Consider the following 125,118-nt stretch of genomic DNA (forward strand, 5'->3'; position numbering starts at 1 on the left):
TGAAACGCGTTAAATTCCCTCCTCCAAGTTGTATGAAGTTTTTGTATCCATTTAGCATTTTCTCTACTTATAATTTCGCTAATTGTCGTTGACGCGAATACAAAAATTAGTAACTTAATGCAAATATTGCCTGACATTTTTTACTATGATAAAATTTTATTAAAACAAGTTTCCACGTTTTTAATTTAATTTACAATGAGTGAAATTAATTGTTTTTATAAAAATATTAGTTTATTTATTCTGAAAATTTTTCTTACAAATTTTTTTTTGAACTGTTACAGTTGCATGTTTGAAAATATTTTGAAAATTCTTTTTCCCATTTGATTTTCCTGCAAGAAATTTTATTTAATAATTTCACTTCCACATACTGAAAATCTGATAAAATGCTTTTAGTGTATTCAATTAGTAAAATTGATTTTTATAAAAAAAAATATAAACTTTTTATTAAATTACATTTGTGAATCAATAAATCGAATTCTTTCGAGGTCAGTCTCAATTCTTTTACAGTTTACCAAATGCAAAAAGGAAAGAATAATTCACTACACTACTACTTATTGAACTATTGAATTAAAGAATTTCAACGGAGGAGATTTTTTTCATAAATTCCAATTAGTAGCTCGCAAAGAAATGCATTTGTCGAAAGAACATAATCAAGAGTGATAATCCAGTAAAAAATCATCAATAACATAGATCGATCGTGCATGAGACTAATGTCATTTTTTTTCATTTCCTCCAAGAAAAATAAATTCCTCATCCAGTTTACTTTGAGATCTGCTTGTGTAATTCAATTACACTAGAGTCTCCGAAGAGAGGACAGAAAGAGTCTTGGACCTCTCTACGGAATTCGTCCTTGACGCCGAAAATTGTAAACACTCCAGGGCCGTATATCGTATCACAGAGATGTGTTTTTTTAACAGAATACATTCTGTTACGTTTGTAAAACACTACGCGAGAAAGGTACACTAAAAACAAACGCTCCTGAGTTCACGTTCCTCTTTCTGATCCCGCCCATCTCTTCCCCCCTCACTCCTTACCGCGCCGCGTCATTACTTAGTCCTCTCTTCAGAAGTCCTCTCTTGGGAGACTCCAGTGTAATATTTTTCTCGATACGAAAAGCACTGGGAAAATTTGGTTCCATCATTATTGAATTTGGAGTCTCCAAAAATACCTCCTGCAAAATTTTCACATCTGCATGACCTTCTCTGCCTATTTCCTCAGATATTAATGGTTTAGAATTAATATCCCTCATGACACATGTCACAATTCGATATTTAAATATCGTTTTATTGCAATAACTGCCTGTTGGTTCAATATGAGTTTTCTTCAATAAATCCTGTATAACATTATAACAATTCGATTAAGTTAATCAAAAAACTTAATCTAAAATGAGTCAAGAATAATCCGGAATTTGTAGATAAAAAATTCGGTATTAGTCATCAAAAATTCCGCCTTATTCTGCTAATTTTGTACATATTAATTCCTAACTTTTGCAGACTCATTTCGGATTAGAATTTTTTACCAGATTAAATCAGAATTATTGTTGACTAATACTGGATTTTCCACAATAAGATTTTGAGATCCTTACGGACTCATGTCAGATTCAGTTTTTCAATATTGTTGCGTACTGTATCATATTGTATTCGCAATTGCGGATTTATTTCATGTCAATTTCGCACTATTTCCGAACTGATCTTTTTTTTATTTAATCTGAAATCAGTCTGAAATTTTGACCGGGAATAGCAAAATTTACATACCTATATGCACTAATAATCTTCAATTTCTACACTCGACTCGAATTCGCTGTGCCAATTTGATTCTTCCAAATGAATTCGTTTCTGTCAATATTTAATTACCATCTCAACAAAAAATACAATAATTGAAACTCCATAACCAAGAACAAGGATCCAATATAAAATCACCAATAAATTGGACTGATTTTCCATGAGACTAATTTCTGATGACTTCGTTGCAGTTGAGACAATTAAATCCCTCATCCATTTTATTATGAGTCCACATTGTGTAATACGATTCATATTCTTTTCAAATCGAAAAGCACTGGGAAAATTTGGTTCCATCATCATGGAACTCATTGTATTCATAAATACCTCTGGTACTATTTTGATAATTGCATAACCCTCTTTTGTCACACATTTTGCAACAGATTTTCTTCCATTTATTTCACCAGCAAGGCAAGTTACATTTCCATGATTGACAAGCATTTCAATACAATCTTCCTCATTGGAGAAAATACGTGATTTCATGATTAAATCCTTGATAATTTTGATATTATCAAGCTCTATCAGAGCGTCTTTACTATTTTGGCTCATAAACGGTACAAGATCCGATTTATTCACATCGTTCAACGATTCGAGTTGCATTTCTTTTTGCACCATAATGTCGACATCAGTCATCAATGAGTAGAGCTCCGATGAGAAAAACATGAAACCAAATAGAATCAATGGCAAAAAAATTCGATCCACATTGGTGGTTACATCTTGTGGGACAGAAATTCCCAATAGCATTTGGAAAATATTGAAAATTCGCCAAAATTTTCTATCAAGACGAAGGATTCTAACAATTAGATAAAGAAACATGATTATGCCCATAGTTAACAATCCCATAGTAAGAGAAGTTGTCGTTAATGATAAAAAATTTTCTGCTGATCTTTTAATTGGTACGAGCAAGAATTGGCGAAAATTTGCATTTTCAAAAGCAAACATATTGACGTACTCTTTACAACCTGATGGAATTATCAGAGCATTAGTGAAAAAGTGAAATTTGTTGTGATAAAGCTCATACAGCATACCAGTAGATTTATTTTTTTGACATGAAGCTCTACCAATTGGACTTCCTGGATAAAATATTTCAGAAACTCGGAAATTTTGAATTTCCTGTAAAACACGACGTATATTCATCTCTAATCCAGAAACTGGAATTTCGTAACCAGAAAGATTGCGTTTTACATTGACGTATGGCGGACTTCTAACTGACACAACTTTCATTTCGAAACCCTTGAGATCATTTAATTTATTTGGAAAAATTATATCACCATCAGAAAATTGTTTTCGAGTGTAGATTTTGCTGTACGGATTAAAATGATGCAGCATTACAAAACTATGCATATCAAGTATTTGTTTCGAAATCAAAGAGTAATTTTGTGTCGAATTTTTTTTCACTTGAAGAATGGTGAGGTCTAGAATTCTTTTCGACCAGGCAAAACGAAGTAATTTCTTGTGATTGAAAATATTTTCCGGCAATTGGATCATCAAGCACCGGGGATGAGTTGCGCCACCGGAAATTTTTACCAAATATTCCAATGGATTTTTTGGATCAGTTATTCCTGAGGGAATTATTAAAAATCGTGTCGTTGATTGAATGCTTCTGGAAGCTATCAAATGTCTCACATCCTCTGGTTTTCTTTCGAGGAAATTAATCAATCTCGTTGGTACTTCGGCTGTTAAATTTTGCAGAATTACGTTTAAAATTGTGTCATTAGTCTTTTGGTCGATCATTACTATTGTTTGAAACGCGTTAAATTCCCTCCTCCAAGTTGTATGAAGATTTTGAATCCATTTAGCATTTTCTTTACTTGTTATTTCTCCACTTGTCGTTAACGCGAATACAAAAATTAGTAACTTAATGCAAATATTACCTGACATTTTTTATTGTTATAAAATTTTATTAAAATTTGTTTTCACGTTTTTAATTTAATTATAACAATGACTGAAATTAAACGCCAAGTTTTTTAATCAAAATATCAGTTTATTTTTTCTGAAAAATTTTCATATAAATTTTTTAGAATTGTTACAGTTGCATGTTTGAAAATGTTCTGTTGATTTCAAATCCTTTTTCCCATTAGGTATTGGATTTTCCTGCATGAATTTTTATTTACCTATTTGACTTTCCCTAATCGAAAATTTTAAAAGTGAAATGTAAACTTTTTCTCTTCTTGTTAAATTACATTTGTGAATCAATAAATCGAATTTCGTCGAGGTCAGTCTCAATTCTTTTAAAGTTTACCAAATGCAAAAAGGAAAAAATAATTTACTGCACTTCTACTTATTGAACTATTGAATTAAAGAATTTCAACGGAGGATTTTTTTCCATAAATTCCAATTAGTAGCTCGCAAAGAAATGCACTTGTCGAAAGAACATAACCAAGAGTGAGAATCCAGTAAAAAATCATCAATAACGTAGATTGATCCTGCATGAGACTAATGTCATTTTTTTTCATTTCCTCCAAGAAAAATAAATCCCTCATCCATTTTACTTTGAGACCTGCTTGTGTAATTCGATTAATATTCTTCTCAAAACGAAAAGCACTGGGAAAATTTGGTTCCATCATTATTGAATTTGGAGTCTCCAAAAATACCTCCTGCAAAATTTTCACATCTGCATGACCTTCTCTGCCTATTTCCTCAGATATTAATGCTTTAGAATTAATATCCCTCATGACACATGTCACATTTTGATATTTAAATATCATTTGATAGCAATAGCTGCCTGTTGGTTCAATATAAGTTTTCTTCAATAAATCCTGTATAACATTATCATGATCAAGTGCCTGTGCAGCAGCTCTATCATTACGATACATAAACACCACGAGATTTGATTTATTCACTTCCTCCAATGTTGAGAATACTTTTTCTGTTGTCACCCTAATTTCAATATCGGTGAAAAGTGAATACAATTCTGATGAAACAATCATAAAACCAAAAATAATAAATGGCAGGAGAATTCGATCGGAATATTTTTTAATGTCTACTGGTGACGAAAAGGAAATTCCAAGAAGCATTTGAAAAATGTTAAAAATCTGCCAATATTGCGGATTCAATCGAAGGAGACGGACACAAATAAATACAGTAATTACCAAAATTGTTGTTAATACTCCTAGGATAAGGGACGTTGTTGTAATTGTTAATAATTTATCATCGCTTCTTGTCACCGGTACAACTAGAATACATCGATAATTTTCATTTTCAAATGCAAACGTATTAGCGTACTCTCGGCAACCTGATGGTATTATCAAAGAATTGGTGAAAAAATGAAATTTCCCATGATAAAGATAATTAATCATACCAGTTGATTTATTTTTTTTACATGCAGCATTACCTATTGGCAATTCAGGATATGAAACTTCAGATACTCGGAAATTTTGCATTTCTTGTAAAGCACGACGCATATTCATTTGTAATCCAGAATTAGGAATTTGATAACCAGAGAGATTGGTTTTCATTGTGACGAAAATTGGACTTCTAAATGAAACAACTTTCATTTCGAAACCCTTGAGATCATTCAATTTATTTGGAAAAATAATTTCCCCCGGGGAAAATGGTTTTTGAGTGTAACTTTTGTTGAATGGATTATAATGATGTAGTATTACAGAAGTATCTTGATTTTCATAAAATAAATTCGATAAGTAATTACTTGAAAAATTTACCCTCACATCAAGAATTGTTAGATCCAAAATTTTTTTCGACCAGGCAAATTGAAGTAATTTCTTGTAATTGATTGTGTTTTCTTGTAATAAGAAAATCATCAAACATCGAGGATGTGTTGCGCCACCGGAAATATTTACTAAATAATTTAGAGGATCCTTTGAATCTGTTTTGTCGGATAGAATAATTATAAATTGTGTAGTCATCTGAATACTTCGGGAAGCAATTGAAGTTCGAATGTCGACTGCTTTTACTTGGCGAAAATTAATCATTTTCGATGGACTTTCAGCAATTAAGATTTTCAAAATTTCATCATTTGGTTTGCGATCGATCATGATTATTCGTTGAAACGGATGAAAATTTCGTTTCAAGTATTTTTGAAGATTTTGAATCCAATTTGTTTCTTTTCTGCTTTCTGTTAATATGAAAATAATAAATAAAATTGTTATTAAATAATTCCTAGACATTTTTCCCTTGGTAATTGAAATATTAATTTGGATTTGAAATTTTTTCGAGCAACCGTATTAAAGACTTATCGAACTAGGTATAAGAATATTACTCTTTTTTTTCTGTCGTCAATTATTTATTTATATTTATATTGAAATTATTTTTTTCATTATTTATTAAATATTTTACTTGAAACATATTTTTTAACATTTATTTATTTAATAATAATGTTATTGGGAATGAATTTTTTATATTGATTGTTTGTAAATATAGAAAAAAAAATCAATAAAAAAAATGTCAAGATCATCATACGTATTCTTTTACACTGAAAAAAGTAGCATATTCTACGTAAAATATTATATTATTGTTAATTTATTTTTTGTACAATAAAAAATTCATTCATTCATTCATTAACAATAAAATTCAATTATATTTATGGAAAATTGCATTGTTTATGGAAATAAAAAGTACAAATTACAGTTAATATAAAATTTATTTTTTTACAAAACTAATATTATTTACATTAATGACAAAAATAGTTTCTTCAGTTTATTTATATGGTAAAAAATATTTTTAAAAAACCCAGATCCTCGTAGTTTTAATAATTATCAGTTATACAATTTTTATTTGTAAAAGAAATTCTTTAAGAGATTGAAAATAATTTTTCGACATCGTAAGCTCATGGTCATTCAAATAACCGCATATTTTTTCAACAATTAATGGTGGAAATTTAATATTTACAAAAATTTCACAAATTTCTTCCACTTTTTGCAATCTCCAAATTGATCTTTCAAAATTTCTTTTCAAATGTTGCTCGTAAATAGGAAATTCCTTTGCATAATTTGACAATCGAAAATTCCTTAATATTTCCTTATTTCTAGCAAGAGCAGTTAATTTTTGTACATCACTGGTCAAAAAATCATAATACGTAATTGAAATATTTTCAATGATTTTTTTCCCCCTTAAATAATAAATTTCTTTTTTACAATTCACAAAGAAAGTTCGTGCCTTTTTATCATTTAAACATTCAATATTATCTTTATTAACAAAATCTCTATTCTCAATCATTTTAACAATTATCGACACTAATATCAAAATTATTGAATCTTTGCTATATCTCTCAAGAAGATTATCATTGATTGCAAATTTTAAAAGACAATAATTATCATCATTCATATGATTAATATCGGCACCTTTTTCGATTGCAAGCAAAAATGATTTACAATTATCATCAGCGGCAAATCGACATAAATCGTGTAATTCATTTTCGTTGGTCAAAAATTTTTTATAAAAATCAATTCCAAATTTTTTCATTTTCTTAATAATTTTGTAATATTTTATTCTTCCTAAATCACGAAGTGGAATAACGTGATGTCGTTCAAAATTATCATCATTGGAATGAAGTCTAGCTCCATTTTTTATTAAAATTGAAATCATTTTTGGACAATACAATATTGCTTCGTAAAGTGGTTTATCATAAAAATTCGAACCATAATTTAAATTTGCACCATATTTAATTGCCAATTTTAATATAGTTTTATTACCCCATGAAATAATTAAATTTAAAAGTGTTGCATCGAAATGTGGATGATTATCGTAAAGATGATTAATTGGAGATGAGGATAAAATCATTTCAAATGCATCTTTATTCAATGTTGAGGCAAAAAATAATAATGTTGAAAATTTAACACCAGATTTAAAATCTGATATATAACAATCGTTAAATTTAGTTTGGAGAAATTTTATCAATTCCATATGATTATTTAGAGTGATTTTATAAATTTGATTTGTTAAAAATAAGGCAATTTTGTAATTTCCTTTATTTAGTGCGCATTGAAGTGGAGTTTCTCCGTTAGATTCATTTATTATTATATTATTATTTACATTTGTATTTGTTATTAAATAATAGAGTTTTAGTAAAGGTAGCGAGTCTTTGACAATTGCATCATAAACAATGGAATAATGTGCAACATTTTCTTCTAATTTCTTTTGCAAAATTTCTAAATTATATGCTGGTGATGTATTTTCATTGAAAAATTGTTCCACAATTTTTAATTTATCAGCAGGACATTCTTGGGCAAGGTCCAAAATTTCTTTCTTCTTTTCCCCACTCACCTTTTAAAATATATAAAAAAAATCAGTCAATTTTTTAATAAATCTATATTCAAATAGGACTCATTGATGGCAGAATTTAATGATTTAAAGTTGAAAAATTGTGAAAAAAATTAAAATTTCTCAATTTTCTTTTCTTTATATTTATATTGTAACAAAAAAAAAAAATTATTTTGAATTTTCTCCAAATTAATGAAAAAAATAGCCTCGCAAAATTTAATTTATTTACAATTCGATTGAAAAACAAAACGGGAGATTCCTCTTCGGATTTGGCTGTAATTTTTTTGGTGGCTTTTACCATGCAAAATACTTGACTAACCAAAATTTTCAGTCCCTATATCTCATAAAGAAGTCCCGCAATCGTAAATTTAGGAAAAAATGTATTCTTTTAAAATCAAGATTGAAAAATCAATTTTTGTTCTAAAAACCGTGGATTTTGTCGAAAAAAATATTCTAAATATGCTATTTCTTAAAAATACCTATCGCGATTTAGCTCAAATTTTTAGAAAAGATAGTTGAAAGTCCATACTTTAAAATGGTCATAAAACAAAATCAAGTTTTTTTTTTTAGTTTTTTGACTATATTTTTACAAAAAAGTGCGATAAATCAATTTTTTTTAGTAATTTGCTGCAGTTTTTTCGTTTCTGTACGCATGCGCCGCTATAGAGAAAAAATCTGAAATATAACCTCAAAGTAATACAGTTTTTTTTTTTATTTTTCTCGCTAACATGTGAGTTTATTTGAAAAAATTGTTGTTCATTTAATAAAACATAATATCTCGAAACGATTTTCTTAGTTTTATTTTAATTAGCAGAATTTTTAAATATTTTTTTTCATTTACTGAAAAACATGAAATTGGCATTTGACGGAAATTTATTTATTTAAGAAACGTAAACGGGTTCAAACAAATCCTTTCGCACATAGATACTAAATATTGGGTCATTCCATTTTATTTCACCTATACTCGTTGCAGCCTATTTTTAGAAAAATTTTTATATTTCGTATTAATGACTTTTAATATCCGTACAATTCATTTTTGACAATTATTTTATGAAATTTTTTTTTTATTTACGTTGAAATTTAGTTTTTAAGTTGAGTTTCACGGAAAATAGGTTAGTTTGACAGCTTTGGAAATTTTATAAAAAAAGAACAGAAATAATTCAGTTAGTAAATTTTTTTCCATTGATATTTGTTGAAAATAGTCTAATTTATCAATGTTAATTGACAATTGTGTAAAAAAGGCCAAAATACTGCGTGAAAAAAAATCCCATTTTGGTTTTAAAATTTAAGTTAAATCTTCTTTATTCATCTTATCAAAATTTGGTGATGGAGAACGAGCTACTTTTTATTTTTATTCACTTTAAAAAATTCACCGTAAAATACGAATTTGAAGGTTAAAAAACAAGTATTTTTATAAATAAAATTCATACAAATAAATCAATATTGAGAAAACCAACTTCAGTTTTATAAAATGACTTGTTTTTTAACCTTCAAATTCGTATTTTACGGTGAATTTTTTAAAGTGAATAAAAATAAAAAGTAGCTCGTTCTCCATCACCAAATTTTGATAAGATGAATAAAGAAGATTTAACTTAAATTTTAAAACCAAAATGAGATTTTTTCATTAATCGCCTGCGAAGATATATAAGAGTTCAAAATCAGATAAAATCCTGAAAAGTTCAACATTCAAGGTAAAATTTCTCATATTTCTGTATTATAAAAATAAAAAGTCAACATATCATATGAAAGTACATGAAAAGTACTTATTGTAAGGTAGTGATAAATTTTATACTATTTATAAACTTTCTTGGAAAATATAAATAAAATGTGACAAATTTTGACATTTTACAGGTAAGTTTGAATATTAATTTTCGTGTAGTATTTTGGCCTTTTTTACACAATTATAAAGTAACATTGGTAAATTAGACTATTTTCAACAAATATCAATGGAAAAAAATTTACTAACTGAATTATTTCTGTTCTTTTTTTATAAAATTTTCAAAGCTGTCAAACTAACCTATTTTCCGTTCAACTCAACTTAAAAACTAAATTTCAACGTAAATAAAAAAAAAATTTCATAAAATAATTGTCAAAAATGAATTGTACGGATATTCAAAGTCATTAATACGAAATATCAAATTTTTCTAAAAATAGGCCGCAACGACTATAGGTGAAATAAAATGGAATGACTCATTAATAGTTAAATACTATAAAAAATAAAAAGAAAAAATAATTGATATAAGCTATGATGAGCACAAGTGTGTTGTTTGTATAATCAAATCAATAAGAGTTGTCGCAAATTATTATAAGTGAAACGTAGGACTGAATTATCGAAAAATTTTATGTCACATTGAATTCGCCTCCCTGCCACATAAAAATTTATAATTGATAATAATAGAGAACAACGGTACTCATTGCAAAAAGTAATTTGATTTAATTAAATAGGAGAAATAATTATTTAAAAATTGTCTTATATTGTCAATTGTTTACTAGGGATGTAATTTTATAATAAAATGAACATATTATATTTCCCAAAAACACTGATCTGTATACAGATCAGTGTCCAAAAATCGTTTTTAAAAATTGTATCCAAACTAACCTGAACCATGATAATAAACTTTTCTAGAGTGGAAAGTGACTATATAGGCAAAAAAGCAGTGCTGCACCGCGGTATAATATTTATTACTAAAAAGTTACTGAAATCACTAGATGTGGGGGCAACATCGACATACATAAATTCCTATAATTGACAGAATGAACTGAATTTAATAAATAAAGTCCCATTCACTTTGCATTTATTTTTTATCGATTCGGATTGAATGGCCGAATTCTGAAAGTAGGATTGTAAAAGTAGAAAAATAAAAGAATGGCTTTGACGAGCTACTCTAAAATGTTGCCGCGAATTGGTAAGTTATTAATTTGAAAGAACATTAATCCATCTTTTTATTTTTTATTTCGAAATCTTTTGAATCGTTTGAAATATCAAAGAAATACGTGAATAATTGACTTCAACATAACCTAGATTTATCTATTTTATATACTAATTTCACTATTTACAACATAATATTAATAATATCATGTCGTTAATAAAAAAAAACAATTAATTATTTAATAATTTCTCTAATATAAAGTGAAATTTGTAATTTTGTTCTTATAACAATGCAAATTAATGTCTTATAATAAAATTTTAATGTGACATAATAGGATTGCACAGTGTTTTGAAATGTGTGAATTGTATCTTTGTATATGTATATGATAATAATTATAATATGTTTAGGATTTTATTTATAATTCGCTTATTTTTTTTTAATAATAACAATAATAATAGTATTTTGAAAAATAATTTCAATTTTTGTTTTTAAATCTATATTTAGATTAATTTAAAAAACATAATACAAATTAATTTCTTTTTACAAATTAAAATGTTTATTCTCTTAACTATAAAACAAGATGTTTAAATCTTTTACGTCTCAGAAATATTATTTTAAAGAGAATATTTTCTTTTTTTAAATCCGTCTACTTGTATTTTAATTAGTTTTATTGTTATTACTATATGATATTTATTTATTTTTATTAGTTTTATTATTTTTTTATATTATAATATACAAATTATTAAAAATTAATAATATTAATTATTATTATAAAATTAATAATAATGAAAGTTTTAATGTAAAATGATAATTTTATAGGGAAAGAAATGTATTTTTCAACCAAAAAATAAGAAAATTTTATCTAAAGTAATTTAACTTTATAGATTTAGATTTAGATTTATTTCTCAATGTACATCTTTTTGGATTTATACATATTTGCTTTCCCCACACTATATACATTAAAACTAAGCTAACAAATTATTATAATATATATATAAAAAAAACGATTTTACAAGAGCAAAAAAAATTATAGTTTACAAAGTTTTAAAAAAAAAAAAAAAACTATATGTTTACTGTAAATCTTAGTCAATATTAATTAGTCTTTGGCACGTGCTTCAAAAAATTTCGCGTACTTGCAGAGGCTCGGGATCGGTTTTCCTTTTAGAGTATGACAAAGGTATCCCGTGAACCCATCTTCGATATTTTTCCCTAGCCAATCATCTACTTCTTTCACCAGTTGTTTATCAATTTGGGTTCTAGCCTCTCTACACAGCCAAATGTGCTCTAAATTCTCTTCTTCTTCTTCACAGAAGCGACAATCCACATTTTTGAAACCTTTTTTCCCAGCTCTCCCGGCATTTCCACAACGCATCCTTGCCCACTGAATTTTTTCTGCTAGACCTACGTTAATTTAACTTTATATATTTTGACGTACTTTTACGTGTAGATTATAAAAAAAAAATATAGTGAGGACGATTGGAGTTGATGGTCACGTTTTTATTTTTTAAAGAAAATGTTTATTTTAATTAAAAATAAAATCGGACAAGTGCGAGTTACACTCGCACTGAAATCGAGGGAACTTAATTGGTATAAAAACATATGTTTAAAAAATATAAGTTTTATATGTCAAATAATGTAAGTGATACAAAAAGGAACAATTTTTTAAAAATTCTTAAGAAAATTGTTCCTTTTTGTATCACTTACATTATTTGACATATAAAACTTATATTTTTTAAACATATGTTTTTATACCAATTAAGTTCCCTCGATTTCAGTGCGAGTGTAACTCGCACTTGTCCGATTTTTAACAATTTTAAATTATAATATAATTTCAATTTAACGAAATTTATGTCTATATAAAAAATGACAAAAAAGAACTAAGTAGAATTTTTCTTAAATGAGAATTCTGTTAAATAAGAATTAGTTCGAATTAAATAATTTACTAAAATAACAGTTTTGTTAAAAAAATTTTTTCTTTATGCAATTTTTCTTGACATAAATTTCGTTAAATTGAAATTGTATTAATTTGAAATTCGATGTACTAGAAAATCTGCTTTATATAATTTTACTAAATAAAAATTTGATAATTTAAGATTTGACGCCGTAAAAATTCTTTTAAATTAAATGTTGAAAATATTTATACCTCCCCAATTAGTTTATTGATTTCACTTAAAAATTTTATTTTTTACTAAACATTATTTATTTGATTCAAATACATATGAAATTAGTGGATAATAGACATGTAAATGATTTAATTGTATTAAAATAAATTTTATTTGATCAAAATAAAAATTTTTTAGTGTAATTTAGGTAAATAGAATTTAAAAATGAAAAAAATTTTTTTTTTTCTTTTCTAGCCGGATTGAATGTATCGCGTTCAATTCGTGGTCCACTTTATGGGGCGATTCGCAGTAAATATTATTATGTTAATAAAGAAGAATCAATGGAATGGAAAGATATTACAGAAAGGGCTATTGACACAATTTATTTTAGTGAACTTATACGAGGTGTTGGTATTGCAATTTCGCATTTTTTCCGAGAACCGGCTACAATAAATTATCCCTTTGAGAAAGGACCTTTAAGTCCTCGATTTAGAGGCGAACATGCACTTCGAAGGTATTTTTTTTTTTAATTAACTATAAAAAAGTTTTAATTGAACAGAATTCTCATTCAATCGAATTTTAAGTGATTCGAATTTTTAAATGACAAATTCCAATTCACGGATTTTTAATTTGTTTGAATTTTTATTTATAAGAAGAAACAGAAAGATTTCGGCGCAATTTTTGAAATTGACCGAAATTATCAAGAAAATTGTGATTGGTCAATTTTAAAAATTGCGCCTAAATCATTCTGTCGATTGTTTGTTCGGATATTTGTAATTTCGGACAAATGAAAATTCGGCATCTTAAAAATGCGATTAAATTAAAATTCTCTTCAATAAAAAGTCATGTTTATTAAATGTTTAGAAAATAAAAATTCTGCTAAACAAAAATTTTGGTAGCTAAAAATTTTGTTAATTAAAAATTTGTATAAAAAGAAATTCTAGTATAATGCTAATTCGAATAATGAAAATTCGTCCGAAAAAAATTAGTTTCAATAAAATTCTTTACAAAATTAATGATTTTTATGGGATAATCATGCGCGCCGATTTCATTATTTAAAAAAAAAAAATAATAATAATAAAATTGTACATAGATATCCCTCTGGAGAAGAAAGATGTATAGCTTGTAAATTATGCGAAGCTATTTGTCCAGCGCAAGCAATCACCATTGAAGCAGAGGAAAGAGCTGATGGATCGAGAAGAACGACGAGATACGATATTGATATGTCGAAATGTATCTATTGCGGATTTTGTCAGGAGGCTTGTCCAGTGGACGCAATCGTCGAAGTAAGAGTTTTTTTTTTTTCTTAAATACCAAATATATATTTATTTACATTTTTAAATATATTATTATATTTAAATATTATGTAAATATAATTTTAAAAGAACATTGTTTCCTCTTAATAGGGTCCAAACTTTGAATTTTCAACGGAAACACACGAAGAAATGCTGTACAATAAGGAAAAATTATTAAACAATGGAGATAAATGGGAATCAGAAATTGCGAGTAATATTCAAGCAGATCATTTGTATCGTTAGTTGAGGTTTTTTTTTTTTTGCATTGTTATCTATATTGTAAATGAAAAAAAAAAATTAGTGCATTACTTATATATAGGATTAAATTATATTAAAATTAAAAATATTTGAAAAAAACAAATAAAAATGTAGAATATTATTTAATTTTAGAGCGTTTTCATTGAAAAAAAAAAAAAATTTATTATATAGCTTTAGATTCAATTTGATAAAAAAAAATTTAAAACTCACCTGTATTAGAAATATTGAAGTTTTTTTTGATAGGTTACGAAAAAATTAATTTGCTGACTTATTAAAACTTGTTTCATAATCTTATTAAAAAAGTAAGGCAAATAAAACGAAAACATTCGAACAAAGAGTAAAAATCTATTTTCTCCCTGAAGAGAGGAAATTAATTCGATTTCAAAACGTTGGAGTGAATATATTTTTATTCTTTGTCCGAATATTTTCGTTTTATTTGCCTTATTTTATAAAAGATATCGAAAGTAAAAATTTAATTTTCTACTTATTAAAAGTATTGTATAAAAATTATTACACTTTATCAATTTTTTTTTTTTAATATTTTTTTATAATATTGATTTAGACAAAATATACAAATTTACTATATAAATAACACATTAAACATTAAATAGGAACATTATTTTAATTTTAATTATTTCGAGTAACGAACATTATTATTATTATTATTAGCGACATTGCAAAGATATCCAGCATCTTTGGACATCAACGATAACAATCCAGACAAAGGCTTCTTTCTCCGGAATCGTATCTGTAGGGAAATTATTTATTATAGTAAAATTAAATGAAAAAATTATTAAAAATTTATAATACAAAAATCTTTTAAAAATTTAATAATACAAAAAAAAGTGGAAAAATTCAACATTCTCTTTAGAGGAAAATCTAAATTTTTTAAATTAGATTTTAATTTTAAAAAAAAAAACCAAAAAATTACATAAAAAAAGGTGAATTAAAAATTTCACCTGCGAATATATAATAGAGGATAATAAAAATTTACTTACAATTGTAATAAACAATTTTGACAAAAATTCCCTAAACATTGGGCACACTCTGAGAGGCAAGAGGTGCACAAAATTTGATCACATCCATTACATTTTGATTCAGTGTCAATGACACGACAACATCCACATAAAGTTACTGGAATTTTCTGAGAAAAAAAAAAAAAATTGTTATATTAAAAAATCGAAACTATCAAATTTGTCAATTTTTTAAATATGTGTATTAAAAAACAAAGTGGCCATTAAAAAAATAAAATTTAAGTTTTTTTCCAGATTCGAAATAAAAATTTTCATAGAATATTAAATTATAAAAAACTTTATTGACAAACGAGAAATAAATTTAAAAATAAATATTAAAGAAAAAAATAAACAATTTATTATAAACACTGAGTTAAAATTATAAAAATAATTTTTAAAATATTTCATATAATTTATGTCAGCAAAAATAGTTGGAAAAAAATCCTAAATTTTTCTTTAACAAAATAAAAATAAATAAATTTAAATATATATATAAAAAAATAATTTATTTATTATTAACATTGAGTTAAAGTTATAAAAATAATATTTACAATTTTTATATATATTATTTACTTATGTCATCAAAAACAGTGGAAAAAAAATCTAAATTTCGTCTAAATAGAAAATTTCACCGAAAATTCCAAAAACAAAATTTATAATTTTAATTTTTTTTTGTTGTTAAAAAGTTTTTACCGTAGAGTTTGATAAAAAATTAAGTAAATTTGTCAAATTTATAATTTATCATAAGTTTGAAATTTGAAAAAAAATTAAAATTTCAATTTTGAAAAATTTATTATAGAAAATTTCTAGCCACTCTGCAAAAATAGATTTAAAAAAAAAAAATTTTTTTCACCCGAGACTCTACGCCGGTTGTTTGCAATTGCAAATTACTGTTGAAAAACATTTGCTTAAATTTTGTGACTGTTTCCAATTTTCCACCTGGCTGACAGGAATTAATTGATTCAAGGCCCAAATTATCATCAGACGTATTTAAAGACTGAATTTTCGATCCCTCTTTTAATAAATTCATCGTTTTATCTAAAAGACAAAATTAATTTTCTTTTTTTAATATTTCCAGAATTAATTCCTCGGCTCCGATTTTAAAACGCAAAATAGAATCATTTTTAGTTGATTTAGTAATTACAAGAAAAAAGTCGATTTTTTATTTTTAATAAATTTAATTATAATTAATAAATATTTTATTTTATTAACTAGGATAAGTGCACCAATTACGGCGAGTGCATCAAATTATGGCGCGTTCATAAAAAATAACTATTATTACTATTATATTTAATATAAATGTTGCAAAATGATTAAAAAAAAATAAAATTATTTTAATCTTTTTTTGATACAATTACTATAATAAAGATGCACATTTAAAGAATTATTAATTTAATTATTTTTGTGATTAAATTTTTTCCCTCGTTGTAATTGAAACATTTTTAAAATTTCCATTGCAATTACGGTGGATAAAGTATCTTCAAAATAAACGTAATTTTTGGTCACCGTAATTGATACACCAAAACTGATACAAACCCGCCGTAATAGAAAAATGACGGAATTAGTTTTAATTTCTCATATTTGTTTAAATAATCGAATTTTATAAAGTTAAATTTTTTTTTTAATATATCTAAATAACATAAACTTTTAGTTTAATAAGACTTAAATTGACTTTATACAATATAGAATTTTCTATTTCAAAGATGTTTTGACTCGAATCGCGCCGTAATTAGTGTATTTACCCTATTGTCATTGGATATTTAAATAAATTTTATAAATTCCTTAAAAAGATTTCTTTTATTAATATTATTATTATTTATTTATTATTATTATTATTATTATTATTTTTGTAAAAAAATTCTCAGTTTTTCAATGAAAATTAAAAAAAAATTAAGCAGAAAAAAGTGATTAAAAATGAAAAATAAGAGTTAATTAAAAAATAATTGTTGAAAAAAGTTTTTGGAATTAAAATCTAGAGGAAAAATGTTTAAAAAAAACCCATTTTTATTTATTTATTTATTTAAATTGTACACGGGTTTACAAAATTTTGAAATTAAAATCCATAAAGTTTTGCAATTTGAGAGGAAATTCGAAACAATTGTTCATTAATTTTTATTATTATTATTATTATTATTTTCTATAAATAAAAGTGTTTTTAGTATTTAAGGTTAAGTATGGCATTGAACCTCCTTAAATAAAAGATATATTAAACGTGTTTTAATGAATAATATTTCAAGGATATTTTTTTATTAATAAATAAAAATTAAAAAAAAAAAATTATTTTATAGATCACTTTATATATAATTAAATAATTAACGAATATAATTCACGAACTCACCATAAACATTTTGCATTTGTTTTTCTTTGAAAACTCCATTATTCACTTGTTTTTGACCAACGTGAACTTTTAATTGTCGACCAATGTCACAATCAAAAGGGCAAGCTCGTTTCATTTTGTGTCAGTTTAATTATTATTTATTAAAAAAAAAAAGAAGAAAAATAATCACTTTCCATAACTAAAATTTTATTTCTCAAGCTATATTATTTCTTTTCTTTATTTCTATTTGTTCTTATTCTCAAACCGGTTTTTTTTTATTTTAAATTGAACAGCTGATTTTATAACCAGAAACGTTGGTATTCCTGCTTCTATATAGTGATTTCTTTTTAATTTTAAATTTAAAAATTTTGCATTCAAATTACAATTTTTTTTTTATTTTTTAGAAATTTTTCAAAATGTATGATTAATTGTTCAAAATCATGTTTAAAAATCATAAAAAAAAAGTAAAAACAAAAATTACTGTTAAAAAATAATAAAAATAATTTTTTTTTTAATTCTTCATGATTTTAAATCCTCAATAGGGTAAGGGGTACAGTGACCGACACCCTGGGCATACTTTCAACTTTAAATGACATTTTATCGTAATTTATTAAAGATTTAGTTATAAAATAAATTTTAAATAAAAGATTTGGGTTAAAATTTATAGTACACAAGTTTAAAATTAAAAAACACCTTGATAAGAGTTTATAATATTAATTTAAAAATGTATGGTATGAAAACAGTGATGACACCCTTTAATAAAATAAAAAATATTTAAACTTCTATTTAAGTAACATGATATTTATTAGTATTATCATAAATTTTATTATTCAGACTTAATGTACAAAAAAAGTTGCTTTTAAAATATAATTATTTAACAATTTTTTCATATTTATAAAATTTGTAATCAATAAAGCAAATTTTTTGAGGTTAGTTTTCTAGAAAGTATTAAATATTGCGGAAAATATAAACATATAAAATTTTGTATAAACTGTATAAGTTTTTAAATATTGTATATTAATTAATTTACTAGTGATATTTAATTAAATATTATTATTTTTATAGTTATTATCGTTTTTAATAGCAGGTGTCGTTCACTGTCTGGGTGTCGGTCACTGTACCTTTTACCTATACAAAAAAGATTGAATTTCCAAAAGTTCGAATTATCAAAAGATCCAATTATTAAAAGTTCGAATAACCAAATGGGCGAATTTTTAGAAATTCAAATTAATAAAAGTTCGAATTATCAAAAGAAAAGTATTTTTAAAAATTTGAATGTTCGATCGAAATTCTAAAATTTCAAATTATTAAGGTATTAGTCGCGTAAAATCATTTTCGTCAGATATTTTTTAAATTTTGCATGAGTGTTTCTGACATAATTATCTACAAAATAAGACCATTCCCATCGATTTTGACCGTTCCTAAGCTTTAAAATATCATTTCAAAGTTGATACTTTTTACATGGACGGAGCACCTAATGCATGTAAGGAATTTACTTTATAATTTTTTAAATAAAAACCAGTCGTCAGATTTTAAAATAAAACTACCACATAATACATTCTCATGAAACGAATGCATACAAAAAAACTGAAATTTTTTGACCGTACCAAACTATTAATATATTAGGAGAAAGTTAACAAAATTTTAAATTATATGAAGTTCCACTGCTGGAAAGCAGTACACTTGGCAACGCTGTAGCGCGCGAATACATACAACATTCAAAATCATGCAAAGTACACAGTTAGAAAGTAGGAATATCTCATAGAGTAGAATAAAAAAATAATATATTTAAAATTTCACAACATAGATTAGTATTAAATAATTCTCAATTTTTTAAATTAAATCATATATTTTAAGAAAAATAAGAATGAGAAACGTTAAATTGGTTGGTTATATTTCAACAGTTAAGAAATAAAAACATTTTTTGATGAAATATTTATTTTTTACTTTATAAACCAATTTATAATACATTATTGATGTAAATATTAATTATAAATAATTAAAAATTAGTTTTCAAAGAAGCATACTTGAATTTTTTTTAATAATATTCACATCTTTAATTATTAATTATTCTTAGTAAGTCTCATACTTTTAAAAAGTTTAAGCATTTATATACATAATTATTAATCATAAATAATTCAAAAATAGCTTTTAAAGAAGCTAAATACTTTTTGTGACTCCAACATTCAGTAGCACTGGTACATTCAGATTGCGACGTTGCCGCGATCAAAACTTTAGTTCTACACGTGCGAGAACGCGGCGCTCTGAGTGAAACTTACCTGTACCCTTCAAAAAGTTTGACTCAGAACTATACCTCTTGCTAAGCACAGACTGAGTCAGACTCAAGACAAACTTTTGGTTAGAGCCGGCGCGCGACTAATACCTTAAAGAAACCAATTTTTAAAAGTACAAATTTCTGAAATTTTTTAACTTTAAATTTTCTTCTGTTTAATTCGTACTTTCAGAAATTCGATCCTTTAATAATTCGTACTTTTAGAAATTCGATCTGAAAATTCCGAAAAATGAAGATTCGGTCAACTGAAAATTTGGACATTTAAAAAAATCGAATCACTTAAAATTCTGTTGAATGAGAATTCTGCGAAATTAATATTTGGTTAATTTTTAGAATTTTTTTGGAAAAAAATTTGGATAAAGAGAAATTCTGTTAAAAATTCGGTACCTAAAAATGTTTTTAAGATCGTTTAAAATGAAATTTCGTCTAAATTTGCTAATTCGAAAAATGAAAATTCGTTTTAAAAATAATTATAGGTATCTAATAAAATTTTTTAAAATGAAATTTGTAACTTTACATTTTTATGGGAAATTCGTGCGCCCTAATCTTGTGAATATTTAAAAATTTATAATAATTATATTTACTAAATTTTATTGTTTATTTTTGTCTTTTATTGTCTTTTTACAATTTTATATATTTATTTTGTGTTTTATTTCTTTCCTTCTTTTTACAGTTTTATTTATATTTTTTATGTACTATTTTAACAATTTGTTCATTTGTCTTTTACAATTTTATTTTTTTGACTTTATTTATTTTATTTTTATTTATTGACTTTTTTTTATTGTTTTTCTTTTGTGGTGTGCTAATATTAGAAATTAACTACAATTTACCTTTAAATAAGAAAAAAAAAGTAAATTATTAATAAAAAATATAGTTAAAGATTCAATTCAATCTACAAAAAATGAGCGCCAGATACCTTTTTCTTTCTTTCATATATACAAAATAGTATTAATTTAATAAATAATTTTATATTTAAACGAAATTAAATAAACAGTAAAAACAAAAGTTAATCTAAATTTCATAGTATCAAATTTTTTAAATAAAATGTTTTCGATGTTCATATATATTTTTTTAAACAAATCTATAATTTTATTAAGTCGAAATGAAAATCAACAGCTTTTCATTAAAATTATTCTAAACTATATTCTAATAATTGCCTTAAAATGTAATTATAATGATAGAGAAAATTTATTTAGAAAACCTATGACTAAAATATTAATGAAACATTAAACTTGTAAATTAAAATATAAACTAGTAAATGAATTTGTAAAAAAAATATAAACTAGCATAATTATTATAAACTAATAACGTATATAATATGAAAAATATTCTACAGTATGAAGAAATAATATGAAAATAATTTTTATTAATAATTTTAAAGGAAATTTATAGTAAAAAATTAAATTTTCTACAAGTCATGGGCGCCAGATAATTTTTAATATCTTTTTTTTTTTTTTTGAACTTATCAAAAAAAGTTTAAATAGAATTTTAACTTTTTATGAATCAAAGAAATAAATTATATTAAATTAAATTTTCACAAAAAATTGAGATTTGTTACGTCTTGAAAAGCGAATTTTTATACTAAGCAGAAATTTTGGGGAAAAAGTTTTTTGTTTTAAATTATTTAATTCGAGAAACAAAAAAAAAATTATAATTATTCAATTAGTGACGATATTGTGTGTCAGGAGAAATTTTTAGCTCGTATCATTCTTTCTCTTGCCAATTGAAATTGAACTAAAACATCTTCAACATTACTCATGAGATTATTATTTGAATTTAATTTGTCAAAAATATTTTTCCCCAAATTTCTGTCTTTAGTAAATATTTGTGATTGATGAACAATATTTGCTTTTATTTTAATATAACCACTTGGTATTATATTCTCCATTCTTCGATCAAGTTTCTTTTCTTCGTATATATTTGTAATGTTGAAATTATTTTCCGATTCATTAATTCCACCGGTGAAAAACCATCTCAGCGATTCAATGAATCCTCCCGATTGTCGCCAAGTGTGAATTTTTAAATTATGATTTCCTGCTTTTAGAGGAAGACTCGACGAGCCATAGCCTTCGATTCTCCATCTATGAAGAAAAATTTGAATTCTTATAATTTCTAAATATTGCAAAAAAAAAAAAAATTAAAACAGAGTGGCCACAAGAATAAATTTTCTAATTTCTGACAAATCCCTGACAAAATTTTATTATTCAATTTAATTCTTTTCAATTAAAATTTGGATAAATAAAATTTTGGATAATTTTAAATTTAGATGGATTAAATTTTTTTTAATAAATGCATCAACTAATTTCAATTTAGTCAAGAAAAAAAATTTTCTTTGACTTTTTCCTGACTTGTGGCAACTCTGTGAATTTTTTTTTTTTTTTTTTTTTTTTTTTTTTTTTTTGAAAATACCTTTCCCAATTGTCTAGTGAAGCAACAGTAAATAATAAATAGGGCCAGGAGAGCGCTTCATTTGGTTTCTTGAGACTTTTTAAATTCAAATCAATACAAGTTTCAATAATATAGCTGAAATTTGCCGTTTTCTTTTTCATACGACATCTTTGTGTTCTGCCAGCTAATGTTTCTTGACGAGGTGTATTCCAATTTTTAGGAAGATGCAAAAAATACGTTATAAAGAGAGAATCGTACGAGAAATCATGAGCCGATATTATTTCTAAATTTAAAATAATTCGAAATGTATTTAATGGCACAAGTTCTAGTTTTGGATTTATTTTAAATTCTTTAAAATTTTGCACTTTTTGAAATTCCTGTAAAAAAAAAAAATTTTTTTTATTTAATAAATTGATTATATTTCACATTTTGGTAGAAATTTTTTATATTAGCAGGCCTCGAATTGACTTTAAGGCACACAAAAAAAAGTCATTACAGTAGATTTTTGTTTTTAATTAAATTTAATTACTATAATAAATATTTTACTTTAAATTTAATTAATTTAATTGCACAAGATTTTTAATCTGAAATAAATTTTCTGCAAATTTAAATTGCTGTAGTTTTTTTTTTTTTTTAAATTTCTGACAACAATTGAGTTTTAGGGTTTTTATTTGAAACTTTTTTAAATAATTGAATTTTTAAAGAAATATTAAAATCATTAAAAATAATTGATTTTCGAAAGAGTTACAATTGAAATTTTCAGAAATAATTGGATTTTAAACGATTTTGTTAAATTTCAGAAAATAATTAAATTTTACAAAATTCAAAATAATTTATCAAATAATTTTAGATACATAACTTTAAAAAAAAAAAATAATTTAATTTTCGAAGATTTAGAATTTTGACTCGAAAATAATTGAACTTGAAATGATTTTTTATTGAAATTTTAAGTGATTTTTGTTGATGAAGAATTTATTCGAAATTTTAGACAAAAAATTCAACTTTAAAAGTTTTTAATTAAAAAATGTTTTCATATAATTGAATTTTCAAAGAATATTATAAACATTATTAAAAATAATAGAATTTCTGAAGAGTTTATAGTTGAAATTATTAAATTTCAGAAAGTTTTATTTGAAAAATTTTAGAAATAATTAAATTTTAGAAGGCTTTAAAAATTGAATTTTTTTGAAAATATGTAATTGAATTTTGAGTGATTTTGAATTGAAAGTTTTAGTAAATTTTCATTTGTTCGAATTATTATTTGATATAATTTTCATATATAACCGATTTTTGCTACTGCAGAATTTTTACTTAACCGAAAAATCATTTAAAAGAATTTCTAATTGATAGAATTTTCATTTGTCGGAAAATTGCAAATGACTAAAAAAACAATCAACAGAAAGATTTCGGCGCGAGTTTTAAAATCAACTAATCAAAAATTATCCTTAAAATTGTGATTGATCGATTTTAAAAATCGCGCCGAAATCTTTCTGTCGATTGTTTTTTCGGTCATTTGCAATTTCGGACAAATGAAAATTCTATCAATTAGAAATTCTTTTAAATGATTTTTCGGTTAAATAAAAATTCTGTAGTATGAAAAATCGGTTACATACCATTTTTTTTATAACAATTATTGAATTTCATAAAAATTTTAATTGAAATATAGTTTAAAATAATTGAATTTGTGAAGAATTTCATTAAAATTATTGAAAATAATTAATTTAGAAAATAATTACAATTAAAAATTTGTTAATCAATTAAAATAAAAAAGATTTGAAAAATTTCTGAATTGTATACTAAAAAAGACGTATTTTATTTTAAAATTTTGTAAAAAACGAAAAAAGTATAATTCGAGGCATTTATTAGAAAAAATTTTTTCGAAATAAAAAAAATAAAGAGAATTATATTACTAACTTGTTTTAAAGTTTTTACAATTGTTTCCTCATCCTCTTCGGTGAGATCACATGATTCATGTGAAATCCAATAATCATAACCCATACCAGTACCAAAAATTCGATAATATCCTTCATTTGAAAAATCAGGATCAACTGTTAATAGTTTATGAATTTTATCATAAGTAATAGTACAAAGTAAATTTTCAGAATCTTTTGAATTACTTGGCTCCTCATTATTTGGACTGACATCGGCTAAAATATACATAATTTCACGTTCCGCATAAAAATAATGATTTGCATTTATTCTATCGTCATTTGGACTTTCGTCAATGACTTTTTTATTATAACGTTGTGAAAATGGTTTACGATTTCTCAAACACGGCATTGCATGTTCATTTTTAATAGCCAATGGCGATGTAAATGATCTTGTGAATAATGAATTATCTGGATAATAGAAATCATCATTAATTTTTGTATACAATCGACAGCCATCAATATTTTCATCAGAAATTTTTTGATGATAATTTTTTTGATGATCGGTAATACAATTTTTCTCATTGGATAAATATTTTATTTCAAATGGACTGAAAACTTTTTCCTGCCATGAGAATGTGTATTCTTCTTCTTCGAGAAAATTTGCATCGAGTGTTTCACGAGGATCATCAAAAAGATCATATATTGGTGATTTTTGTTGAGAAATTTTTATTCTGAAAAAAATTTATTATTATTATTGTTAATGATAACATAAATTGATAACATTAACTAAAAAAAAACAATAAATTCAATAGTGAAAATGTTTTTATATTGCTTTCTTAACGTTTTCTTATTATTAAGTATTTTATATAAGCGCGCGTTTTTTGACCTATAAGAGAATTGTCGTAGCGCAGGCGCAGTTGCGTTTAGGTAGGGTCATTGGCAACTCAAGATAACCCATCCCTGGTGGAACAGACGTTACTGAAGGTTAGGTTAGAAATATTTTTTCAATAATGTTAATAATTTTCTTAAGATTAAATAAATAAACTCACAGTTAGTAATAAATTCTTGAGAATCGTTAAATCAACATATATTATCCCTCCTATCCCCGTTAGCTATCACAATGGCGAATTTTGATAAGAATAGAAATTTGGTCGTCTCATCGAAACGAAGCAAGTCACAAATATTCAGCTTGATAGTAATCAATGGTAAAAGTGGACTATGGATCCTTGACTATTAATTATTATAGCAATATTCTAAATTATGACAACCTAACCTAAAAATTAGCGATCTTATTTGAAAAATTGTCAAAATAGATTCAATAAATTTCTTATTACGAACGCCCCTCCGACTATTCTACTTTTTCGGAATGATGTTACAAGAATTAGGGACATTTTTCCTTTTAAGTGAAAACTCCTTATTTTTACTTCGTACTTAATGCATTCACTTAATAATCTTTTTTTCTCGGGTGGAGAAAAATAAAAAAAACTCACGTTAGGAGGACAAAATTTCATAAAATCTCACCAATGGAGAGAGGGTCTAGATTTAACAAATTTGGAAAATTGATTTTTTCCTTTCTGGAGAGTATTAAATAGAAAAAATCCTTATTGTAAGAAATCAAAATTATCGTTTATAAGAATGAAATACTTTCTTTTTTTTTTAGTAAAAAAAGCATGGCGTGTGTATAATAAATGAAGGGTAGAATGACAAAAGGAGTCAAGCGCCAATTCACTGTTTTTACAGGAAGTAAAAAAAAACATTTTTAAAAATTTTGCAGGTCATTTAAAAAAAAACTGAGAAAACCGTTTCGATATATTAGTATGTTTTAATAAATAAACAACGATTTGTTGAAATAAACCTACATATTAACGATAAAATTAAAAAAAACTGTGGTGCCTTGAGGTTATTTCAACTGCGCACATTTTCTTTAAGCATTAATTATAAAAAAATATACAGTTAAAAGAAAAACTGGAAAATTAGTTTCTTTCTATGGAATCGACGAAATGAATAGAAAAAAAAATTCCTTAAAAAAATTGTTTGTTTTCAAGAAAATTACGAATTAATTGCTTGCTTTGGAATTGAGCAATACTTTCATCTTTAAATTCAATTGTTCACTTAGTATAATAATCATAAAAATATTTAAAAATTAATAACAAAATGATTTTAAAATTGTTTAAAATTGAAAATATATTATCATTATTATTAATTTTATTAATTAAAATATTATTAAAATAAAATTAAAATATTAAAATAAAACCTAAAAAATAATATTTTTTTTTATTTTGATAATATTATTGACTCATCACTTTCTTTTGTTTTTCAATCAGGTTGCAATAAAGTAAATTTGAGGCTATTTTATTAATTTAATTTTTATTAAAAACTGATTTAAATACGCAATAAAAAAGGAAATCCTTCTACAGAAATGTGTAAATGAATTTTCTTGATTTTTTTATGCAAAAACCTCATTTTCGATAAATTGGCGCTTGACCCCTTTTGTCATTCTACCCTTCAAATAAAATTATTTTTTCTGTATTAAAAAGAAAACATAAAATTTTACATATAAACCAAAGAAATAATAAATTAAAATATATAAGCAAAAAGAATGTTTATCACCTTAGTTTAAAGTTATTAATTGGTTGTTCAATTCGATATGTTCCTGCTATTTTCGGCTCTCCAGGATCATCTTCATCATCGAAGTTTGGTAACATTTTAATTTATTAATTTATACACTTATATATTTTTTAAACTATTTTTTATATCACCTATTATTTTTTATATATATTAGAGAAAAAAAGAAACTTATAACAATATATTGACTATCAAGTTATTTCTATTATGTATATTAGAAAATGTGGCGTGAATATTAGAAAATTTAATATTACCATAACGACCGGCACGACAAAACAAACGCTTACATGCGTTTTGAGCTGTATAGTCTGGAAACTCTCTAAGTGGGGAGAGATCAGTTTATAAGGATGGTTATAGTTCATCAAATTCCCACCACATATGATGTCGTCTATATAAATTTTGTTACCAATTTTTTTTAACTTTTCAAGTATAGTCTCAACCTTCACGCAGGTTTTTTTTTAATCTAAAAACCGTTTGAGAAATTTATTTTTAGATACCCAAGTATCACGTAATATTAGATTAATAATGAAATGTCCGCCTTATGGTAATATTACCGGTTAATATTACTTTAATATTCCAGTAATATTACTGCAATATTACAGTAATATTATCGGGCAATATTACTGTAATATTACAGTGACATTACAGTAATATTATTGTAATATTACACGTTTATTTGAAATACATAAAAATTTCAAATTTTTTTTATGATAAAACACAAAAAGATAAGAATTAATCAGTTAAATATTTTTAAGTGTTTTTTGAACTTTTTGTAATGTTACAGTAATATTACACGATAATATTACTGTAATATTACCGGTTGACATTGCTGTAATATTACCGGCAATATTACCATGAGGCGGAGATTTTTAACCTCAAACGGAATCTTAACCGAATGTCAACCGAATTTGGTTATAGCATAATCCGCCAGGGATAGGTTATACAATCATTTTGTTAATTAAAGTTTTGAGGAAAAATAAATTAAAATGATTAAAATTTTTAATCAATAAAAAATAGATGAAAGATTGAAAATATTTTTAATTAATAAATAATTTTAAATAATAAGAAAGAATTATTTATGGCATTTGGAATTTATAAATTAGTTCAAATAACTTTAACATCTATAATGACGAGGAGGGAATAATTATGTGTGTTTTTGTTGATTAATAAAAGAATTTCTTTTTTTTATTCTTGTTAATAATATTTATTTCATAAAATATTTAAAAAAGTATAAAAATATAAATTTACATTAATATTTTTCAATAATATATTCTAAAAGAAAGTTTAGATATAGGTTAGTTTCCATTGTTCCCACTCGTCATTTGTCATAATTCTCGTCAACTACCGCACCCTGCTCTAGTGAAAATTTAGTAACTATTAATATTAACAATAAAATCCCTAAATTTTCACTAGAGCAGGGTGCGGTAGTTGACGAGAATTATGACAAATGGCGACATTTTAAAAAGCCGTGACAATTCTATAATAATTTTATTAATTTATGTCGTATGTTGTAACCAATGTAGGTTGCTTTCCATTGTCTCCACTCGCGATTTGTCATAATTCTCGTGAACTACCGCACCCTGCTCTAGTAAAACTTTAGTGCCTTTCTTGTTAAAATTAAAAGTTACTATAAAGTTACTAAATTTTCACTAGAGCAGGAATACGGTACTCGACGAGAATTATAACAAATGGCGAGTGGGGATAATGGAAACCAAACATACACCACGAACTAATAAAATTATTATAGAAGTATCACGACTTTTCAAAATACTTCCAAACCAGAAGGTCAGTATTTATGCAATTAGGAAGAAATTAATTATTTAAAACCTTTTATATTTTTATAAAGTCTCCCCATTAGTGCTTCATATTGATTGCTTCCTCTATTTTGAAGATATAAATCATTAAAGTTATTGCCACGATTATTTTGTTGATTGCTTCCTAGATTTTGAAAATATCCACTATTAAAGCCATAAACACGATTTTGGTGATTGTCTCCTAGATTTTGTAGATGTCCATTATTAAAATTATACACACGATTTTGTTGATTGCTTCCTTCATTTTGTAAATGATCTTTATTACAATTGTTAACAAGAATTTGTTGATTGCTTCCTTGATTTTGAAAATGTACGTTATTAAAGTCATTCACATGATTTTGTTGATTGTTTCCTTTATTTTGAACATGTCCAATATTAAAGTGTATTACACGATTTTGTTGATTGCTTCCAAGATTTTGAAGATGACCATTATTAAAATTATTCTCACGACTTTGTTGATTGCTTCTTAGATTTTGAAGATTTCCATTATTGAAATTATTCTCACGATTTTGTTGATTATTTCTTATATTTTGAAAATTTTCGTTATTAAAGTTATAAATACGATTTTGTTGATTGTTTCCTTCAATTTGAAGGTGTTTTTTATTTAGGTCATTTAAACGATTTTCTTGATTGGTTCTTTCGTTTTGAATATTACCGTTATTAAAAAAATTGATACGATTTTGTTGATTGCTTCCTACATTATGAAGATGTCCTTTATTTGGGTTATTTACACGATTTTGTTGATTGTTTCCTACATTTTGAAAATGTCCGTTATTAAAGTAATACACACGATTTTGTTGATTGCTTCCTTCATTTTGAAGATTTCCTTTATTTGGGTCATTCAGACGATTTTGTTGATTGCTTTCTATATTTTGATGATGATTGTTATTAAAAACATTCCCACGATTTTGATGATTGCTTCCCTTATGTTGAAGATGACTATCATTAAAGTCACTTACACGATTTTGTTGTTGGCTTTCCTTATCTTGAATATGTCCAATATTAAAATTAATCACATGATTTTGTTGATTACGATTTTTTTTTACTTTCACACCATGTTGATCTTCCTCATTATTATGAGAATGATTCTTTTTCTCATACTCTTGTTTATCATTCTTCTTTAAATTTTTCTTCTTTTTTTCACGTTGACTATGATTATCTTCACTTTTGCCATGATTTTCTTCACTATAACCGTCATCATAAATTTTACGTTGCTTGTAAAATTCATCCCTATGGAATTTATTATTGTACGCCTTGGTCTTGTGACCTTTTTTATGACCTTCTCTTTCACTATATTTACCACCAATGTGACCATTTTCACCACCTTCTCCCTCCTTATGATAATGCTCTTCATAAATATTATCATTTTTCTCATCATCATCACTATCATATTTATGCTTTTTATGAGCTTGATTGTGTTTACCTTGACTTTTGTAGTCCTCATTACTTTCTTCACCATATTGTTTATGATGGTGATGATGACGCTTATTACCATCATTAGAATCAGAGGAATTATATTTATCATGACTAGTATTTGGTTGCACGTCAAAAGTTAAATTTTTCTGTTGAAGAATTTTTCCTTGATTTTGTAATTTAGAAACATGATTAACAATTTTTCGTGCTGACAATGAATAACCAAAGAATAAAATAATGATGTAAAAAAATATTGTTTTTTGTATCATTTTCAATGAACTTGTAGTGAGCAACACTGAGTAACAAAATAAAATCTGACAGATGCTTAAGTATTCGCCGAATATACTTCCGGAACTGTTATATTTGATCTTTCTATACTTTCTATCAATTGTATTCATGCGTTGAAATCAAATAAAAAGGAAGGGATTTTTCACGCTTTCACGCGCAAGAAATGTTTTATATTATAAAATAGAATTGTTTCTCGATTATGATTTTTTGATATTTGTGTGATATAATTATATATATTTCTTATTGTATACTACTACTTTTTATTTTTAATTTATTTTTACATTTTGGATGTTCTATTGTATATCATAAATTGCATAAATGCTGCGTCCTTCCGGTTTAACGACATTTTGAAAAGTCGTGACACTTCTATATATAATTTTATTAGTTCGTGGCATGATTTATCATACGCCATAAATTAATAAAATTATTGTAGAATTTTTATTTTGTTTATTTTTTATTTATTTCCTGTCTTTATTGTCTTTTTATAATTTTATATTTATATTTTGTGTTTTATTAATTTTTGAAGGAAAATTCAAAATTTTCAAAAATTGTTAAAAATCAATTATTTTTGAAAAAAAATTATTTTCCAGTGAAATTGAGTTTAGTATAACAGATTCTTTTATTTTTGTCTTTTTTTACTTATATTTTTCTAGACTCATTTTTGTCCATTTTTGTCTTATTTACAATATTTTATCTTTTAACATTATTTATTTTGTATATTTTTTTATTGACTTATTTTAATGTTTTCTTTTTTTTTATGGTGTGCTGTTAATTCCGCTTTGACATTGATAATCGATTTTATTATTTTTTAAAATTGATAACGCAGGATAACCGCAGAAATAGAATAACGTTTTTTTTAATTTTTTACCAATCCCACATAACCTTGGAGTGTGGAATTTGAGGTATCTGTATGCAGATTTCCCAAAAGTCCCTACGCAAAAAAAAATTAATAAATAAGCAAACGAATTATAGGTTATGTTTACGAAAGTTTTACCTCGATTTGAAAGTTCCTTTTTATTTACTCATATGAAATCTTTGTGTGTCTTTCTGTGTATTTTTACTTAAAAATTGTTAAAACATAACCTAAAATTTTTTGCTTCAGCTACCTTCCTTCCAGGGTTGCCAGATTAGGCGATTTAAAGTTCCATAAAAGGCGCATTTTATGGAACTTTAAATCGCCCAATCTGGCAACTCTGGAAGAAAGGTAGTTGAAGCAAAAAATTTTAGGTTATGTTTTAACAATTTTTAAGTAAAAATACACAGAAAGACATACAAAGATTTCATATGAGTAAATAAAAAATTGGTAAAATTATTTTTACATACCTGGAAAATACTAAGAATATTTTTCAAAAAGTTTTAGACTGGGCCTATAATATTTTCTGTTTAAATAATTTGTTTACAAAAATTTCTTTTCCTTTTTTTGTTTTTTTAGTTTTCAAAATAAAAAATTTTTTGACCGGTTCTTTCACTTTACTCATAGAAAAGCAAATTAAAAATTATTTTTTAAATTATTTTTTTTTTTAAATATATTGATAATTGTTTAGTCTAATGCTTTTTGTAATATTAAAAAAGTATATGTGACACGGACAGTTAAAAGGGACCTACGATCCGAAAAAAAGATTTCGAGAAAAACGACTTTGAAGTTTAGCAAGTTGATTTTGATGCTTGTGAACGTTTTAATGAATTGAAACTTGTTACTCGGGGGTTTTTGGGGTCGCTGATGACGATTATGATGTTAGTTTTTGAAAATTCAAAATGGCGGATGACTTTTTTAATAATTGATCAGTTTCGCTTGAAATTCGTCACTCGGGGGTTTTCGGGGTCGCTAATTACGAATATGATGTTAGTTTTTAAAAATTCAAAATGGCGGATCCAATATGGCGGATGAGTGTTTTAAAAATTGATCGGATTCGCTTGAAAATCGTTACTCAGGGGTTTTTGGGGTCGCTGATTACAAATATGATGTAATTTTTAAAAAATTTAAAATGGCGGATCCAATATGGAGGACAACATTTCAAATTTGTTCGAATTTGTGTAAAACTCAAAAATTTCGTTTGCTCATTTAAAAGACCATAATATATCTATTTGTATTAAAATCATACATTTAAAAATTCTGAAAAGCAAATCCGTATAATTTGTAAATAACTCATCCGCCATATTGGATCTGCCATTTTGAATTTTTAAAAACTAACATCGGATTCGTAATCAGCGAGCCCAAAATCCCCCGAGTAACGAATTTCAAGCGAATCCGATCAATTTTTAAAAAAGTCATCCGCCATACTGGATCCGCCATTTTGAATTATCAAAAACTAACAGCGGATTCGTAATCAGCGACCCCAAAAACCCCTGAGTAACGAGTTTCAAGCGAATTTGATTAATTTTAGAAAAGTTTGTCAAATTTGATTTTGTTGTACTTTTTTTTGTCAAAGTGCCTAACTTTGAAGTGAAATTGTTAAAAAAAACTAATGCAGCTAGAAAGCTGCGGTTTAATGCGTTGGAAAGAGCGGCTTATTTACTATAAGAATCAATAAAAAAATGAAAATCGATTTTTTCGGACCGTAGGTCCCTTTTAACTGTCCGTGTCACATATATAGATATTTATAAAAAATATTCTAGCAGTAACAGATTATTAATTTGTTTTGCAAACTTACTACAATAAAAATCATTTTTTCAGATTTTTCTGCCTTAATAAAACAAAAATTTACGATAAAAAAAATATAATTATTCTCTAAGTAGGTGCAAGTGAGGAAATTCGTTTTTTCACATAAGAAACAAATAATACTTTCTTTAAAAAATTATTATTCTTCAATATACATATTTACAAAAAAATTAAATTTCATTTTCATGTAGAATGAATATATTTTTCATTGATAAATTTACTGCTTTTATAAAGATCCTCGTCAGATTTTGTATCTGGAACAATGGATTTAACATAAATTTGAGAACCAAATTTATTTGGATGAGCAAATATCATTTCCATATGATCAACTCCTGGTGGTTGAATTCTTTTATAATGAATTGGTAGCATTTCGGCATCAGGTTCTATAATATGTGGCTTTTTAAAAATTTTATTCTTTTTTTTAATTTTTTTAATTGGTCGAATTGTTACGACTTCCTCTATAATCTCAAATGAATCCACAGGAATAATTTCATCAATTTCCAAAAATTCTTCTGATAAATTTTCTTCAATGTCAGTATCATTTTTCTCACTAACTGATATTGTTAATAAAAATAGTAATGTATAAAAAACTAAACACCAATTTTTGTACCATTTTTTCATTTTTAATTAGCCAATTTTTTTTAAAGAGTTTGCTTTAATTAAATTAGTATTTGATGATAAACATTTATAAATTTTGATGTAAGGTAAAATAATTATTTATTTGAGTATAGAAAGGTGCTATCTGTTATGCACTAGGCTATGGTAGTTGTTTAGCTCTTTTATACCTTTTAAATGTCAATTTTACATTGGTTATTTATATATATATTTTTTTTAAGAAGATTGTAAATTGCTTTATACATTGAGAAAGAGATTTCAACAATAATATTTCGATTAAAAAAAAAAAAATTATTTGTCACTATACAGTCTCAAGGATGATTGGTTAATTTCATGACACGTAGCATGGTCAGTAGTGCAAATCAAAAGTATAGCTATAGAAATCACTCGTGCAGATCAACATTCTTCAAACAGTATAGAAACGATTACAAAAGGATTGAAATTTACACGCGCACCGCATTTAGATGTAATACTTTTATGATATAGTGAAATATTTTCCTAATCAATATCTTGGATTACTTTTAATCTTAACTAGTCTAACCTTTAATTTTTCAAATAATAAACAATATATATTTAAATCATATTTATTTATACGTAATAATTTGGCTTGTAAAATAAATTTCTTTTCTATATTCTCAATATGCGATTTGCACGAGCAATTCTCCATTTTCATTTATACCACTTATACGTAATAATGACTAGCGCAAAAAAGAGTCATTTTATGAAATAAATCCCAACAAGAATAAGATAGAATAATTCTTTTTTTACTTTGTAATTCACTAGAAACTTGTTATTTGGAGGTTTTTGAGAACATTAATTAAAATTTTATTATCAGATTTGTAATTAGCGGCAAAAAAAAAATTGAGTAACAATTTTTAAGTGCATGAATGTGATGAAGTTAAAAAAAATCCGCTATATTGGAACCGCCATTTTGAATTCTGTAAATCTGATGTCAAATTCATAATCAGCGATCTTAAAAACCCCAGAGTAACGAATTTTCAGGAAAATAGTTCTACTTTTGAAAATTTCATCCGCCATATTGGATCTGCGATTTTGAATTTTGAGAAACTGACTTTAGATTCGTAATCAGCGATTCAAAAATCCCCAAATAACGTGTTTTCAGCTTTTTGTGCAACTTAACATAGGATTTTGTGTAGTGTAGGATTTTCGAGAGTAGAATATAGATGAAAACTAAATACAGTCGATCCTCGATAAGTGAGACTTGTCTAACTGAGAAACCTCTATAAGTGAGAAGAATTTTCAGGTCCCGTCATTTTTACATGCAAAAACCTTTATAAGTGAGAATCTGTAAGTGAGAATCATTTTTCTTGATTAGACCTCTGTAAGTGAGAAAAGCGCGCTATTCAGACCTCTATAACTGAGATTCTTTTCTATATTATAATTTTCTAAAAGTCAATATGAAATTAATAAACAGTAATTAAAATTTGATTAGACGTGTAAGAACAAAGGCTCTTTGTTCAAACTACAATTATACCTAGCATACAAAATAAACTTTAGTTTCAAAACGACTGTAATAAGAAGCGTTTGCGAATTGCTTTATTTCTAATATTCAAAATGTCGAAAAGTAAACTTAAATCTTTTTCATTAAGTGAAAAACTAAACATTATAAAAGAATTTGAAAGTGGAAAGAAACGAAATGTAATAGAAAGTGAATTTACAGATTTTTTGAATTTTCGACAAATATTAATGAATCAGTTTTTGAAAAAATTTATGAGCTTAAAAATCATGTTAAGAATTGCGCAACTAAAAAACAAACAGTAATAACAGACTTTTTTCATAAAGCTTAAAGCAATAACAATTTTTATTAAACTTGTTAAATAAATAATTATATATAATTTCTTATTACGTAAAAGTGAAACTTTAATTAACAAAACCCTTAAAAAGCCTCTATCAGTGCAATAACCTCTGTAAGTGAGAAAACCCACTCTTCGACCTTCATAAGTGAGAACCTGTCTTACTGAGAAACCTCGATAAGTGAGAAGAAATTTTCGGTCCCTTGGATTCTCACTTATCGAGGTTCGACTGCAATTCATGCAAACTTGCAGTAATACCAGCATATATACCATTTTTAAGAAAGTTAATATTTTTAATATAATTTTAATAATATATTTGTTATTTCATCAAGTTTAAAGTATCGTTTCTATTTTAATAGACACTAATATCCCCCACAGCACCGAAAATTTCCTGAAAATTTCCTAAAGATTTATTTGCAAACTTCGGAAACTTTAATTGCAAAGTTTAGAGAAAATTGTATAAAGATTTAAATGTCCAAAATGAATAAATGTTTGGCGTAAAACTTGACGGAAGATTTAAATTAAATTTTCCAGAAATTTTCGACGCGAAAATTGAGTGAAGATTTAAATTAAAGTTTCGTGAAATGTTTGGCGTAAAAGTTGACTAAAAATTTAAATTAAATATTTATTAAAAATTTATACCGAATGTTGAGTGAAAATGTAATTTAAATATTCAGTCAATTTTTGTGACGAACATTTCCTAAAAATTTAAATTAAATTTTCAGAAAAGGTTGGACGAAAATATTTGTAAAAAATAATATTTAAGAAGTATTAATATTATTATTAATATTAATAATAATAATAGATAGATAGATAGATAGATCTTTATTATTATTATTATTATTATTATTATTATTATTATTATTATTATTATTATTATTATTATTATTATTATTATTATTATTATTATTATTATTATTATTATTATTATTATTATTATTATTATTATTATTATTATCAATAAAAAAATTTACTATCTGGGATTAAAAATAAAATAAATAATATACAAACATTGTTGCTCTGCTTTGATTCACATTGAATCAAGCACTGCATTCTTGTTGAGCAAGAACTTTTGAAAACAAATTATGGGGTGCTGGGGATTGAACCTACATTCGCCGCGCGCTAGCTAAAGACCCTAACCACTACACTACAGATATCTGACTGAAAAAAAAAATCTTCCACACACTCTACAACTTTCTGATAGACAAGTGATCCTACTTATCGACTCAAAAGTCGATAATATAAAGTTGTAGAGTGTGTGGAAGATTTTTTTTTTTTCAGTCAGATATCTGTAGTGTAGTGCTTAGGGTCTTTAGCTAGCGCGCGGCGAATGTAGGTTCAATCCCCAGCACCCCATAATTTGTTTTCAAATGTTCTTGCTCAACAAGCATGCAGTGCTTGATTCAATGTGAATCAAAGCAGAGCAACAATGTTTGTATATTATTTATTTTATTTTTAATCCCAGATAGTAAATTTTTTTATTGATAATAATAATAATAATAATAATAATAAAGATCTATCTATCTATCTATCTATCTATTATTATTAATATTAATAATAATATTAATACTTCTTAAATATTATTTTTGTATTTTTTACAAATATTTTCGTCCAACCTTTTCTGAAAATTTAATTTAAATTTTTAGGAAATGTTCGTCACAAAAATTGACTGAATATTTAAATTACATTTTCACTCAACATTCGGTATAAATTTTTAATAAATATTTAATTTAAATTTTTAGTCAACTTTTACGCCAAACATTTCACGAAACTTTAATTTAAATCTTCACTCAATTTTCGCGTCGAAAATTTCTGGAAAATTTAATTTAAATCTTCCGTCAAGTTTTACGCCAAACATTTATTCATTTTGGACATTTAAATCTTTATACAATTTTCTCTAAACTTTGCAATTAAAGTTTCCGAAGTTTGCAAATAAATCTTTAGGAAATTTTCAGGAAATTTTCGGTGCTGTGGAGGTAGTGATTTAACAAAAAGAATTAAATCATTATTTCATTTACACTTTTATTATTTTATCATTAAAGTCGGATTTGGGTTGTACATCACAGTAATTGGGACATTTACCTTATTACGTTGTAATTATTGGTTTTGGACAAAATATCCTGAATAACGTTAACATTCAATTTTCCCGTAGCAGGATCAATTTGGTCTATAAAAACATTTCTATGTCGAAGGAGATAATAATTGTGTAGATTTCCAAAATGGCAATATTCTACGATGACTAAAAGTTCATCTTAAAAAGAAAGATAAATTTTAAAGCAAAATACATTTTTACTTTTCTTCTTGTTTCTGATTATTCTTTATTTCTTCTTTTTGTATTTGCCCCATCTTATGCCCCATTTATTATATGAAAAAGGGGAATAAAAGTTTTTCTTTTAAAAGTATGAAATGCAGCAGGAACAGTAGTTTTGAAATTGAAAGAACGCAATTTCCTCTTTGCCAAAAAAGAAAAATAAATAAAAACCAACAATGTTGTTATCGGTATATCTGATGTCATCGCAAATAACTCTACTAGAAAATTCCACATGGGATTTTTTGCAAATAAAAAAAAAAAAATGTTTTGAGTATTAAAATTTTTCAAATATCACTTTTTGAATAATTATTTTTTATCGGAATTGTTCATTTTTACTTTAGAATTTAATGGTGGGAAACGACATTAGAAGGCTGATGATTTTTAGGCATTATTTTAATATTAAAAACATTCTTAAAAATTTTTTTTATTAAATTACATGTCATTAATATAACAGTCAATATTTTACAATAGATGAATATATAACATAATAACAATAACAAAATTATATAATAATGTATGTTTTCTTTGTTGAATAACAGTCAATATTTAATGAAACAAATTTTAACAAATTAAAATAAATTTTTTAATTATGAGATAATAGAATTAAAAAATTGAATTTAGTGTCCTTTCTTAAAATGCCACTTTTTATGATCTTCGTGTCCACCTTTCTTGCCATGACTATGATGATGATGATGATGATCATGATGACCTTTCTCATCTTTATGACCTTTATGATCATGATGATGTTTTCCTTTATGATGATGACCCTTCTCACCATGATGTTTTTCATGATGACCCTTATGATGATGTCCTTTTTTATGATGATGTCCCTTTTTATGCTTATGCTCATGATGATCACCACCATGATGCTCCTCATGTCCATCGTCATGATGTTCATCGTGGAAATGTTTATTTTTTTTAAATTCATCTAATTTCTTAATTTCATGATGTCCCTTTGTACTGTGTCCCTTACCATAATGTCCTTTCTCATGAAATTTATGGCCTTTCTCACCTTTTTCACCTTTATGATGATGATGATGATAACCATCATCATGATGATGATGTTTCTTATCACCGCCATGCTCATCAAAATGATGATGATGATGATCCTTGTCGTGATGACCCTTTTCACCTTTTTCATGATGATGATCACCTTCATAACCCTTGTGGCCTTTTTCATGATTTTCATGATGATGATCCTCATGATGTTCATCGCCACCACCTTTCTCATGATGATGATCAGACGCTGCTGTTTCAAGATCACGTTGTATTTCAACATTTCTTGCCGATGTTATTGTTATTAATAGAATATATATTAATCCAAATAGAAAAAAGCCACGAAGTGCCATTTTTGAAATCTTTGACTAGTGTTGTCGTTGATAACGCGATAATCTAATGACTTTGATATATCTGTGTCTTGTGTTATTTATACTGTTAAATTTTCTTTTTTTTTGGATCTTATTTTCTCTACGGTGGGGTATATGCTTTCGATGTAGAAAAAGATTTTGCAGAAATTTCAAGTGGGATTTAATGTCTTACAAAAGAGAATTTCTTTTTATATTTGATATGGTATTGTTTCGATCTGTGAAAGTCGATGCTTTCACGCTTCCCTAACTCCTTAAGTAAATAGTTGTGTAATTTACATGGTTATTAGAAGTTCATGTTACATAATTTTTTTTTTTTTCATTTCCATAGCCTGAAAGTGTAATTAAAATCCAATATTTAAATGTCGTATTTATTTAATGATAAGTTTTTTTAAAAATTTATTTATTGTTTACATATTGCAAAAGATTTTTAAAAGAATTTTTTTTAATTATTCATAATTGACCGATAAAAAAACAAATTTGTCAAAAAAAATGTCGATATAACCGAATTTTGAATGAATCGAATCAATTTAAAATTTTTCCGCCATATTGGAACCGCCATTTTTAATTTTTTAAAAACTGACTTCAAATTTGGATTCAGCGACCCGAAAAATCCCCTAGTACCGAATTTTGAATGAATCGAATCAATTTTAAATTTTTCCGCCATATTGGGTCCGCCATTTTGATTTTTTAAAATCTGACCTCAAATTTGGATTCAGCGACCCCAAAAACCCTAAAGAAACCATTTTCATGCAAATCTGGTCAATTTAAAAATTTTTTTTCGACGACATATTGGGTCCGCCATTTTGAATTTTGCAAATCTGACATCAAATTCATATTCAGCGACCCAAAAACCTTAATATACCCATTGACATTGAAATCGAATTATGTTTAGTATTTTTTTTTAAGATGGACATATGTGTGACGCTTCGCGACAAAAGGTACCTAAGCTTCAAAAATTTTTAGGTTATATTTTTGATTTTTGAAGTCAAAATACATAAAGATGGTCAACTCGTTATACAAACCACTGATATTTATGTCTTTATTACATGTAAAATATTCAATAAAATGCATTTTTGATTTTGCTTAATTAAAATAGAACATTTTATTTAGATAAAACTATCACTAAATATAACCTAAAAATTTTAGAAGCTTAGGTACCATTTGTCGAAAAATAAAATTTCAATTGGCAAAAAGAGAGTGAAAAAAAATCAATTTTTGAGGTAAAATTTGTACTCCGTAACATGAAAATTTTCCGTTGAACATAAATGTAAAAATTGTATTCAATTTGAAATTTAGGTTATTTAACATTTGTTAATTACTCTAGGTTGGTTTCCATTATGTTCCCACACGCTATTTGTCATAATTCTCGTCAAATACCGCACCCTGCTTTAGTGAAAATTTAGTCACTTTATTGTTAAAACTAAAAGTTACTAAATTTTTACTAGAGCAGGGTGCGGTAGTTGAGGAGAATTATGACAAATGGCGAGTGGGGACAATAGAAACCAACTACACTTTTATGAAATCTAGTGAATGTTTAGTAAATTTCTATAGTAATTTTCAAAAAATTTTGGTTGTAACTAGAAATACATCGGTTGGTTTCCATTGTCCCGACTCGCTATTTGTCATAATTCTCGTCAACTACCGCACCCTGCTTTAGTAAAAATTTAGTAACTTTATAGTAACTTTTAGTTTTAACAAGAAAATCACTAAAATTTTATTAGAGCAGGGTGCGGTAGTTGACGAGAATTATGACAAATGCCTGGCGAGTGGAGACAATGGAAACCAACCAAACATTTAGCCGTTCACACTATAATGAAATCTAGTGAATGTTTAGTAACTTTCTAGTAATTTTCCAAAAATTTTGGTTGTTACTAGAAAGTTACTAAATATTCACTAGATTGCATTGAACTTTGAACGTACACATCCCTGTTTACAAATATTTAACTAAGAATTCAAGGTTTTTATTCAGATTCAAAAGACTTAGTTATTTTTTTTTCCTTTTTAGTAAATATCATTTCAATAAGTTTTTCTCATTAATTGATTCGCTTCTATATATGGGTTTATAATTAATTGCACATAAATATATATTAAGGTTACCTTTTTACTTACTAAAAAATTGGACATTTCACTGCAACTCTTTTGTTTTTTTTGTTTTTTTTTTTTTTTTTTGTTCAATCGTCCGAAACAATAGTTTGCGAAATGATTGTCTCTCTCTCATTGTAAAATAAGTCTGGGCTAAAGTAAAAGAAAACAGACGAAAGCGATTACGTCGATATAAATATAAAGGCGTCAATGGCTATATAAGCTTTAGATCAGAAACAATTCTTAGTCAGTTAATTCATTTTGATATAATACATAAAGTTTCACACAGCATGGCTGGGATGACAGGGATAAGACTCTGCATCACACTAGCTGTGCTATGCGCAATAATTGCTATTTGTAGAGGAAGGGAAATAAAATTTGATAATGATTTGGAAATAGCTGCAAGTCATCATAAGGAACATCATGGCGAACATGGCGGTGGTGATGAACATCATAAACATCATCACGATGAACATGGTGAAAAAGGACACAAAGGTTATCATCATCATCATCATCACGATAAGGGTGATCATGGACATCATGGTAAAGAACATCACGAAGGTGAACATCATGAGCATGAGGGTCACAAAAAACATCATCACGACGAGCATGGTGAACATGGTGAACATCATGAACATGGTCATGGTCACAAGGGACATAAGCATGGACATAAAAAAGGACACAAGAAAGGAGAAAAAACACATGGTTATCATAAAAAGGAACATAAAGATGAATATCACAAGGAACATAAATTTTATGATGATCAACATAAGGGTGGTCATCATGAGAAACATGGACATCATAATGAACATCATGGTGATAAAGAAGGACATCATAAAAAAGGTGGTCATCATCATTCTGGACATCATGAACATCATCATGGTAAAAAGGGACATCACGATAAGGGACATCATGATCATCATCATCATGGTCATCATGGTAAACATGGACATGAAAAACATCATCATCATCATGAGGATCATGGAAAGAAAGGACATCATCATCATGGCAAAAAATTCGGTTATCACAAGGGTCATCATTAATTGTTTTTGTTTTTGTTGTTGTTCTTTTTTTCTAACAAAAAAAGTACAATATATGTAAATTTTTTGTGAATGTTTGATTTTTTTTAATCTCTGATTGATTTACACATGTTTATTTAATTGTTTACATATATATATATATATATGTATAATAGCCATCATTGTTGAATATATTAAGTAAATTAACATATATTAAATTAATTTAAATAAAGTCGTTTAATTTTTAATTGTTGACAACAAACGAAATAAAATAATATATAGTTAATTATTGATAACACCTTATCACTATTATTTAAATAAAGAATGAAAATTATTAATTATTATTAATTATTATTTAATGATCGATATTATCAAAATAGTTACAAATTTAATCAATTAAAAAAATTTTTGGCCGCCATATTGTATCCGCCATTTTGAATTTTTTTTAAATCTGCAATGAAATTTGGATTTCACCCAAAAAAAACTACTCCGAGTAATAAGTTTGTTATTATTATTATTATTATTATTATTTGACAAATCACATGGAGATTTTTAAAATTCAAAATCCGATATGGCGAACACAAAATTTTTATAATTAATCAATTTTTATAAAACTTGGTATCTATGGATTTTTAGGGTCGCTGATTATGAATCTAAATTGATTTTTCACAAATTAAAAATATCAAATCCAATTGGGAAGAAACATTTTTGAATTATATTTTGATTTTTATAAATTTTTGTAGTGGTTCAATTTAAAAAAAAAGTTTCCATAATATATTGAATTTGACTTTTTGAATTTGGAAAATGTGTCATCAAAATTCGTAATTACTGACATAAAAAAATCCTAAATACTAATTTGTAAAATAAGCGAATCAGTTGTTTTTGAAATCGTCAGCCATATTGGATCCACCATTTTGAATTTTTGAAAACAGACAGCAAATTCGTATTCAGCTGCTCTAAAATTATATCAAGTTTTTTTTCATTCTAGAAATGATTTTAAAATTGAATAACAGATAATATGTAACGATAAAAAAAATGCAAAATCGTGAAAGTAGTAATTATTTTTATTTCTTTAAATATAAATTATTTAAATATTTTTTTATTATTAAATTCTTTTGAAAATAATAATATACAATAGATCAAAAAAATCATTGTAAAAATCGATATAAAAACAATAATAATTTATGTTAATTCACAAAAAAAAAATTTTATAACAATAATTTGTATAAATTTTCCAATTACGTGAAATTCTTTAAGTTTTTTTTTTTATTTATTGTTTTGAACAAAAAAAAATGTGTATTGCATGAAAAACTGTTGAATATTAGAAAAATATTGACACTTTTCACAATAATGTTTTACTCACCTTAGAATTTATTATATTTAAGAACAAAAAAGAAAATATTTCCTAAAAATTTTTAGAAAATATTTTTTTTTGTTATGAGAATTTAATAAAATATTTAATTAAATGAAAATAATAATAATTATCGTTATTATTCATATAATAATAATTATTGTAATTAATATAATAATAATATTTAATTATAATATTTAATTTTATATTTAATAAATAAATTACTAAAAATATTTAAAAATTTAATTATTAACACCTTGATTTTTTAAGGATTCATGTATTTATAAACTTTTTGTCTTATATTGAATTTATAATTAAATAAACTATTTCATCGTAATTTTATATTATACTAAAATTAGACCTTTCATCCTAATTATCTTAAAAACTATAACGTATCTACATTTATTCTTCGTGAGATCTTTTTTTTGATATATTATTACATAACACAAACAGCCTTTGCCTCTAATCAATTTTCTTCGGCTATTTAATTTTCTAAAAGGAGACGCGAATCACTGATGCGTAACACACAGCGTCCAATATGATTTTACGTCCATAAAAAAATGTTATATTTTCAGAAAGTAAGGGATTAAAAAAAAATTCTCATGTCTAGACATTTTTTTGTTAATTAATTAATTTAATGATTTTTCTTTTAATTCAGTATATGAAATAAAATAATAATTAAATGTTAATAAAAATAATTGCTGACAGTAAAAATTGAATTAAACATCAAAATAGAATGTATAAACAATAATTATTAATTTAATAAGATGGAAAAGTTGTTGATATTATAATATTTATTAATATAAATTTATTTACATTATATATATTTATGATTTTTGCTTTACTATTTATTTATTTATTTATATAAGCGGGAAAAATTATTATTACTATTATATTATTATTTATTTATTTAATATATCTGTTCATTTATTTCCAACATTAACGCAGAAATTTTCGAAAATAAATTTGCAGGGACGGGGGATTGAACACGAGTTCGCCGCGTAGAAATCAACAACGTACCCAACTAACCTAACCAATCAGTTGCAAAAAAAATTGAGTTTTGCTATCTCTTAAGCTGCAAGTGATCTCCCATTGGTTAACACGTGATTGACTAAAACGGCGGGCTAATTCAAAAATGGTTTCAATGAAACATTTGAATATTCGCATTTATAATAATTAATTCAATTATCATATAATCTCTAATTAATTAAAAGTTCATACAAATAAATTTTTAATACTGTAAATTATGTAAAAAAAATGATTAAACATCACTTTAATTTATTTTTTAAAAGAAAAACTATTAATTAAATATTATTATTATTTAATTTATTATATTATTATTTAATTAAATAAATAAATTAAAATATTAAATCTAAAATAATTTAATGTATTAATTTATTTTTATTTGATTCAAATATCAAATTTTTAAATTCGCTTACAAGAATTTCTGGACCTGAAAGAATATTTGTTCTATATACATAGACTGAAAAAAAATTTATTTGGATCAAATAAAAATTTATTTTGAATCAAATTAAAATTATTTAGTTTCAATTAAAATTATTTAGTTTAAATTAAAATTATTTAGTTCAAATAAAAATTATTTGGTCCAAATAATTTCTTTTTTCCGTGTAAGTAGAATAAAAATTGTCTCAATAAAAATACTAATTTCGACATAAACGACACGACCTTCATCGTTAAATTAGCAATAGTTCGTTGATACTTAACTATTACCGTAAGAAAGACTTTTTTTTTTGCTTTCCAACACTTGATCGTTATAAATTTCTATATATATATATAAGAAAAGCGAAAGTAAATTTCACAATTTTTGTTCTTCTCAATTAATTATCTATAAATCAAGTGTATAGTTAATAATATTTCCGGAAATAGAAATTAACTTACTAAAAGAAAGTTTCCTATTTTTTTGGAATCATTTCAAGAAGAGATAGATATTGTTAATTTTTTTTTACAAATATATATATATTATTGACAAATTTTAAATAGATTGCACAACTATTTATGTTATTGAAAAGTGACATTACTATTTTTAAAAACAGGTTAAGGAGAGACTGTCGCAATTTGTTCAGCAAATTCAAGGAGATAGGTCCAAGGAGATTTTTGCTTCTTTAATATTCTCCCTTTATTTAAATTTCTACACTTGAGTTATTTTCACTATAAATATATCTATAAAATTACAATCAATTCAATGAAATTTGTCACACTGATGAAAGTTCTCAACACGATTACATTATATCAATAAGTTTTTCTTACATAAAAATGAATTCATTTGTAATATTTCATTTATTGTGCATTGCATTAGTGCAATCATTAGGAATTTTCAACTTAATTGATGATTTAAAATTCGAAGCATCTGAAAATAATAATAATTGGGAAAAAGGAGATGGTGGAGAACATCAAAGTGATTATAATTTAGTGAAAGGGGAAAAAATAAATAATGCCTATGACATTATTAAGCATTATGATAAAGGTGAAATGGAACATAATGATAATAGTCAACATCATGATCATTACAGTGATGATGATAGTGATAAAAAAAAATATTATCATAATAATGGTTATTTTGCTGTTCAACACAAGGGACAGGAAAGTGAAAAGGGACATGAATTTCACGATGAAGGAAATTATGCAAAAGGACACAGTATCAAGGGACATCATGAAGTTCATAAATTAGATGAATATAAAAAGCATACGGATTTTTATGATGAAAATTATGATCATGGTCATCATGAGGATGATGAGGCTGATTATAATGAAAAGGAACATGAAACTGGAGGTCATTATAAAAAGGAAAATCTCGATAGTGGATATCAAGAAGCTCATAAGGAAAACAAGGGTCATTATGAAAATGGACAGCATCATAATGTTCATAAAGGACATGTGGATGAAGGTGGTCATGATAAACATCATCAAAATCATCAATTATTTAATAATAATGACGGTAATAAAGGTTATAAAAAATGGTATTTCGAAATAGTACACTAAATTAATTATTGAGTTTTCATTGTTTTTGTAAAAAAAAAAAAAAATTCTATTAAATTGTTTTGTTTAAAGAAAATAAAAAATTTGGTATTTATTTTTATTTATTGTTAATTCGTCATCGTTTGGTTAATTCAACTTGTTTGCTTCTTGATTTCTTTGGTCAGAAATTCCCTTTGGTTTTTTTTTCAATGTAAAAAATAAATTAAGTATTGATCGGGTTTATTTTTATTAGTAATCGTTAATACAATTTAATACTGAAATAAACCTAAGAATAATCTTTATAATTGTAATATTTAGAAATTTGTGAAATGTTATAATGTTATAAATATTTTCCTCTTGTACAGAACATAAGCAATCACAATCCACAATCCTACGCACCAAAATGATTCAGCCAATAACAACTCATGGGTTTTCATTTTTCCGAATTTCCAATGAAATGGAAAAATTTTATAACAAACCATATGTCCAATGTACATTACCAAAGCATTCATTCCTGAAAAACATGATTTTTGTAAAAAATATAAATAATTAATCATTAGTTATCTACTTACCAGGAATGCGAAATGGTCCTCCTCGCCAAATTTTAACAACGTCGACCAAAAGATAACATATGCAAAGCAAACACAGTGCAAAGGACGTTGTGACAAAAACAAAAGAAAGTGACCTAAAAATATTTGTATTTTTTTTTATCGTTATTAACATATTAGTCATGTTATCTTACCATAAATGTTTATTTATTGGAATAATGTCATTTAAATGAAGAATACATCCCACTATTCCAAGAATTAAAGCCCATGAAAACCATCTTAAAATTCTTTGTTTCCAATCTCGATAGTAAAGAATAGTCTGTCCGGATTGAATGCCTAAAAATACTTGGAAAATAGACGTAAGGCAACCTATAAGCAAAGATTTTTTTGTAACAAAAAAATAGTTTTATTAAAAATCTGCTATTTTTTGGAGGGGACGAAGGATAAGAGAAAAAATACAGATTATGTAGCTAAATAATTTACTAAATCAGCAAATTTTTACTTTATAGATTTAGGAGCATTATTATATAATCATAAAAATCAAATTATTACCAAGAATTCCTTCAGGATCAAATGGTTCAGATCCATAAACTGAACGTATCTCTGGCCATTGGAAAACATGATTTACACCCATTAATGTTTTGTCAATATATCCTGCAGAACCACCAGTGCAATTTATATACTTTCCATTTGCATGTTGTCCACCTGGACCTAAGTAACCCCTAGAAGTATTTCTTTTTCATTAAGTAAGTCAAAAATAGCGAAATTATTTTCTATACCTACCTAGGGCATTCGGGAATAGAAAGTTTAAATGTAATTAAGGAATGAATGATGACGATGCAAATAATAATAATCCATTGTATCCATAATGAAATGATATCAGCAAAGTTTTTGAAAATATCTTTCTGTAATAATAGATAAATGTAAAAAGAGATGATATAGCATGTAAGAAAATTGCATAAAAAGTCTTACCATGGAAGTGTCACGTCACCGTAACTTTAATATTCGATATTATAAGAATTCTTAAATCTATACCGAGTTGCGTTTTTCTTGCAACAAACCCCCTTGTTTTTGTTACGCATCTAAATACTTTTTTCTTAAATGTTAAATTTCCGCCCTTTTGTCGCGCAACTAAACATCTTTCTTTTATATATATAAAAGACCCCTGCGTTTTGTATCCTTCTACGTCTATATACTGTATTTCTAAAAACATACAAATAGAAGCGAGAAATCTTTTATGACACTAGAAGAGCTCACATCCCCACGAAACAAAATGCTCTCTTTATAATTTTTCCTATGTGCTAAAATTAGACGATATGTAATAAATGCTCTCTTTCTAATTTTCCTATGTGACGAACCCCTGTGGTATCACCACATTAAAAGACCACAAACACTCTTCTACAGCTGCGAATAACCGTAGTCGTACTCTTTCTATCTTGTATTAGAATGGTTCACACCCCCCCCTTTTTTTACGTTAAACTGAGAGAGAAGGACTCAACTTTCGCTTCCAAAATAAGGGTGAAAAATATTTAGTACGACAATAAAATTTTATCTATTCTCTTACGAAAATTCAGTATAAAAGGACTACATTTTCACGGAGAGACCATCAGTTCTGAAATCCTCTTCATACGTATAACATCAAGCTCATTTTTGGTACCAGTCGACGTCTTCTAGTTCAAGTGCATAATTTTCTTATACGAAAGTTAAAATCAAGTGTCAAAACCCTCTACATTAAACGAGGATATTTACTTCTTCATGTAAAATGTATATTTGATAAATAAACAATCTATTATCAAAAAAAAAAAAAAAAAGGATATTTACTTCTCATTATATTGGGCAATTATCCATTCTTCCTTTTTTTTAAAAGAGACTCATTATTGGGAGTTTCATCACGCCTAATAGAACTCCGGACCTGCGGTTATACCTGGGCCCGTCAACCTACCTGACGTCATAAACTCACGCTGGTACCAGCTCTTTTCCTGTGACAAAAAAAGAACACAGCAGTGGTCCTTTTTCTTTCAACACACCTACTACTGAATTTTAAGGTAAGTGTTTTATATTCTCACTCCTAACTTTTCTAAACTTGTCGTTTATTTGTAGTAACCCTTGCATTCCTTGTTGCAGTGGAATGCTGACTTCCCCCTATTTCAAGAATGGTTGCTTCAGGATACTCTCTATCAAAGAACAATTTTATAACTCTAAATGATTGTCTAAATAAATTTGTAACCTTGTCATTAAAAATCACTATTCTCTTTCTTTCCTGTACCCTTAGCTCAGAGCCTTCTGCTCTGTAAATGAAACAGGAATTCACTGAATCACCGTGCGGCCATAAATAAAATAAAATGTTATTTCGTTAGTTATTTCTCTATTTGAGACGTAACAGATATTTGTTAATTAAATATAATTACTTAACTAAGTTCCCTTACTTCTTCTTTTGTTCTCGAACTTTGAAGAGCGTATATACAACCACTAATTAGATATGCAACGCTAAATCTTTGAAGTACTCCAAAAATTCGAATATCCTCTAATTGAGATCCATTTACAAGAGTATTTAAAGATATTCCAATGAGAAAGAGCCAAATACTGCGCTGCGTAAAAGAAAGATTAACATTTTTTAAAATGCAAAAATAATAGTAAAGTATCATTTCGAAAAAAGTAGAATTGATTTTCCAAGTGGTTTGCTATCTGAGTTCAACTATAATTATTCCTATTGATGGTAATAGATATCTTTTCCTTTCTTAAGAGTTATAAACTAATTTATCAAATTTGGAATAATTCGTCATCTGAATTTTAAATAACCGGAATTAAATACCTTAACAATAGATACACAGATTTTCAATCTGGAAACACCTCGGGAAAGTTGAGAGAATAAAGATATAGGAATACAGACACCCATAATCCAGAGAAAGCAAGGAAATACGAAATCACCAATTCGTAATCCATCCCATGTTGCATGTTCCAAAAGAGGAAAACCTCCAGCTCCATTATTTACAAATATCATATAAATTATACTGATCCTAGTACAAATTATAATCTTCACAATAAAAATTTTTAATTCCAATTTTTAAGAATTCATTATTATTTTACTCACCCTCTGAACGTGTCAATAGCTTTAACACGATTTTTAATTGATTTTTCTGGTTTATTAGTCATTTCCGATTTATGATAAATTTTTAGCAAAGCTTTCGTTAAATAATTCACAAGTGACAAACCAAGGAGAAGGCTCATAACGATTCCAATTGCAATAGCAAGTGCTGTATATTAAATTTTATTATTTTTGTTTGGTAAAAATAATAGTAAAATATATAAAAAAAAATCATATTTATTACTGAAAATCAATTTATTATACTTACAAATGTAGGCATTTGTAGGATGTTTAATGGTTTCAATCCTACAATTTGTGTCATTAATTATTAACTCATACTGTCCAAATTGTCCAAGTTTGGAATCCAATTGACATAGGACATTTCTGATAATAAAGAAGTTTTAAAAATATTTATATTCAAAGACTGTAATATCCTTTAAAAAGAATAATTAAGATTTACAATGAAAATTAATACTAATGAGAGGAAAGTAAAAAATCGTCCGATTTCTAATTGATTAGACGCGTAAGAACTCTCTCTCTGTCCTAGGTTTAAGAATTCATTGACAAAAAAACATAACCTAATTTAGTAGTATAACAAAGGATAATTATTTAATCAGCTGTTACATCCCGAGCGAAAGGCGAGGTTGAATTTAATTTCAATTAATAAAATCAATTCTATTTTCTACAAAGCATATCCTCAGAAATTTTAGTATAAAAATCGTAGAAAATTGTAAGAATCTCAGTACTGAATTCGTCATCATAACTTCTAAATCTCTAATTTTTTCGGGCACCCAGTTTCTTAAGGTTCACCAGGTTCGTTTGGAAAGGCTTGGAAGTAGAAAAAGAAGCGCTTCAAATGTTTCTAATGTCATCAGCGGAAGAACATTTATTCCGTCGGAACTATACAACGAGACAATCGAAGAAAAACGCGAGAATTGTGTTTAAAGCTTAGGTAGGTGGAACCTCAGTATCTTTAAAGGATCAAAGAGGACATCGCCAAGATGGTAAATTCTCGCAAAGTCCTGAAGAATGTCAACATTACTATTGATGACGGACTTAAGAATCTTTAGGGTCTTGTCAGTGAGGAGAAGATAACCCTTGTCAGGAAGATTGCGAAGGTGTCGGTAGCACTGAATCCTAAAAAAACAGTAAGAAGAAAGCGACGAGTAGATCTACAATAGTGATTCGACTTACAACAGGAACAACGTATACCGACGTACTGAGCAAACTTCGAAGGGAAGTGAATCAAGACGTCAGCCATACACAGGTCGTAGGTGCAAGACTAACAAAAAAGGGAGATCTCCTGATCAGAATCGGAGCAGACTCCAATAAGGAGGCATTAACCGCTGATGTCACCAAAGCAGTTGGAAGCATGGGCAAGGTGCAGAATGTGGATCGATAGGCCACATTGGTGATGCGCGACCTGGATTGCCTTACCCAGGAAGAAGAGGTTCAACAGACGTTGGCGGAAGTGCTCCAGAAGCCAGGAAGCAGGAACGTGATGGTCCTAGGACCCAACCAACGAGGAATGAAGCTTGCAGTTTCAGTAACCAACTCAGAGGAGGCGGACAGGCTGGAGAATTTGGGATGCATAAGGATTCGCTTTATGTATTACCCTTAAAAAAAAGGGTGATGATCATTTGTTGCCACTGAAGCTTGAAGTACGGTCACATAGGAAGAGTTTGTAAGGCAGCGGACTGATCGACTGCGTGCTTCAAGTGTGATGAAGTCGATCATAAGTTTGCAAACTGCAGTAGAAACCCAAACTGCTTTTTATGTAGAGAAAAGTATGGCGATAAGGCGAACATTAGCCATATCGCAGGCAGCGGAGTATGCGAAGTCTTTAGGACGGCCTTTGAGGAGTCCAAGAAGACTCTCGCACGAACGAAGAATAAATAAGTCAGAAAGATCAGTAACGGCAAGGGTCGCAAAAGCGAGATCCCAAAGACCCTCACCAACGAAGTTTAAAGCTTGACGGCAGTTCCATAATGTGGGGATTAGTCCTGTGGTTTTTAACCAAAGTTCCATCTAAATTTTCCTGTCATTCTATATCAAGAATCCAATCAATTGATATTCTTCTGGTCGAATCGTGGAACTTATTGGACATTTTTTTTAAAAAAATGTTATAGATTTTGGTGATTTTATTTATTATAATCCACAGATGGATTTGGAGCTTGGCGAAAAATAATTCACCATCACAGTATAAGTAAAAAATTTACCTTGAATCTGTGGCGGATAGAAAATCTTCAGTTCCATTATTTTTTAAAACTCGCCAACTGTAAGATTGCACTGTATTAAATTTAATACTGAAATTTGATTCCAGTGGGATTTTTTCCAATCGTTTGTATGGACACTAAATTAAATACGTAAAATTGATTAATAATTATTTGAATTAAAGTAATGAATTATAAATAAATTATTGGTATTAAAAATTTCAGACAAAAATTGGTATATCATAACCTTCGTGGATCGCAAACTATGATTGTGCTCATTCGTAGTGAGTGGAAATAATGTGAAAAATGGATAAAAAATTAATGTTTAATTGAATAAATAATCTATTCAATGATTTATTTTTGTATTTTTTGTATTATATTAAATAGCAATTATTCATTAGTAAATAATAATTTATTGTTTGTTTTGAAAAATAATAATAATAATGTCAGAGTAACAAGAAAATACACAATTTAAAGATATGATTATTATTTGTGTTAGTTTTAACTATACATATATATTATATAATACGTGATGGCATGTATGTAAATACAGAAAAAGGAAAGTTTTATATACTTCAATTATATTATATGTAGCATCACAAGATTTGAAGTATTTTGACATAAAATCATTTTCTTGTTATTAAAATATTTCATAAAATGTTTTTAATAATAAATTTGAAAATTAAAAATAAAATAACATTAAATAAAGATGTTAATCAAATATTTAAGAAAGCAATTGTCACATATCTCTTGAGACGCAATCAAGTTATGAGTTTAAATTAGGACAGCCTGACTACTATCGCGAATTTATTTTATGCAATTAAATACAATTCATTATTTAATAATTAGAATAATGAATTTTTTTCTTTCATTATACACAATTTTATTATATTTAAATAATTACATATCAGAAGAATTTAGTGGTTAAACTTTAAAATTTGATCACTTAATAATTTAGTCATAAATTAATTTTAAGAAATAAATAAACAATATGTTATTTTTAATTCTTACCTGAAAGCAATCAGATGATAAGGAGTATAGCCATGTGTCAAATTTTAATAAACTTTTTAAGAATACACAAGCTTCGTCAAAAAACAATTCAGAATTATTACAAGAATCCATTCTTATTTTCTTATACACTCAATATGTACAATTATCTGAAATATACTTTGTCTCTCTGACACACTTTTAATCTGAATGTCTTGCCCACCTATTCAATAAAGCAGGACCGGTTTTTAATTTTCATACGCTAATAATTATATTAATTTATTGTTTATATGTCAAAAACTTTTTTATTAATTTATAACTAATTAATACAAAAGTTTGCAATTTATATTACATCTTTATTATTAATAGAAATTATTGCAATTAATTATTACAATCGATTATATCAATTAATTATTGCATTTAATTATTGCCATTAATTATTACAATTAAATATTAAAATTAATTATTGCAATTCATTATATCAATTAATTATATTACAATTAATTATTGCAATTAATTATATTACAATTAATTATTGCCATTAATTAAATAAATTAATTATTGCAAATAGTTATTGCTGTTAACTAACGTAGTTAATTATTGCAAATAGTTATTGCAGTTAACTAACGCAGTTAATTATTGCAATTAATTATTTTCGTTAATTAACGCAGTTAATTATTGCAATTAATTATTTTCGTTAATTAACGCACTTAATTATTGCAATTAATTATTACAATTAAATATTACAATTATTGCAATTAATTATATAAATTAATTATTACAATTAATTAATACAATTAATTATTCCAAGTAACTTTTGCAATTAATTATATCAATTAATTATTACAATTAATTATTACAATTAATTATTCCAAGTAACTTTTGCAATTAATTATTACAATTAGTTATTGCAGGTAACTAACGCAGTTAATTATTGCAATTAATGTTTCTAAAACGAAAAATTAAAAAGTCGGGACATTCAAAAAGTGGTTATTAAATATTTAAATGTTATTAGTTTATTTTTATGTTAATATAAATTTAATGACAATTTCACATGAAATTCGCAATAAATGAAATTAATATTTATAAAACTGAATAACTATTTTATAATTTGTTTTAAAACATTATTTCCTAATCCAGAAAAAGGAATGCATTATTAACAACTGTTTGAAAATATAATTAACAATTATTAAATTATCTATAATAATCATAAATTATATATTGTTTTCAAATCTAGAAATTATATCTTTGATGTATCTGACCTTATTTTAATTGTTTGAAAAAAGATTGCGGGAGAATGATAATAAATGATTTTTTAATAATTGATATATATATTGACTTATTATCTAAATAGTCACTGATAGAAGTTTAGCTTGAACTGAAACAATTTTGCAGGTGTTTTATTGTCTTAAATTTATATAAAGGAAATAAATTTTAAAGAAATATGTTCTGTCAAAAAGTATTATTATTATCACCATTATTATTAGTGTTTTTAGTGTTTCAATTGTCAAATAGTTTTTCCATACAAGGATCTATAAAAAATTCACAATTATTTGAACTCTCTGTAATTCATATAAATGATTTTCATGCCAGGTATTTATAAAATATTTAGCAAAAAATTGCTTCTCACATTATTTTCCCAGTCCCTTGAAAATCATGAAAGTTAGATACAAAAAAAACTCGAAGTATCTATGTGCACTTAATACGTTTTTTTGGAAGTATAAATACTTAATGAAATTCATTAATTAATAATAATTAATTTTTTTTGCATGACGTAGTCCTTTTCGAAAAAAAAAATTGTACAAAAGGGAAGTATTTAAAAAAAATAATTTCTGTTAACTTAGAATTATGGATTCCATGACGATAATATAATACCTTCAATGATTCACTAAAGACCAAAATATCATTATAAAATATTAAAAATAATAAAAACAAATGATTTCTTTGGTAGATTTCTTCAAACTGGTCCTGCTTCAGATATATGTGATGAAGAAATGCACGAACACACCTGTATAGGAGGCATTGCACGAGTTTACACTGCAAGTAAAAAATTACTTAATGAACGACCAAATGGAATATTTTTAAATGCTGGTGACATGTATCAAGGCACCATATGGTATAATCTTTTCAAATGGAATGTCACAGCTCAATTTATGAACCTACTTCCTCATGATGCCTTGGTAATTAGAATTATTTTTTTTTTGTCAAGAAATGAAGTTATCCCTTGGTAGAATTTTGACGCCTTTTTCCCGAAATTAAACAAATTTCCTTGAAACTGGAGAAAACTCTTGGTACTTTTTTTACAGGAATAGAATTATTAATTAATTAAATTAATTAATTAAAAACTATTAATTATTAGTGTTTCTATAGTTTATATTTATATCTCCTATTTACCTAATTGCAGGCGTTTTGAGTATCTACACTTCTAGAATTTTATTATTATTATTATTATTCCTAATCCAAAAGATATATATTATTATTTACAGACACTTGGTAATCATGATTTTGATAATGGAATAGCCGGTATTGTGCCATTTTTACAACGAATGAAATATCCTGTTGTAGTGGCAAATCTAGACATAACGGAGGAACCAACTTTAAAGGTATAAAATATTCAATTTTGTTATATTGTAACTTGGTAAATTATAAAAATAACTTAAAAAATCTAAACGAAGATTCTAAATTATTTTTTGCTTTAGGATCTTTTTACAAATAGTACTATCATAGAAAAAAGTGGACGGAAAATTGGAGTAATAGGTGTTCTACTATCTACCAGTTATGTAAGTCAAAAAAAAAGCTTAAAATATTTCTTAAAATTAATAACTTAACTTTTCCATATAAGAATCTGGATAAAAATCTAAATGCCAACTAAATAACCTGAACCTTATAAAATTAATCCATATTATAGTTTACGTTAAAAACTAAAATGTGTTCCAAAATTTAGGTTAAGAAATATAAAAATTTAATTTTCAAGATAACAGGTTTTTACAGATGATTAGTAGAACAGAAAATTTAATATTTATCGATGAAGTGATAGCCATTAATGCTGAAGCTGAGAAATTAAAAGCAAAAGGAGTGGAAATTTTAATTGTCCTCAGTCATTGTGGTTTAGATATTGATCGAATAATTGCTGCTAAATGTCCTAATATTGATATTATTGTTGGAGGACATTCTCATACATTCTTATATACCGGTACTGCAAATATATTATTTGTTCGAATATAATTCAAGGTATAATTTTAAGAAAGTGTTATTCGAAATTTTAAAACAATAAATGAATTTTTTTAGGTCCTGAACCTTATATAGATATTCCAGAAGATGAATATCCTGTTCATGTGAAACAAAATAGTGGAAGATCAGTATTAATCGTTCAAGCATCAGCTTTTACAAGGTTTGGAGAAGAAATAATTTTATTCCCATTTTCTTTGGAACCTCCTAGTATTGGCGATTCAAACAGCTACACTAGCGCCACAGTTGAACTAATTTAGACGTGACTCGCTCTAAAGCAGTCTCTGTTTTGACAGTTTATTTCAAATTATTTAATTATTCTGATATTTTTATTGCGTTTGTAAAATTATTTTTAAGCGTTAAATAAAAAAAAATAATTTAAAACACATGGAGTGCTACAGAGCGAGTCACACCTAAATTAGTTCAACTGTGGCGCTAGTGTAGCTGTTTGAATCGCCAATTAGTTTATATATAAAAATTATTTTATGATTCGTTTCTAGATACATTGGAAATTTGACAGTGTGGTTTGATTCTAATAATGAAATTGTGGATTGGGAGGGAAATCCAATTCTATTAGATCATTCTATTCGAGAAGGTAAGAAAATATCACAGCATTATGGTTAACTAATTTAAAAAACTAATTCCTACGAATTATATAGATCCGGAAATATTAAAAGCCCTGAAACCTTGGAAGAAGATGGCTGATGTAAAAGGGAAGCAAATAGTTGGATCAACAAAAGTATATTTAGATGGGAAATATGTATGCCGTAGAGGAGAATGTAATATGGGTAATTTAATTGCAGACTCAATGGTGGATTATGTGAGTAGAACATTTCTTATCAGTCTTCTGTTTGTTTATTAATAGATAAATTTTTCTCTTTACTTTAATTTCCATTTTAATGAAAAAAACCATTAATGGAATTAAAATAATTTATCATTTCAGAATATCGGGAAAGATACGAATAAAACTTTTTGGACTCGGGCTTCAATTGGTATCATAAATGTAGGAGGAATTCGAAGCAGTATTACTAATGATCCCGAGACAATTAGATATGAGGATCTCATTGGGGTTCAACCTTTTGAAAATACACTCGAGACAGTTGAATTTCAGGGAAAAAGTATTCTAAAGGTAAAAATCATTATTAATTAATGAATTATTAATTAATTATTATCGTTAAAAATCTTTTTTTACAGTTTCTAGAAGAAGCAGTACTTAAGAGTCGTTCTCAAAATGAATTTGTAGGCAGATTATTTTATCAATGGTCTGGAATCAAAGTTACTTACAATTTATCAAATCCACATTATCATAGAGTTGTAGATCTAAAAGTAAGGTAAAGTATTTATTATTTATGTTATTGCTATAAATTTTTGAATATCCATTTATATTCATTGTTAATTGTTGTGGTTGAGTTATTTGAGTAATTAATTAATTACTAAATTTTTAATGTTTTTTATATAGATGTCAAGCCTGTGAAATTCCAATTTACGAAGATCTGGACCTTAACGAATGGTATAGAATTACAACATTAAATTTTTTACTCGATAAAAGTAAGTACGCGCCTCCAATTCTAAATGGATATCGAAATCGTATCCCAGGACCTCAATTTATAGATGTCCTTGTAGAATTTATTAAAAAGAAAAGTCCAATAACATACGGAACTGAAGATAGAATAACTCTCCTTGGAACTTGGAATGGAAAATAAATTTTCAAAAAAATTTATAGCGAATTCATAAATTCTATCCTACTTAAAAAGTATTAATTTATCATCAATCATTAAAACTTGTAAAACGATCATAAAATAGTTTTATTTTTAAAGGAATATGAAAATTAAAAATAATTATTTTCTATATACATCTTTTTTTTTAAAAAAGTACTAGATTAAAATAAAATTTGAAAGCAAATTTATAGATCTGATACTGAAATAACTTAAAAATAGACTATTTTATATATTTTGTAAATAAAAAGCATTTGATGTACACCATAAAAAATTTGAATACATATTTAGTTTTTTTTTTGTAATTATAAATTACAAGTATTAAAAAAATTTAATCTCTAATGAAAAAATGTATAATTGATTAGTACCGGACCATACACCTAATCCTTTTGTACCAAATTTCAATCTCATTTTCTGTCGCTATTTGAAAGAGAAAATTTGTTATCTCTTTCTATCTTTTCACTTTCCACGGGGGGGAGGGGGTAATTAATGCAAAAATTATCTATGGAGGCGAAAGATTAAAAAAATCCGAATTTCAGTATTTCAATACTTCGATACATAAAAATACCAATACCAATTGAAGATATCAATCAGTTAAGTTTTAAAAGTACTAAGATTATAAATATTATAAATCTGCATTTTTTCTTGGTGAAAAAGAAAATATCAAAGATATAATACATATAGATTGATTATAAAATTGATAAAGAAAATTGTAAATTTTATCGTTATATAATGGAGAAAAAATTATATAGATTTTACTCCGAGTTTCGTGTACATAATGATTTTTTAATTCCGCAACCTTAATAAAAAACAAATCAAATTCAATAAAAGAAATTAATTTATCCTAATTTTTTTTCCTATATAATTAAATAAAAATTAATTATTTTTATGCAAAAAATATATTTATACAAATTTTTAAATCAAAATAATTAATAAACATTATCAATTTAAGGATTCTTTGAATTATGACTTTAATAATTACCAAATGACAAATTAGTTTCCGTATCGTGAAAAATAAATATTGTAACTAGCTCATATTAGAATTTCTCTATTCGATCAATCATTGATATAAAAGATAAGTATTTTTTCTAATTGAAATATATAAAATCAAATCAAATGGGCACGCAATAAACAGTAATTAAAATGTTGCTGCACATTATTCTTGCCTTTCTGGTCATTGAAACATACGGTAATAAATTAATAATATTTACTAATATATATTTTTATTTTCTTTTAAATTCCAAACAATTTAATGATAATTTGTGTCTATAAATTTTATTTATTGGTGTACGACTAATTTTTATTGCATTAAAGGAAAATCATATTGGATTCAACCACAATTTCCTGATCATCGAATTGTAGGAGGGCAAAGAATTGATATTCGTTCACATCCTCATCAACTCTCACTACAATCATATTTGCGTCATATTTGCGGTGCTTCAATTATAAGTGAAAATTGGGTTATTACCGCAGGACACTGTGTTGGGTATGATTTTTAATTCTAATTAAATACTTGAGTAACTGGAAAATCGTTTTAAAAATTAGAATATCCGACTGCTTTTAAATATCCTAAAACATTATTAAGGGGGGAACACTAGTTGTAACTCAACAAATAATGCTTTTTACAAGAATATTTTCCAAAAGAACAGTGAATCTTTTTAAAGAATACTATTTATTAGTTAAAAGTACATGTAAAAAGCTGTAATTTAAAAGAAAAAAAAAAATTTTTTAACAAAAACTTTTGGAGATATGAGCCATTGAAGTGGCGCCTTAAGAAAAAAGGCGAATTGCGGTGACCAGCATTCTGCAAGTATACTTCGTCTGAAATACAAAAATGAAATTGATTTACATTTATTATAAGATTATCTAGTTCGTGATCGAAGGATTTAAAAAAAAAAAAATTTGACAAAATGGCGACCTGTCAAAGTCAAAAGTATGATTTTCGTTAAAAAATACGGTCGATTTTCAGCTATATAAAAAAAAGTTTTGCATAAAAAAAAAAATCCTTCGATCACGAACTAGACTTATATGTGTAAATGAAGAACACTAAATTTTAAATAAATCGGTTTAATGGTAATCGAGTAATCGTGGTCACCGACTTGGAAAATGTCATTTTGAGAAAAACGCATTCAAAGTTTCAACTTACTTTTTTTTGTTCAGAAGAAATTTTGTTTCCAAGTTACAAAGAGTCATCGATTCCTGGACCATATAATAACTCTTCCGCAGTGGTTGCCGATTCTAAAATGCCAATTTGCTGCCATCTGTCGTTAGGGTCAGGTATGGCTGGCCATCTTGTATGAAGCCACGGGACGCGCCGCTGCCATAGAGATAATATAAATAGAGTAGACAAGGTATAGGCGGCTGCGTAAGAGGGAAGTGTCCTGACATAAACAGAATGGGTTGGAAAGAGAAGAAAGATTTAACACCAGTATCTGTCCTTCAATAAGCACCAGCGCAAGAGAGACACCTACTGGTGCTAAAATCGCGTTCTCTTTCTATCAAACGGACGCCTCTATACAGACCATCTCCACTCTATTTATATTATCTCTATGGCCGCTGCAGTGTTCTGTATATCTCATTTATTTTTCACCGGATCAACTTTGAAATTTACAGACACATTTCTAAATATGTATACTTTAAGAAAATTCACAAAAAAATCGATTTTTCGAAAGTTACAACTGGTGTTCCCCCCTTAACGTCAATCAATCTAGAATTAATTAAATCTAATCCAAAGTCAGTTCGATCAAACAAAGAATGTAGATTCTGGATTTACTGATTACACAGGCCGGATTAATTTCGGATTCAATAGAAGTAATTTTGCATTTATTAGTTTGTGTATAATCCGATTAATTTCGGTTTAGATCGTATTTACCAGTCAGACAAATAATACTATTTCGGACTTAACTGGACTAATTCTGGATAATAGAAACGCGACTCTAAACTGGACTGATTTATATAATTTAATATTTGTTCTAATTTCTTATTTTCATACAATATAAATTCCATTCGCCATTTGGCCACAACAAACACTGTATACCTAAACAAGTACGGCCCCCAAGAATGGCTAATTTTCAATTAAGATTTTAGACCTAACTAAATCCGCATTCGTTATATTGCCGACTAATTCCGACTTCTTTCTGATTAAGATTTTTGTTCGGATTCAATTTTTTGACAGTACTAAATCCGGATTGTTGCGTACTATTTGCGGATAATTTACATACAAATTATAGATAATTTTGGATTAATTGCGGATTTATTTCACGTTAATTTCGGACTATTCTGGACTGATCACGGTTTTATCTTTTCATTCGTACTGATTGCTGACTAATACATATCATTTTCGTATTGTTTTCGCAAAATTTCTGTACTAATCCAGACTGATCTGTCTTTACAGTCTGAAATATTAACCAGGGAGCAATTCTTCATTTATTTCCAATAAAAAAAATAATACTTAGTTGAGAATTTCTAATTTTTTCAGCGGCAGTCCAGCCTCTTATAAATTACGTGCTGGTAATAGTAATAATCACAATGGAATAATATACAATGTAACAAGGATAATTCGTCATCCGTTATTCAATAGAATTCAAATTGATTATGACGTTGCTGTTATACAGGTTAAAATTTTTTGTTAATTTAAATTAATTTTAAAAACTTTTGACTATATTTGAGTATATACACAATTCTGCGACGAAAAGATTTGATGTTATAATAATAATTTTTTTAGATTACAGAAAAATTCATATTTAGTGAGACAATTCAACCTATTAGGCTGGCTGATAAACAGCTTTTATCAGGGCAAATAGTAAACATAACTGGTTGGGGAAATACTGTAAGTGTTTTTTTGTTTTAAAACCGTACAATAATTTGTATGCAAAAAAAGTACAATCAACTTAATTTATTTCCACAAAATCATTCCATAAAAATTTGACATAAAAAACTAATCGATAATAAAATGAATTTTAATTTTTAGGAGAATGGTCCAAATGATGGATATCTTCGACAAGTTTCAGTGCCAATTATTGAACGTAAATTATGTGAATCGGCATATAAGGATATAAATCCAATTACTCCAAGAATGATTTGTGCTGGAAGATTATTAGAAGGAGGAAAAGATTCATGTCAGGGAGATTCAGGTGGTCCTCTTACAGCTAATGGTACTCTCTATGGAATTGTATCTTGGGGTTTAGGTTGTGCACAACCTCGTTTTCCAGGTGTTTATAGTAATGTTGCTGAACTACGTTCATGGATTAAGAATACTACAGGCATTTAAGTGCACGATAATATATTTTAATTTTATTGTATAAGTATTAAGTTTTAATTTTTTTTTAAACTATAAAGAAACTTTACTTCTTTGTTCTATTAAAATTGTCAAATTTCAACTAATTGATGATCCATTTCTCGTGTAGTTTTATATCATATTCAAACATTTTTAATATATTGCTAACATTAAATTCAATTGTACAAAAATTAGGTAAGCTTAGTAAAATTTTATTTGTATAAAAATTGTCGCATGTTTCTTGTAAGTTTTTATAACTGTTGTATTGTAAAAAATAAATATGCACAGAGAAAATATTTTCTTAATATAATTTTAATCGTATTAATACCTATTTAAGTAGTTAAGAAAGGTAAGTATATAAAAATAATGAATCTACTATTCAAGGGCGTAAAATTAGTTTAAATTTATAAATTTGCAACGATACTAATAAACTTAATCAAAGTTAATTAAGGTGATTTAACAAAAATGGAAAAGGAACACTAAATATAAAAACGTTGATAGTGCAGGGAAGAAATACCCTAATTCAGACGATAGTAAAAAGCATTACCCTTCTAGTATAAACAGCGGAGGAAGTTTAATTTCGTCTGACCTAGACAACGGGACAATCAAAGAGGAACACGAGAAGTGTTTAAAGCTTAGGCAGGAGGAAGCTGAGTGTCTTCAGAGGATCGAAGAGGAAATCGACAAGATGTTAAAGTATTGCGAAGTCTAGAAGAATGTCAATATGGCTATTAAGGACGGACTTAAGACTCTACAGGATCTTCTCAGTGAAGCGAAAATAAAAAACGCCCCAGCTGATAAAGAAGATAGTAACCTTGGTGGTCCTATAGGCTATGCAGAGGTGAACCGAGAGGAGCGTAACCATGAGAAGCAGCTTCGGCGCGCAGTCATAGAGGCGCAGAAACGAATAAAAAGCTCTGGCAGTCCAGAGAGGACTGACGCCGAGGCGAAGAAGAAAAAGCAAGAGAAGGCACCCCTTGTTAGAAATATTGTGAAGGTGTCAGTAGCACCGAATCCTAAACAAACAAGTAAGAAGAAAGCGATAAGTGGATCTACAATGGTGATCTGAGTCGCAACAGGAACAACGTACACCGAAGTACTAAGCAAACTTTGGAGGGAAGTGAATTTGGATGTTAGTCTCACATAGGTCGTAGGTGCAAGGCCAACAAGAAAGGAAGATCTCCTGATCAAAATCGGAGGAGACTCCAATAAGGATGCATTCACCGCTAAAGTCACCCAAGCAGTTGGAAGCATGAAGAAGGTGCAGAATGTGGAACGACAGGTCACACTGGTGGTGATCCGCAACCTGGAATGCCTTACCCTAGGACCCAACCAACGAGGAACAAAGCTCGCGGTTGTAGTCATCGACACAGAGGAGGCGGACAGGCTGGAGAAATTGGGACGTATTAGGATTCGCTTTATGTGATGCCCATAAAAAGGATGATGATCATTTGGTACCACCGGTGCATGGCTTACGGCCCCATAGGAAGAGTTTGTAAGGCAGCGGAATGATCGACTGCGTGCTACAAGTGTGATGAAGTCGATCATAAGTTTGCAAACTGCAATAAAAAACCCAAGCTGCTTTTTATGTAAAGAAAAGTATGGCGATAAGGCGAACATTAGCCATAACGCAGACAGCGGAGTATGCGAAGTCTTTAGGGAGTCCAAGAAGACTATCACAAGAACGAAGAATAAATAGGTCAGAAAGATCAGTAACTTCAAGGGTCGCAAAAGCAAGATTTCAAGGACCCTCACTTACGAAGTATAAAGCTTGACGGCCGTTCCGTAATGTAAGAATTAGTCCAGTCGTTGTGGTTTTTAGCCAGTCCTATCTAAATTTTCCTGTCATCCTAAATCAAGGATCCAATCAATTGGTATTCTTCGGATAGAACCGTGAAACTTATTAAACATTTTTTTAAACAATTTTAAAGATTCTGGTAATTTTTAGGGATTGGAATAGAATTTACTATGTTTATAGTACAAAAACTCGAAATTTTATGATAGAGGTTGCCTTAAGGGTAGTACTAATTGTAAGACTCTTCCCCAACTTGTATCGGGATGTCAATATTTTTCTGTACTTTTAGATGTATTTTGTGCAAGAAATTGCAATGAAATAGTCTGCCTAAGAAAAATTGAATTTTTTTGGGATCTTTTTATGGTTATAATTCCCTTATGGGTTGTAATAGGGGAATCCTCTACTCCTATTTGGCTGCGTAAATTTTTTTCTACACTTTTAGGTGTATTTTGTGCAGGAATTTGTTGTCAAATAGTCTGTCTAAGAAAAATTGAATTTTTTGGAAATTTTTTTATGATAAGGATGCATTAAGAGTGGTAATAAGGGTCTTCTTCTACTTTTTAATTTATTTTTAGAAATAAGTTAATTTAATTTATCATAATCCACAGACGGATTTGAGGAAATAATTCACCATCATGTTAAATATTTTTACAAATTGCGATTCGGGAAGTTATATATTCTGACAACTGAAAATTCGAAAAGTTAAATATTTTGACAATTGGAATTTCGGCAAGTTTAATATTCTGACAATTGGAATTTGGGATGTTATAAATATTATGATATACCTATGAAAATTCGAGAAATTAGATATTCTGACAACTGGAGATTCGGAAAGTTAAATATTCGCACAATTGCAAGTTAACCACCTTTAATTAATTAGAATTTAAAATTGAAATCTTAATTTAATTTTAAATGTATCAGATATTCGCCGATAATCTATATATGACTTTCGTAATTTCGTTGAGAGTATTGATAGAAATATGTTAGGTGAAATGCGAACCACGAAATAATTATAATTTATCTCTCATTTTAATGATCGGAAATAGTCGAACTTAATGGTTAGCAATAAAAATAACACAGTATAACGTGAAACTATATATATTTAAAAGGGAACTACTTTTATTTTTAATTCGACAGTTGTAGAAACAATTTCGTTATGTACTTTCAGTCTCTTTTGACAATAGCTTTATTAAAATGCGCTTTTGGAAAGTTTCCTTCTTTTTTCGGTTAGTATTTTTTATTAAAGTGAAAAATTTATTTTGCAAATCGATTTTACTGTTTGTGAAAATATTTGTTCAATAAAAATAATAATAACAATAACAATAGAGAAAACTATCTGTACACAAAATAATATATAAAATATGTGATTCATCTTTTGAAGTGTAAATTAATTTTTTTAGTGATTGTAGGAGTGAAAATTTTATGAACAACAAAATGTGTAGTTTAATAATTACAAAAAATTTTATTAATAAAAAAACTATTTAGAACTATTTTTACGATTATTTGTTCCTATCAGTGTATTTTGTGTAGAGATTGTTTTCTCTATTAAAACTATGCTAATATTACTAAAAATATAATATCTATAAAGTTATTGATAATGGAAATAATTAATTTATTGTAGTATTTTAAGAAGTAATTAAGAAGTCTTAAGTACCTCAAAATTATTAGTTTTTTATTTTTGTTTTAGATATATATTTTAGAATTTACTGGTTGCATAAAAAATTTGTTTTAACTAAAAGGAGTTCTAACTATTGTTTTTTAATTTCTCACTTTACTTAAATACAAGAACATTAACATTTTGATTATTTTAATAAATAGGCGACGAAGATATTTTTCTAAATGATGATGATGTTATTTTAAGTGATGATAGTAGAACAGAGGGTGGTTGGATAGATAATGACGAATTTGATTATTCGAGGGCAATGGATGATGACAGAATTGTTGGAGGTCACATCACGTTTATACAAGAACATCCTCATCAGGTAAATGATGCATTTTTTTATAACATAACAAGTAGTTGGCTTTTTTTTTTAGAAATTTTTTATAGAAAATAAATAATTTTAAATCTCACTCTAATTTGAATAAAGACTAATTACTATATTCAGGATTTTAGATTAGATATTTGAAAAAATTACCAATTTCTCCATATCATTATTGGTAATGACTCGCACTCTAAATCTGAATCAGTGAAAATTTCACTGAATTCAAATCAGTGGCTCAGTTTTCTTTAATTCACCAGTGAAATTTCACTGAGAATCAGTGGTTTTTACTTTTTTAATTTCACTGGTGAATTAAAGAAAACTGAGCCACTGATTTGAATTCAGTGAAATTTTCACTGATTCAGATTTAGAGTGCGGAGAGATTGATAATTTTTTTTCAAACATCTAAAGACTAATTACGATGAAATTAATTATTTTGTAAGGTGTCTCTTAGATATAAAGGAAGACATATATGTGGAGGATCTATTATTAGTGAAGAATGGATAATAACTGCCGCTCACTGTGTTTCAAGGTATTATTAAAATAGATTTTCAATAATATGATATAGAGAAGTAATTCTGCACTTTTTGATGTTTTTGGTCAATCACTTCAAGTTCTTAGTTTTATTAATGAAAATCCGATTTGTAATTATTAATCGCTACTTTGTGCCTTTTAATATTAATTGATATTTGATGATCCTGTAATTGGTCCAAGTGACTTGGATTCATTTCAATAAATAAAAATAATAAAAAATAGATTTAATTTACAATAAATTATTTCGTAAAATTCAAAAATGTTACTTTTAATGGGACAATATTACAAACAAATTTTTTAAATTTAGTTAATTTTTAATATAATTTTTTTAGAGCATTTGCTGAGGATATTACAATAAAAGTTGGATCCTCAACAATAAAGGGAGTAGGAGATGTAATGCAAGTTAGTGAAATAATTGTTCATGAAAATTATGGCTCAAGCGATTACGATGTTGCTGTAATGAAGGTATTATATATTGCAAATTATATTGCATTTATTTCATACAATTTTTCTTTAAAATATTTTTATTTTTCATTATTTCTAACATACAAATTGAATATAATATAAAAAATTTTTAGTGTTCCTGTTTTATTTTGTAATAATTTTATTTTAAATTTCCTCTCTTTTAATGACAATAACAAAATTGTATGAATGCAACATCCGATATAATTTAGAAATACTAAATATTTGCATTTTATTTTCTTTTTATGAAAGAAATATATTTTTTATTGAATTTACGATTTCAGCTAGAGGAACCATTGCATTTTAGAGAAGGAATTGGATCTATTGGATTGCCTTCGACATCAGAGAATTATTACAGTGGTACGAAGGCAACTGTTACTGGATGGGGCACACTTAGTAGTTCAGGATCATTAAGTAATCATTTGAGAGAAGTTATTGTACCATTAGTTCCTAGTTCAAAATGTGCTCAACTTTATGGTAGAGAAACAATAACACGTCGAATGATATGTGCTGGTTATATTCGAAGTGGAGGAAAAGATGCTTGCCAGGTGATTTTCATAAAAAATTGCAATTTTTTTATTTTCCAAAAATAAATTCATAACACCAAAAGTGAGGTTATGTTTAAATTTGCAATATTTATAATCTGATTTAAAATTTATAATTTAAAAATCGTTTTAAAATTAATACTACATTTTTCTTACAAGATAATAAAGGGAATTTTTGCAAGGAAGAAAGTATGACTGCTGCCACCTACCGTGCAAAACCGGCGGCTTAACATCATTATTGACGATGAATTGAAATGTCACTAGAAAACTCCCTAGCATATCAAAACACTCTTATCCGAACATCATACACTTTAAACTTTATTTATTTAATAATAAAACATTAATTTAGCAAAAGTACTGCATATAAGTCAATCACTAAAATAGTTTATTTATTCAATTCAATAATACTTTTTCACAGTTTCCACTGATTTTTACTCAAAATGAATCTCCACGTCAATTTTTCAATTCTTTTTTTTTTTATTAAAGAGGAATGGTACACGTTAACATAACCTCAAATTGTTTTTTTAAACAATTTAATGCAAAGAACATTATAAATATTGCAATTAATTTTCATCATAATTTTGTTTGCGTTAAATTGTTAAAAAAACACAATTTCTCATTTTTGAGGTTATGTTAACATTCCTCCTTAATGGAGTATTTTTTACAGGGTGATAGTGGAGGACCATTGGTGCAAGATGGCAAATTAATAGGAATAGTTTCATGGGGATATGGTTGTGCAAGACCAATGTATCCTGGAGTTTATACACGTGTGACTGCAGTCCGATCGTGGATCAGCGAAAAAACTGATCTTTAAAAACTCCTATAAGTTCGTTAAAATAACAAAAAGTATATTAATTTTTTTTTTTTATTCTCTTTCGGTATAAGTTTGTAAATATTTTTAACGAAAATATGTAATATTACAAGAAATTGTTGAAAAATAAAAAAATAATTTACTTTCTCTTATTAATAAAATTAATTGTTTTAAAATTACTTTCCTAAAATTAAATGGAATAATAACACCGTCCGACACGATTTTTCACACACGAAAAAATCAATGATTTTCAGAAACTAGGACCAAAAAAAAGATACCCGTGTCTGGCCGTTTTGCTAGATCAGGTCATTTTTTGCTTTTAGGGGTAAAAACAACCCTTAAATGAAAGGTGATAGGAAATCTTGTACAAATTAATAATTTTTTATGAAACCTGGTATCTCGGGGTTTTCCGGGTCGCTGATTACGAATCTGATGTCAGATTTTCAAAATTCAAAATGGCGGATCCAATATGGCGGTCGAAATTTATAAAAATTCAGCAATTCATTTAAAAGTTGTTACTTAGGGGTTTTTGGGGTCGCTGATTACGAATATGATGTCAGATTTTCAAAATTCAAAATGGCGGATTCAATATGGCGGTCGAAATGTATAAATATTAATTCTTTTTTATAAAACTTGGTATCTAGGGGTTTTTAAGGTCGCTGAGTACGAATCTAAAGTCAGATTTTCAAAATTCAAAATGGCGGATTCAATATGGCGGTCGAAATTTATAAAAGTTCATCGAATTCACTTAAAACTTGTTAATTGAAGGTTTTTGGGGTCGCTGATAACGAATGTGATGTCAAATTTTGAAAATTCAAAATGGCGGATCCAATATGGCGGTCGAAATGTATAAATATTAATTCTTTTTTATAAAACTTGGTATCTAGGGGTTTTTAAGGTCGCTGAGTACGAATCTAAAGTCAGATTTTCAAAATTCAAAATGGCGGATTCAATATGGCGGTCGAAATTTATAAAAGTTCATCGAATTCACTTAAAACTTGTTAATTGAAGGTTTTTGGGGTCGCTGATAACGAATGTGATGTCAAATTTTGAAAATTCAAAATGGCGGATCCAATATGGCGGTCGAAATGTATAAATATTAATTCTTTTTTATAAAACTTGGTATCTAGGGGTTTTTAAGGTCGCTGAGTACGAATCTAAAGTCAGATTTTTAAAATTCAAAATGGCAGATTCAATATGGCGTTTCAAATTTATAAAAGTTTTGTCGAATTCACTTGAAACTTGTTACTTGAAGGTTTTTGGAGTTGCTGATTACAAATTTTATGTCGGGTTTTCAAAATTCAAAATGGCGGATCCAATATGGTGGTCGAAATTTATAAATGTTATTAATTTTTTATAAAACTTCGTATCTCTGGGTTTTTGGGGTCGCTGAGAACACATCTGAAGGTATATTTTTAAAATTCAAAATTGATCTAATAATGTGGAAGATTAGAAAACAATATTTAAAAAATAACCTGATCTAGCAAAACGGCCAGACACGGGTATCTTTTTTTTGGTCCTAGTTTCTGAAAATCATTGATTTTTTCGTGTGTGAAAAAAAAAGTTGAATTTTGTCGGACGGTGTAATAATTATAAATTTATAATAATTAATAGTAATAATTAATTGAATAATAATTATAATTAATAATAATTAATTAATAATTATTATAATTAACTAATAAATAATTAAATTTCCTTTCGGAAATTCGTTATCATCGTGTAAATTATATTTATTTTAATCATATATTGCCGAGCAAACCATAAAAAGAACATCGTTTAAGGAAATAGTAAACTTTTTTTTCTAACAGATATACTAAATAACAAATTTTTTTTGAATTTATTGAACAACACATTACAAAGTATACAAAAATTCTTTCTTCGTAAAACACAATACAGTTTTTAAACATTTAACTTAAATTGGATTTTATTCAATTTTGCGCACAACCCACAACCTATAGTTTGATTTTTTAAATCACTATAAGGAAATTAAAAATTTATAAATATGAAATTAAATGAAAAATGTTTTACTGAAAAAAAACTAAATAGTATATTTTTCAAATATTATAATTACCATGTATAAAATTTTTCTTTTTGACAATCACATTTAAAGTTTTCTTTTTTTTTATGTACAGTATAGAATTGAGTTACATTAGGCTTCAAAATTATTACCATCTACGATTTTTTTCTATTCTTTAATTATTATATGAAAATACAGAATCTAAAAATAAAACATAACCGTCTCTCAACCTTGATTATTTTATTTTTAATGTAATTATTATTAAATATCTTTATCATTTTTTTCTTTTTTTTTTTTTGCAAAATTCAATTTTCCTTACATATAATTTTTGACAAAATTTTGCAATTTTTAGTTTTTAGAAGTATGTAGGTAATGAAAAATAGTTATCCATTAATTTAAAATTGTTTAACACCTTTTGTATTATAATAAGTATAATCTACGAATGAATCGTTAGATTAATTTTACAGATAAATTCACAATATTTTATTAAAATTGTTTTCTTTTTTTTTTGAAAATGTAAGATAAATTAACATATTTTTTCCAATATTAAAATACTTTATAATTATTAAAAAAAAAATACAAAAAATAACAATTTGATTTTTTAACAATGTTTTCTATTAAAAAATAAATTAAACACAAAATTTAACGATTTTCTCTTAATTTTTTGTAATCAAGTTTTAAATGGCATTGGCAATATAAAATTAGTTATTCCCTTTTTTAGAATTTTTAGAATTCCAGTTTTCACTTTTAAGTAAAATCTAATTATATATATATCATAGATTGTAATGAACCTAAAGATGTTTACTATCCTATATCTAATTTGATTTTTAAAAAACTACTTTTTTTCCTCTTTGTTTATGTTTTAAAAAAGAAGTAGAAAAAAATATTTTTTAACATGGAATGCTTTTTTTATATATAAGTTATATATATAATATACATATATAAATACTTTTATAGTATATTATTTCGTTATATGTTTCAACACATTTTACGATTATTATTATCGTATTAAAAATGAAAAAAACTGCTAAAATAGTTATTTTCGTATCAAGGGCGCAAAATAGGTGATTGTGGCGAAGGCGAGATTAGAGAAACCAAGGGGACCCGAAGCGCCCGAGGCGAAGCCGAGGGTGCGTAGGGTCGCCGAGGTTTCTTCATAATCTCGCCTGAGACACTATCACCTTTTGCGCCCGTGCTGCGAACAACATTTTTTGTCCTGTCTGCATGGAAAGTGTATTATTGAGTGCATGCAAGTCCGCTTGTTTTAATGTTCCATCAGGGTTGGGGAGATAATATACTTAAGGTAAATTACATGTAGTTGTTTACGTATATTACGTATGTTTATTATGTCACAAAAAATGAAAACAATACATTTTTTAATGGTGCGGGCGCGAATGTATTTTGCGCCCGCTTCTATGACGTCAGCGGGCGCGAATGTACTTTGCGCCCGCATCTATGACGTCAGCGGGCGCGAATGTACTTTGCGCCCGCTCACCCCATCTCTGGGCGGGAATCACTTACTTTGCGACCGCCTCAAGTGCACGAAATAACACACTTTCCGTGCAGGTAGGACAAAAAAATTTTTTTTAATCAAATAATTGAGAAAATGCAAGAAATTTAAAAAAAAATAGTAAACATATTAGGAAACGTTAAGAAAAAAAAGGAAAAAATAAAAAAAAAATTTCTTTTAAATACCAAATACCTAAACGATTTAAAAATGATGAACTAATTTTCTTTTTTTTTTTGTTTAAAAAAAAACGAAAAATCAATAGTAAAATAAGTGCTTTGCACTTTAAAATAAAAATTTCATATGGATCCGCTGGAATCGCCGGGAAATACCATCATATTTTCAGCGCCATAAGAAGGTGTTGGTGAACTTCTTGCATCAAGTGACGCTCTACTTGCTGAACTAAAACTGCTAGAGCTCAAATCTTCAAAACTTGCGACTGATTGATTGGCACCTAGAAGAAATAATTGTTTATAATTTAATTATTACTGTTGAATTAATTAATTCAACAATAGAGTCAGGAATTTTTAATATAGAAAATATTTTATGGAAATTTGACCCTAGAGTACAACTGGGGTACTAAAGTACCCCTAGAGAAAATTAAAAACTACGGCCCTGGCTTTATAAGCATAACTGTCATGGCGGCGTTCTAACCTTAATTCAGGTTAAGAATGTTAATAAAAATTCTTAAAAAAATTATGAGACACAGATAAATATACGTACAACATAATGTCATTCTTGCATTTCATTAAAAAAAATGTATCCCTTTCAAAAAAAATCCCAAAAAACGGCTAAAAATCAGCGTCTTATTGTGGTTTTCCTCTTTAAATTAATTTATTCCTTTTTTTAGGGGGTTTTCCTTATTCGTTTCTTGAACTTAAAGTGTTACAATAATAATTTTTTTTTTAATTTCAAAAAACGCTTATTGGACTTTCAAGTACATCTATTTAGCTTCACAAATCCCTTGGGATTCTTTAAAAAAATTAATTTCACTATTTTTTGGCAAATTTTGTGTTTTTTGTAATTTTTTGGGGGACAATCATTTAATTAATCATTAAATTCGTTTACATTCACCAAATCTGTAAAATATTTTTCACTACTTTTCTACAAATTTCCCGTTTATTATTGAAATAAATAAAATAAAATGTCAATAAAGAAATACACTTTTGACCCAAAATTAATGATGCACAATTTTGATTCCTTAACTTTACAAAAAAAAAACTTTTTTTAAAAAAAATAACATCATTAATTTTGTGACACTATGTAGAAATTAGATTTTAAAATTTTTTATTTCATTCATATAACTTTTCTCAAACCATTTTTATTTTTTTTAAACTTGTGTTCAATTTTCTTTTTCTGAAATTATAATGTAAAATGAATAAAACAATTATTCTTTTTTTTGTACAATTTTTTGTTAACCAACTCTGTGCATTATATATTACGATAAAATTTTTTTTTTTGGTTCTTATATTCTATTCTACCAATCATACATCTAAAACTAAAAGAGCAACAATATTAAACCATTTTTTTTCCTAGATAATAAATTTTTAGTTATTCATAATAGACTTGTGCTTAAAGATTGCAGAAATAATAATAATAAAAAAAATACATTTCATGTCATAATAATAATAATAAAAATGAATTCGTGAGCTGAATTCTTTTTAAATTAATTCTTTATAGCACAAACCAATTAGCTCTTGACGTCGATTTTCAGTCTTCTTTTATCGAATTTCAATTTACTGAAACTTGAGATCGCAATTTTGACCAGACTTCAATTTTATAATAATAATTAAATTATATTTAATTATTTTTTTTTCGCGTACAATAATTGTCTATTATTAAACACGAGGTGTTAATAAATTTTATCTCACGTAAATTATTTTTTTAGTTCAAATTTTATCCCACGTAAATTTTTTTTTTTAGTTTTTAATTATACAGAATTCATGAAGCATTTTTTTTTAAATAATGTTTAATAATAATTTATAAAATGTAGAAAATAAATTCTGAAAGAATTCAAATTTTATTAAATTAAACACAATTTGCTCAAGAAAAAAAAGAGATATGAAAACAGACGTAAATTTTTGCTTCAGACATTTTTTAATTTCAAAAAAATGTATTAAAAAAAAATGTTAGTACATATGACACCATATTTGATTCAAGCTGCTCTTTAAAATATTTTTATTTTTTGTTTCAATTGATCAGAAAATTTTTGACTATTTTTTTTGTTTGCACCAAATTGAAAAAAAAAATTTAAATAGCGATGACAAACTTTTTTTTTGCAACTTTGTTGTCAATTATTATTTTTTAACATTCATGCATAAAATCTCAAGCAAGTTTATGAAGTATCCATTCAGTGTACGTAAATATATTTAATAATTTACTTGACAGATTTTTAAATAAATAAAAATCGTGACATTACTATTCTTTTTATCAAATACTGATCTCAAGGTTTTGATGTTTAACAATAATATTCATAATAGACATAGAGTAAGGAAAAAAATTTTTTTTTAAATTAAATATTAAAGCAGATTACAATTGAAAATATTAGTTGGCAATTGAAAAAATCTGAAATTCTTTTTTAGAATTCAAGCACGCGAAAGAAATTTAAATTTCAAAAAATTGTAATTTTCAGAAATTATCTTTCGTTTGTGTTTAAATTCTACAATTTTTTTTTTATTCATTACAAAGAGATTGATTTACCATTTAGAATTTGATCAAAATTTTTCAAAATATTGGAAAAAAAAAATTTCAAAAAGAACAAAAAAAATATGTTGAAACATTGTAATTTTTATTTAATCTCTTTGTATTGAATTTTAATAATTAATTATTAATTAATTAACTATTACAATAATAGTCACAATTTATATTTAGGCTTAAGGCTTCAAAATTTAATATTAATTTCATTCACACTCACCCAATTTTCGTTTGCTACAATTTTTCATGTTTTTTTTTTCATTTTATTTATACATGTACGAATTACGAAACACTTAATAGGCTTAAAAACTAGTTTATACTTTTTTTTTTAAGTTTATTTTCATTCCTAATATATATATATTTTTTTTATGAACACTTCTTTTTTAAACATTCAGAAATATATGAAGATTTTTGAAATTTTTTTCTTTTCTTCTACAATAAGAGAATTGTAATGCGAGATAAAATTCTCATATATACTATTCTGGGTGATAATTATTAATTATTAATTATTAGTACAATTAATGGTGAGTATTTAAAATTTATTTTTTCACGAGCTTTAGAACAAGCTAATGTGTCAGTTTTTCCATTTATTTTTTTTTTCATTTCAATCTTTTATAATTATTTTCAAAAAATTACGTAATCCCCTGAAAAATGGAAAAAAAAAATTTTTTTGATCTCAAAAAAAAAAAAAATAAAAAATTGTACAACTGTCGAAAAAGAAAGAATTAAAAATATCGAAAATTTTGAGATAATTCGAAAAATATGTACAAAATAATGCCCGTTGGTCCACACACAAAAAATGCGGTTTTTTTTTCTATTTTTAATATTTACATGATTTAATTTCTCAAAATTTTCCAAATCTTTGAAGTTAGTAAATATTTTGAAATTTGTTAATTTAAGAAATTTTCTTGCAATGAAAAAAAAATTAAATTAATTTAAATGAAACAATTAGTATTAATGTAATACCAACTGATAGAAATAAATTATTAAAATTTTACACTGGTTCAATTTTTGTTTTTTTTTTTTTTTCTTCAATGAAGACTGATTTTAAATTCTTTAGTGATAAATTTTTATAAACTTTTTGCAATCTTTTTTTTTTAAGGTAATTTTTACATTTCCATTAAAGAAACAGCGGGGAATACGTAATTCAAATTTTTTTTTAATGAGAAAAACACTAGTGACGGGATAAAAAAAATTATTTGTGACATTTTTTTCCTCAAGAAAATTTTAAGTAAAAATTATAAATAATTTAAAAAATTATAGCTAACAGTAATAATAATAATAATATAATATTGCTTTTTGTTAAAATCGTTTACTTTAAATTTTTTATATTTTTTCAAAAAAAAGGAATGAGAAAATTTTTTTTGAAATTTTTTTTTAATCTTCCAAGAATTGAATTTTATTCTACTTCAAATAAATGAATTTCAAAAGGAAAAATTACTTTGACATAGATGATGATTTATGTATTATTTATCTACCAAAATTTATTATAACAAATTTGAATAGATAAAAAAAAAAAATTAAACTATTCAAAAAACTAAAAGTATCGAGATTTTACTAAACTTATATCTTTATTAATTAATATTCATTAGCTATATGAATAAAAATACAAAAGATTAATATAAATAAATAAACGAGACAATTTACTACTTAAAATAGAGAGAAGAGAGAAAAAAAAAGAATTATTCTATTTATCGTTGAAAATTGTCAAAAATAGCTAGCGCAATTACTATTCAAAAAACACGTAATTATATTTAAATCATCTATCAGAAATTAGAAAATTAAAACTAAAATCAAAAGCTTATAAAAAATTCTGTGTCTACAGAAAAAAAAAATTAATTTTTTTTTTTTTTTTTTTAAATTTTATCTCTTTAGATTATATTATAATCGATTAGGAAAAATTTTAATTTTTAATTTAATTTTAAATTAATAAAAAAAAATTTAACTTTTCCCAAAATTTTTCTAAATTCATTAAAAAAGTATTGAAATTTTTTTTTCTTTACAGAAGAATTTTAGAATTTTAGAAAGCTTTTAGTAGTTATAGAATTTTTTTTAGGTTTTATTTTTAAATTTCTATTATCTGATTAAACGTAAACGTGATTTAAAAAAATAGGTGTTTTTGAAAATTATTTGCACTGAACGTAACAACAATTTTCAAACGATACTGTTTATAAATAAATTACTTGCTTTTTGTTGAAATATCAAAGAAAAAAAAAATTTTTTTTTCGTTAAATTAATTGTATATCATTGAATTAAAGTTCCCTTCGTTGATCTCTATTTTTTTTTCAAAAATTCAATGTAAAAAAATAAATATTAACGTTATTCTTATTCATTTTTTTAAATAATTTTTTTTTTTAAATTTCAAACATCGGTGAAAACTAATATTTTCGATATCATCATTTATAAAAAAAAGAAAAAATTAATAAAAATCATTTTCAATTATTATTTTACAGATTTTTAAATATATATATATATTATTACACATATATATAAATAATTAAATTTCAACTAAAGCGAAAAAAAACGCAAAAATAAAAAAATATACAATATAAATTTAACTAGCTTTTAAAATAATTATATACTCAAAAAAAATTTACTGTTCTTAAAAAAAATTAACTAGCCTCTATTTTTATGAAACTAAAATTTAGTTTCTTTTAAAAGTTTATTTCACTGATCGAAATAAGTCAAATTTTCGAAATATCGAAAAATTAACATTAAAAAACTCCCGTACACTGAAAATAAAAAAAAAAAAATTCAAAATTTTTGAATTATTTTCCTAAATATTGAAAATTCTATTTTCGTTCAAAATTGGGGAAAACGAAATTATTATTTTTTTTTTATTAATTGAATTCGAAAATAGCGATTTAAGAACTTACAGATGGCAAATAGGTGAAAATATAATATAAAAATTTTTTTTGTCAAAATTCAAAAAGACGATAAAAATTTGAAGTTAACGAATTTAACTGAAATTGTCAACTCGAGGTTTTTTCTTCGTCGTTTAATCTAAATTTGGTGAAATGTAAAAAAAAATTAAATAGCGAGCAAAAAAATTGAAAAGTTAAGAAATTATTTCTTTTTTAGTTTTGTTCTAAATAATTTGAAATTTTTAGAAAATATTTCTTAGATGCTATACTAAATAAAAAAATTTAGTAAATTTTTGACACCTGTAAGTTCCTTAAACGCAAAATTTTCCAGACACAATTCAGCGTCAATGTTAGTAATTTAAATTGTCTTTTTTTTTGTTAATTTGTGATATGTTAAAATATTTTATGTGCAAAAAAAAAACAAAAAAAAACACCTCATTCACACAGTGAGCAAATATACGAAAAAAAGAGAAATAAACACGAAGTAAAAATAAAAGAAAAAAAAACAATCTGTGATTTCGAAGTAATTATCGTTAATTATTATAAATAAAAACATATTTCTTTAAAAAAACAAAAAAAAAAGCATAAATGAAACAATTTAGTTTTTTTTTTCATAAAAATAATTTGAAAGAAATTTTCAAATTATCAAAAATTTTCTAAACGAAATCATAAGACGTTGGTGTTTATAGAATTTTTTTTTTTTTTGCAACGCAATACACTGGAGAAAATATAAGTTTTTGCAAAAAATTGTTAAACGTCATTTTTTAATATTATTTAAAGACTATAAAAAAATATTGTTAATATTAAAAACTACTTTCTATAAAATTATGAACACAATGTATTTAAGCAGACTTATGGTAAAATTTTTAAATTCGTCAAGCTCAAAAAAATGTACTTTTTAATCAGAAATAAAAAAATTATTAAAATTTATTTGAAAAGAAAATGGGAAAAAAAATTTATTGAAATATATAAAATATAATACCGCATTTGATAATATTCAAAGAATATTGATTGAAAAAATAAAAATAAAAAATAAAATATACAAATTAAAAAAATTGAAACAGTTTAAAATTATAAAAATTTTAATTCTGACAAAAAATTAAAGTAAATACTGAATTATTGCATAAATAAAATTGCATTTCATAGCATTCTTACATTAAATTAATATTAATAAAGAAACTTCACCTCATATTATTATTTCTTTTTTTTATACAAATTTTTAGTTTTCAAATTTTTTTGTTTTGTTAATTTTTTTTTCTCATTTATTCTCAGACTTTTGTAAAATCATTAATTAATGCGCCACCATATTACTACACATAACACTAAAAAAAAAATAATATTAAATAAAAAAAATGTCAGAACTAATGAAACTTAAAATTATTAAATAATAAGAATGTTAAAAAAACAATAAAATAATTTATAAATAAATAAATAATTAAATTTTAAGATGTCTTTATAAAAGCGATAAATTTTATCAACGATAAGATTTGCTTAATTTAAAAAATATAATAATAAATTAAAAAATTTAACCAAAAAATGGTAAAATTATTTTTTTTTATTATATTTTTAGATTCAGCTATCTTAATATTGATAAAAAAATGTAACAATTCTAAAGATAGTTAAGAATTCTTTTTTTTTGTTAAATAATTGCAAAATAATAATGAACAATTTGATATTTTCTCCAGTGTAAGTTGCGTTTTTTTAATTTTTCGTTCAAATAAACTCATAGGACGTTCCTTATTTTTTATTTTTTTTTTTACTTTTTTTTTTAATTTAAAAAAAAATTCTTACGCACAGAATTTAAGTTTTTTTGATTTTATCATAAAAAGACACAGAAAATAAGTTTTAGTTCATTTTGATTGATTTCTTTTTTTTTATTTTGAAAATTCAAAATGTCGGCAACAAAATTGCGGATTTTTTTTTATTTTTAATTCATTCGAAACCTGATAATTTTTTTTTTTATTTGTACCAAAGAAGATTTTATTTATTTAATTAATATACGGAACTAAAAATAGTTTAATAATTTTTTAATGAAAAAAAAAATATTTTTAATCGTTTTTCTTTTATTTTTTAAAACAAAAATTTTGTTTCGTCGCTAGGATCATTTACTTTAGTCATTGAAAAGTAAATTAAATCAAATTTTGTTTTGAAAAATAAGAAAAAAATAACAAATTTTTTTTTAAACAAAAAAAGTTCATTAGACTTACTCTGAAATTTTTTTTACAATTTCTTTGTATTTACAGATATGAAATTATAAAACGAAAAATTAAAAAACGACCTTTTAGAGCAAAAATACATTTTTATAAACAAATTACATTTTTTTTTGTGCTTTGGTTTTTTTTTATTTTTTTTTTTTTAAATTTTTGTTTTACTTTTTTTTTTTTATTCGTAATCAGCGACCCCAAAAATCCCACGAGAAGCAAATTTCAAACGAATTAAATGAATTTGCCAGCAAAAAAAAAAGTCAATTTTATTTTCATCATTTTGAATTTTCAAAATATGAAGAAATAAAATTCGGCAACACCGAAAGAGCTAAAATAAAATTTTCCGAGCTTTTTTTTTTTTTGATAAAACAAAAAAAATTCGATTCTGTGCGTCACGAAAAAAAAAATAAGTGACACCGTATTATATTTATGAAGAGCAAAAAAAATGTACTTAGGAAAGTAACGTTATTTATTTTTTTTTTTTCTAAGCACTCTCTAGTTTTTTGTTTTTTTTTTCTTTCTATATACCATTTACTAGTCGACCCCTGCCAATTGCATTAAAATTATATATAAGGCAAGGCTCGCTCTTCGTACATCAACGCAACCCTCTACTCATCTGCGTCTTTTTTTCTTCGTTCTACCAAACTTCTTTGTCACCGTTGCCACTTCTTGATCAGTTGTCAATGCTGTTGTTGTTGTAGTTGTAGTTGTTGTTGTTGTTGTTGTTGTCCCTGTCGTTGTTGTTGTACCTCTATTAATCATTTCTTTTATCGCAACATCCTCTTCAGTATCCATTGGAATAACATTTGCATTTGGATCATCCGATGAACTTGAATTCTCCTTAATATTATTCTCCGTTTCTGAATCACTTCTTTTTTCCGGATCAGAATCATTTCTTTTTTCAGGCTCTAAATCGCATTGCTCTTGATTTGTAAAATTTTCTTTCTTCACATCTAAATCAATATTAATTGTTGTTATATCTGTTTGAGAATTTTTCATCTCTATCACAGCCTCTTTTAATGTCAGATCAATGGAATTAGATTTTTCTATTTCTTTTTTATCTAATTCTTTTTTTAATAATTCCTTTTCTATTTCTTTTTTTTCTAATTCTTTCTTTTCTATTTTTTCTATTTCTTTCTTTTCTATTTCTTTCTTTTCTATTTCTTTTTTTTCTAATTCCTTCTTTTCCAATTCTTTTTTCTCTAATTCCTTTTTTTCTAATTTAATATTTTCCTTTTCTAATTCAATATTTTCTTTCTCTAATTTAATAATTTCTTTCTCTAATTTAATATCATCATTCTCTAATTTAACATCTTTTTCTAATACATTATCGAATTTATTTTGTTGTGTTGTAATTTCCTTCAATGTTTGTAAATCACTTTCCATTTGTGAATTATTATCAGAAAATTCTAAATTTTCAACACAAAATTTCAAAATTTCATCTTCTTTATTTTCAACAATTTTTACAATTTCTCTATCTTCGGATTTATTTTTTCTCATTGAATTCCAATTGCTTTCCTTTTGTTTCGTCAAATTCCAACCAATTGGTAATTTTTTCTCCATTTTTTGATTCAATGAATCGTCAAAATTTTTCTTACCCCTCTTCTTTTTCTTTGTACCACCACCTTCGAGAATTTTACATTCAGGAATAAATGGTTCTTTCATTTCAGCTTTGTGCATTGCATCAATATCAATTATTTCAACTTCCGATTGTCTTTTTGTTGATGGTAATTTTTTAATTTTTTTCTCATCAATTTTCATATTATCAATAATTTCCATTGATTTTTGATTCATTGAACTTTCACCTTTTATATCAATATCAATAATTTCCTCTTGTTTTGATAATTGAACAATTTTTTCATCTATTTCCGTTTTATCATTAATTTTTTCTTGATTTTCAATAACAACTAAATCTTCTGTTTTTAATAAATCCAATTCTGAATGTAGAACATGTTCTAAATCATCGTCGGATGATAATATTTTCATTACTTTTTCTTCTTGATTTTCTAATTTTAAATCATCTTCTTTTAATTTTAATTCAATTTCCTCAGCTTTTTGTGCTTCTTCCAATTCTGTTGAATGTATATGTTCAATATCATCATCAGAAATTGTACTTTTACTTGATTTACGTAAAATTGATGAATTTTTATCCAAATTTTCATGAATATCATCCCATTGATTTGAACCAATTTCAACCATATGATATTCCATTGATGTAAAATCATCGCCAACATCAAAATTTCCCAATTTCATTGGCGTTTCAATTGGTACAAAATAATCTTTATTTTCACTTCTTTTTTTAATTTCCTCAATTTTTTTATTCTCCACAAGATCTTCAACAACAATACTATCCTCATTTTCCTTAAGTAAATATTTCGGTTCACGTAATGATTTCTCAATAATTTTCACATTATTATTTTTTTTCACATTTCTTCGTGTTGTTTTATTTTCCATTAATACAACACTATCGTCATCATAATTAACAACATATTTTGCCTTAGCAAATTTTCTCTCTTGATCATTTGTTTTTATTTTCCATGCATTATCTCTTGCCTGTGTCATTGGACTATCGGGTATTTCACCTTGTTGAGCACATAAACTTAAACTTGTAGGCACATCACGAAATGAATCCTCACGTTCAAATATTGAACATTTACCTAATTCAGCAACTTCAGCGCAAAGTGTTTTTTTTTCTTTAACTTCTTTTATATAATCATCGGGTACACTATCAATTATTGGCTCATTTGCTGTTCTCATTTCGGCGCATATCTCGGTATGAGTGCGTAGTATTTGACCCTCGTTGACGAAATCAGTTAATGAAGTTGGACCCTCCTCAGCGCAAACACTACGTGGAGGTTCGGGTGTTGTTTCTTCATTTAGTTCACAATCCTGGCTAAAACTAATGTCCTCTTCGTCGGCAGATACTGTTATCACGGTGCCCAACGGGTTGACAACTTTAGCTACCGGCTGTCCCACCCTTTCAATAACCAATCGCCTCCCTAAACAGAAAAAGCCGTAGGCAGGTATCAATATTTTCGTTGCATTTTTCTTTATGGGTATATTTTTGTTTTTTTTTTGTTCTTGAAACAAAATTGTTTTTAAATTTTTAATTAGAAAAAAAAAATTATGGCACACAGTGAGGTATTTTAAGGGTGCTTATAGCCTCATTAACATAACCTCAAACTAATTTGTTTTTACAAAACTATAAATAAAATTTTATCAATTGTAGTATTATCAAAATAAAATATGTTTGCTCAAAATTTTGTTTAATAATTATTTTATATATTTTTTTGTTTAATGTTGATTTAACGCTAATTAAATCAATTTTAAACTCCACCTACTCACAGAAGGCAATAGAATTCATGGAGTATCAAAGAAAATGTAGTTGAGCCAATGGAAAAAAATCAAAGTCTCGAAGACTAGGGATTTAAACTTCTCCCACTCACAGAAGGCAAGGGAATTTACAGCTTTCAAAAAATTGGTTTAACCAATAAACAGAATGGAAATTGAGCAGAAAACTATATCAAGATACTCAAACCGACTAGATTTAGACAAAACAGTATTTAAACTCTACCTATTCACATAAGAAAACGCTATTCATAACCTCCAAACACGATGGAAATTAAATTTAATTAAAAAAGTATAATACCTAAGCCAAGAGCAAGAATAAATAGAGAAAATACAAGTAAAACAAGATTTAAACTCTACCTACTCACATAAGACAAAGCTTTTCATAACCTCAAAAAAAGGTTTAACCAATTAAAAAATAGAGTAGAAAAAATGGGTCAAAATACTCAAAACAAGAAACTGACTAGATTTAAACAAAAGTAAAACAATATTTAAACTCTACCTAATCACATAAAGCGGGTCTTTTCATAACCTCCAAAAAATGATGAATAACCAGGCCAAGAGCATAAATACAAAGCGAAAATTAGATTTAAACAATTTTTTAATTCCACCTACTCACAGAAGAATAAAATTTCAATTTTAATTTACAGCTGCCAAAAAAAATGACGGAGAATAGTTTTAATAAAGGGAATATTAACCAAAATTCTGAAGACAAGGCAATTTAGACAAACAAATATGAAACTCTACCTACTCACAGAGGGCAAAAACCATTTATAGCTTCCAAAATAAAATATAATATAAGAAATAAAAAATTTTGGAAGGCGAGACAATTAAAGAAAGATTTAAACTTCACCTACTCACAGAAGGCAAGGCTATACAAAACCTCTAATAAACGATGGAAATTAAATTTAATAAATAAAAATGAAGTTTAATAGCTAGGCCAAGAGCAAGAATATATAGAGAAAATACAAGTAGAACAAGATTTAAACTCCACCTACTCACATAAAACAAAGCTTTTCATAACCTCAAAAAAGGTTTAATTAATAAAAAAATAGAATAGAAAAAATGGGTCAAAATACTCAAAACAAGAAATTGACTAGATTTAAACAAGTAAAACAATATTTAAACTCTACCTACTCACATAAGATAAAGCTTTTCATAACCTCAAAAAAAGGTTTAACCAATAAAAAAATAGAGTAGAAAAAATGGGTGAAAATACTCAAAACAAGAAACTGACTAGATTTAAACAAAAGTAAAACAATATTTAAACTCTACCTACTCACATAAAGCGGGTCTTTTCATAACCTCCAAAATATGATGAATAACCAGGCCAAGATCATAAATACAAAGCGAAAATTAGATTTAAACAATTTTTTAATTCCACCTACTCACAGAAGAATAAAATTTCAATTTTAATTTACAGCTGCAAAAAAATGACGGAGAATAGTTTTAATAAAGGGAATATTAACCAAAATTCTGAAAACAAGGCAATTTAGACAAACAAAAATGAAACTCTACCTACTCACAGAGGGCAAAAACAATTTATAGCTTCCAAAATAAAATATAATAGGAAATAAAAAATATTGGACAAAGGCCTTGAAAACAAGGCGAGACAATAAAAGCAAGATTTAAACTCCACCTACTCACATAAGGCAAAGCTATTCATAAACGCCAAAAACAAGGGAAATTAAATTTTATAAATAAAAAAATTATAATATCTAGGCCAAGAGCAAGAATATATAGAGAAAATTAGATTTATACAAGTAAAACAAGATTTAAACTCAACCTACTCACATAAGGCAAAGTTTTTCATAACCTCCAAAAAAAGATTTAACCAATAAAAACAATATTAACGACACCAATAGAATGAATACATAGTGAAAATTAAAATTAAACTAAAACAAAATTTAAACTCCACCTACTTACATAAGGAAAGAAAATTCATAGTTTCCAAATGAAAATATGAAGCCAATGCCAAAAAATGTGATACCAAGGTCCAGAAGACAGGGTAAAGATTAGATTTAGATAAAAATAATATATTTAAACTTCACCTACTCACAGAAGGCGAATATTAAATTACAGTTTTTCTTTACATGCCTTTTTTTGTTTCAAAAATTTATAAAATCATAATGAGAAATAATTCCAAGTGATACAAACTAAATTATTTTATCATTTCAACGACATTGGTAAGAATTTTTGAGTGTCACCTTAAAAAAAGTGTTTAAAAAATATTTAATTCATCATTTAATTTTTTTAAAAAATTCAAATTTATTTAAAAAAAAAATTTATAAAAAAAAATTGTTTATCTTGAAGTAAATAAAAAAAATTTCCCTCACTTTTGTGCCAAATCAGTAGTATATCAATTTTTTTTTAAAAAAAGGTGAATTATAAAAATGAAATAAAAACCAAGAGAAACAAATTTGTACAATTATTCTGAAAAATATTTAAAACAAAATATAAAAATTTTGCAAGAAAAAAAAATATTTCAATCGAAATCGGACATTAAATTGACTAAAATATTATATTTTTTTGATTTATTTTATTAGAAATAAAAAAAATTTATAAAAATAATGGAAAAATATTTTTATTTATTTTAACTTTTTAAATTTATGAAAAAAATTTTTTAAATTAAAAAAATTATAGTTGCAAAATGATTGTCAAATGTGAAAGTACAATATCCGATTTCCCTTCAACAATTTAATTTTTTTAAAATTTTTACCTGGTTCAAAATACTGAAAAACATAAAAAAACACACAACAGCAGAAAATTATTATTTATAAAAATTATTTTTAAATACAGAATATATACTATTAATAGTATATAAGTATAATTAAATTATTAAATTAAATCAACAATTAATAATTAACAATGAGGCACTCCAGAGCTCGTAATTTAGCAAAATAAATAAACAATTAAAGGAATTACATAATTATTATTGATTATCAGAAAGATAAAAAAAATTAAAATGAATAAAAATATAAAATAAATCTTCTCTTTTATATGAAATAGTTTTTATGCAACACAGACGTATTATGGTTACTTTACGATACCAGTTTATCGTAAGAAACGGTTTCCATATATGTACGTATAAATAAAAAAAATATTTATCTAAAAATAAAAAAAAAAAGAAATTGTCTCGAAACTGATAACTAAACTAATTTTAAAATACTACTGAATTAATAAAAATATTTGTCATTTCGTTCAGAAAGCAAAAAAAAAAAAAAAAACTGTGAATTTGAAAGCAAAAATTGTGAAAATCGTGCCTGATGCATTATTATTGAAAAAAGTATCCATAAATTTAAGGTTTAAATTTCATGAAGAGAAGTCAGAAGAGCAAAGAAGATAGCGATGCTAGAAAAGATCAGGGAGGAGGTTTAAAAAATTGCTGAAATCTAGTGACGTTGAAAAAGAAAGTTAATTGAAGTTAAAATCAGCGTGTCTATTGACAACCTCATTTAAAATTCCAGGACAATTCCAGGACAAAATTTTAATACATGTTTTTATTTTTTTAACATTCTATATTTTTAAAACTAATTCTATATTTTTTAAAATCTTTTCTTTACTTTAAAATTAATAATAATTGAAAGATTATTAATAAACTCTGGACTGCGCTTTATTATTGCAAATTAGATTATAGTTGCGTTCATGGTTTTACAGAAGGTATCAAGGAAAAGAAAAGAAAGTTTGCATCCGAGCTAGTGTATTAGGAAGTAAAGTTATGAAAGATAAAAAGTGAAGAAGTTCCATTAGAAGAACCTAGAACATTAGAAAGTACAGCCATGGAAGTTAAAAAAGTGGAAGGAGACCAATTAGTACAATCTAGAGCAGAAGAAATAGAGCCATTAAGAAGTACAGCCATGGAAACTAAAAAAAGTCAAAGGAGTCCCATTAGTCCAAGCTACAGCATTAAGAAGTACAATCGTGGAAGCTAAAAAAAATATAAAAAGCCCCAATAATCAAAGCTAGAGGATTAAAAATTACATTTATGAAAGCTAAAAAGTGGAACAAGTCTCATTAGTTTAACTTAGAGCATTAAGAAGTACAGCCATGGTAACTAAAACAATTAGCCCAAGTTACAGCATTAAGAAATACAACTGTAGAAGCTACAATAGCATAAAAAGCCTCATTAGTCCAATCTGCAGCATTAATAATTACAGGCATAGAAGCCAAAAAGTGGTAGAAGCCCCATTAGTCCAAGTTACTGCATTAATACGTACAGTCACGGAAGCTAAAGAAAGTGAAAAAAGCTCCAATAGTCCAGAAGCCATGAAAGATCAAGTGAAGAAAACTTCCAAATAAGGTGGACGTGAAGGCAACAGACCCTAACGTCCCAGACAGAGCTGAAGATGATGAGAGGATTAACAACGGTGATCAGAGTCGCTGCAAGAAAGTCGTATACCTACATTCTGAAAAAACTCCACAAGAAAGTTCTTCCAGACGTCAGTAACACAAAAGTAGAAGATGCAAAACCTACAAAAATGGGAGACCTGATTAAAATCGGAAACAATATCAATTAGCCGAAGCCAGGAAACAGGTCCTAGTACCCAACAAGCAAGGGATGAAGCTCACAGTTATAGTCACCGACCCAGAAGAGGAGGACAGATTGAAGCAGTTCATGAGGATCTCCATAAGGCGAAGAAGAAAAAGCAAGAGAAGTCATCTCTCATCTCATCCTAAGCAAACCAATAAGAAGAAAGCGGCGAGTGGATCTACAATAGTGATCCGAGTCGCAACAGAAACAACGTATATCGACGTACTGAGCATATTTCGGAAGGAAAGGAATCCGGACGTCAGTCACACGCAGGTCGTAGGTGCAAGGCCAACAAGAAAGGGAGATCTCCTGATCAAAATCAGAGGAGACTGCAATAAGGAGGCATTCACTGCTGAGGTCACCAAAGCGGTTGGAAGTATGAGGAAGGTGGACTAACAGGTCACATTGGAGATCCACGACCCGGTTTGCCTTACCCAGGAAAAAGAGGTTTAACAGGCGTTGGCGAAAGTGCTCTAGAAAGCACGGTCTTAGGATGAAACCGACGAGGAATGAAGCTCATGGTTTTAGTCACCGACCCATAGGAGGCGTACAAGCTGGAGCATTTGAAGCTAAAAATAGGTTTTATGTCTTGTTTAATAAAGAAAAGATCGGCAATGAAAGAATCGCAAAAGCGAGATCCCAGGGATCTTTATCTACAAAGTTTAAAGTCTGATGGCAGTTCAGTAGTATAAGGATTAGTCCAGTCAAAGCGTGTGGTTTTTAATGGGTCGATCAGAACAAGAACCATCATCCTAGCTTAACCTCGGAGCATCGGGCTCCAGATATCTGCCTTGGATACTAAGGGTTATGCAGATTTTCCACTTCCTTCGTAAAACAAAAAAAAGTCCAATTAGACGACTTTTACTCTGAGTTACCCGAGTTTTTAGAAGCATTATCAGAAAGTGGATGGAAAATTACCTCTAAAAATCCGCGATTTGGATTGATTTACCATGAAAGAAGAAGTCCAGACATTGTTACAAGTGCTCCGAAAACCAGAAAGCAAAAAGAGGAGTCAGCATCCAAACATTGTGGAGTAATGCTCGAATTTATATACACTAAAAAATTTGGGTGACGTATCGTTCCAATTTACCGAAAATTCACGAAGTGTGGAACGACTTCAATTCGGGCAAGTCATGTTTCTAGCTTGATGGCACTGATCGCCCAAGGTGGTACTAATGCATTTCCAGGTTTGGGAACCAAATCTACAGTGGAACTACTAATGGGAATATCGAAATAGTCATGGATGTTTTTTTCTTATAATTTTGCCAAAAATTTTGAGAAAACAACCAGCTTGTTCTGACAAGATTCCAAGCCAATAATTGCCAAATTGCATTCTATACTAGTAACTATTCATTTGCTAAAACAATTTTGTCTGATTTAATTTTATTAAATAAATAACTTTAATTAAATAAATTTAACGAAAGAGTAAATGATTATACTTTCATGAACCGGTAGAATTAAATAGCAATAGGCAAAACAAATGCTGACATGTATTTATTTAGATAAAAAAAATTAAATCTTACAGAGGGTATATTACTTTCCTTTAATTCAGTTTTAATCTACGAATGGAAAATATAATTCTTGTTTACTGAAAAATAATTTTCTATTAACTATAATTATTATTTCAAGGATATGAAATTCTAAAAAATCAAAGGCAAATGAAATAATTCACAAAAAAAATTTTTTTTTAGTGAATTTGATGTTTCTCTTGAATGTATCGCTAATAGCTAAAGAAAAAATGTATATATTTTTTTATTGTTTTATAACAATAGAAAAAATGTGTTTTGCATATACACACACATACTTCTTGGCACGATTCAGTTATCCGGGGGGAAAAAAAAGAAGAAAGATTAACATAATTAGAATGAAAGACAAGTTAAGTAAAAAAAAAAGAACAACAACACTAGTAGATTCTATAAATTATGTCTTTCTTTTAGATTAGGAAAGAATAATATATACAATGTACATTTGTTTAATTTATTAGGTTTCAAGATCAAAAATTATATTATAGGAGGGTGTGATACCTGCCTCTGGCCAATTCTTTATTCACGCAAACTTATATAACGCTATTCTCATCCGTCACCAAGTGCATGAAAAGTGTCAATGTGCTCGCAAATATCAATAAATTGCAGTACAATGAATGCGCACATAATCATCAAGCACTCTATTTATTTGTGATTCGCATTGTTTTTTTTTTGGAGACTAGAAACTATACTTTAATTTAATGTTTCTCTAACATTAAATTCAGTTTTTTTTTGGGGCAGGGGTATTTAATTTTACAAAATATGAAATGAAAATGAAGCGTTCAGAAAAATCATAATTAGAATAATTATCTCGCAAAGAACACTGGTCTTAAATCAGGTTTTGTTTTTAATTGCATGCGGAGGAAAATAATTCTACATAAATTATTTTAATTTTACAACAAAAAATTGAAAAATTAAAATTAATTTTACTGTAATATCATTTTCTTCCTCACGATATTAATTTACAGAGAAGCAGAGCCATTATTTATTTTAGGCATTAATAAATTGCGCATTTAGACTTTTTTAGAGATATAATTACTTTTAAGCTTAAACTATGCTTTTCCTGAAGGCATCACACAATGTTATTCTCGAATTGTATGGGAAAATTTATCTTAAATATGTTTCTAATATTTAAAAATCAATTAGTACATATATTGTGAATAATATTATACAATCGAGCATACAGGGGGATGTATGGCAGCATTTTTTTTCCATGAATTTAAAGTCTACTTTCGCTCTATGTCGTGTAGTCAAATGCCTTTTATTTCAAAAAAAAAGAGAAAAAAGTTTACTCAAAAAAAATGTTTCAAACATGAATTATTAGTATTACTTTATTTTTGTTTTAGCTTTTAAATATTATAATCTTGTGAATGAATGTCAAGGTACAAACGAAAATACTTTTTCGACTACTTCTAATCATTCATCAATTTTCACCAAATTTGAAAATTAAGTCTAGACATAGAAAAATATTGGCGCATAGAGCCAATATTAACGAGCCTTGTTTTTTTTTTAATAAATATATAGATTTACAAATCATAAATAACTAAATTCTAATTTTAAAAAATGCAATTACAAAACAAGCTTTTGTTTTTTTGTATATGTTTCAAAGAAAGAATTTAAAATTTTGTTTGTTTTTAATTTTGAGTGTACTTTAGAGAGTAATTTGTTTTTTTTATGAAAAATATAAAAATATTATTTATCTTACCCGGTCCTCGATGTGGAGCTGCTGATGTTTCCAACATTGCTTCAGCTAGATCTTCTCGAAGTTGATTTTCACCACTGACTATTCCAATATTTTCATTTTCTAATGAATCACCATAGGCTTCCATAAATCTTGGCGATTGCTCATAACTGCCTATTTAAACAATAAATGTGCAATCGTTAGAATTTAATTTAAATTAACAATTTATAAATCTACACATCAATTAATTGTAATTGAAATTTTTAATGAAAATTAATTGATATTAAAATTAAAAAACTTGAAATATTAAAAAAAATTAATTTAATGATTTAATTCATCTAGATGATATTGAAAGGATTCAACTCTCATTCTTCAAGAGGCTACTTTGGTTACCAAATAACATTCCTAACTATGCAGTCAGGTTGGAAACGGACTCTTTTCGCCTTTCGTATGGGGTTCTCTTGAATATACTGAACTGGATATGTAAGATTTCTAAGATAAACATTTCAAGGTACCCCAGACAGTGTTTTGAGGGACTGGTACGAATTGCAACTAGGGCTCCTGAATGCCGATCTAACTGGCTGTTACAATTGGAAAATGCTTTTGACCTACAGTCTGAATGTTAATTGGACGTCCTTATCTTTGGACTCCATGGTGCGAAATAAGGAAGTTACCCCTGTCTTTCTATTAATCAGGGCCCGCAACCCTATCTGATTTCACGCTTTCTTGTACAAATCAAAAGAATTTTTTCACAAATAAAACTTTTAAATAAATATGTTTATAGGATATGTCTGAGAAAAATTGTATATAGGTTTGGTAGAGAGGAAAATTGTTCATTTTGTTATCAGGAATGAGAGAATCTTTTTCACATTGTAACGCTAATTTAGATATTAGAAATATTAGTTAAAATAATAATATTCCACAATCCCGTGTTTAAATTACGTACTGTGATTTCTCTACACATTACTCTCCGGCATATGAGCCTCTCTCATGGGGAGATTCCACTGAAACGATCGAGAAACACGACGACGACCTGATTTGAACTACCTGTTACCTTTTGTATTGCACTCACGAAACACACTCTTGTGGAGATAATCCGCTGGACGACGATGTGGCTGCGACTTAACCCAATGAATATAGAAACGCACACAATTAACTAATAATAACTATTTATTAACAATACTCGTACTTCATACACTAAATATATTAGATAATTTCAATAGTCTTCCTACTATCCTTTGTCGGCACACATCCGCCTTACACGGCAGCTCGGATTGATCTCTCGATTGATTATTGCGCGCCCTCTTCCTTCCTGCTGGCCCTTGGTCGGTGAGAATCCGGAAATATCTGGAACTTCCTAATCCTTCATTGGACAACGAACCACCTATACTAAGGAAAACCGCTGACACACACAATCACACACTCATATGAATAGATCTCCCTGCTTGACATATTCGACGCTGATACTAATATATAGAATTCTCGACCATATAATGAATATTGGGGACTTATATCTAAATAACGATATACTTCGTTATAACATTCTATCTAATTGTCCAGCATGTATTCATTTGTGCGCGGATGCCTTTTCTGATGTTTGTTCTAATTCTAATCCAGTGGAAGGATGACTTTAGGTTTTACATTCCTCAGAAATAAGAATTGTTAAATCTTTTGTAAAAATATTTAGTCAATTGCTGCATAAACAACATAATAATGAAATGAAAGAGTATAAATGTGTTACAGTCACTTCTATCGATTGTTTTTTGTTTAAATAATTTTGTATAAATGTAATTTCATCTTATAATTTAGTTTTAGTCTCTTGCGATAGCGATTCTCCACTTGTACTCATGTAAAGAGGTAGACAAGTGTAAATAAATTATTTCTGCAAATGTTTACTTCTATTCTTACGTCCATGATATTAAGTTAACAAATAAAATAAAATGTTTTAACCCAAAAAAATATTTTAGTATTTTATTTTATACTTACTTCCAGAACCATCGATGACAACAGGCATCAAAGGTCTACTAGCTGCGTGCGGCATATTAACAGGATTTGATCTTGCCGGACGAGATCCGCTCGAAACAGAAATTTCAACTGTTTCCGCTTCAACCAAATTAACAGCAACTCTAAATTTGGGAAAAATAAATTTTTTTCTAAAAACTCTGAATGTTTACTTCTTATTTTTTTTTCTCAAAAAGCATTAAACATACCCACTAGGTGCGTTGTAAGTTTTAAAAACAAATTGAGGCCCCATCCAAAGTCTTCTATGAGGTCCAGCGTGTGTTACAATTTCAACTTGACTAAGCCATCGATCCTCATCAGATTCAAGTTGTTGTAAATTTTTAGGTAACATGGATACACCTAAAAATTGACTTGAGGGAAGCAAAGGAGGGACAATTTCCATTGAACCGGGAGAACGTAAAAGTGGCCATTGTCCTTTTGCTTCCACTTCTAATTCAATAGAAGTATCATCACAAACTTTTTCCTTCGGTACACCTGTAATAATTGTAATTAAAATTGTTAAAGAAACAGAGTGTTTCGAAAGCCGTAACAATATAAAAATTATTACCTGCTGCTGGCTTTGGCTCAAGATCATATTGAATCATATTTCCATGGCAAGCCATTATAAATAGTGAATCAACAGCTTTTTTCGTAACTTTGTTGGAGGAATCACGTTGTGCGTAAATCCAAGCTCGAGGTGGTGCAAAGCAAGCGCAAATTTTTAATGGTAATGTCACACTTTCATCTGAATGTGATATTCTTTGCTTTGGCTGTGGTCTTCCACTAGATGAAGAAAAAAGTGAAATTATAAATTATCACATAGAAAAATATTTTCCATACATACCTTGTTTGTGATTGGCTGTTGACATGATTTAACGTCGATGGTTGTCGAATTTGTGCCAATGGATGTAAAATTGTTGGATGAGGATAAGGTGGAAGTCTAGGATTTGTATAAGGATAAACGGATAGAGGCAGTTCAGCATAAGAAACTGGAGAATGTGATCTAGTACTATCATCAGTTAGACCTGCACTTCGATGAAATCTCGATAGTCTATTGACAACATGAGGTGTTGAATGAGTTCGAACTCCAACAGGACCGCCATAGGGCGCCACTGGAAATACATGAGTTGTGCCACGAACTGTTGAAATTGCTGCCCAACGTGTGTCACTCGAAAATGTCATATCCTAGATGAAGAGAAAATGTTATTTCTATTTCGATTTTTTTTTTTTAATTAAATAATTACTTGAACTTTTGCCGTAGTATCGCCACGATGTAGTACGTATAAATGATGAACAGCGGCAAGTGAAGGACCACCTGGATGGGGTTGTATTCGAAAAATATGAAAATCATGCCCACGTTTGTCAGCGGTCATTAATAACGATCCAGTAAGATCGAATGTCATTGCAACAATTGCATCATTGTGAGCGGTAAAATGTGCAACAACCGTTTCTATGGTTTTATCTAAATCTTTTTCCTCTTTTGCTGCTTGAAGATCAAGAATTGTTACAACACCCGGTTGTGTCACATCAGTACCGGTATTATTAACCACCATTGGCGATACCGAATTTCCTGTTAGACTTGATGCTACCGTTTCTCCCAAACCCCGTAATCCCTTGCCAAGTGATTTTGCTGCATAAAGAACAGCTGCTGTGTAACTTTGTACACCTTCACCTTCACTTCCACCACTACTTCTTCTAGCTAGTATCAATTTTTTTTCACTGCAAATAAAATCCCTGCTTTAGTAAAACAACTACTATCATTAGTTTTATGAAAATTTTACCTGTAAGCAAGCCATCTTGTGCCAAGTGAAACTGGATTAGGATTTGGACCTGGACTTGGATAGCATGTGGTAACAGTAAAAACATCCTCAAGTGTTCGAGCATCAAAAACAGCGATCTTTTCAACAAATGTGACAACGACTGATCTCTTATTAGCGAGGACGTCGCATACTGGATTTTTGAATTTTATGCTCTTAACTTGCTCCCCAGTTTTCATGGAAATAAAACTGACACTGCAGAATTGTGGTCCAGGACCAGCTGAGTCACATATTGCAACCAGTGGTCGTTTAGATTTAAAAGGATCATTTCGTTCGTCATCGACTTTTGGATTTGACAATACTCTCAAAGTACGTACAACACCCTGTCGCCATGATAAAATCTCAGATGCTTCTCCAGTTGCCGACACTAACCATACCTAAATTAGATATTGTACTTTACATTCCCGAATACTAATTTATATAACTATTATCGAAAAAACTAAAAGTATATACCTGCACACCGGTCGTATAACCAAGAACTAATAATAATGGAGGAGTATTAGATCCTTCGATATAGTCAGAATAAAAAGAAGGATCATTTATATCAGCATATTCGAATCTCGCCCATGTTATAGATTCTTTGTTGTCTGAATTTGGTACGCCAGTGTAGGCCTAATTATACATATACAAATAAATATTGGAGAATATTCGTAAAACTCAAATCTATTGGAGGAAGGAAGAATTTTACTTACTTGGGGAACAATGTCATTAATAATACCAGCCACACTGTCTATAATGGTACGATCGCTGATTGGCTGAGGCGTTATCACCAGGGCTCCTTTTTGTCCCCCCCTTCTTGGTGAATCCGCCGACATTGTCCTTTTCTATACAAGTTTCTACTTCCTAAAATGTGAAATTAGGTATTGCATAAATCCGGTCCTGACGGTTTGACGGCATTTTGAAAATTCGTGACACTTCTATAATAATTTTATTAGTTTATGGTTACATTGATTACACCATGCGCTATAAATTAATAAAATTATTATAGACACGACATTTCAAAATGTCGTCAAACTAGAAAGAGAGTATTTATGAAATTGGGTGTATTATCGCATCGCTCCCAATTTCCACTAACTTATTATACCGATCATACTAATACATCAAACAGCCACACTATTTTTATCCAGTCATCCCTGAATCTTCTTTCCCCTATCACAGTAAAAATCCGGACTCAAAATGATCCATCCAGCAGGATCATTTTGATCCGCAGCAAAAATGAGTCAAGTAGGTGGCGTCACGTTCTATGTCGTTTAGTATTGGCTCATTTTAAACCTCAGCAAAAATGAGCACAGGTTTTTACTGTGATCACCAAAAATTGTTCCCATCAAATTTCCTCTTTTCTAAATCCTCTTACACTCTAAATCTGAATCAGTGAAAATTTCACTGATTTCAATTCAGTGGACGAGTTTTCTTTGATGAATCAATGGAATTTCACTGATAATCAGTGGTTTTTTTTACTGATTCTCAGTAAAATTCCACTGATTCATCAAAGGACACTCGTCCACTGAATTGAAATCAGTGCAATTTTCACTGATTCAGAATTAGAGTGCAGTTACATTCGACTTCTGACCTCCATTAACGGTCATTCATAAATTAACAATGATTTTAGTGCGATAAATGTCAAAGCTGTTTCTGATAGGTTTTTTCATGCAGATTACAAATCCATAAGTGGAAAGTGTTCATCAGCTCTAGTTTTTGATTTAAAACGCGGAGTCAATCGAGTTCTTTTTTGCAATGTTTGAGTACCTTTAGCAAAGCGCATGATTATTCCATAATGTGAATCATTTAGAATTTTATTATATAGAATTTTCCTTTATTCGAATTTGTGTTTTTCGAATTAATGTTTAATAGAATTTAAATAAAAATTATTATAAAATAATTTCCATTTATCACACTTTTAATTCAAAAGAATTTTTATTTATCAGAATTTCTATTAAACAGAATTTTGTCTGAGTCGAATTTTTAAATGCCATAATTTTCATTAAACCAAATCTTCATTTATCCGAATTTTTATTAACACAAAATGCCATTTAATAGAAATCTTAAAACACAGAATTTTTATTTATCCTACATTGCAAATGGTTGAATAATCAAATGGCAGAAATATTTTGGCGCCAATTATAAAATTGACCAATCAGAAACTGTCAAGAAAATTGTGATTGGTCAATTTTAAAATTGGCGCCAAAATATTTCTACCGTTTGATTATTCGACCATTTGCAATGTGGGATAAATGAAAATTCTAAGTTTTAAGATTTCTATTAAATAATATTTTGTGTTAATAAAAATTCGGACAATTGAAGATTTGGTTTAATGAAAATTATGTCATTTAAAAATTCGACTCAGACAAAATTCTGACAATTTTTACTCCAGAAATAGTAAAATTTACTACGAAAATAGTATAAATTATTCCGGAAATAATAAATTTTACTATTTCTGGAGTAAAAATTGCCAGAAATGCGCAGAAACTACGGACAGTTCAGGTTTTACTTTTAAATTATATAGTAAAAGTTACTAAATTCGTTTTTCCATTTTTGTCCGTGAATAAAAAAATAATTTTTATACAATTTTATTGACTTATATTTTTTATATAAATATTTTATAATTTTCACCGAAAAGTGTATAATTAAATTTTTGAAAATTAATTTTTGCGTATACTTTAATAACCATTTTTCAATTTTGAAGTTATGTTATTGCCTCCATCCTCCTTAAAAAACTATATAGCTAATGGAAACTTTTCACTTACAGATTAGTAATTTTTTATTTAATTAAATTTTCATAAAATGGATTTTCTATTAACTGAACTTTCATTACTGCAGAATACCTTGTTAAAGTTCCTTGTAACAAAATACTTATATACAACATTGTTTGTAAATTTAAAAAAAATGTATGTTTAATTATATTACAAAAGCGCAAAAAAACAAAGAAACCAAAAGTAAAATAAAACCAAAAAACTATATTATTAAAAATTATTTTGTAAAATTATTTTCAAAAAAATTAAATTAATGAAAATTCAATTAAAGAAAAAATTTTCTTAAGGGGATGTAAAAGTGCTGATACTTCAACAGCTTTTATGTAAAAAGTATCGCAACTTTGACATGCCCTTAAGAAAAAATTATTTTTCTAAAAAAGAATTCATAAAAAAAATATTTATTATTATTGTTATTATTATTATTATTATTATTATTAATAATAATAATAATCAATAATAATTATAATTATAATTAATTATAATTATTTTATTATTATTTATTTATCACGAACTTTGACATGTCCTTAAGAAAAAATGTTTTTCTAAAAAAGAATTCATAAAAAAAATTATTTTTAACAATTGTTAATAAAGAAAAAAAAGTTATTAATTTTTTTTTCATCTTAATTGAACTTTAAAAAATTGTTGGTTATTTATTTTTTTTATTTAATTTTAATTATTTATTTTCAATATTTATTAATAAAAAAAAAGTATAAATATTTTTGTTATTTTAATTTGACTTGAAAATATTTGCCTTTTTTTATATCTTGAAATATTTTAATGTGCTAAAATTAAAAGTTTTATAAGTTAGAAAAAATTATTTTTAACTTATTTCTTGAGACGCTATTTTTATTTTACAAGAGAGAATTAAAAAAAAAACTTGATAATTTCGATTTATAATTAGATAGAGACTTTAAAAAAAATATACATATGTGTATACATATATATATATATATATAGATCTATGTAATGTCCTTTGTTTACAAAACATCTTTTCTCTATACCATAAGAGTCACTTTTAATAAAACCTTTTTTAATTTTCCCTTTTATTATCGTCATAAAAAAAAATCACGCATATAAAAAATGGATCAACTGATACTAAACAGTAAACTGTTAATTAGTGTCGCAATCTTTCAAATGATTAAAATATATACTTTATATACACACGAATGAGTCAAAAGTCTACTTCATTTTATCTCGAATCTAAATAAGAATTGATTAAATAATTCATTTGTTTGTAATTGTCAATAAACTATGGAAACGAAAAAAAAAACAATCAACTAAGAGAAAGAATAAAAAATACATTTAATTATTATTGCATAAAAAAGCGTAGGCGATCGCAAGGTAAAAAATAGAACCTTCCGAGTAACAAAGAAAACATGAAACAAGTATCGCACTCTACATTCAGTTTTTGTTTATATTAAAATCAAATGTTTTCATTTTAAATGTTTCGCGATTATAATATAAACATTTTTGAAAGCAAATTTTTTTTTTAAATTCTACTTACTTTACGGAAAAATCGAGGTTTCATGATGCGAGGTACATCAGGCCAAACAAGGAGCGTTTACTGCGTCATTTTGTTAGAACACTTGAACCAACTGATCACTGACAGTTAAAGCGCACAGCCAAACAACAAATGATGTCATATACAACACACATACACACGCGCGAGCGCGAAACGTCAATCGTGCCCTTGCGCATAACAATTTTCCCCAAAAAGAAAGAAAAAAAATTATTATCCACGCAAATTATTATTTAAGAAATTTTTATTAATGTTCAATTTATGTTAAATTTATCATAAGATTAATAATTTTTTACACAATGATATAATTTAGTAATTATGTTGATTTACAAAAAAAAAAGAGAGAATTTTTTTTCTAAGAAAATAAACGAAAACAATGATCAGCTGATTTTAAAGTAAACCAATGTTTCTTTGTGCGCTCTATACCAACAGACGGACATACCTACCAAATTTGGACGCGTCCATTCCGGTGTAGTTGATTTTTGATTGGTTCGCGGGAAACATTTAAATTTTGACAGTCAACGAAACAGAGATGGATAGGTGTGATACAAACGTAGAGAGTTCAAAAAGTGTTAACTTCAGACTGCTATGATGTAAAGGCCAACGCACAAATATTAAATTTTTTTTTTGTTGCCGAACCCTGACATTTGTTTTCTAATTTTACCCATCTATGTGATTTCTTTTTTTCTCTGCTTGATTTTGTTGTCAAGGCGATTATATTTAATAAAAAAGGAGTAAATTTAAAGAAAACGAAAAAAATCTGTTTTTAGAAATAATAATTAAATAATAAATAATAATTTGCAAAATCTTAAATTTTTAAAAAGTTTAATAGTTTTTGGTTAATTAATTAAAAATCATTTGGTTTAATTTCATTCAGAACGATCTAACAATTGATTATTTTTTGATAAAAAGAAATATTAACTATATCATAATGATTAATTTAATAATTTATCATTTTAATTATTTATTAAATTTCTTTTATTAAGTAATATTTATTTTTTTTTGTAAAGTAAAAATATTCTACTACGAAACGATAGATATGACATTTATTTGTCTATATATAAAAGAAGAAGTGAATAAGAAAATAAACAGCTGATCAACCGAACAATTACGGAAATCATAAATTTAAAAATAAATCTATTTTAAATTATTCTATTAAATAATTACAAATAATTAAATTTAAGAATACAATGTCCTTTTAAATTTTGACAATAGCTGAGTAAAAATTTGCCGACATTTTCTTAAGGTCGAAATTTTTTTTTTTATTAAATTCACATTTTTCTTTTCAAAACAATAAATAAAAAAAATACAACTTGAACAGTTTTGCGAAATTTTTATATTTATACAAGTTATTGTTATAAACATTTTATTGCATGAATTTATAAAAACTTGTTTTTCTATTAATCTAATTAAAATAAAACTTTTCAATGATTCTAGATTAAATTACGAGTAATATGCAACAAAAAAAAAGTTAATATTTTTATTATTTGTTTAATTAAATTATTTATATTTTTAACAAATTAATTAAATTTTTCAAATAATTAATATCAATCGAAAGCAGCTTTACTTTTAAATTTTTGAATGTTTGAACTTATTAATTTCTCAGAACCGAAATCCAAATTTGATAAGAAAATAAATATAAATACGTATAATAGTAGGGTAAGTGTACCAATTACGGCGCGTTCATAAAAAATAACTATTATTACTATTATATTTAATATAACTGTTGCAAAATGATTAAAAAAATTATTTTAATCTTTTTTTTTTATTGTATTTTTTTTATTTTATTTAGGTTTTGTTAGGGTGGTTTTGTTTTTATTAATTTGACACCGCAATTGACCATTATTTCTATGACTTGACATATGTTTCTTATTTGACTCCCTGAAGAGGAAATCATTTAGATTTCGAAACGTTGGAGTAAACCTTTATTAAAACAACAATGGTCTTCTAATTAATCTTTTTTTGATACTATTATAAAGATGTAGATTTAAACAATTATTAATTTAATTATTTGTGATCAAATTTTTTCCCTCGCCATAATTGAGATATTTTTAAGATTTACATTGGCTTCAATTACGGCGGGCAAAGTATCTTTAAAATACACGTAATTTTGGTCACCGAAATTTATACAAACACGCCGTAATAGAAAATTACGGTATTAGTTTTAATTTCTCATATTTGTTTAAATATCTAAATAACATAAGCGCTTTTAGTTTAATAAGTCTTCAACTGAATTTATACAATAGAAATGTCGAATTTTCTATTTCAAAGGTATTTTGACGCTAATCGCGCCGTAATTAGTACATTTACCCTATATATCTCCGGTGTAAGTGTTAATAAATGCTATCACTGAATCAATATCAATTATATTTATTTATTTATTCAATTACAAAGTTCCTAGGGCTAATAATCCGTCAAAAAAAAGAGAACAATGTTACAAGTACAATGTATATAATTTGCATTATAGATCTTAATACAATAAAAAATCACAATATGCAATAAAAAAAGAATTAAAAAAAAATTTATTAAACAATATTAATACTAATATTAAATTTAATAAAATTTAACAATAAAAATATCAAAAGGAGATTTTTTATGCCAAGAAAAAATGAAAATTAAAGGGGAAATTTAGAGAATTTTGAAAATGAGATTCTACTGCTATTATTGCTTGCTTTTTATTAATAGAATTTATAAAAAAAAAACATTTCACTTACAAATCACAATAAATATATTTCTCATATTTATATATACAAACGATTATTTAACATCTATTTTACAATAATAATATTATAGAAATTGTCGATACGACAAAGCGTTTAAATTTAAAAAAAAAAAATATTTACATATTATTTAATTATATAAATAAAAAAAAAAAAGTTCAAGATCTAACAGGAGATGAAACAGTTGATTTTCTTGAACAACCCTTACAAGTTGGTACTGGACGTTGAGATTCATGACCTACAAGTATTCTTTCAACTCCCATACATTTTAAGCAGAAAATATTTCCACAAGAAAAACAATGATACTGAAAAATAAATATTATACATAAATTATATACATTATTATTAATCCAGGCTCCCTATTAAATTGTGTCCCAAAAATCATACTAGACTTCTGACAACGGATTCATGAAGAGTGGGAAAAGGTAGATAATATGTATATGTTTTCAACTCTAGATTTTTTAAGCTGTGCTGTTAAAAAATTATAAAAGCTCTGCTAAAACAAGTTTTTCAATTACCATTAATTCCCCTGACATTTTAGAAGAAAAAGTTCTGTACAAGAATTGTAGAGCTTAAAAATACCTTTAAAATGACGGGTCGCAAGTTAAAAAATAGTAATTTTTTTAGTTGCATTTGAATTTAAACCATTAAAATCGTCACTTTTTTAATTGTTAATTAACTCTGAAAATAATAAATAAATAATTGTAATACTTTGTGAAAGTATGCCACTTATGACCCTTAATAAGCATACAAAATTTGGCCCTAAAAGAATAAGTAATTTTTGCAAAATTCCATTTGTTTATTAAAAACATGGTCTCCAAGTTATAACATCTTTTGTGAATTTGAAAGCTCGAAATCAATGTTGTCAGAAGTCTAGTATGATTTTTGGCACAAAATGATCACTTTTTTCATAGATAACCTGGACTATATTGAAATATTTATATTTCAAAATGTGAAATATTTTAATAAACAAAAAAATACCTTTCTATTGAAAACATCAAAGCTAGCAGAACAAATGCATTCACTTATATTCCGTGAAAATTTCCAATCCAATGCAACAGCTTTCATTTCTTTTTCAAGTTGATTTGCCTTAAGTGTAACAAATAATTTATCTTCATCTTCTTCTAAATTATTAATAATTTTCTCAGAGAAAAATTCTGTTAAATTTTTATCAAATTTAAAATGTTCATCTTTCATTGGCACATTATTTATCGTAAATAATTTTCCCAATGAATTCATTCGTCTAATTAAAAGTTTTACATGATCTTCAATTGAATTTTTATGATCGTGAAGTATATGCATATGTTCATCAAATGTTTCACGTGGATGAATACCATTTTCAAAACGATAATATAAACCACGCCAAAGTATAATTGATTGTGGCGCAAGTTTTGGTTGAAGAACAGCATTCATTTCTTTGTCAGTTACATTTTTTCGATAAAATGGATTAATATATTCATTTAAATGTTTTGAAATATAACCAGTGAATGAATATGTTTTTTCAGTTAATTTAAATTTTTGCCTTTCCTTTTCACAATTACCAACAAATGTACCATATTGACAACTGTTTACATGATCGTGTAATGTTAAAAGAAATACTTCATTAAATTGAAATGCATAAGGATATTGTTGAAGTAATTGATATGTGCAATCAATGAATTGAGTGAAAATTGGTGCCAATTCTTTGCTATCGCTTATTATATGACCGCAACGATCATTGAATTTATGTCCAAATGAAAGCCAATCTTTTTCAATTAAAATTTGAAAACCCTGAATACTTCGATAAAATGGATCAAGAAGTAATGCAGCTAGGGAACAAACTTGCGCTGTACGATCCCATCCATCGCTACAATGAACAACAACGCTTATTCCATTTGAGACAGCTTGTGCAATGAACCATGATGTTTCCAAAATTGATTTTATATGCTTTAACCATCCACTGCTTTCAAGGCCCGTTAAAAATGAACTCATTGATGTGCTTTTTTGTACTGTTTTAATAGAAATTAATGATAATTTTTTTTATTATTAAATGGGTAGAACTCTGGAACCTTTAACTTTTATGTCCCTTTGATATATTTTTTTTTAATTTCAAAAAGATTTTACCTAATTTTTGTTGGAGATATTAATTTTTAATACGAGTTTGGTAAAAATTTATTATTATTATTATTATTATTAATATTAATTATTTTTTCTCATTGAAAAGTTAAAAATTTCAGAGATAAGCCCATGTATTATCTAGAAAAATAAAAAAAAAAATACAAAGATGATACTTACAGTCAATTAATTTATTAAGACTCGCTCTCATAACGTGAATGTTTTCAATTCCAAAGAATTTGAATTTAATATTATCATAAAAGTTTTCGTTTTCATATCCTTTACCAGCCGCTCTATTGGCCATTGCATTTATCTACGTTAAAAAATAATAATTTGAAATCATTTTTTTTTTTTACACCAAAATCGTCTTGTAAAAATTCTTACCCTAGGTCGAGTATCCACAACATAAATGTACTTGGCATTTGTATTAGTACAAAGAATATTGTACAACATTTGTTCATCCTCTGGACAACGGGCATTGAATCCCGAAAGTGGTTGACTGCAACGACAAATTGCTGCCTACAAAAATAATATTTATAAAAAAAATTATTAAAATACTCTAAATTATAGGCAATATTTTGAAATTTTCAATTATACGTTAAATAGAAAATCAATTATTTTTTTTTTTTTAAATATTTTAAATGAACCTTATTTTTATGAAGATAAGTTAAAACTGGTAATCTTCCTTTGCTTCTAAATTTGGCGCTTCCAACTAAAACACTAGTTGTACACGTTGTTGGTACAAATAAACAACGCGGATATGTTTCACATAACTGTAAAAATAAATAAGGCACATGAATTTTCCATAAAAATCATTAATTCAAATTTTTATTTTAAATATTACATATGAGAAATAATTATTTCTTAAACGAATTTTTAATTTTTGAATTAAAATTTCAGGTTTTCTTTTTAAACGAATTTTTACATTAAATAAAATTTTTAGCCATCGAATTTTTGTTTAGCAGAATTTTTATTTTACAGTTTTTTTTCTTTACATGACTCTTTATGTACAAGCGAATTAAGCGAATTTGAATTTAACAGAATTCTAATTCGAAATTTTAAATGGCAGAAATTCACCGAATTTTAATTTGTCTGAATTTTTATTTATATACGAATTTTTAAGACGCCGAATTTTCACTTCTTCGAAATTACAAATGTCCGAACAAACAATCGACAGAAAAATTGCGCCGAAATCTTTCTCTCGATTGTTTGTTCGGACATTTGTAATTTCGAACAAATGTAAATTCAGCGTCTTAAAAATTTTATTAAATATTTGTACAAATAAAATTTCGGACAATTTAAAATTCGATGAATTGTAATTTCTGTCATTAAAAAATTCGAATCAGATAAAATTCGATTGAATGAGAATTTTGTTAAATTAAAATTCACTTAATTTAACATTCTTTTAAATAAAAAATCATGTAAAGAAAAATGACTGTAAAATAAAAATTCGATAGCTAAAAATTTTGTTATGTAAAAATTCGTATATAAAAAGAAAATCTGCTAAATTAAAATTTTTAAAATTGGTCTGAAAAAGAATTAGTTTTTAATAAATAGAAAAATTAAATTTATATTTTATGATATTAATTATAAAATAGTGTAAATGTTTATAAATACTTCGTAATTTGTATTTAAATATGAAATACTCCATTCTTCATTTGGAGCGCCTTGCCGCTGAAATTCTCGTTGTACGTTAAAAAGATTCCAACCCAATTGTTGGGCCCATGCTTCTCGATAATGAAAACAATAAAGATCCTCCATACTGGCTATTGAGATATTGAGAAAAGTTTTTTTTTACAATTAATGAAAATAAAGTTATTGTGAAACTAATTTCTTTGAATGTAAAATATGAAAAATAATATTAATAATACCTGGTGAAGATAGTTTAAGTAAAGTGAGGTAGACTTCATGACAATCGCGTTCTTTGGCAATGATAAATGTTACAACAAAAAAATTCTTGCACTTTATAAGAAGTGGTGAACCAGTTGTAGATAAAGGCAATTTTTCAACACTTGCAATATGTGTATTTAAAATCTACAAAGAAATTTATTTATTGGGACCCATATATGTTCTAAAAATCATTAGTTAGAATTTGCATTTTATGAAATTTCATTTGTCATAATTATTTTTGAGCCGAATTTTTATTTGTTCGAATTACTATTTTGCAGAATTTTCATCAAACCGATTTTCTATATTACACAATTTTTATATAACCGAAAATTCAATGCACAGAAATTTTATTTCTTCGAATTTTTATTTGTCAGAATTTTCATTTAACCGAAAAATCATTTAAAACAGAATTTCTAATTGATAAAATTTTCATTTGTCCGAAATTGCAAATTACCGAACAAACAATTGGCAGAAAGATTTCGGCGTGATTTTTAAAATCAACAAATCAAAAATTATCAATAAAATTGTGATTGGTTGATTTTAAAAATCGCGCAAAAATCGATTGTTGCTTCGGTCATTTACAATTGCGGACAAATGAAAATTTTATCAATTAGAAATTCTGTTAAATGATTTTGCAGGTTAAGTAAAAATTCTGCAGAAAAATCGGTTTTTTGGAAATTATATCAAATAATAATTCGAACAAATGAAAATTCATCTGAAAGAATAAAATGAAAATTCTATGCTATGAAATTCTACCTAATAAAAATTCTTTAAAATGCCTATTCTGTTAAATAAAAATTCGAGCAAATAAAAATTCTGACAAATAAAAAATCGAACAAATAAAAATTCTGTGAAGTGAATTTTCAGTTATAATAAAAATTGTGTAATATAGAAAATCGTTTTGATGAAAATTCTGCAAAATACTAATTTGAACAAATCAAAAATTCGGCTCTAAAATAACTATGACAAATGAAATTCCATAAAATGAAAATTCTAACTAATGATTTTTAGAACATAATCATGCGTCCCTACTTATTTAACAATATAAACGGGATAAAAAAAATTCAAAACTCCCTTTTGTTCTAAATTACTAGATAATAAATAATAATTTATTAATACTAAAAATAATAATTTACTCTTATTTTAAAATTTTTTCTGTATTGAATAAAGATTTTTTTTTAAGAATCTTAATTTGCTTCAATAAAAAAAAAAAATATAATTATAGAACAAAATTTTAATTTTAGTTAATTATATAAATTAGGTAATTTAAAAGTATAATTTAAAAATTATACTTGCCCATATTTGTTTCTTTCCATTTGAATCGACAAATATTATATGCGTTACAGTAATATATAGTGTTCCAATTGAATGATTGTTACTATATTTATCGAGCATTCGCACATTTTCCACCTATAATTTTCATATATATATATATTTATTTATGAAACAAAATTTACTAAATTACTACTAAATCCTATTGAAAAAAAGAAAAATGAAAAAAAAAATGATAATATGAGACATTCTCTGAAAAAAGCCAACCACAAGAAAAAGTTCTGCGATTACCTTGATGCTTTGGTAAATTCTTGTTCTATATGAAATTCAAAATTTGAAACCATATTCTACTATGAAAAATTTTTAAAAAAGTAATTTTTGACTATTTTATCAGTTTTTTTTTTAATTTTAAAAATTTTATTGTTTGAAAAAAATGGAAATTTTTCAAAATTAATTAATTCTTTAGAACTATGAAAAAAGCGTAAAAAAAATTAACTAATTAGGGTCAGTTGGGGTAAATGGGGACAAAATCGCTATTTTTCACAAATTACGTAAGTTTCTTCCTTTAAAAGGTAATATTTGTGGGTTTATTTTTTTTAAGTTGTTATTTACACTCCCAGGATTAATTTTATGCAGCAGAATAAAATTTAGATAAGCTTTAAATGCATGAAACTGACTGTCTCCATTTACCGCAAAATTTAGAAAATTTAATAAAATTCGGGGTAAATGGGGACAGTATAGTTTCTAAGAAAGTTTTAAGAAAAAAGTTTCCTAAAGAATATTATTGTATTAAGGGATGAAAAAACTTTTAAAAAAATTTGTGGTAGATATATAATAGTTGAATCAATTGAAATTTTTTTATTTTTTTTTTATTTCAGTATTTTGTCTCGCATTTGAAAAAAAACAGACTTAAAAATCATACCAAATTTTTTTCTTATTCCTTATGACTCCCATAACAGAAATTCACTTGAATTTTTGATTTTTGTTAATTTGATTAATAATGACAAGCTGTCCCCATTTATCCCAAAAATTTGAAAACTTAGGGTAAATGGGGACAGCTTGTCATTATTAATCAAATTGATAAAAATCAAAAAATTCAAGTGAATTTCTGTTATGGGAGTCATAAGGAATAAGAAAAAAATTTGGTATGATTTTTAAGTCTTAATTTCTTTTATCAATTAAAGGATATAATTTAAAGGACTTTTATTTTATCATAAAAGGAAATCCTCTATTAAATAAATATTAAAAGAAAAATTCGTTTATGATAAAAGAATTCGTTTAAAGTTAAATAGATTGTTTTCTCAGTATGTTATTTTCAAATTCTTATAGGGTCAGTCCACTGACTTTCGTCTAATAGTGGTTGCGACCAAATTTAAAAAAAATCTAGTTTTAATATATGTGAAACTCGATGATTTCCTGAGTTCATTAACCATATAATATTATGGAAAAAATTTTATTCCCTTTAAAAATATTAAATATCAAAAGTAGGAGGTTCACAATGTGATTTTGTAACCTTAAATTTTTCAATTTTTTTAAAAACGCTATTATTAAAAAACTATTAAAAATTAGATGTTGGAACTCACCAAAAACATAAATCACTTTATTTTGCACAGAGGAACGAAAGAATTATTGCAAAAATTTATTATTTTTGGATGATATACGATTTTAAACAAAATTCTATTTAAATATTCTCAAGATTTTTATTTACTTATAACTTTTTTGTCGGTGCTCCGAAAAAATTGAGATTTTGCACAAAGATTTTTTATAATATTCTTTACCTTCTATTAAAATCTTACGAAGGTGTTTTGTTTCGTTTTGGAGATATTAATTTTCAAAATTTTTTATTTAAAAAGATTAATTAAAAGACTTGAAGTTAACTGACCAATTTCAAATCGCTACATTTTAATATATTTTTTATAAAAAATGGAGCAGTTTGAATTTGGTTAGTTAACTTCAAGTCTTTTAATTAACATTTTTAAATAAAAAATTTCGAAAATTAATATCTCCAAAACGAAGCAAAACACCTTCGTAAGATTTTAATAGAAGGTAAAGAATATTATAAAAAATCTTTGTGCAAAACCTCAATTTTTTCGGAGCACCGACAAAAAAGTTATAAGTAAATAAAAATCTTGAGAATATTTAAATAAAATTTTGTTTAAAATCGTATATCATCCAAAAATAATAAATTTTTGCAATAATTCTTTCGTTCCTCTGTGCAAAATAAAGTGATTTATGTTTTTGGTGAGTTCCAACATCTAATTTTTAATAGTTTTTTAATAATAGCGTTTTTAAAAAAATTGAAAAATTTAAGGTTACAAAATCACATTGTGAACCTCCTACTTTTGATATTTAATATTTTTAAAGGGAATAAAATTTTTACCATAATATTATGGTTAATGAACTCAGGGAATCATCGAGTTTCACATATATTAAAACTAGATTTTTTTAAAATTTGGTCGCAACCACTATTAGACGAAAGTCAGTGGACTAACCCTATAAATCCTACAAAAACTTTATGAATTTTTAATTGTCAATAGTATTTTTCAGATAGTTTTCAATGCCAGAAAAAAATTTATCAAAAAAAAATTTTTAACCCTATGTTTTTTTTTTAAATTAACCTTTATTTTTTTATTTTTAACCCCTTCTTATGCCCCTTAAAAATTTTTGTGTTATTTTTATTTTCATAACTGGGATTTCAAGTAAAAATAACAAAAAAGAATTGTAAAGGGACATAAGGAGTTAAAAATGAAAAATAAGGGTTAATTTTGAAAAAAATAGGGTTAAAAATTTTTAATTTGGAAAACAATTTTTTGGCATCGAAAACTAGATGAAAAATTCTTTTTAAAAAAATCCCTATTGACTAATTAAAATCTAGTTTTTTTTTTAGAAATTATACGGATTTAAAAATAACAATGTTACCTAAAAACTCAAAATTTGAATCTTTTCTACTTATGTTTTTTTTTAAAATGAGTTTATATTTTAATATTTTGTTACTTTCATATATAGAATAACAATTTACCAAAATATCAAGCCAATCACAGAACTTTTTATTAACATCATAGAATTCTTTTGTTTCATCTTTCATATTAAAAATTCCATTCCTTTGTTTTATGTAAATAATTTTCAAATTACTTTCGTAAATATAATTACTAATTTCACTTTTTTTTTAAAATAGAAAATTTTCCAATTTCTCTTCAAATTATAAAAATTTAGGTTAAATAATGTTATTTTGTAAAAAAAAAAAATTTTTTTATTATCTCTCAACGTTTCGATGGTAGCAACTTTATTTTTCAATTAATATTTAATATAAAAATTATTTATAATTGCTCATTATAGAATTTAAATGTTCATATACTGTGTAAAATAATACATTAATAAATTTGTTTTAACATACCATGGAACGTGTTATTGACTCTATAGAATTATTCATAATATTAAAAAGATATTAATTCTCGCGTTCTAAAATTATAATTACTATTTGAATAATTAAGAATTTGCTTGTTTTTAATTGATTTTTGACATATGTATATGTATATATTTCACTTGACAACCCTTCATATATATGTATATATAGATATATGCATTCAGAATTTCTTTTGAGGTAAGGTTATATACACAAGGTGGGGAAACAAAGATGATGAGAAAAAAATTGACACGTGGAAATCTCTAATGGTCCGTTCATAAGATCCCTTTCAAAATTAAAGTGAAATTACACTGACTGCGAAGCGTCAAATTTTGTAACTAGACTATGAAGGTGCTTACATACCTTACCTTCTTCGTTTTCGGCGAGCGATGCATTTTTCACAGAAAAACACTGAATTTGATTGGCTATGATAAATATTCCATTTCCACCGTGAAAATGGAATATTGTTGGAAACGGAAACGAAAACGAGTTGGTTTTGCATTGTTCTCACTGGACAAAATTCCCTCTCACCTTTGTCATAATTCTTATCAACTACCGCACCCTGCTCTAGTAAAAATTTAGTGACTTTATTGTTAAAATTAAAAGTTACTATAAAGTTACTAAATTCTTACTAGAGCAGAGTGCGATAGTTGACGAAAATTATGACAAAGGTGAGATGGAATTTTGTCCAGTGGGAAGAATGCAAACCAACCAACGCAATCGTGAGAACAAGTAAAAGAAGGACGGACATATGTAACTGTCCTTCTCCAACTCATTAATTCAATCATTAATTAGATTAATCGTTATTTAACCTAATTTTCATGTGGCCTAATAGTTGTGTCTTTTTCTCTCTCATATACTTCGCATTTATTAGAGAATTATAGGTTATGTTTATGATAGTTTTATCTTATGATTAAAACTTCCTTTTTAATTATATCAAATAAAAATCAATTTTTACTTAATATTTTTGATGTAAGAAAAATTGGAACATTAATTATTTATACAGTTAAATTTCTTTTTACTCCAAACTATCATAAAAATAACCTATAACTTTGTGCTTCTTTGGTAATTGTTTTTAAGGGTACTGTCACACCTCAGCTATCTATCTAAAACGCAATTGCATAAATGCTGTCCTTCCAGTTTGACGGCATTTTGAAAAGTTAAAACACTTCTATAATAATTTTCTTAGTTCATGACTTATGGTTTAAGGTTGGTTTTCATTTTCCCCACACGCCATTTGTCATAGTTCTCGTCAACTACCGCACCCTGCTATAGTAAAAATTTAGAAACTTTATTGTTAAAATGAAAAGTTACTATAAAGTTACTAAATTTTCATTAGAGCAGGGTGCGGTAGTTGACGAGAATTATGACAAATGGCAAGTAGGGACAATGGAAACCAACCTTGAATATTAGTTAAGGTCAATTCACAATAGCTTCGCAAAAGAAATGCATGAGATAGAGAAGGATGCAACTATATCGTCATCCTTTTCTAACTCATGTTTCACGTTCGCGAATCTATTGTGCGTTGGCCTTTATACTGTACGCCACAATAAAATTACGACAATTGATTGACATTTTTGATTGGTGATTATTTTTCGAATCTTTGCAACGATTGGTTTATACCACTCGAAGTCAAATTTCCATTGTACAGAACAGAATTCAGTACCAAGAATAGAACCCCTGTAACATTTCGGAGGTTCGCCTTTAGTTAAACGCACACGCGACAAGCTTTAATATTTTCTTTTCAAAACCAATCCAACTCTGTTTGTGCTTATCTTTCTGTCACAACAAAATCTCTGTCAGCAAAGAGAAATAGAGAATATTGGCAAATTTCAGACTTCACATATAGTTAATGAGTAGAAACATAAAACTAACCTCTTCTCCATTTGAACGAAAAATTGTAAAACAACTACAAAAATTTTAAAGTTCTTAGTAAGTATATTTAAAGTTTAAATTATTTATTTTCTACAATTAATTTCAACAAAGCCATTTATAAATTAATAAATTTAACTTAAAAATTCTCCGAAATTCCTCATTTATCTAACAAGATAATTATGCTCAATTCATTTCTTTCTTTCTTTCTTTTTTTTTGACAATTTCAAGTATAAAATACATTTCTTTGATATATTTTGTCAATTATAATGAATTTTTTAAATATATAGAAAAAATTTCAAACGACCAAACATTTTTCTCCATTGGAAGGATTTTCACAAAAATAGAAAAGTAAACAATGTACAATAATTTTGAATAAAAGATGAAAATTTCTGTGTTTTCAATAAAATATTTTCTTCAATTTAGTAAATAATTTACAATAATAATAATTACAATAGTGATTAAAAAAAAAAAGTTTGCTTTCGCCGTTTGCGAATTTAAAAAGTTGTTTTGTAAACAATGTATTTTTTTTTATTCATTTTTATTGAAGTTTTCAATTGTTATTTTTAAACAATGAAAAATAATATAAATTAGGAAAAAACAAAATTGCAATTTCGATAATTTTTGCTTCAAATAAATTCCTATTTGTATTTATTAAGCGAAAAATTTTATTTTTTTAAATTTAATTATTAAAGTTATTATTTTATTGACTAAAATAAAAAAAAATTTACTGAATCATTAAACAAACAAAAAAAACGAATTAAATACATAAGAAAAATTTATTAAATTAACTTTCATTGTTGTTTTTTCTTTTTTATTTAAATAACGAAAAAAAAAATTTTTTGATTTCAGTAATGTGAAAAAAATTACATGCATCGAGGACAAAATATTGGATACTCTTTTTTTTCTGAAAGGTTCAAATAAACTTCTCAAATGCCTTCAGCAACAGGTATGAAATAATTTTTTTTTTTTCTTAGTAAATTTTATTTTTTTATTTCAAAAATAAGGGAAAACATTTTGAGCGCTTTCGTAATAATTCTACAAAAAAAAGAAAAAAAAAAGAACTACACATTATTACACTGAAACAGAAAAAAAATGTTAAATTAAAATTTTTAAATTAAAATTTATTTCTACACTGTTAAATACTACAGCAGAAAAAACTCTGTACAATTAATTTTTATACAGAAAAAAAATGATTTTTCTTTAATTTACAATTTTTTTTAAATTATAATAGGGTAAATGCACTAATTACTGCGCAATTCAAGTAAAAACACGTTTGAAATAGAAAATTCGATATTTCTATTGTATAAAGTCAATTTAAGATTTATTAAACTAAAATCTTATGTTATTTAGCTAATAAAAAAAAAATTTTTTTAACTTTATAAAAATCGATTATTTCAACAAATATGAGAAATTAAAACTAATACCATAATTTTCTATTACTGCGCGTTTATATCAATTTCGGTGTATCAATTACGGTAACAAAAATTACACCTGTATTTTGAAGATATTTTTTGCCCACCGTAATTGGAACCAATAGAAATCTTAAAAATGTTTCAATTACGGCGAGGGAAAAAAAAATTTGATCTCAAATAATTAAATTAACAGGGTGTCTACTAGTCCTGGAAGTCCTGAAAATGTCCTGGAATTTGAAAAAATGTCCTGGAATGTCCTTGAAAGTCCTGGAATTTTAATTTTTCTACTTGAATTTTTTATATTTTGCTTTTAAATTTTCAAAAATTTCTAAAAAATTCATTAAATAAGTAAAATGAAAATTTACTTAAGTAATTAATTAATTTTTTAATAATTTCTGAAAACAATAGTTAAACTAAAAAATTTTTTATTCCTTAAAGTCATCCAATTTAATGTCCTGGAAAAATAAGAAATTTTTTCCTGAAAAGTCCTGGAAAAGTCCTGGAATTTTAATTCAGATTTTTAGTAGTCACCCTGATTAACAATTCTTTAAATTTTGAATAAAAGTTTAAAAAAAAAATAATTCAACACAATTAAATTAGTATAATATTAATAACTCTTAATTGTATTGAAATAAATTACGAAGAGTAAAAATTTATTTTTAAAAATTTTACACAATATTTAAAATAGATACTAATATTAATTATAAATAATTTTAATTTTATTAAAACTATTTCTTTAGAATGAAAATTCAAAAACAATACAAAACCACATTGCAAAATGTCAAAATCTGTATAAAAAAAAAAAAAAAAAAAAAAAAAAATAACAAAAAAAGAACAAAAATATATACACAAATACGACTAACTTCAGGTGTAGACAGAATGAAAGAATACGAAGATAATAATAGAAAATAATAATAATAATAATAACTCGAGCATTGAAGTTTCTCAAAAATGTGCAGTCATTTACGATTAGAGAAAAAAATGACCCTTTTTAGAAAATTTACGAAGAACTCAAACCACATTATCAAAGTAAATTATTTTTATATTCGAGAGTTTGTATTGTTTTATTTAGAAATGAAAATCTAAATATGTAGTCAGGCCTTGGATTATACGACTTTTTTTTTTTTTTTTTTTTTTACTTTTTCTGATTTTTTTTTTGAAAATACGACTTTCTCCGACTTATTTAAATAAAATGCGACGTTTTCAACTTTTCTTTTCTTAACATTTTTTTAAATAAATTTTCAAACAAAATACATCTTTTTTTAGTAAACAATGAAGATCTTCAATTATCTTTCAATTCAATTCAATTATTTTTCAATTACAAACTTTATGAAATTCAATAATTGTTAATAATAAAAAAAAAACAAATAAAGTTTCCAAAAATTTCATTTTGAAACCTTTTAAAATTTGCCATCTAAAATTTTTTAGAAATTTAGTAATTTCAATTATAACTCTTTTGAAATTCAATTATTTTTAATGAATTTTATAATATTTTTCGAAAATTCAATTATCTGACAGCATTTTTCAATAAAATAAATAAAATAAATAAAATAAATAAAATAAATAAAATAAATAAAATAAATAAAATAAATAAAATAAATAAAATAAATAAAATAAATAAAATAAATAAAATAAATAAAATAAATAAAAAAATAAATAAAATAAATAAAATAAATAAAATAAATAAAATAAATAAAATAAATAAAATAAATAAAATAAATAAAATAAATAAATAAAATAAAATAAATAAAATAAAATAAATAAATAAAAAAAAATCTTGTAGAATTTAATTATTTCTAAATTTTTTAAAATATAAAACTTTCTGAAATTTAATTATTTCAAAAAATTTTAATTTTATAAATCTAAAATTCAATTCTTTGAAAATTATGTTATCTTAAAATAATTGCAGGCCTCGGATAATACGACTTTTTTTGACTTATTTAAATAAGATTCTACTTTTTCGAGGTTTTTTTTACATTTTTTTTTTCTTACTAAAGTTTTAATCAAAATACATATTTTTTTAGTATACAATGTAGAGTTTCTTCAAAAAAAAAAAAAAAAAAATCACTATAAAATCGGAAATTAGAAGTTTGCAAAATTTTAACAGAAGGAAAATTCTTCTTTTTCGTTTTTTTTTTTTTCTTAGGCGTGGGTCAACAGAAGGGTGGGCCTAATATGCCCAACAATGAGGAATGTGGAATACGAGATGTATGGGGACACAATCTAGAAGAAGAGTTTCGAGCGATACGTCAAGTAGTACAACAATATCAGTATATAGCAATGGACACAGAATTTCCAGGAGTTGTCGCAAGACCGATTGGTAATTAATAATAATAATAATAATTTTTGATTCAACACATTTTTTTTACATCTTTATTATTTTTCCATTTTTTTTTAAATTTCTGGCATTTAAAAATTTGAATTATTTAAAATTCTCTTGAATGAGAATTCTGATAAATTATAATTTTTTTTTTTTTTAAATAAAATGTTGGGTCAAGAATAATTCTGTAAAGTAAAAATTCGGTATTAAAAAAATCGGGTTTAATAATTTTTTTTCGTCAAAACGAAAAATAAAACACATCTAAAATTATTACGGTAAATAATATATTTTCATATAGGAAAAAATAATTTAAATGTTTGTCTACATTGAAATGGAATTGCAATCGAAAATTTAATGCATTTGTACATATTGAATGGATTAAAAAAAAAAAAAAAAAAATTTGAATTGATACAAGAAAGAAAAAAGTGTAAAAAGAAAAAGAAAAATTTAAAAATACTGTAAATAATTTTAGGTGAATTTAGGACGAGTGCAGACTATCAATATCAACTTTTACGTTGTAATGTAGACTTACTGAGGATTATACAACTTGGTCTCACATTTTTAGATGAGACAGGTAACACACCAGGCGGTAGTTACACAACGTGGCAGTTCAACTTTAAATTCAATCTTCAGTAAGTTTTTTTCTTTTCTTTGTCTTCAAAAATTTGTTAATATTTTTAATTTTCATCTAGTATTTTTTTTTTAAAAAAAGATTTTAAGAATCTTATTCTGTAGAATATTAATTTTGCGCATAATATTTATTTGTTCGAATATTAATGTTTTTAGAAAATGCATCGAAAATCAATTTGACAAAATTTCCATTTAGTCGAAATTTAGTTAGAAATTTAATTTAATCGAATCTCAATTTGATGGAAACTTTGCCTTGTAGAAACATTTGTCAGAATTGTAATTTAAAAGAATTTTAATTTTGCAAAAAAGAGGATTAGAATGAATATTAATTTTGCAAGAATATTCATTTGCTCGAATATTAATGTTCAGAAAATTAAAATAATCGAATATCAATTTGCCAAAAATAATTCAACGGAAATTTCAAATTTGATCAATCAGAAATTATCAAGAAAATTGTCAAATTTGAAGTTTCCGTCGAATTATTTCTGGCAAATTGATATTCAATTATTTTAATTTCGCTGAATATTAATATTCGAGTAAATAAATATTCTAAAAAATTAATATTCTTTCTTAATCCTCTTTCTGCAAAATTAAAATTCTTTTAAATTACAATTCTGCCAAATTAATATTAATTTAAAAAAAAGAAAAATTAATTAAAAATTAATAAGACAAAGTTTCCATTAAATTGAGATTCAATCAAATTAAATTTCTAACTAAATTTCGACTAAATAAAAATTTTGTCAAATATTGATTTTCGATCATTTGCATTTTCTAAAAACATTAATATTCGAACAAATAAATATTCTGCAAAATTAATATTCTACAGAATAAGATTCTATATCAAATCATAAGGGGCGGTTCAAGTTCTACACATTTAGATTCTACACCGTATAAATTCTACACGTTAAATTGCACACCGACAAACTCTACACACATTCATATTTAAAAATAAAAATTAATTCGTTAAATTCCACACAGTTAAATTGTACACCTTCAAAGTCGACACACGTTTATATTTAATAATAAAAATAATTTTGTTAAATTCTACACAGTTAAATTGAACACCGTTAAACTATGCACAAATTTTTTTAAAAAAATGATAATTATTACTATAAAATTCTATACAGTTAAATTCTACAAAATAAATTTCTTCGCAGTTTATTAGTTGTGTTAAATTCTGCACTGTTAAATTCTACACACGTTTATATAATAAAAAATATTAATTTTGTTAAATTCTGCACAGTTAAATTGAACACCGTTAAATTCTGCACAAATTTATTTTAAAAAATGAAAATTATTACTGTAAAATTCTACACAGTTTAATTTGAAAGAAATTAAAAAGTAATTCTATAAATTTTGTAAAAAAAATTAGCTTTACGTTAATAATTAAACGCAAATGTATATCAAAAAATAATATTCGGGTAATGTTATATTAAATTAGTTAGCTTAATTAAAAAATAATTTTATCAATAATTTAACTGTATAGACTTGAAAATAATCAAATTTTTCTAATAAAAAAAATGTGTAGAGTTTAGCGGTTTAAATTTGAATGTGTAGAATTTTACAATAATAATTCCCATTTTTTTAAAATAAATTTGTGTAGAATTTAACAGTGTGCAATTTAATTCTGTGGAATTTATTAAAATTATTTTTATATTTAAATAATAAACGTGTGTAGAGTTTAACGGTATGCAATTTAATTGTGTAGAATTAAAAAAAAAATTTTTAATTATCCAACAACTAATTAGTGTAGAATTTAACGATGTTCAATTTAACTGTGTAGAATTTAACAAAATTAATTTTTTTTTATTATATAAACGTGTGTAGAGTTTAATAGTGCAGAATTTAACAAAATTTATAAATTTATTTTGTAGAATTTAACTGTGTAGAATTTTACAGTAATAATTTTCATTTTTTAAAATAAATTTGTGTAGAATTTAACAAAATTAATATTTTTTATTATACAAACGTGTGTAGAATTTAACAGTGCAGAATTTAACACAACTAATAAACTGCGAAGAAATTTATTTTGTAGAATTTAACTGTGTAGAATTTTATAGTAATAATTATCATTTTTTTAAACAAATTTGTGCATAGTTTAACGGTGTTCAATTTAACTGTGTAGAATTTAACAAAATTATTTTTATTTTTAAATATAAACGTGTGTCGACTTTAACGGTGTACAATTTAACTGTGTGGAATTTAACGAATTAATTTTTATTTTTAAATATATGAATGTGTGTAGAGTTTGTCGGTGTGCAATTTAACTGTGTAGAATTTAACAAATAAATTGTGCAAAATTGAACTTGTGTAGAATACAACATTGTACAATTTAACGTGTAGAATTTATACGGTGTAGAATCTAAATGTGTAGAACTTGAACCGCTCCAAATCATAATTATAAAAAAAAAATTTTTAGAGCTTATTCATACGTCCCAAAAATGTTATTTTTAGCATTTTTTTTTCGAGAAGTATGTTTTTTTTTAAAGTATTATTATTATTATTTCAGAGAGGATATGTATGCACAAGATAGTATAGATATGTTGCAAAACAGCGGTATACAATTTAAAAAACACGAAGAAGAAGGAATCGATCCTTTAGATTTTGCGGAACTTTTAATGACATCTGGTATTGTTCTAATGGATGACATTAAATGGCTATCGTTTCATTCTGGCTATGATTTTGGATATCTTTTGAAACTTCTTACTGATCAAAATTTACCACAAGAAGAAAGTGAATTCTTCGATTTACTTAGGATATACTTTCCAACAATTTATGATGTTAAAGTGAGAAAATTAACAATTTCTCTCTAAATTTTCTTTTTTTTTCATATTTATATAATGATTTATTATTATTATAAAAAAAAATTAAATTAATTTTCATTTTGTGTAGGTATATAGGTATATATTATTAATTACATATTTATTATTATATATTTATTATTTTATATTTATTGTTTTCTATTTTATAAAAAATATTTATTATTATTATTATTCGTTAAAAAATTGTTTTAAAATTATCTTCTTTTTTTCTTTTTTGCTTTACAGTACCTCATGAAATCTTGTAAAAATTTAAAAGGTGGACTACAAGAAGTGGCGGAACAGTTGGAACTTCAAAGAGTTGGTCCACAGCATCAAGCAGGTTCCGATTCTTTATTGACGGGCATGGTATTTTTTAAGATGCGTGAGGTATGTTTTTATCTCATCGAATTATTATAAACTATAAAATTATTTTTCTTATTTTTCCACACACAATATAATACAGGAAAAATATAATTTTTGTTTTTATTTATTTTCATTTAAAAAAAAAAATACATATTTAAAAACTTAATATTGAAGTAAATTTCGTAACATTAAAATTTAGATAAATTCAAAATTATTATTATTTTTTTAATTTTATAATTATAGCGGTATAATATGATAATTTTAATAGATATACAATTCAATTATTTATATTTTTTTTCCCATTAAAATTCTTGGAAAATTTAAGTTTTTTTTTTTAAATTATTGCACGTATTAAAAATTAATATCTCTAACAATAGGTAAAATCTTTTTGAAATTAAAAAAATATATATTAGAGGGATATAAAAATTAAAGGTTTTAGAGATATGACCACATATATAATGAATAGATAATATTAAATAAAAAAAAATTTATTTTAGATGTTCTTTGAGGACAATATCGACGATGCAAAATACTGCGGTCACTTGTACGGATTGGGGACGTCGTTTGTCGTAAATGGTTCTGGCGGCTATCTCGAGAGCAACGGGGAAAATACATCGTCCTCGTAATTATTGAGGAGCATTACATCACATCACACACACACACATACACATCCCCCAAACATACACGCGACACAGTACTAGCGAATAATGAAAAAAAAAAAAAAACAACAAAAATGTGTTCGCTCCGCTCAATTCTGGATTTTCGGGACAATTTTCAGTGAACGAAGCGAACCACGAACAATTTTCGATGCATTTTCTTATTTTCATTTTTTTTTTTTTGTTCTTTTCTTTTTGTAAAAGAAAAAAATATAAATATATATAAATATATTTTAATTTGTGCATCACACACACATACACACACACAATAGTTTTGTGGTTTATGCGTACTAATGACAGAGTTTATACAAGTGTACGCATGTCAAATGTGAAAGAAGGAGAGATACAGAGACATTAAAAATAAATAATTAAAAAAAAAAAAAAAGGAAAAACAAAAATTGTAGAATACATGTAATCTTGTAATAAATTGTGACAATATAAGTATTCAAGTTAATAAAATGCGTCATTTTTTTTTTTATTTTAATTATTTACAGACCTCGAATTTTATCAAGTTTTTGACTTTTTTTTTCGGACGCATGATTATGTTTTAAAAAAATCATTAGTTAGAATTTTCATTTTATGAAATTTGTCATAATTATTTTTGAGGCGAATTTTTTTTATTTGTTTGAATTAGTATTTTGTAGAATTTTCATTAAAACGAATTTCTATATTACAAAAATTTTTAATATAACCGAAAATTAATTATTTTCTATAATTTAAATAAAATTCTTCAAAAATTTAATTATCTGATAATATTTTTCATTTTTGAAAATTCAATAATTTTTTGAAATTTCTAAAAAAAAAATTAATTTTCAGCACATAAAATTACTAAAATTTTCCATTAATCTCATCTTATTAATTTAATAATTTCTAAATAATTTCCATCATGTTTTTCAAATAACCAATTATTACAAATATTTTTTTAATTTAAAATTCTGTAAAATTATTCACAGAAATTAAAAAAAATTTTGAATTAAAATTTTCAAACCTTTTTTTTTGAAATTTAATGACCTACTTCTAAAAATTTTAATTTTAAATCTTTTGTACAATTTAATTATTTCTAAATTTTTTAAAATATAAAACTTTCTGAAATTAATTATTTCAAAAAATTTTAATTTTATAAATCATCTAAAATTCAATTCTTTGAAAATTATGTTGTCTTAAAATAATTTCAAGCCTCGGATAATACGACTTTTTTTTTGACTTATTTAAATAAGATTCTAATTTTTCGAGTTTTTTTTTACATTTTTTTTTACATTTTTTTTTTACTAAATTTTTAATCAAAATACGTATTTTTTTAGTATACAATGTAGAGTTTATTCAAATCTTTTTTATTTCAATTATTTAACAAAATTTTAACTAAAATTTTCTCTAAATTAATTATTATTTTTAATAATTGAAATTCTTCACAAATTCAATTATCTTCAATTATTTTTCAATTACAAATTTTTTGTGAAATTCAACAATTGTTTACAGTTTTAAAAAAAATCAAATAAAATTACCAAAAATTTCAATTTAAAACCTTTTAAAATTTAATTATTTTTAAAATTTTTCTATCTGAAACTTTTTTGAAATTTAATAATTTTAATTAAATTTCTTCCGAAATTCAATTATTTTTAATGATTTTTATAATATTCTACGAAAATTCAAGTAGTTGAAAGCATTTTTCAATTAAAAAAATTTTAAAGTTCAATTTTTGTCTTTAATTTTTAATCAAATTCTTCATCAACAAAAATCACCAAAAAAATTTCAATTCAAAATCTTTTGAATTCAATTATTTTCAAAAATTTCAATTTAAAACCTTCTAAAATTTAATTATTTCCCAAAAAATTTCAACTGTAACTCTTCCAAAATTTATTGATTTTAAATGATTTTTATAGTATTCTTCAAAAATTAAATTATTTGAAAGAATTTTTAATTTAAAAAATTTTGAAATTCAATTTTTGTCTGTAATTTCTAATAAATTCTTCATCACCAAAAATTTCAATTAAAAATCACTTGAAGATCATTTAATTTCAAAAGTATGAATTTTAAATATTGGAAAATTCGCAATTATTTTTAAAAATGTTATCTACAATATTATATTTTTGATAAATTATTTTCAATTCTGTAAAATTTAATTATTGTCTGAAATTTGACAAAATCTTTTGAAATTTAATTATTTCTGAAAAATTGCAAACTATAAACTCTTCGAAAGTTTAATTATTTGTAATAATTTAAAATATTTCTCTAAAAATTCAATTATTTAAACAAAATTTCAAATAAAAACTCTAAAATTGAACTGTTAGAATTTTTTTTTTTTAATTAAGAAATTAATAAAATCGATTTAATATCTAATAACATTAATTATTGAAAGTAAAATATTTATTAACTAATTAGCATTTATTAAAAAAATTTTAAATTCAATTTTTATCTTTAATTTTTAATCAAATTCTTCAGCAACAGAAATCATCAAAAAAATTTCAATTCAAAATCACTTGAATTCTATTGTTTTAAAAAATTTCAGTTTTAAAACTTTCTGAAATTTAATAATTGTAAATGATTTTTATAATATTCTTCAAAAATTCAATTATTTTGAATTTTAACGAAGCTGAAGTACGTAACGTTTATGATAAACAATTTTTTAAGAAATAATTTTTTAAAATAAAAATTTTAAAATTTTTTGCCTAAAAAATATTTTTTTTATAATTTGTTTCATTAATGAAGACTTCAAGAAATATTTTTTAGGCAAACAATTATAGAATTTTTCATTTTAAAAATTTTTTTCTTTAAAAATTGTTTATCATAAACGTTGCGTACTTCAGCTTCGTAAATTTTTCAATTAAAAACTTTTGAATTCATTAAATTTGCATAAAATTAGTTACTTGCGAGTTTTTTTTTTTATTGAATAGAAATTCGAAGACAAATTTTGAAAATGTAACTAAAAAATAAAAAAGAATTAATTAAAATTTACAATAATTTAATTTTAAATATTTTTTTTTTTAAATCAACATTATTGACGAAAAAATGCCAAATACAAATATTGAAACTGCGATTTAAAAACAAAAAAAACAAAATTCTCTAAGTTGTACGAAAATTTTGTTTATCTCAAAATTTTTTATTTAAAAATTCTCTTTGAATTTTAATTTAAAATTATTTTTAAAAAATATTTTATATAATTAAAAAATTGAAAATTGAAAAAAATGATCTAATCTTCATCAGATCTTCTTTATTTCAATTATTTAATAAATTTTTAACTAAAATTTTAAAAAATCAGCAAAGAAAATTGAATTTAATTAATTTTAATTTTTCCAATTAAAAACTTGAAATTAAATATTTTTGACTATAATTTCTAATATAAATTCTTTATCATCAGAAATCAACAAAAATTTCAATTAACAAACAATTGAAGTTTAATTATTTTTAAAAATGATTATCTCAAATTATTTAATAAATTATTTACAATTTTATGAAATTTAACAAAAATCACTTTCTAATTCAAATTATTTTTAATAATTTCAACTGTAACTTATCCAAAAATCAATTATTTTTCAAATATTCTTCAAAAATTCAATTATCTATTTGAAAGCATTTTTCAATTAAAATTTTGAAATTTACAATTTTATGAAATTTAACAAAAATCACTTTCTAATTCAATTATTTTTAATAATTTCAACTGTAACTTATTCAAAAATCAATTATTTTTCAAATATTCTTCAAAAATTCAATTATCTATTTGAAAGCATTTTTCAATTAAAATTTTGAAATTCAATTTTTGTCTAATAATTTCTAATAAATTTTTCATCACTAAAAATTTTAATTAAAAATCACTTGAAGTTTAATTAATTTCAAAAATCTTAATTGTAAGTCTGAAAATTTAATTACTTTTAAAAAATGTTTTCTAAAATCAAAAAAAAAAAAAAATGAATTATTTAATCTAATCACATTAATTATTTAAAGTAAAATACTTATTAATTAAAAAAATTTAATTTTAAAAAATCGACTTTTTTTGGAATGTAAATCGATTAAAACGACTTTTTTTTTGTTAATAATTGATCAATTATTGTCAATCAAATAATTTTCATCAAATTTTTCAAAAGTTAATCATAATTTATTTATTTTTTTTTTTTTGAAATAATTTTGTCATGAAAAAATCTTTTTTGATCATAATGAAATAATTTAGTTTTTTTTTTTTTTTTATTAATTTTTACATTAAAAATTTTTTTTATAATGAAATTATTATTACGTAGTATCTTATATATTCAACTAATTTTTGAATTAAATGAACGATAGTATAAAAAAAATTACTAAATTTCTTCCCGGGGAAAAAA

General features: G+C 25.7%; 15 protein-coding genes across 17 annotated transcripts; 6 read left to right on the top strand and 9 right to left on the bottom strand.

Annotated features, from left to right (window-relative positions):
• Positions 1-6,400: 6,400 nt before the first annotated feature.
• LOC127286566 (uncharacterized) lies at positions 6,401-10,660 on the bottom strand. Of its 2 annotated transcripts, none has more exons than XM_051313047.1 (2): positions 10,597-10,660; positions 6,401-8,000 (listed from the first exon to the last, which is right to left on the bottom strand). In XM_051313047.1, the coding sequence occupies exons 1-2, from the start codon at positions 10,603-10,605 to the stop codon at positions 6,498-6,500; spliced, it is 1,512 nt and encodes a 503-aa protein (XP_051169004.1). In that variant the 5' UTR covers positions 10,606-10,660; the 3' UTR covers positions 6,401-6,497. The 2 variants fall into 2 exon arrangements, with proteins under 2 accessions (XP_051169004.1, XP_051169003.1); XM_051313046.1 differs by lacking the exon at positions 10,597-10,660 and adding an exon at positions 8,839-8,926.
• A 79-nt stretch (positions 10,661-10,739) lies between these two features.
• LOC127286577 (NADH-ubiquinone oxidoreductase subunit 8) lies at positions 10,740-14,648 on the top strand. The gene is made up of 4 exons (XM_051313059.1): positions 10,740-10,903; positions 13,225-13,483; positions 14,063-14,255; positions 14,376-14,648. Exons 1-4 carry the CDS (start codon positions 10,864-10,866, stop codon positions 14,505-14,507), a joined length of 624 nt encoding a protein of 207 aa, XP_051169016.1. The 5' UTR covers positions 10,740-10,863; the 3' UTR covers positions 14,508-14,648.
• A 477-nt stretch (positions 14,649-15,125) lies between these two features.
• LOC127286582 (apoptosis regulatory protein Siva-like) lies at positions 15,126-18,124 on the bottom strand. The gene is made up of 4 exons (XM_051313063.1): positions 17,874-18,124; positions 16,389-16,573; positions 15,521-15,666; positions 15,126-15,270 (listed from the first exon to the last, which is right to left on the bottom strand). Exons 1-4 carry the CDS (start codon positions 17,986-17,988, stop codon positions 15,225-15,227), a joined length of 492 nt encoding a protein of 163 aa, XP_051169020.1. The 5' UTR covers positions 17,989-18,124; the 3' UTR covers positions 15,126-15,224.
• Positions 18,125-21,706: 3,582 nt separating this feature from the next.
• Positions 21,707-27,324, bottom strand: LOC127286600 (tectonic-like complex member MKS1). Its single transcript, XM_051313084.1, has 4 exons — positions 27,015-27,324; positions 24,448-25,135; positions 22,555-22,910; positions 21,707-22,226 (listed from the first exon to the last, which is right to left on the bottom strand). The coding sequence occupies exons 1-4, from the start codon at positions 27,107-27,109 to the stop codon at positions 21,827-21,829; spliced, it is 1,539 nt and encodes a 512-aa protein (XP_051169041.1). The 5' UTR covers positions 27,110-27,324; the 3' UTR covers positions 21,707-21,826.
• A 1,160-nt stretch (positions 27,325-28,484) lies between these two features.
• LOC127286532 (GATA zinc finger domain-containing protein 14-like) lies at positions 28,485-30,601 on the bottom strand. The gene has a single exon (XM_051312976.1). It carries the CDS (start codon positions 30,523-30,525, stop codon positions 28,846-28,848), a length of 1,680 nt encoding a protein of 559 aa, XP_051168933.1. The 5' UTR covers positions 30,526-30,601; the 3' UTR covers positions 28,485-28,845.
• Positions 30,602-33,323: 2,722 nt separating this feature from the next.
• LOC127286616 (uncharacterized) lies at positions 33,324-33,966 on the bottom strand. Its single transcript, XM_051313106.1, has one exon. It carries the CDS (start codon positions 33,822-33,824, stop codon positions 33,387-33,389), a length of 438 nt encoding a protein of 145 aa, XP_051169063.1. The 5' UTR covers positions 33,825-33,966; the 3' UTR covers positions 33,324-33,386.
• Positions 33,967-38,357: 4,391 nt separating this feature from the next.
• Positions 38,358-39,350, bottom strand: LOC127286533 (histidine-rich glycoprotein-like). Its single transcript, XM_051312977.1, has one exon. The coding sequence runs from the start codon at positions 39,290-39,292 to the stop codon at positions 38,561-38,563; it is 732 nt and encodes a 243-aa protein (XP_051168934.1). The 5' UTR covers positions 39,293-39,350; the 3' UTR covers positions 38,358-38,560.
• A 2,256-nt stretch (positions 39,351-41,606) lies between these two features.
• On the top strand, positions 41,607-42,745 carry LOC127286554 (histidine-rich glycoprotein). Its single transcript, XM_051313027.1, has one exon. It carries the CDS (start codon positions 41,683-41,685, stop codon positions 42,433-42,435), a length of 753 nt encoding a protein of 250 aa, XP_051168984.1. The 5' UTR covers positions 41,607-41,682; the 3' UTR covers positions 42,436-42,745.
• A 3,243-nt stretch (positions 42,746-45,988) lies between these two features.
• On the top strand, positions 45,989-46,948 carry LOC127286555 (histidine-rich glycoprotein-like). Its single transcript, XM_051313028.1, has one exon. It carries the CDS (start codon positions 46,037-46,039, stop codon positions 46,760-46,762), a length of 726 nt encoding a protein of 241 aa, XP_051168985.1. The 5' UTR covers positions 45,989-46,036; the 3' UTR covers positions 46,763-46,948.
• A 13-nt stretch (positions 46,949-46,961) lies between these two features.
• Positions 46,962-53,789, bottom strand: LOC127286557 (heparan-alpha-glucosaminide N-acetyltransferase-like). Of its 2 annotated transcripts, none has more exons than XM_051313031.1 (11): positions 53,596-53,789; positions 52,591-52,724; positions 50,640-50,755; positions 50,378-50,540; positions 50,099-50,303; positions 49,713-49,874; positions 48,070-48,191; positions 47,839-48,008; positions 47,481-47,655; positions 47,311-47,423; positions 46,962-47,252 (listed from the first exon to the last, which is right to left on the bottom strand). In XM_051313031.1, the coding sequence occupies exons 1-11, from the start codon at positions 53,704-53,706 to the stop codon at positions 47,071-47,073; spliced, it is 1,653 nt and encodes a 550-aa protein (XP_051168988.1). In that variant the 5' UTR covers positions 53,707-53,789; the 3' UTR covers positions 46,962-47,070. The 2 variants fall into 2 exon arrangements, with proteins under 2 accessions (XP_051168988.1, XP_051168987.1); XM_051313030.1 differs by having other exon boundaries at positions 47,839-48,020.
• Positions 53,790-54,915: 1,126 nt separating this feature from the next.
• Positions 54,916-58,791, top strand: LOC127286556 (apyrase-like). Its single transcript, XM_051313029.1, has 11 exons — positions 54,916-55,164; positions 55,523-55,751; positions 56,058-56,174; positions 56,271-56,351; positions 56,563-56,764; positions 56,860-56,962; positions 57,300-57,394; positions 57,459-57,619; positions 57,743-57,928; positions 57,994-58,130; positions 58,259-58,791. Exons 1-11 carry the CDS (start codon positions 55,016-55,018, stop codon positions 58,500-58,502), a joined length of 1,704 nt encoding a protein of 567 aa, XP_051168986.1. The 5' UTR covers positions 54,916-55,015; the 3' UTR covers positions 58,503-58,791.
• Positions 58,792-59,545: 754 nt separating this feature from the next.
• On the top strand, positions 59,546-68,934 carry LOC127286767 (transmembrane protease serine 9-like). Its single transcript, XM_051313346.1, has 12 exons — positions 59,546-59,703; positions 59,829-60,000; positions 61,993-62,128; positions 62,239-62,343; positions 62,485-62,781; positions 63,527-63,850; positions 63,938-64,072; positions 66,409-66,567; positions 67,008-67,096; positions 67,431-67,563; positions 67,845-68,108; positions 68,773-68,934. Exons 1-12 carry the CDS (start codon positions 59,658-59,660, stop codon positions 68,917-68,919), a joined length of 2,007 nt encoding a protein of 668 aa, XP_051169303.1. The 5' UTR covers positions 59,546-59,657; the 3' UTR covers positions 68,920-68,934.
• An 11,719-nt stretch (positions 68,935-80,653) lies between these two features.
• LOC127286804 (uncharacterized) lies at positions 80,654-99,793 on the bottom strand. The gene is made up of 11 exons (XM_051313394.1): positions 99,358-99,793; positions 95,796-95,946; positions 95,557-95,715; positions 95,068-95,480; positions 94,531-95,005; positions 94,131-94,471; positions 93,855-94,069; positions 93,496-93,781; positions 93,272-93,411; positions 91,310-91,459; positions 80,654-83,201 (listed from the first exon to the last, which is right to left on the bottom strand). The coding sequence occupies exons 2-11, from the start codon at positions 95,916-95,918 to the stop codon at positions 80,815-80,817; spliced, it is 4,689 nt and encodes a 1,562-aa protein (XP_051169351.1). The 5' UTR covers positions 95,919-95,946; positions 99,358-99,793; the 3' UTR covers positions 80,654-80,814.
• Positions 99,794-102,082: 2,289 nt separating this feature from the next.
• On the bottom strand, positions 102,083-110,951 carry LOC127286805 (myotubularin-related protein 8). Its single transcript, XM_051313395.1, has 9 exons — positions 110,743-110,951; positions 107,373-107,486; positions 106,058-106,220; positions 105,804-105,952; positions 104,834-104,959; positions 104,571-104,705; positions 104,367-104,499; positions 103,074-104,080; positions 102,083-102,397 (listed from the first exon to the last, which is right to left on the bottom strand). The coding sequence occupies exons 1-9, from the start codon at positions 110,776-110,778 to the stop codon at positions 102,251-102,253; spliced, it is 2,010 nt and encodes a 669-aa protein (XP_051169352.1). The 5' UTR covers positions 110,779-110,951; the 3' UTR covers positions 102,083-102,250.
• Positions 110,952-112,511: 1,560 nt separating this feature from the next.
• On the top strand, positions 112,512-121,003 carry LOC127286530 (CCR4-NOT transcription complex subunit 7). The gene is made up of 7 exons (XM_051312973.1): positions 112,512-112,683; positions 113,476-113,572; positions 116,185-116,358; positions 116,831-116,990; positions 119,498-119,774; positions 120,036-120,176; positions 120,650-121,003. Exons 2-7 carry the CDS (start codon positions 113,557-113,559, stop codon positions 120,776-120,778), a joined length of 897 nt encoding a protein of 298 aa, XP_051168930.1. The 5' UTR covers positions 112,512-112,683; positions 113,476-113,556; the 3' UTR covers positions 120,779-121,003.
• Positions 121,004-125,118: the final 4,115 nt, after the last annotated feature.

This window comes from Leptopilina boulardi, unplaced genomic scaffold (assembly GCF_019393585.1).
Source record: "Leptopilina boulardi isolate dan_hultmark-lab unplaced genomic scaffold, ZJU_Lbou_2.1 LbouV2_362, whole genome shotgun sequence".
NCBI classification, from domain to species: domain Eukaryota; kingdom Metazoa; phylum Arthropoda; class Insecta; order Hymenoptera; family Figitidae; genus Leptopilina; species Leptopilina boulardi.

What these genes read in the sequence shown, in the direction of transcription:
- LOC127286566 (XM_051313046.1), bottom strand. Translation starts at nt 8,859, where the DNA reads ATGCCAATTTCATGTTTTTCA. An exon ending in TGCCAATTTCATGTTTTTCA is followed by an intron (nt 8,001 to 8,838) that starts GTAAATGAAAAA and finishes ATATTTTAAAAG; the next exon opens with GTGAGTGGGGAAAAGAAGAA.
- LOC127286577 (XM_051313059.1), top strand. Translation starts at nt 10,864, where the DNA reads ATGGCTTTGACGAGCTACTCTAAAATGTTGCCGCGAATTG. An exon ending in GGCGAACATGCACTTCGAAG is followed by an intron (nt 13,484 to 14,062) that starts GTATTTTTTTTT and finishes AATTGTACATAG; the next exon opens with ATATCCCTCTGGAGAAGAAA. An exon ending in CAGTGGACGCAATCGTCGAA is followed by an intron (nt 14,256 to 14,375) that starts GTAAGAGTTTTT and finishes TCCTCTTAATAG; the next exon opens with GGTCCAAACTTTGAATTTTC.
- LOC127286582 (XM_051313063.1), bottom strand. Translation starts at nt 17,988, where the DNA reads ATGAAACGAGCTTGCCCTTTTGATTGTGACATTGGTCGACAATTAAAA. An exon ending in CAACCGGCGTAGAGTCTCGG is followed by an intron (nt 15,667 to 16,388) that starts GTGAAAAAAATT and finishes TTTTTTTCTCAG; the next exon opens with AAAATTCCAGTAACTTTATG. An exon ending in CAAAATTGTTTATTACAATT is followed by an intron (nt 15,271 to 15,520) that starts GTAAGTAAATTT and finishes ATTTCCCTACAG; the next exon opens with ATACGATTCCGGAGAAAGAA.
- LOC127286600 (XM_051313084.1), bottom strand. Translation starts at nt 27,109, where the DNA reads ATGTTACCAAACTTCGATGATGAAGATGATCCTGGAGAGCCGAAAATA. An exon ending in ATTAATAACTTTAAACTAAG is followed by an intron (nt 25,136 to 27,014) that starts GTGATAAACATT and finishes AATTTTTTTCAG; the next exon opens with AATAAAAATTTCTCAACAAA. An exon ending in TCACTAGACAATTGGGAAAG is followed by an intron (nt 22,227 to 22,554) that starts GTATTTTCAAAA and finishes TTTTCTTCATAG; the next exon opens with ATGGAGAATCGAAGGCTATG.
- LOC127286532 (XM_051312976.1), bottom strand. Translation starts at nt 30,525, where the DNA reads ATGATACAAAAAACAATATTTTTTTACATCATTATTTTATTCTTTGGT.
- LOC127286616 (XM_051313106.1), bottom strand. Translation starts at nt 33,824, where the DNA reads ATGAAAAAATGGTACAAAAATTGGTGTTTAGTTTTTTATACATTACTA.
- LOC127286533 (XM_051312977.1), bottom strand. Translation starts at nt 39,292, where the DNA reads ATGGCACTTCGTGGCTTTTTTCTATTTGGATTAATATATATTCTATTA.
- LOC127286554 (XM_051313027.1), top strand. Translation starts at nt 41,683, where the DNA reads ATGGCTGGGATGACAGGGATAAGACTCTGCATCACACTAGCTGTGCTA.
- LOC127286555 (XM_051313028.1), top strand. Translation starts at nt 46,037, where the DNA reads ATGAATTCATTTGTAATATTTCATTTATTGTGCATTGCATTAGTGCAA.
- LOC127286557 (XM_051313030.1), bottom strand. Translation starts at nt 53,706, where the DNA reads ATGGATTCTTGTAATAATTCTGAATTGTTTTTTGACGAAGCTTGTGTA. An exon ending in CTATCCGCCACAGATTCAAG is followed by an intron (nt 50,756 to 52,590) that starts GTAAATTTTTTA and finishes CTTTATTATCAG; the next exon opens with AAATGTCCTATGTCAATTGG. An exon ending in CCAATAAATAAACATTTATG is followed by an intron (nt 47,424 to 47,480) that starts GTAAGATAACAT and finishes AAATATTTTTAG; the next exon opens with GTCACTTTCTTTTGTTTTTG.
- LOC127286556 (XM_051313029.1), top strand. Translation starts at nt 55,016, where the DNA reads ATGTTCTGTCAAAAAGTATTATTATTATCACCATTATTATTAGTGTTT. An exon ending in TACTTCCTCATGATGCCTTG is followed by an intron (nt 55,752 to 56,057) that starts GTAATTAGAATT and finishes TATTATTTACAG; the next exon opens with ACACTTGGTAATCATGATTT. An exon ending in TCATACATTCTTATATACCG is followed by an intron (nt 56,765 to 56,859) that starts GTACTGCAAATA and finishes GAATTTTTTTAG; the next exon opens with GTCCTGAACCTTATATAGAT.
- LOC127286767 (XM_051313346.1), top strand. Translation starts at nt 59,658, where the DNA reads ATGTTGCTGCACATTATTCTTGCCTTTCTGGTCATTGAAACATACG. An exon ending in ACCGCAGGACACTGTGTTGG is followed by an intron (nt 60,001 to 61,992) that starts GTATGATTTTTA and finishes TAATTTTTTCAG; the next exon opens with CGGCAGTCCAGCCTCTTATA. An exon ending in ACGATGTTGCTGTAATGAAG is followed by an intron (nt 67,564 to 67,844) that starts GTATTATATATT and finishes TTACGATTTCAG; the next exon opens with CTAGAGGAACCATTGCATTT.
- LOC127286804 (XM_051313394.1), bottom strand. Translation starts at nt 95,918, where the DNA reads ATGTCGGCGGATTCACCAAGAAGGGGGGGACAAAAAGGAGCCCTGGTG. An exon ending in ACAAGATGGCTTGCTTACAG is followed by an intron (nt 95,006 to 95,067) that starts GTAAAATTTTCA and finishes TTTTATTTGCAG; the next exon opens with TGAAAAAAAATTGATACTAG. An exon ending in ACTTACAACGCACCTAGTGG is followed by an intron (nt 93,412 to 93,495) that starts GTATGTTTAATG and finishes TCCCAAATTTAG; the next exon opens with AGTTGCTGTTAATTTGGTTG.
- LOC127286805 (XM_051313395.1), bottom strand. Translation starts at nt 110,778, where the DNA reads ATGAATAATTCTATAGAGTCAATAACACGTTCCATG. An exon ending in ATGGAAAGAAACAAATATGG is followed by an intron (nt 106,221 to 107,372) that starts GCAAGTATAATT and finishes ATTTCTTTGTAG; the next exon opens with ATTTTAAATACACATATTGC. An exon ending in TTGATGTTTTCAATAGAAAG is followed by an intron (nt 102,398 to 103,073) that starts GTATTTTTTTGT and finishes TTTATTTTTCAG; the next exon opens with TATCATTGTTTTTCTTGTGG.
- LOC127286530 (XM_051312973.1), top strand. An exon ending in AACTTTAAATTCAATCTTCA is followed by an intron (nt 116,991 to 119,497) that starts GTAAGTTTTTTT and finishes TTATTATTTCAG; the next exon opens with AGAGGATATGTATGCACAAG. An exon ending in TATTTTTTAAGATGCGTGAG is followed by an intron (nt 120,177 to 120,649) that starts GTATGTTTTTAT and finishes AATTTATTTTAG; the next exon opens with ATGTTCTTTGAGGACAATAT.